Source organism: Mesoplodon mirus (genome assembly GCF_964341445.2).
Source record: "Mesoplodon mirus genome assembly, chromosome: 1".
In the NCBI taxonomy this organism is placed as follows: domain Eukaryota; kingdom Metazoa; phylum Chordata; class Mammalia; order Artiodactyla; family Ziphiidae; genus Mesoplodon; species Mesoplodon mirus.
The window spans coordinates 18,981,864-19,126,042 of record NC_138976.1 but is presented as its reverse complement, the minus strand read 5'-3'; positions in this window follow the sequence as shown (position 1 = coordinate 19,126,042).

Sequence of the window (144,179 nt, the reverse complement as noted above, 5' to 3'; positions counted from 1 at the left end):
ATTCTTAGAGCAGCCAGAAGGACCTAGAAGGGGAGAGAAAAATTCTTCCTCCCCAACTGTATTTTGGGTACAGTGGTATAAAATAAGAAGCCCGTGACTGGAAAATAGACAGACTTAGGTTTAATCCCTGCTCTGCCATTTACTAGTGTGTGAAATGTTTCAAATTCCTTCACTCCTATGAGCCCCATCTGTGTCTTTGTCTGTAAAATGGGAGTGAGGGTATTCCCTTCATAGAGCTGACAGGACTGTAGTAGGTTGAATAATGGCTCCCCCGAGATAACCATACCCTAATTTCCCAGAACCAGTGAATGTTACCTTATACGGCAAAAGGGACTTTTCAGATGTCATTTAAGGATTATGACACGAGGAGATTATCCTGGATACAATCACAAGCGACCTTATAAGAGTAGGCAGAGGGAGATTTGCTTACAGGAGAGGAAAAGGCAATGTGACCAGGGAACAGAAATTGAAGTGATGTGGCCACAAGCCAAGGAATGCTGGCCATTACCAGACGTTAAAAGAGGCAAGAACAGATTCTTCCCTGGAGCCTCCAGAAGGACACAGCCCTGTGGACAACTTGATTTTAACTGAGTAAAACTCATTTCAGACTCTTCCCTCCAGAACTGTAAGAGAAAAAACTTCTGTTGTTTTAAGCCACTAAGTTTGTGGTAATTTGTTAAAGCAGCCATAGGAAACTGATAACAAGGGCTAAATGGGCCTGCCTTGTGCATAACAGGGGCTTAAAAATGGTAACTCCATCTCACTAGATTCTAGAATACTTTCTTTTTTTCTAATTTAATTTTTTTATTATATTGGCATATAGTTGATTAGCAATGTTGTGATAGTTTCAGGTCTATGGCAAAGTGATTCTTTCATACATATACATTTCTTTTTCAAATTCTTTTCCCATTTAGGTTGTTACATAATATTGAGCAGAGTTCCCTGTACTATACAGTAGGTCCTTGTTGGTTATCCATTTCAAATATAGCAGTGTGTTCATGTCAATCCCAAACTCCCTAACTATCCCTTCCTCCCACCCTTTCCCCCACCCCCCGTAATCATAAGTTTGTCCTCTAAGTCTGTGAGTCTGTTTCTGTTTTGTAAGTAAGTTCATTTTAGTATCATTTCTTTTTAGATTCTGCTTATAAGCGATATTATACAATATTTCTCTTTCTCTGTTTGACTGACTTCACTCAGTATGACAATCTCTAGGTCCATCCATGTTGCTGCAAATGGCATTATTTCATTCTTTTTAATGGCTGAGTAATATTCCATTGTATATATGTTCCACATCTTCTTTATCCATTCCTCTGTCAAAGGACATTTAGGTTGCTTCCATGTCTTGGCTATTGTAAACAGTGCTGCAATGAACGTTGGGGTGCATGTGTCCTTTCAGACCATGTTTTTTCTCTGGATATATGCCCAGGAATGGGATTGCAGGATCATATGATAGCTCTATTTTTAGTTTTTTAAGGAACCTTCATAGTGTTCTCCATAGGGGACTGTACCAATTTACATTCCCACAAGTAGTGTGGGAGGGTTCCCTTCTCTCCACACCCTCTCCAGCATTTATTGTTTGTGGATTTTTTGATGATAGCCATTTTGACTCGTGTGAGGTGATATCTCATTGTAGTTTTGATTTACATTTCTCTAATAATTAGCAATGTTGAACATTTTTTCATGTGCCTCCTGGCCATCTGTATGTCTTCTTTGGTGGAATGCCTATTTAGGTCATCTGCCCATTTTTTGATTGGGTTTTTTTTTTTGTTTTGTTTTGTTTTGTTTTGTTTTGTTTTTGCGGTATGCGGGCCTCTCACTGTTGTGGCCTCCCCCGTTGCGGAGCACAGGCTCCGGATGCGCAGGCCCAGCGGCCATGGCTCACGGGCCCAGCCGCTCCGCGGCATATGGGATCCTCCCAGACCGGGGCACGAACCCGTATCCCCTGCATCGGCAGGCGGACTCTCAACCACTGCGCCACCAGGGAGGCCCGGGTTGTTTGTTTTAATGGTATTAAGCTGCATAAGCCATTTGTAAATTTTGGAGACTAATCCCATGTCGGTCACATCATTTGTAAATATTTTCTCCCAATCTGTGGGTTGTCTTTTCATTTTGTTTATGGTTTCCTTTGCTGTGCAAAAGCTTTTGAGTTTAATTAGGTCCCATTAGTTTATTTTTGTTTTTATTTCCATTACTCTGGGAGATAGATTGAAAAAAATATTGCTGTGATTTATGTCAGAGAGTTTTCTGCCTATGTTTTCCTCTGAGAGTTTTATAGTGTCTGGTCTCACATTTAGGTCTTTAATCCATTTTGAGCTTATTTTTGTGTATGGTGTTAAAGAGTGTTCTAATTTCATTTTTTTACATGTAGCTGTCCAGTTTTCCCAACACGATTTGTTGAAGAGACTGTCTTTCCACCATTGTATAGTCTGGCCTCCTTTGTTGTAGATTAATTGACCATAGGTTTGTGGGTTTATTTCTGGGCTTTCTATCCTGTTCCATTGATCTATATGTCTGTTTTTGTGCCAGTACCATACTGTTTGTTTGTTGTTTTTTTTTTTTTTTTGGTGGTACATGGGCCTCTCACTGTTGTGGCCTCTCCTGTTGCAGAGCACAGGCTCCGGACGCGCAGGCTCAGCGGCCGTGGCTCATGGGCCTAGCCACTCCGCGGCATGTGGGATCTTCCTGGACCGGGGCACGAACCCGTGTCCCCTGCATAGGCAGGCGGACTCTCAACCACTGCGCCACCAGGGAAGCCCTACCATACTGTTTTGATTACTGTAGCTTTGTAGTATAGTCCGAAGTAAAGGAGCTTGATTCCTCCAGCTCCGTTTTTCTTTCTCAAGATTGTTTTGGCTATTCGAGGTCTTTTGTGTCTCCATACAAATTTTAAGGTTTTTTGTTCTAGTTCTGCGAAAAGTGCCATTGGTAATTTGATAGGGATTGCATTGAATCTATAGATTGCCTTGGATAGTATAGTCATTTTGACAATATTGATTCTTCCAATCCAAGAACATAGTATATCTTTCCATCTGTTTATGTTGTCTTCAATTTCTTTCATCAGCATCTTATATTTTTTGGAGTACAGGTCTTTTGTCTCCTTAGGTAGGTTTACTCCTAGGTATTTTATTCTTTTTGATGTGACGGTAAATGGAGTTGTTTCTTGAATTTCTCTTTCTGATGTTTCATTGTTACTGTATGGAAATGCAACAGATTTCTGTGTATTAATTTTGTAACCTGCAGTTTTACCAAATTCACTGATGACCTCTAGAAGTTTTCTGGTAGCGTCTTTAGGATTTTCTATGTATAGTATCATGTCACCTACAAACAGCTTAACAGCGACAGTTTAACTTCTTTTCCAATTTGGATTCCTTTTATTTCTTTTTCTTCTCTGATTGCCACAGCTAGGACTTCCAAAACTGTGAATAAAAGTGGCAAGAGTGAACATCCTTGTCTTGTTCATGATCTAAGAGGAAGTGCTTTCAGTTTTTCACCATTGAGAATGATGTTTGCTGTGTGTTTGTCTTTTATGGCCTTTATTATGTTGAGGTAGTTTCCCTCTATGCCCACTTTCTGGAGAGTTTTTTACCATAAGTGAGTGTTGAATTTTGTCAAAAACTTTTCCTGCATTTATTGAGATGATCATATGGTTTTTATTGTTCAATTTGTTGATGTGGTGTATTGTACTGATTGATTTGTGGATATTGAAAAATCCTTGCATCCCTGGGATAAATCCCACTTGATCATGGTGTATGATCCTTTTAACATATTGTTGGATTCAGTTTGCTAATTTTTTTGAGAATTTTGCGTCTATGTTCATCAGTGTTATTGGTCTGTAATTTCTTGTTAGTACAAGAAAAAATACTGTAAAAAAACCACAAACACGTGGAGGCTAAACAATATGTTACTAAACCACCAGTAGATCACTGAGAAAATCAAAGAGGAAATAAAACAAAATACCTAGAGACAAATGAAAATGAAAACACAATGATCCAAAACCTATGGGACACAGCAAAAGCAGTTTTAAGTTTTATAGCAATATGATCTTACCTCAGGAAACAAGAAAAATCTCAAATAAATAACCTAACCTTACACCTAAAGCAACTAGAGAAAGAAGAACAAACAAAATGCAAATCTAGTAGAAGGAAAGAATTCATAAAGATCAGAGCAGAAATAAATGAAATAGACACAAAGAAAACAATAGGAAAGATCAATGAAACTAAAATCTGGTTCTTCGAAATGATAATTGATGAACCTTTAGCCAGACTCACCAAGAAAAAAAGGGAGCAGGCTCAAATCAATAAAATGAGAAATGAAAAAGAAGTTATAACTGACATCACAGCAATACAAAAGATCATAAGAGACTATTACAAGCAACTATATGCCAATAAAATGGACAACCTAGAAGAAATGGACAAATTCTTAGAAAGGTACAATCTTCCAAGTCTGAACCAGGAAGAAATAGAAAATATGAACAGACCAATCACAAGTAATGAAATTGAAACTGTGATTTAAAAACTTTCAACAAACAGAAGTCCAGGACCAGATGGCTTCACAGGCTAATTCTATCAAACATTTAGAGAGGAGGTAATACCTATCCTTCTCAAACTGTTCCAAAAAGTTGCAGAGGAAGGAACATCCCCAGACTCATTCTATGAGGCCACCATCACTCTGATACCTAAACCAGACAAAGATACCTCAAATACCTTCTTGTTCCATCTCCTTTAATATGACATTTTAGGTGTTGGATGGAAGACAGGCAGGGAAAGGGAAGTCAGAGGGAGCTGCAACCTCCACCATTAGCCTGACAGTTTTGAAGTGGCCTCTTGATGTGGGAGCTCTGTAGTGTTGAGTGATTTAGCCCAGGGAGAGGAGTGAAACTGGGCTTAAAACACTGCATCCTGATCATTCCAGAGTCAGCCTGACCCTAATAAGTGTCAAGCTTATCTGAGTAGCTGCTCATCTATAACTCTGAGGATTCATCCACAGCACACTTTGTCAAGTTGAAAAGAGCTAAGAGATCATTGTGCTCAAATGTGAGATAAGAAAAGGAGGCCCGGAGCATTGTCTGCTTTGCTCACACACTATGAATCATAGTTAGCTGAGGCTAAAATCCAGATCTTCTCATTCTGTAATGTTTCACATGGAGGAAGCAACTTGTCGAGATTTCTGTAAGACCCAAAAACACCAGAGGAGTTTATAGGTTAAAAAAATCCTTCACATAGATCGAGGTTTTTCTACTTAGAGAAGACAAAAAAAGGTGACTGAGAGGGGCAAGCAGACACATGCCAGGCTCCCCACTCCGTCTGTGCTTCGGTGCACGATCTACAAACCCTGCCTCTCTCTTCTGCTTCCCTCTGGTTTCCATTTGGCTCAGTGATCTCATCTGAGGGAGTTGTGGTGTGTGGGGACCAAAAGATCCCCTTAGTGATATGTCAAGCAAGTCTTTCAGACATTGTCTCAGACAGCGGCCTCTGTAGGGGAAGTTCAAAGGCTTTCTAAATGCATTGGAACACCTGCCCAGGCCAGGATTGGATTCGGCTTGCAGATGAATGGGATATGGGGAGAGTGCTCTTCTGAGAGTATAGATACATGACTCATTCCTTAAGGCAGATGATAGACGATTTCCTCCATGGAAATGCTTTATAAGGAAATTACAATGAAGACTTGATAATCCCCATAGACAGGAGGGGGCGGGGGCCAGGATGAATCAGTGAGACAGCTGCATTGTAGGAGACCAGCTGAGGGGTGCTAACTTTGAAGTATATTCTGCCAGTAGTTCTTCTACGCTAGTATAGTATTGCCAACGTGAGATCTTCTGGGAGAAGATCCCAGAAGATTACATTTCTGTTTAATGAGCAGAAATTAGTAGTACATGGTTGTTTTCCAAAGAAGTGGAAGTGCTTTGGCTCTTTAGTAAGTTGCAATCTTGTTTGCACACTTAGTCAATAGGTGATTTATATAAAATTGCTGGTATTCGACTACATTCGATCTACAAAAATGGCACTTACATATTAGTTCAACTAATGAGCTTAGACCTTACTAAGATCCCAGCACCATGATGGGGTGTGGAAAGAGCAGAGCCACCCTCTTCTAGGGGTGCAGGCTTGCAAAATGAGGATACCTGCCGTGGCCAGAGAGGAACGAAGCACGTAACTGGTTCCCAGATGTTCTGGGCCACGTAAGACCCCTGGACTCTTGAATAAGCCAGTTTGTAAGAGAAACAATTTCCAACACAGCTGAGATTAAATTTTACCAGTTATTTGGGGTTTATTTTATTTTATTTTACCAGTTACTTTGGTGGGGACTTAGCACAGAATGGCATGGTTGAGAGAAATGAAGAGAAAGAAATGAAATGTTTCTTATCCTCCAGTATTGTAGAGTATTGTACCTGCTACTGCGTTATATACATAAAGCTATCAGCTTATGTCCCCAGACACAAAAAAATGCGATTTTCTTCTTTCTTCCCCTGGAGAACAATCACAGATGAAGTAATAGCTATTCCTGTTTTCAGGGAAGTTGCATGGTGATTAGAGAGATGAGATCTACAGGTATGCCAGCCTTTCCAATGCCTAAGCATTCTGCTTTGGAGGATCCTTCCCTTTGGCTAGGAAGTATTTGTGGCTTAATTAACTATTTCCTTTGAACATCAGATGTTCCCTTCTCCAAAGGTGCTGAGACTGGAGGATGAAGAGTTTATCTCCAAGATTTCTGAGCTCCTTTTTTGCTGCCTAACCCAAACAATCCAATAGGAACATCTGGTTTCCTTTGGGGAAATGAGAAGAATGCCCAATGTCAAAATCATTCTCTCCATCTTGAATGACCCAACAGGATTTAACCAGAGCCTTCAACAGTGGCTGGCACTGTATAGATACTTGTTTTGTGAATGCTTGAATTTAATCATCTTTGAAGTGCAGAGTTAGATATGGAAAATCTGGCTCACAATTTTTCTTTGTAAAAGAGGCCAATTTAATTTAATACAGAGTTATTGATTGTCTATGCTTGTCTGAAACAATAGAAATAACACCCCAATCTTTTGTTCCTGATTGTTGGATGTTGTGTGAGCAGAGCTGGCAGCAGTTAGAGTTGCTGAGGCTTAGAATTGGTGACTTGGAAGAAAACAGAGTGGTAAACTTTGTCTGAGTTCTAATTCGGTCGATGGATGCCCTCTAAGGTATCAATGTCTTTACTTTGCAAATTTTACTTATTAGACTTGGAACCATGGCACAGGGATTAAAAGGTGATCCATTCAGCTCTGAAGGAGTTTATAGACTCATGGGGAAGACAGGCACAGAAACAGGTAATTGCAAAACAGTGTGATGTGTGCTGTGGTGAAAGGCCCCATAAGAGACAATGATAGGGACACAGAGGAATAGAGAATCTAATTGTTCCATTGCTTGAATACTTCCAGTGTCAGGAAACTCATTATCTTAGAAGAAAATTCAGGGAGAAAGAATGCATTAACATTTACTATTAACTCAACACTTTTAAAATGAGTATCTACTAGGTACCAAGTACTATGTCAGGTGCTGGAGAGGCAATGAATAAAAGAGATACAGTCCCCGTTCTTATAGAGCTTTCAAAATCCTGGGTGAGAGATCCATTAGACATGTAAATATACAAATAAGCATATAATTACAAAAGTGATGGGTGTGATGAAAGAAAAGCCACGTGGATGTAGGACACTGCATACTTGTTTGTTTTTTTAAATAAATTTATGTATTTATTTACTTAGTTTTGGCTGCGTTGGGTCTTCGTTGCTGCGCGCGGGCTCTCTCTAGTTGCGGCGAGCGGGGGTTACTCTTTGTTGCGGTTGTTACGGAGCTCGGGCTCTAGATGTGTGGGCTCAGTAGTTGTGGCATGTGGGCTTAGTTGCTCCACAGCATGTGGGATCTTCCCAGACCAGGGCTCGAACCTGTGTCCCCTGCCTCGGCAGGTGGAATCTTAACCACTGTGCCACCAGGGAAATCCAGGACACTGTATGTTGGTTCCCACTACCTGGTCTCAGTTCAGTTCTGAGAGGCCAGTGTTTTAATCTCCATCCTACTGAGGAGTTAGCTAGGCTCCCAGTTGTAAAGTGCTCTCCCCAAAGTCACATAGCTGGTGTCAGAGTGGGGGTTAGAACCCAGGACCGTCCAATGCCAAGTACATGCTTTCAGCTCCAAGTCCTCATTGAGGAGCCTCACAGTATATGGGCCACCCCATTCAGGGACACAGGCATTAAACCATATTCTTTCTCTTTAGCATTCTGGTTATACACCTTTAATATGTGCCACCAATTAAAGGGTGAATTATGTACTATCTCATCTTGATTTATAAATGTGGGTTAGTTAGTCTTGTTTAAGTAAGAGCATGGAGGTCTGATTCTTTCACTCAAATCCACCCACCTTTTGTCTAGGCTGAAGTTGAAGGTAGACGTTCTCATTAAATACTCATTGGTTTAAATCACAGGCTTTGGAATTTTTATAACGTTGCATACAGACTCCATAATAATGGGCTAAGATAACGCAATGGCTCTGAGTTTGGACCTTAAATCACGCAGACCTGGGTTCAAATCCCTGCTCAGTTTCTCAGTTACTCATGAGCTGTATGCTCCTGGGCCAGACTGTTTACCTCCCAGGGCCTCAATGTCTTCATCTGTAAAATGGAGATAAGAACACCTACACTCAGGCCTGTCATTCGGAGTCAGTGAGATACAGTGCCTAGTAGAACTAAGCTTATAGAACTGCTAAATAGTTGGTAATTATTATTACTTCTATCAATACATTTGCCTCTTTATGGAACAAATATCATCTGAATGATCAAGCAAAGCTAACGCCCAGCTTTTTACTTCACTTCTAAAACTAGATAAAGAGTTGGAGAGTTAACTGTATTTTATTTTTCCCTTGAATTCTTACCCCTGCCTTTAATAAGAAGAGGCCTGATTTGTTTCATTCTTTGGTCTGTGCCAGTGGTTTTTCAACAGAGGGTGATTTAGCCCCCCACGGTGCATTTGGAAATGACTGGAGACATTTTGGCTACCACATCTTGGGGAGAAGTGCTACTGGAAATTAGTGGGTAGAGGCCAAGGATGCTGTTGAATATCTTACAATGTACAGACAGCCCTACCTCCCCCATAGCAAAGAATTATCCCACACAAATATGTCAACAGTGGCGAGACTGAGAAACCCTGGTTTATGCCCTCCATGCCGCGCCCCTCCCCCCCACCCCCCCCACCCCCCACCATGTGAACGCTCACACACACACCCACATCTCCTGCCTGGGAGCTCCAGCATGATGTCATGCTGGGGAGACCCACACGGGCCTGTGGTGAGACACAGTACCCGTGGGGGAATCTCACCGTTTCCGCGCAGACCACGCACCTCGCTGCCGCTGCCGTCTCACATCCTGCTCTGGTCCCTCCTGGGACCAGAGGGAAACCTCACAGCAGATGGGGTTTCACTTAGTCACGGTCTCTGTGGCTAGATCCGATTACATCAACAGCAGCTCTGGCTCGGAGACCCACGGTTGCCTGGTGCTCTGTGGGCTGGCCTTTCACCTTCCAAGACCCAAACTTATTGCAAGACAGGCGAGGAGGTTGGAGTTCATTTGCAATTCTGTCTATTAAAAGGAAGAAAGCTGAGCAATAGAAAGAGCCAAAAGGTATCGGTATCCTCTTTTGAGGGACTGGATATTTCTGTCTGTGTATTTTTGTGTGTTTGTCATGACAGGTGGTAAGTACTCAGTAACTTTTTTAAAAGAAATATATAAATGATAGAAATCTTGAAGGTTTTGTATTGCATATGAAAGAGTAAGAATGGGTACTAAAAATTGAGCGTTTATAATATTCCACGAATTGTGTTATGTGTTTAACAAGTATCATCTCCTGTAATTCTAAGACAGTGATGTGTGTGTGGATTAGCGTCTCCACTTGAGAGCTGATGTAATAGAGGGTGAGCAAAGCTGATTCACCCAAAGGGCAAGAGCTACCAAGGGGCAAAGCCCAGATTCCAACCTCACTTCCTTCGAGACCTGGGTCTTAACCACTTAGCTAGATGCCTCTCACTAGTGAGAAGAGAGCTAATCTTTGGCAGAGAGCACGGCTAATCCAAGACTTCCCTGCCATGGTGGAGTGGTGGAAGGATCTAGAACCCCTCTTGGCATTGCTCTTTAGCAAACAGGCAAAGCTAGTTCCTAGTGCCTCCCCTCTCTCACTTGTTACTTGTCAGTCACCAGGCTGTGTTGCTCTCGCCTTCTGTCTCAAGCTCTGGATGTTACCTGCCATAATTGGGGCCTATCCTCTCAGAATCCTTGCTTTTGTGACTATCTGATTCATAGTGTCGTGTGCTCATGGGTGACATGTGTACAGATAGAGAGTATATTTATTGAGGTAAGAACACTTGCTGTCACAGAAAAAGTGTTTTCAGTGGCTTAACAAGATGGAAGTTTAGATCTTGCTCATGTAAAGCCCTACAGGGGGTTGGCTTTCTTTGAAGCAACATTACCAGAATCTTCCTATCTTATGGGTCTACCTGCTTGGCTTCCACAGAGCCTGTGCTTTCCTGCAGTAAGCCAGCAGAAGCAGAAAGAGCAAGGAGATTTCACAGGTGGGATTATGGACCAGACACAGTAGTGACATTCCGTTGGTTAGAATCCAATCACACGGCCAAATTTAACCACAAAGAAAGCTGGGAAATATAGTTTATCTAGTTATCTTAGGTTTTCATGTTTTTGGGGTTTTTTTTTTTTGCCGTGCTACGTGGCATGCAGGATTTTAGTTCCCTGACCAGGGATCAAACCCATGCCCCCTGCAGTGGAAGTGCAGAGCCCTGACCACTGGACTGACAGGGTAGTTGTCTTAGGAAAGTGAGGACATGAGTTTCGTGAAGAGCTTCTCTTGAATTTGGAAGAGATGGTCAGGGATTTGGGGTAATCCCAAATTTAGGTAACAGATTTGGCTGTGCACCTCAGATCTCACTTTTCAATGGATGACTAATTCTTTTTACATATAATCTTCCGTCCTGGTGACAGTGTTGGGCTAGGGACAAGGTGGTGAGCAAAACTCCCCTGGGGGCTGGTGTAAGGGAGCAAAACGTGCCATTCCGAAATGTCTCTTTGACGTGTGGGTTATTTCGAGCTGAAAAAAATTAAGGCCCAAAGGACTCAGGGGGAAACTTTGACCTTCCCCCTAACTGCCTAAAGAATTTACATAGAAGGCCTGTTCCCAGAATAGGGCTATCACCAGAGATATCTGCAAAGAACACAGGCTAACTGTGGTGGAGGCCTAGAAATCAGAGTCCACTCCGTGTCCCATTGTCTCTGCATGGCTCAGCAAACATTCATTTACCAGGCATTTGTTTTTCCATCTCTGTGAACTGCCTTCCTCCCCTTTGCTGTCCCAAATCACTACCCCCAACGTCATCTTTTGTATTTAGCTGAAGATGGTATTTAAGGTGAGGGTGTCAGCCATTTTGGCGAATTGCTCAGTTTTCTTGGGTCTCTCCCATGTATACATGTTCAACTTCTGTTTGTTTTTCTCCTGTTAATCTGTCTTATGTCAATTTAATTCTTAGACCAGCCAGAAAAACCTAGAAGGGTAGAGGAAATTTTCTTCCTCCCCGACGCTGGACTAGGTCAACGAATTTGGGTGAAAATAGAACTCTTTGGGAAGAAGGATCCATGGGGCCCTTTTTTCTCTGTCCATGTGAATCTGCCCATATTATAATTGCTTCGTTGATTTGTTTATTCCACAGGCATCCATTTGAGTGTACGAGGTACAACGTGTGCAGCTGGGACCTAAACTTCCAGTCTCTGCTCTTGAGGAGCTTACAGGCAAGTGTGAAAAAAGAAGAGGAGAAACAGGACTGTTACAATCCAGGGACATGGATCCTATGACTGAGGTAGGTACATGCGGGGTGAGGGTCATCTCACCTAGGCTGGAGGGAGGATTCGCTGATTTATCTCTACACTGAATTTTGAAACATCCTCAGTGCAAAGCAGCTGGGGAAGAATGTTCTGGTAGAAGACGCAGCGTGTGCAAAGGCCAGGAGGCATGGAAGAGCATTCAGGAACAGCGAGTAGTTCAGGAGGGATGGGCACAGGATCTACGAGGGAGAGATGGGGCTGACAAGATCACAACGAGTACTGTGTGCTCACCTATGGAGTGTGCATTGATTCAGATTTTCTGACTTTGCAAAAACGACAGTGTCCACTTGGGAATAGGGAGTTTCATGGCACATCACGGAACTGCCTGTGCCTGGCCTGGATGAGAACATGCTGCTTGTCCACGGTGATTTGAGCACCAGCCAACATCCCCGTGTGTGTGAGTCACTAGGCTAGGGACCCCCTAATCATGTGCCCTCCTGGCTGCAGTCCACATACAATCTCTGCTACCCATTCTAGTCCCCCATGGCAATGATGGGAGCCAGACAGAGCACTGATCTCTACCCACGTGTGGAGTACTCTCTGTTTTCCCACGGGCTCTCCGATAAATGATGTCCTTCCTCCCTCCATCCCCGGAGAACTGATGGCTGTTCCCACTTTTCAGAGAAGGAGATTGAATCACTGTAGAGTACCTCCCCATACAGAGACTTAACACCGTCTAGCCATCAGCATTCACAGAAGAGACAGATTATGAGGATGCTCTGGGAACTAGAATCTCAGTTTCTCGTTTGTAATCTATTTTTGGATAGGAAGCGGAGCCACATGGAAAAGATTTGATAATGTTAATAAATGACACAATAGTAGCTAGCTGAGCCAGGAAGTGTTTCTTTCCACACTCAAGTGATGGGCTTCAGTTACACAGACTTCTGGGGAAACGGCTTTCTCATCTAAAATGCCATTTCATCTTCTAATGCTCAAGCCAAATGCCACCTGCTCTGTAAATTATTCCTCGATATTCGGCTCAGAATATCTCTGTTTTACTTGTATCTCTATTCCTTGATTACCCACTTTGCCTGGATCTTAAGTAATTGCTTCCAGATGTGTCTCTCTCATGAGATTACAAGATAAGGTAACATTTATTACGAGCCCACATGTGTCAGGCACTGGGATAATTGTTCTACACATTCTGTTTCATGGAATCTTCTCAAATTGACTGTGGGTAGATGCTACCAGATCCATATTAAAAATAAGTAAATGGAAGTTCCTAGATGTTAAGCTCCTCAAAGGCTTAAAAATGTGTCTTCATCTAGCTCTGCAAGCTGCACCAGCCTGGGCATAACAGGTCCTCAAAATGGTGGGAACAAAATATGTTTTACTGAAACCTTTGGAATTCTTTTTCCTACCCAAGTCTTACAAGGTCCATCCAGGCTCATTTTATATTTAGAAAAAGGTACTAGGAAAGCTCAACAGTGGTGTAACTGAGGAGTCAGAGCATTCAATACCTTGGGCTTCTGCCAGGGCATTTCCCATAGGACGTGTATTGTTCTGTATTTCATCATGATAGAAAGAATGTTCAGTGACATCATGATAGATTTTAGAATCAGATTTACAAACTTCTCCCAACAGCTCTGTGTCAAAACGTGGGTAGGGCTTGGACATCTGGACTATCTTATGTTCTGCTCCTGATCATCTTCTTTCTCGACCTTTAGCAAGCTCAATGTGTCTTTCTCTTGATGAAACAGCTCATGAAACAAAACCCATCCCTGATTTTGGAAAATCCTCAAACATCTGCTTCTAAGTGTGTGTGTGTGTGTGTGTGTGTGTTCAGTAAAAAGAGGGAGGAGTGAGAACATGATTTCCACTCAGTAGTCTGGGGTCCACTTCATGGGAAAACTTCCCCCTCAAAAGAAATGTTACAAGAGCTCTTCTTTTCCAAAGCTTGGAGTAGGTTCTTTTCTGTTTTTGGAAAAGTGGGTGTAAAAAATCCATCATGTTCTCATCCATGGTCAGAAGGCCCATTCAGACCTTTAAAAGTGCAGAGGGAGTGTTTTTCAGCCCCTGTTTTCAATTAGTTGGATGAGGGGTTCCCCTGCGAAGGGAACGTGGTCCCATAGCAGTGATGAAGCCATCTTTACCATCCCTGCGAGAGGGAAGCTGGAGTGGCCCTAATGAGTTAATAAATGTTTAACAATGCAAACGTACAGCATCTATTGTGAGAACATATAGCATCCACTGAGGTGAACTTGACGATGAAGATATTTATCCATTTGTTTAATGCATATTTGCTGATCACTTGCTGCGTGTTTAGCATTGTTCTAGGCAGGGGAGAATTCAGATGCATGAGGGGGCTTGGCCTTAAGAGACATAGAGCCCAGAAGAGGAGATAAATAAGTAACAATTGGAATCCAATGTGACAGGGGCCATGAGAGAACAAGTAGAGGATCCAGATGCAAGCGGGGGAAACCTTGCTAGAGAGTTACACCTGAACAGAATCTTGAATATGATGTAGAGTTATGGAGGAGAGGGGAAGAAGAGAGGGAGGCAGAGAGAGGCAGAGGGATCTGCCCTACCAGGTGTGGAGCTGAGAAACAGCATACACGTTCTAGAAATCTTTGAGGAGTGAAGGTGGGGGAGAGAGGCAGTGCTGGAGGGAGGGCTGGTGAGAGAGGCTAGTTGGCAGGTTCTCATGCAGGGCCCTTGAGAGCCATGTGAAGGATTTGGAACTCTTCTCCTCTAGGTGGATGATGAGAGACCATTTCAGAGTGTCCCCAAGACAGGGACAAGGGTAGAGTCAGGCTTTACAAATATCATCCTGGCTGCAGCATGAAGCAGGCAAATCAGAGTCAGGGAGACCAGTGAAGTGCCGTCATAACCATGTAAGCAAGAAGTGATGGTTGTGTGGACCAGGGTGGGAGCTGTGGGGGTGGAGGGAACTGGGAAGACTTTATTGTTGTTAAAGACAAGCTTGCCAGGGCTTGGTGATTGAGCGGATGTGGGGAATGAAGTAGAGAGAAGCAGCGTCCTGGATTGGGGGCCCCATGGATGGTGATGCCATTCACTGAAATGGGATCAGGGGGAGAGTGAGGATGACCTCTGGGTGGACCTGGTAGTTCCAGATCAGAAATAGAGGCAATGGGTGGCAAAAGGGCTTCTTGGTGAGCTTGGCCTCAGCAGGACACAGTGCCCACGCTCCATTCCTCTCCAGACGAGGCCTGTGTGCACATGTACGTAGGACCCCCTTCACTTGATGTGGAGCCAAAGATAGGCCAAATGTATCCCTAGAAGCACCCACCCTCCCCACTGGTTTGCTGTGTTTTCCTTCCCACAGTGGTTAACAGTCATCCTGATAATCACAGAGAGACAGTACAGTGGTTAAGTGCACGTAAGCCCGATTACTTGGGCTTGTGAATAGCTATGTGACCTCGGGCAAGTTACTTAACGCATCTGTAACCCAGTGTGCACATATGTAACGTGGGGATCATAGTTCCTACTTGGCAGATTTGTAGTAGAGAAAAAACTGTGTAGAACCACATGTAAGGGAGTAGGTACCTGATAAATATCGATAAAACAAAGGAATCATTCTGACCTTATTCTTGGCTCATTTCTGCTTCTTCTCAGTATAGAACATAGATTTTTATTTTATTTTATACTGGACACACTGTATTTCATGGATTCAGAGCTCTGCTTTCTTTGAGAAAGGAAAAGGAGTTGAGAGATCAACTACTAAGGGTTTTTTTGGAGAATCTGTTTGTATGCAGTGCTGGGCTAGGTGTTTTTCACATGTTCTAACCCAGGGCCACCCAGAATTATCTATCACCCACAAATTCTGAGCTAGTCATGCTCCTTCCCCTTGTTCAAAAGTTGAAGTTCAAACTCCAGATGCCTCAGCAGGGCTTTCAACGCCCGTCGTGACCTATCCTCAGCTTGTTTCTTGTGCTTCGTCTCCTCCTCCTGCCCCCTGCGTGCTGATTCTACCCTCTACTTTAGCCACGATGGACTTTCCCCTCTTCAAATGACATGACCATATATGCTTCCATGTCAAAGTGTGTGCTGTGCCTTCTGCCGGGACTGCCCTTACTTCTTATTTTTTAAATAAGACCCTGCTCATATATCACCTCCTTTTGTTGAATTGATCACCCCATCTTCTCTGATCCCTAGCATTTTGACAATTCTTCCAATACAATGCTTACCACAGAGTTTCTTAATAATTTGTTCATGAGTTTGTCTTCCCCTTAGTAAACTGTAAACTCTTCAAGGGAAGAACCTATGTCTTCTTGGCCTTGAAGCGCCAGAACCTAACCTAGAACTTGGTACAGAGTGGGTGTCGGGGTTAGGCTTACTGAACATGAGTCAATGGATAAATAAACCCCACTTAAAAACGGAAGCAACGATAGTAGACAGGCTGCTTTTTCCCCCTCCTCCCACTATCATACTTTGTCTTACCCCAACTCAGCAATCTGCCCAGAAAGAAGAGCATCTAAAATTGACCTCAGAAGGAAAGGACATCCTAAGATATGATACAAATATTTACTGCTTTACCTGTGTTCCCCAGATAAGGTGTTGATTCCGAGATACCAACATTATTTACTGTAACTAAATAGATTTTTTTTAACCTCTCAACAAAGACCCAGGACTTAAAAATCTTTCATTTTCCTAATGCAAGTTAGGGCACCCAGTTACAAAGGGTAGCATGGGTCCACGGGTGGAAAAAGTGGACTGGGATGGAAAAATAGGCTCAGATCTAGTCCAATCTCAGCCCAGCTTGACAGGTAACATTTATACTTAGAAAATGTGTCATCTTCACCTTCTTTACACAGACTAGTTCATTAGCAAATCATTTAGATGGTTTGACCTGCCCTATTATAATTATTGAAGAGAATTCACTGTGGTAAAATACAGTAGTCTTTTAAGAGTTTGCTTTGGTACCCTCTAAAATAATCTTGGAAAGCTATGTACCTTTTAAAGTCGACAAATGTTTTTATTGTACATTTAAATAGTTGCAAACGATATAACTTCAAGTATATTAAAAATATAGTCATTTAAAAATAAAGCTGTCATATCACTGTTTTAAATAGATGTAATGAAATCTAAATTGCATGGTGATTTGATCCTATCATCTACCCATTAAAAATATATGAATAGGGCTTCCCTGGTGGCACAGTGGTTGGGATGCAGGGGACACGGGTTCGTGCCCCGGTCTGGGAAGATCCCACATGCTGCGGAGCGGCTGGGCCTGTGAGCCATGGCCGCTGAGCGTGCGCATCCGGAGCCTGTGCTGCGCAACTGGAGAGGCCACAACAGTGAGAGGCCCGCGTACCGCAAAAAAAAAAAAAAAAAAAAAAAAAAAAAAAAAAATATATATATATATATATGAATAAGATCTTCCTTAACAATTGAAAATTTATGTAGTTCCTTTTTCTCCTTCAATGTGTATTTCCATTACATTTCCTCCACAGGAGTTTATCCTAATCTAGTATATGTTTTGTACTTGAAAGTCTTTCAGTGATCATGTTATTATATTCCTCTGAAATAAAACATATATATAAATTGATATTAAAATTTCTTTAATGTTCTGTAAGTATAAGATTCTAGCACAAAATGATTTCCTCTGGATCGAATTGTCATAACAATTGTTAGAAGTACTCAACTGATCAATTTGCTATATATTTATTGAAATTTTGATAAATACTTATGACATAAACACAAAGCTTTATTGGAAACGTTTCTCTGAATGAGATGAATTTGTTTCAATTCGATCATATATCTGTTAAGAAATATTTATTATTGCTAACATGAGATGGTATTATATAAATTCTACTCCTTGTTTTCATTTTTTGGTTGTAATCACTGAGAAACCTATTCACAGAAATAAATAAATGAGAAAGGAGGATTTTTGTTAGAGCAGAGTTATAACCACCTACCAGGTTGTATGCCAAAATTACATAGGGATAATCATCAAAAAAGCATTTTAAAATGATTTCTCAACTGATGCTTTAATTATATTCCCCTCCAGTCTTGTTGTAACCAAAACACTGGAAGTCATCTGATTTGCAAAATGATTTATTACTGGATCATTAGTCACTCACTTTCTCAACAGTTAAAACAGAATTGTGAATTGTACCTTTATTTGGTGCCCTGGAGATTTTTATACCCTAGGGCAGCTCAAGATGAGTGAGATTCCTGGCTTCCTTTTGTAAAGTGGGACAAAGGCATTTATAAAAGGAGCCTCTTTATCCTCAGATTCTTGAGAAATAGTGAAAATGGAAGCTGAGAATCTGAAAATTTCCCTAAAGCTCTCTGCCAACTGGAGCCCTTGGAAAATCCTTGGGTACCTCTGGCTGTACAGTGCATAGCAGTTTGAAAATTGCTATATGAGATATCTTTTCTCTAATTATAATAATTATATTCAGTCTCCCCAGAGAGGCAGCATAGTTGTACAGGTATCAACAATAAGACAGGAATGCAGAGCAGCCAGAAGTCAAGTCCATATTGAATTATATGAACCAGATTCTATAACTCAGAAGTGGGAAAAACTAACTTGTGTTTTAGCAATCTAGCTTGACTTCATGAATGAGCTAGGATTCAAATGAATCCTTGAATTATGGAAACAGAATGTCAAATCTGGAATAAACTTCAGAGATCATGTAGTCTGGAGAAGGTGATTAAGGCTTGCCTTTTATATCAACTTGGATTAATTGTGAGTAACTGCTTATATAGCCCTTCTGTATCAAGAAGGATTCAGAGGATCTGTAGGAAGGAATGGTGTGAGTGATTAATCATGCCTGTTGGAGGAGGCAAGGAGAGAAGTGATACCGGTCCTCTGTATTTGCTGTCCTTGAGTTGATCTGAGTATACATAGTCCCTGTCATAGGTACCACAGGGACAGCTGAAGCCCAGGGAGAAGCTGAAGCCCAGCTGAAGCTTGATCAAAATTCCACAGCTCACTAGTGGCAGGATGGGCAGAATTCCTTATTTTTTCTTCAGTATTTGGTGCTCACCATAAACTCGGTAACATTTGCAGCTAGAAAAACTGTTGGATGTTTTAGAGCTAAAAGGGAGCAAATTCTGGTTGTGCCAATATGAACTGTTGTTTTCGTTTAGGGAGTTTTTAGGTTCCTTTACATTTGTTCTCTGTGCTGTTTGTTGAAAGAAGGAAATGGGTCATCCATTATGAAGAGACTGAAAACCTGGAAATACTGACAGTATGCTTTTAGTTGCCCATTTAAACGGAGCTCAGAAAAAATCATCAACCACCTAAGCAACTTATCACCTATCTGGCTATTGAGTCCACTTCACCCTGGCCCAGGAAAACAGACCTACGGAGTAAAGTTAATAGAGGTCTGCAAGACCTCTCATCCCTCCGTCTACCTATGGCAGGAGTCCTTTTGCCATGTGAGATCATCACATCTTGGGAGTGGGGTGGGACTAGACAGAAGTCTAAGCAGAAGTACAGCAGGATGTATACATTGATAGAGCGGTTAACTTTATATGTAGCAAATGGATTTTACTGTACATAGAAAACTACATTTTGCTTTACTCCTTTTTCGTTTGGACCTCTCTCCACATAAATCTACATGTACCCCGTTCTTTTTAACTACAACATAATATTCAGTTGATTCCAGATGTTTACTAGTTCAGACAGTGCTGCAATAAACATCCTCCTGCATTCATCTTGGTGCACTTCTGAGAATTCATCTGAAGGATGAATTCCTGGAAATGGACCGCTATAACAAACTTTCAGTTTCCATAAATACTGCCAAATGGGTCTCTAAAGAGGTTACATCAATTTAGAGGTTACTCCTAATCATGGTACATGGGAACACTGGCTCTCCCACATCCAGCCAACACTGGGTATTTTCAAATGTGAAGAAGGGGAGGATTTGAATAGTTACAGCTTTGAATTAGAAATGAGGCATCTCGGGCTTCCCTGGTGGCGCAGTGGTTGAGAGTCTGCCTGCCGATGCAGGGGACACGGGTTCGTGCCCCGGTCCGGGAAGATCCCACATGCCGCAGAGCGGCTGGGCCCGTGAGCCATGGCCCCTGAGCCTGCGCGTCCAGAGCCTGTGCTCCACAACGGGAGAGGCCACAACAGTGAGAGGCCCGCGTACCGCAAAAAAAAAAAAAAGAAGAAATGAGGCATCTCTCTTGACTACTCCAACCTGTGTCTCCCCAAACCACTACAGCTGAGTCGTGGCTAATGCCACAGACTCTGCTCAGAAGGCTGAATGCTCCTGCTTCAGTGGAAACAGGGGGTGTTTCTTCAGTCTGTGCCCTACTTGGCATCTGTCCCTGACAGACCCAGTCAATGTGGGGAGCCAGCCTCTCTGACGGTAAGAGAAAGTGGATTGGAAACAAATTGATCTTTTCACAGCTGGCCGTTCCCTTCTTTCCAGACTTGGACCCAGCTCAGAACAAGGTCGCCGATGTTCTGCAGCAACAAAGATGGCATTATTGAGGACGGCCTCCTTTGGGGGGATGTCTCATTCCCCCCCGAGTTGCCTCTGTCATGTCGGCTATGACAAGCCTGGAGACCGCATAGCTGTGAGTCTCCAAGGGTCTCCAAAGAGACACCCAAACTGTCCATCCTGTTGACCATGTGCTCTTCTATTGGTGTCTACTACTTTATTTAAAAGATGTCAGACGACTCAGTTCAATAGACTATAACCTCTTATTCATGCTTCCTGGAAGCCAGGATTGGAGGGTGGGAGAGTTTGGAATTCAAAAGGAGAAGAACCGTGTGAGCAAAGGGGAAAAAATCTTGTGCTTATTTCCAGCACGATCACTCTTCCCACTGCTCATCCTATTGTTCTACTTCCTTTCCTTCATAGCCCACTTGATGGCTGGGAGAAATCTATTTGCTTATCTTTTTATTGCCCGTCTTCTCTACTGGAGTAAAGTCCTCATGAGGGCAGAGGCATTATTTAGCTCACCACTGCTTCACAGATCCCTAGGGTACCTCCGGGCACGTTCGGGGTGCTTAATGCATATTTGTCACATGAATGAGTGAATGAAGGAAGGAAGTTGATGAGCACCTCCTGTATTAGGCACTTTCATATATATGGTATGTTCTAATATTTAAACCTTATGAGGTATAGATATTATCTTCAGTTATGGCAAAGGAAATGGGGTTTCAGAGATTAAATAACACTTTCAGAACCACACAATGGTAACAGGTAGAACTGAGATTTTCATTTAGGCATGACTGACCCCAATCCTATCTTCGAGACCTGATTGTGATTTTTCAAAGTTTAAACTGAGAAATATTAATGGTTTTGCAAGCAATGCGAGGTACAGTCATTAAGACCCTTCCAGGTGGGGCTTCCCTGGTGGCACAGTGGTTGAGAGTCCGCCTGCCGATGCAGGGGACACGGGTTTGTGCCCTGGTCCGGGAGGATCCCACATGCCGCGGAGCGGCTGGGCCTGTGAGCCATGGCCGCTGAGCCTGCGCGTCCGGAGCCTGTGCTCCGCAACGGGAAAGGCCACAACAGTGAGAGGCCCGCGTACAAAAAAAAAACCAACAAAAAACCAACAAACAAAAAGACCCTTCCAGGTGAGCGTATGCGTCCACCAGGAGCATATGTTCCTCCTTGCCCTCCAAACATGGGCATGTCCCTGAATGCTCTGTTTATTAAATCCTTATTCATTTGGGGACAAGAGTAGAGCTAATTTATGTGCATTTGTACAAATTTTGGAACCTCCAAACTGAGTAACAAGGGGATTTTTAAAAGCCCTTATGTTGACAGTGAGCAAGTATAAGGAAGGACACTAATATTTAATAAAGTCATGTTGTGTGCAAGGAATTGTGCCTTAAATAGGTGATTTCATTTAGTTCTTACAACAGCATTTTTCTGTTTTTTCTCTTTCTCCCTTTCTTCCTTCCCTTCTACCTTCCTTCATTTCTTCCTTATTTCTTTCCTTTCTTTTTCTTCCTTCCTCCCTGTCTCCCTCCCTCCCTTCTTTCTTCCTTCCTTCCTTCCTTTCTTTCTCTCTCTCTCTTTCTTTCTTTCTTTTTCTTTCTTTCTTTCTTTCTTTCTTTCTTTTCTTTCTTTCTTTCTTTCTTTCTTTCTTTTTCTTTCTTTCTTTCTTTCTTTCTTTCTTTCTTTCTTTCTTTCTTTCTTCTCTCTCTCTCTTTCTCCCTCCTCCCTCCCTCCCTCCCTTCCTGCTTCCCTCCCTCCCTCCCTTTCTTCCTTCCTTCCTTCCATCCTTTCTTTCTTTCTTTTTTTTTTTTTTTTTTTTAATTTCCAGACAAGATTGGAAGATTTACCTTGGGTAAGCAATGTGTAATGGTAGGACCAGCATTTGAGGTACGTCTTCATGTCTGTAGGGCCTCTTGTCTTTCTACCCACCATGCCACTGAGTGTTGAACAGGGACTGCGGTCTCAGCTGACTAAGTACAGTCACAGGCACAGAGGGTGCTGCGTATATGACTGATTGGCAGACCCCTGACCTCCTGGTCCTTAGCCAGTGACCCCCAGGGCTACTTGGGGTCTGGCACCATGCCTGGTATGACTTTATGCTTTAATAGTTTCTTTCTTCTGTTAGCCAACCCCCTAAGGGAACCTTGTCTCCTTCTTGAAACCCTGTGCTGGAACAAGAGGTTTCCATAGGATTCCGGAAGCCCACACTCAATGCTGTTTTTTTTCCCGAGATCTGGCTGCAAGGTAGTGCTCTGAGGTCAGTCTTTCCAGCTCTCAGCTCAAAGAACTACAAACTCCAGGCCCCCAGGGGTGTTGAACTACCAGTTATGATGAAATATTAGCACAAAAGAAAATAATTCTTTTCTATTTGGGGTTTCTAATCAGGACAGCATAGCTATAGGATGATTTATGTACTTGTATTTTCAAAAAAGTTTCTTTTACTATTGTTTCTTCTCTAGTCATTTCTCTTATCACCTGGGCTCAGCTTGATGCTTCTCTGGAATCTGCCCTTTTTTTCTTCCGTCTATAAAACACCAAACACATGTCCCCAGTCTGGCTCCATGAAACTGGAAATCTTTGGGGAACTCTTTAGAAAAAGTACTATGAATTGTGCTTTGGACACAGTGAGACCAAACAGGCTGTATTCAGAGTATTTGGGGATGGAATTGTCCCTCTCAAATAGTAGAAATCCTTAAAAAAAGAAACAAAAGGAGTTGCTCCAAATTCCTAAGAGCATCCTGCTCTTTATCCATAACTTGTCCATTCAAGCAATCATTTGACAAATACTTATTAAGTACTTACTCTGTGTTAGATGTTGTGCTGGGTATGCCGAACATGGTAGTCAATGAGCTAACATCCCTTCCTCAGGAGCCCCTGGGCTCTGACACTAGTCCTGCCCTGCTGACCACCCCACCTCTCCAGTTCAGCTTTGGCGGCCCTTCTCTCCTGGTACTACTCCCCGTCCCACTCCCCAGCTTTTCCTACCTATGTTCTCCTTCTGTCTTTCCATCATGCACCTCTTTCCACTCTAGAACATGTTTACAACTTTCCTCCATCCAAATAGCCCACTCTTCAAGCCCAAACCTAGATGTCACATGTCCCAGGAAGCCTTCTCCTACACCCTCCCAACGTGGGTCTGCTCGCCTTCCATATGCTCTCAGGGCCCCTCCTATCCTAAGACTTAGTATATTGTATTGTAACTAGCTGCTTCCTTGCCTGCCTCTCCCATTAGACTGTTAGCTCCTTGAGAACAGAAGCAATGATATATTGTTCACAGATATGGGCCTAACGCGTGGCCACAGTGGGTGCTCCGTAATTATTTATGGAACAAGCAAGTGGACTGGAAAACAGATAAGGCAAATACATTTAAAGAACTTCATAGGAGTTCTTATGAAAATTAAAAGAATTAATATTTGTAAACTACTTATAATAATGCCGGTATCTAAAAAATGGATTTGAACTCTGTATAATAAATGCTAGGATAAACCTTGTTGTAAGGAATCATAGAAGAAAGAAAAAGGCTGCTCTAAGGCGGCCTGGGAACCAGGATGGAAGGAGCTCTTAGGAAACATTTTAAAGAGAAGATAAGTACCAAAGATGAATAGGAGTTACTGAGATGAGCAGAGAGGTAGTGTCTCTAAGGTAGAGGGAACAGCATGTGTAAAAGCACAAAGGTAGTGGAGAGCATGACTTGCTTGGGGGACTTCAGCTTTCTCATGGGTTGGAGGAAAGTGGATTTGGGGGGGTGTGAGTGGGTAGTTGGTAAGAGGAGATTGTAAATGACCTACAAGTGGCCCTATGGTCCAGTGGAAAGAGTACTGGGGGGAGAGTGAGGGGACTAGAATTTGAGCCCAAACTCTGACATTAACTCCAAGTGATCTCACGTGGGTCACTTCACTTTTCTTGACCTTAGTGTTCTCACCTGCATAATGTGGGCTGGGCACTAGATGACCCCAAAAGCCCACTTTCATCTTGGACCGTCAAGGAATCTGGGGGAGTAGGAGCTCCTTGAGTGCAAGGGCCCATGTCTGGTGCCGAGCAAATACTACTACTATTACTGCTATGCTTCAGTACCATTACTTCTACTGGTACGACTATAACACTGTTTCTAGTGTCTTACGAGTATGATACTACTACTGCCATTAATACTGTTAACTATACCTACCGTTCTACTACTGTCACCACTATACTGTTCACTATTGCTATTAATACACTACTTCACCATTACTACACCGTGACCACTACTGCTATTACTGCCATGCTACTAGGACTACTATACTACTACTGCCATTAATACTGTTAACTATACCTACCGTTCTACTACTGTCACCACTATACTGTTCACTATTGCTATTAATACACTACTTCACCATTACTACACCGTGACCACTACTACTATTACTGCCGTGCTACTAGGACTACTATACTACTACTGCCATTAATACTGTTAACTATACCTACCGTTCTACTACTGTCACCACTATACTGTTCACTATTGCTATTAATACACTACTTCACCATTACTACACCGTGACCACTACTGCTATTACTGTCATGCTACTAGGACTACTATACTACTACTGCCATTAATACTGTTAACTATACCTACCGTTCTACTACTGTCACCACTATACTGTTCACTATTGCTCTTAATACACTACTTCACCATTACTACACCGTGACCACTACTACTATTACTGCCGTGCTACTAGGACTACTATACTACTACTGCCATTAATACTGTTAACTATACCTACCGTTCTACTACTGTCACCACTATACTGTTCACTATTGCTCTTAATACACTACTTCACCATTACTACACCATGACCACTACTACTATTACTGCCGTGCTACTAGGACTACTATACTACTACTGCCATTAATACTGTTAACTATACCTACCGTTCTACTACTGTCACCACTATACTGTTCACTATTGCTATTAATACACTACTTCACCATTACTACACCATGACCACTACTACTATTACTGTCGTGCTACTAGGACTACTATACTACTACTGCCATTAATACTGTTAACTATACCTACCGTTCTACTACTGTCACCACTATACTGTTCACTATTGCTCTTAATACACTACTTCACCATTACTACACCATGACCACTACTACTATTACTGCCATGCTACTAGGACTACTATACTACTACTGCCATTAATACTGTTAACTATACCTACCGTTCTACTACTGTCACCACTATACTGTTCACTATTGCTATTAATACACTACTTCACCATTACTACACCATGACCACTACTACTATTACTGCCGTGCTACTAGGACTACTATACTACTACTGCCATTAATACTGTTAACTATACCTACCGTTCTACTACTGTCACCACTATACTGTTCACTATTGCTCTTAATACACTACTTCACCATTACTACACCATGACCACTACTACTATTACTGCCATGCTACTAGGACTACTATACTACTACTGCCATTAATACTGTTAACTATACCTACCGTTCTACTACTGTCACCACTATACTGTTCACTATTGCTATTAATACACTACTTCACCATTACTACACCATGACCACTACTACTATTACTGTCGTGCTACTAGGACTACTATACTACTACTGCCATTAATACTGTATAACTATACCTACCGTTCTACTACTGTCACCACTATACTGTTCACTATTGCTATTAATACACTACTTCACCATTACTACACCGTGACCACTACTGCTATTACTGTCGTGCTACTAGGACTACTATACTACTACTGCCATTAATACTGTATAACTATACCTACCGTTCTACTACTGTCACCACTATACTGTTCACTATTGCTATTAATACACTACTTCACCATTACTACACCGTGACCACTACTGCTATTACTGTCGTGCTACTAGGACTACTATACTACTACTGCCATTAATACTGTTAACTATACCTACCGTTCCACTACTGTCACCACTATACTGTTCACTATTGCTATTAATACACTACTTCACCATTACTACACCGTGACCACTACTGCTATTACTGTCGTGCTACTAGGACTACTATACTACTACTGCCATTAATACTGTTAACTATACCTACCGTTCTACTACTGTCACCACTATACTGTTCACTATTGCTATTAATACACTACTTCACCATTACTACACCGTGACCACTACTGCTATTACTGTCGTGCTACTAGGACTACTATACTACTACTGCCATTAATACTGTTAACTATACCTACCGTTCTACTACTGTCACCACTATACTGTTCACTATTGCTATTAATACACTACTTCACCATTACTACACCGTGACCACTACTGCTATTACTGTCGTGCTACTAGGACTACTATACTACTACTGCCATTAATACTGTTAACTATACCTACCGTTCTACTACTGTCACCACTATACTGTTCACTATTGCTATTAATACACTACTTCACCATTACTACACCGTGACCACTACTAACATTACTGCCATGCTACTAGGACTACTATACTACTACTGCCATTAATACTGTTAACTATACCTACCGTTCTACTACTGTCACCACTATACTGTTCACTATTGCTATTAATACACTACTTCACCATTACTACACCGTGGCCACTACTACTATTACTGCCATGCTACTAGGACTACTATACTACTACTGCCATTAATACTGTTAACTATACCTACCGTTCTACTACTGTCACCACTATACTGTTCACTATTGCTATTAATACACTACTTCACCATTACTACACCGTGACCACTACTACTATTACTGCCGTGCTACTAGGACTACTATACTACTACTGCCATTAATACTGTTAACTATACCTACCGTTCTACTACTGTCACCACTATACTGTTCACTATTGCTATTAATACACTACTTCCCCATTACTACACCGTGACCACTACTACTATTACTGTTGTGCTACTAGGACTACTATACTACTACTGCCATTAATACTGTTAACTATACCTACCGTTCTACTACTCTCACCACTATACTGTTCACTATTGCTATTAATACACTACTTCACCATTACTACACCGTGACCACTACTGCTATTACTGTCGTGCTACTAGGACTACTATACTACTACTGCCATTAATACTGTATAACTATACCTACCGTTCTACTACTGTCACCACTATACTGTTCACTATTGCTATTAATACACTACTTCACCATTACTACACCGTGACCACTACTGCTATTACTGTCGTGCTACTAGGACTACTATACTACTACTGCCATTAATACTGTATAACTATACCTACCGTTCTACTACTGTCACCACTATACTGTTCACTATTGCTATTAATACACTACTTCACCATTACTACACCGTGACCACTACTACTATTACTGCCGTGCTACTAGGACTACTATACTACTACTGCCATTAATACTGTATAACTATACCTACCGTTCTACTACTGTCACCACTATACTGTTCACTATTGCTATTAATACACAACTTCACCATTACTACACCGTGACCACTACTACTATTACTGTTGTGCTACTAGGACTACTATACTACTACTGCCATTAATACTGTTAACTATACCTACCGTTCTACTACTGTCACCACTATACTGTTCACTATTGCTATTAATACACTACTTCACCATTACTACACCGTGACCACTACAACTATTACTGTCGTGCTACTAGGACTACTATACTACTACTGCCATTAATACTGTTAACTATACCTACCGTTCTACTACTGTCACCACTATACTGTTCACTATTGCTATTAATACACTACTTCACCATTACTACACCGTGACCACTACTGCTATTACTGTCGTGCTACTAGGACTACTATACTACTACTGCCATTAATACTGTTAACTATACCTACCGTTCTACTACTGTCACCACTATACTGTTCACTATTGCTATTAATACACTACTTCACCATTACTACACCGTGACCACTACTAACATTACTGCCATGCTACTAGGACTACTATACTACTACTGCCATTAATACTGTTAACTATACCTACCGTTCTACTACTGTCACCACTATACTGTTCACTATTGCTATTAATACACTACTTCACCATTACTACACCGTGGCCACTACTACTATTACTGCCATGCTACTAGGACTACTATACTACTACTGCCATTAATACTGTTAACTATACCTACCGTTCTACTACTGTCACCACTATACTGTTCACTATTGCTATTAATACACTACTTCACCATTACTACACCGTGACCACTACTACTATTACTGCCGTGCTACTAGGACTACTATACTACTACTGCCATTAATACTGTTAACTATACCTACCGTTCTACTACTGTCACCACTATACTGTTCACTATTGCTATTAATACACTACTTCACCATTACTACACCGTGACCACTACTGCTATTACTGTCGTGCTACTAGGACTACTATACTACTACTGCCATTAATACTGTATAACTATACCTACCGTTCTACTACTGTCACCACTATACTGTTCACTATTGCTATTAATACACTACTTCACCATTACTACACCGTGACCACTACTGCTATTACTGTCGTGCTACTAGGACTACTATACTACTACTGCCATTAATACTGTATAACTATACCTACCGTTCTACTACTGTCACCACTATACTGTTCACTATTGCTATTAATACACTACTTCACCATTACTACACCGTGACCACTACTACTATTACTGCCGTGCTACTAGGACTACTATACTACTACTGCCATTAATACTGTATAACTATACCTACCGTTCTACTACTGTCACCACTATACTGTTCACTATTGCTATTAATACACTACTTCACCATTACTACACCGTGACCACTACTACTATTACTGTCGTGCTACTAGGACTACTATACTACTACTGCCATTAATACTGTTAACTATACCTACCGTTCTACTACTGTCACCACTATACTGTTCACTATTGCTATTAATACACTACTTCACCATTACTACACCGTGACCACTACTACTATTACTGTCGTGCTACTAGGACTACTATACTACTACTGCCATTAATACTGTTAACTATACCTACCGTTCTACTACTGTCACCACTATACTGTTCACTATTGCTATTAATACACTACTTCACCATTACTACACCGTGACCACTACTGCTATTACTGTCGTGCTACTAGGACTACTATACTACTACTGCCATTAATACTGTTAACTATACCTACCGTTCTACTACTGTCACCACTATACTGTTCACTATTGCTATTAATACACTACTTCACCATTACTACACCGTGACCACTACTACTATTACTGCCATGCTACTAGGACTACTATACTACTACTGCCATTAATACTGTTAACTATACCTACCGTTCTACTACTGTCACCACTATACTGTTCACTATTGCTATTAATACACTACTTCACCATTACTACACCGTGACCACTACTGCTATTACTGTCGTGCTACTAGGACTACTATACTACTACTGCCATTAATACTGTTAACTATACCTACCGTTCTACTACTGTCACCACTATACTGTTCACTATTGCTATTAATACACTACTTCACCATTACTACACCGTGACCACTACTGCTATTACTGCCGTGCTACTAGGACTACTATACTACTACTGCCATTAATACTGTTAACTATACCTACCGTTCCACTACTGTCACCACTATACTGTTCACTATTGCTATTAATACACTACTTCATCATTACTACACCGTGACCACTACTACTATTGCTGCCATGCTACTAGGACTACTATACTACTACTGCCATTAATACTGTTAACTATACCTACCGTTCTACTACTGTCACCACTATACTGTTCACTATTGCTATTAAAACACTACTTCACCATTACTACACCGTGACCACTACTACTATTACTGTCGTGCTACTAGGACTACTATACTACTACTGCTATTAATACTGTTAACTATACCTACCGATCTACTACTGTCACCACTATACTGTTCACTATTGCTATTAATACACTACTTCACCATTACTACACCGTGACCACTACTGCTATTACTGTCGTGCTACTAGGACTACTATACTACTACTGCCATTAATGCTTTTAACTATACCTACCGTTCTACTACTGTCACCACTATACTGTTCACTATTGCTCTTAATACACTACTTCACCATTACTACACCGTGACCACTACTACTATTACTGCCGTGCTACTAGGACTACTATACTACTACTGCCATTAATACTGTATAACTATACCTACCGTTCTACTACTGTCACCACTATACTGTTCACTATTGCTATTAATACACTACTTCACCATTACTACACCGTGACCACTACTACTATTACTGCCGTGCTACTAGGACTACTATACTACTACTGCCATTAATACTGTATAACTATACCTACCGTTCTACTACTGTCACCACTATACTGTTCACTATTGCTCTTAATACACTACTTCACCATTACTACACCATGACCACTACTACTATTACTGCCATGCTACTAGGACTACTATACTACTACTGCCATTAATACTGTTAACTATACCTACCGTTCTACTACTGTCACCACTATACTGTTCACTATTGCTATTAATACACTACTTCACCATTACTACACCATGACCACTACTACTATTACTGTCGTGCTACTAGGACTACTATACTACTACTGCCATTAATACTGTATAACTATACCTACCGTTCTACTACTGTCACCACTATACTGTTCACTATTGCTATTAATACACTACTTCACCATTACTACACCGTGACCACTACTACTATTACTGTCGTGCTACTAGGACTACTATACTACTACTGCCATTAATACTGTTAACTATACCTACCGTTCTACTACTGTCACCACTATACTGTTCACTATTGCTATTAATACACTACTTCACCATTACTACACCGTGACCACTACTAATATTACTGTCATGCTACTAGGACTACTATACTACTACTGCCATTAATACTGTTAACTATACCTACCGTTCTACTACTGTCACCACTATACTGTTCACTATTGCTATTAATACACTACTTCACCATTACTGCACCGTGACCACTACTACTATTACTGCCGTGCTACTAGGACTACTATACTACTACTGCCATTAATACTGTATAACTATACCTACCGTTCTACTACTGTCACCACTATACTGTTCACTATTGCTATTAATACACTACTTCACCATTACTACACCGTGACCACTACTGCTATTACTGTCGTGCTACTAGGACTACTATACTACTACTGCCATTAATACTGTTAACTATACCTACCGTTCTACTACTGTCACCACTATACTGTTCACTATTGCTATTAATACACTACTTCACCATTACTACACCGTGACCACTACTACTATTACTGTCGTGCTACTAGGACTACTATACTACTACTGCCATTAATACTGTTAACTATACCTACCGTTCTACTACTGTCACCACTATACTGTTCACTATTGCTATTAATACACTACTTCACCATTACTACACCGTGACCACTACTGCTATTACTGTCGTGCTACTAGGACTACTATACTACTACTGCCATTAATACTGTATAACTATACCTACCGTTCTACTACTGTCACCACTATACTGTTCACTATTGCTATTAATACACTACTTCACCATTACTACACCGTGACCACTACTGCTATTACTGTCATGCTACTAGGACTACTATACTACTACTGCCATTAATACTGTTAACTATACCTACCGTTCTACTACTGTCACCACTATACTGTTCACTATTGCTATTAATACACTACTTCACCATTACTACACCGTGACCACTACTGCTATTACTGTCGTGCTACTAGGACTACTATACTACTACTGCCATTAATACTGTTAACTATACCTACCGTTCTACTACTGTCACCACTATACTGTTCACTATTGCTATTAATACACTACTTCACCATTACTACACCGTGACCACTACTAACATTACTGCCGTGCTACTAGGACTACTATACTACTACTGCCATTAATACTGTTAACTATACCTACCGTTCTACTACTGTCACCACTATACTGTTCACTATTGCTATTAATACACTACTTCACCATTACTACACCGTGGCCACTACTGCTATTACTGCCGTGCTACTAGGACTACTATACTACTACTGCCATTAATACTGTTAACTATACCTACCGTTCTACTACTGTCACCACTATACTGTTCACTATTGCTATTAATACACTACTTCACCATTACTACACCGTGACCACTACTAACATTACTGCCATGCTACTAGGACTACTATACTACTACTGCCATTAATACTGTTAACTATACCTACCGTTCTACTACTGTCACCACTATACTGTTCACTATTGCTATTAATACACTACTTCACCATTACTACACCGTGGCCACTACTACTATTACTGCCGTGCTACTAGGACTACTATACTACTACTGCCATTAATACTGTTAACTATACCTACCGTTCTACTACTGTCACCACTATACTGTTCACTATTGCTATTAATACACTACTTCACCATTACTACACCGTGACCACTACTGCTATTACTGTCGTGCTACTAGGACTACTATACTACTACTGCCATTAATACTGTATAACTATACCTACCGTTCTACTACTGTCACCACTATACTGTTCACTATTGCTATTAATACACTACTTCACCATTACTACACCGTGACCACTACTACTATTACTGTCGTGCTACTAGGACTACTATACTACTACTGCCATTAATACTGTTAACTATACCTACCGTTCTACTACTGTCACCACTATACTGTTCACTATTGCTATTAATACACTACTTCACCATTACTACACCGTGACCACTACTACTATTACTGTCGTGCTACTAGGACTACTATACTACTACTGCCATTAATACTGTTAACTATACCTACCGTTCTACTACTGTCACCACTATACTGTTCACTATTGCTATTAATACACTACTTCACCATTACTACACCGTGACCACTACTGCTATTACTGTCGTGCTACTAGGACTACTATACTACTACTGCCATTAATACTGTTAACTATACCTACCGTTCTACTACTGTCACCACTATACTGTTCACTATTGCTATTAATACACTACTTCACCATTACTACACCGTGGCCACTACTGCTATTACTGCCATGCTACTAGGACTACTATACTACTACTGCCATTAATACTGTTAACTATACCTACCGTTCTACTACTGTCACCACTATACTGTTCACTATTGCTATTAATACACTACTTCACCATTACTACACCGTGACCACTACTACTATTACTGCCGTGCTACTAGGACTACTATACTACTACTGCCATTAATACTGTTAACTATACCTACCGTTCTACTACTGTCACCACTATACTGTTCACTATTGCTATTAATACACTACTTCACCATTACTACACCGTGACCACTACTACTATTACTGTCGTGCTACTAGGACTACTATACTACTACTGCCATTAATACTGTTAACTATACCTACCGTTCTACTACTGTCACCACTATACTGTTCACTATTGCTATTAATACACTACTTCACCATTACTACACCGTGACCACTACTGCTATTACTGTCGTGCTACTAGGACTACTATACTACTACTGCCATTAATACTGTTAACTATACCTACCGTTCTACTACTGTCACCACTATACTGTTCACTATTGCTATTAATACACTACTTCACCATTACTACACCGTGACCACTACTGCTATTACTGCCGTGCTACTAGGACTACTATACTACTACTGCCATTAATACTGTATAACTATACCTACCGTTCTACTACTGTCACCACTATACTGTTCACTATTGCTCTTAATACACTACTTCACCATTACTACACCGTGACCACTACTGCTATTACTGTCGTGCTACTAGGACTACTATACTACTACTGCCATTAATACTGTTAACTATACCTACCGTTCTACTACTGTCACCACTATACTGTTCACTATTGCTATTAATACACTACTTCACCATTACTACACCGTGACCACTACTGCTATTACTGTCATGCTACTAGGACTACTATACTACTACTGCCATTAATACTGTTAACTATACCTACCGTTCTACTACTGTCACCACTATACTGTTCACTATTGCTATTAATACACTACTTCACCATTACTACACCGTGACCACTACTAACATTACTGTCGTGCTACTAGGACTACTATACTACTACTGCCATTAATACTGTTAACTATACCTACCGTTCTACTACTGTCACCACTATACTGTTCACTATTGCTATTAATACACTACTTCACCATTACTACACCGTGACCACTACTGCTATTACTGCCGTGCTACTAGGACTACTATACTACTACTGCCATTAATACTGTATAACTATACCTACCGTTCTACTACTGTCACCACTATACTGTTCACTATTGCTATTAATACACTACTTCACCATTACTACACCGTGACCACTACTGCTATTACTGTCATGCTACTAGGACTACTATACTACTACTGCCATTAATACTGTTAACTATACCTACCGTTCTACTACTGTCACCACTATACTGTTCACTATTGCTATTAATACACTACTTCACCATTACTACACCGTGACCACTACTGCTATTACTGCCATGCTACTAGGACTACTATACTACTACTGCTATTACGCTCCTCTGTTACCGTACAGTTCTAACTCCTAGTCCTCTCAGTCCTGCTGTCCAACCACTGTCTCTATGCTACTACCGCTACTCCCAGAAATAACGGCTAACACCTACTGAGATCCTACTCAATGTTGAGCGCTACTTTACGCGTGTTGACCCTTCATACTCCCAACAAGCCTAGGAGATAGGTTCTCTTATTATTGCCATTTTATGACTTAGAAAACTGAGGCTCAGAGGGATTAGAAAACTCGCTCAGGAGGCTGGGACTGAAATTCGGGTAATGAGGCTTCCGAGCCTTGCTTCTCCAGGGCTTCCGCGAAGGCCTGGTGAGTGACTGATGGAAGATTCATGGTCTGAATCAAATTGAGTTCTTCTATGGCTGTTTCTGAAGTGTCTTTTAATAAGAAGCCACAGGCGAATTAGGATCTACTAGAGAGAGGAGTAGGAGCCATTTCCTAAGTCAGGTGGGCCCAGAGTCTTTATTTTAATCTATTCAGCCCTTACCTCTGCATTCGTCATGCATCAAACATTAGCTCTATGAGATGAAAGAGAAAGTGATTTATCAAATTTATTCTTAATTCAGCAATATGAGAACATGAGGGTGAGTATATGCCTGAGGTCCCCTGAGACGTTCGTTGTCCTCTTTTTTTTTTTTTTTTTTTTTTTTTTTTTGCAGTACACGGGCCTCTCACTGTTGTGGCCTGTCCCGTTGCGGAGCACAGGCTCTGGACGTGCAGGCTCAGCGGCCATGGCTCACGGGCCCAGCCGCTCCACAGCATGTGGGATCTTCCCGGACCGGGGCACGAACCCGTGTCCCCTGCATCGGCAGGCGGACTCCCATCCACTGCGCCACCAGGGAAGCCCCGTGGTCCTCTTGAAGAGAGTAGTGGGGATGTTCCCCTGAAGGGCCCCATGCCTGCGGGGAGGGAGCTGCTGCCAGTCTGTCAAGTAAGGAGTTACATGCACTCTACAGTGTGCTTAGCTCTGTTTTTTTTTTAAGGGTCCCCAACATTTTGGAAGCATAGTGAGAAGAAACATCATTTGTGGCATCAGGGGGCCATTGATGGATGAAGGTGTCTATGAGAAGACAAGGACTTTCACATTTTATCCATTTCCAAACCCTCTAGAAGCATATCTAAGAACTTCTCATTGACTGTACTTTAAGACAACTAGATCTACTAACTTGGAATTTCCCCAAATGGATTTGGAGCCTGTGCTTTACCTCCCTGGATCTTCTTGGCTCTGTCTTAGGCTGCTGGAACATTTTGCTCCCACAGCTGTTGGAAGCAGCCCCTTGGTGTAGTCAGAGACAGTTGCTCAGCATCTTAACGCCAAGACCAAAAGGGGTGAAAAAAAAAAAGGGAGTTACGGAAAGTGAGTGACTGACCTCATTCAGTAGGAATCCCTTCTGGAAAGGGAGCTGCAGCATGTTGTGACAGGCAGTAAGTCACGTGTAAGAATGTTTACCATGGAATTCTAGCAAAAGAAACGGCTCCAGAACCTTCCTGGGTAATACAAATGGAGTCTGCCCAGAGGCCTCAAAGGGGAGTCCTGGAAAACCTTAGCCTTGTGAGGGAGGCCATCTCCTCCCGTGTCGGTGTCGGCTGAAGCTGCAACAGCGCTTGAGCTATCCAAACTGCCGGGTGGTGTTTATAAAAGAATCATCTGGTTCTTAAGTCAGCTCGACTTAAAAGGCTAGTCATGGGATATATGAAGAGGGGCAAAGCAAGGTACTGTTTATTGAGCTAGGAGTTACTATTTCTGTTTTATGGATACTTAGACCGATTGATGCATTTTTCCTAAATTCACGGAGTTTGTAAGTTCCAGCGTCTGGGTTCAAACCCAACTGGGTTTGACTCTAAATCCTGCGTGGTTGCCTTTTTTGAGAGCAGGGTATGCATTCTACATATTTTTTTTTACTCCATTTGCAGTATTCACTATCCTGAGTATGTCGAATCCTGGAATACCATGGGCACCTTTAGCCATCCCGTGGTCTAATCTTCTCACTGTACAGATGGGAATGGCCCAGAGCGGGAAGGGCCTTGTTCAGACTCACATAAAGGCCATGGCTGGAATAGAGGTTGGCTGTCCCTCAGTTCAAAATGCTGCCTGCCCTAGAGATTCTTATACTGAGTGAAGTAAGTCAGACAGAGAAAGAGAAATATCGTATGTTATCCCTTATATGGGTCATCTAAAAAGAAATGATACAAATGAACTTATTTTCAGAACAGAAACAGACTCACAGACTTAGAGAACGAGCTTAGTGTTACCAGGGGGCAACGATGGGGGGAAGGATTAGTCAGGGAGTTTGGGGTCAACATGTATACACTGCTATATTTAAAATGGATAACCTACACAGGGAACTCTGCTCAATATCCTATGGCAGCCTGGATGGGAGGGAAGTTTGGGGGTAAAATGGATACATGTATATGTATGGCTGAGTCCCTTTGCTGTGCACCCGAAACTATCACAACATTGTTGATCGGCTATGCTCCAATATAAAATAAAAAGTTTTAAAAAATGCCTGCTGACCAGGTGCGTCACCCTGAATGGTTACTTAATATATTTTGTTGATTGATTTAAATGTAATTTATGGCAATGCCATCTCTCCTTCTTCTAGATGAGTCATTGCTAAATCCCAAGAGTCCACGTTTTGTCCCACTGCTTGGTTATTGGTATTTAGTGTGTAAAACCTTTTGCCTTCAGTCCAGTGAACAACGATTGTTGTGTGAGACACCAGAGACAAAGATAAATCAGCCATGCCTCAGGAACTTCAGGAACTTACCAACATCTGGGAGAGCCAGACACGAGAACTTCTTATTCTAATACATTATATAATCCTATGAGATAAGCACCTGGAAGGTGTAAAAGCAGAGATGAGGGGCACCTACCCGAGCCTGCTCCCAGAAGCGCCTTACTGGAGGATTAATGAATTAAACTGATTCACGATTTCACCCATTCACCAAATAATTATTGGGCACCTCTTCTGTGCCAGGCACTCTTCCAGATATTAGGAGATACAGCACTAAGAAAGGCAAAATATTCCTCTGTCTAGTGGAAGAGATGGAACACATAAATAAGTATTCAAAGTAGAAGTAATGTGGGAGAATATAACAAGGCAAAGGTCTAGAAAATCATATGGGTTTGGGATTTATTTTAAAAAGAGTGGCTAGGGAAGGCCTTTTCAGGGGGATGTCTTTTGATCAGAGAGGAAATGGAGAAGAACCTTGAAAATATGTTCGATAAGTGCTTTCCGGACAGAGGCAAAAACGGACCGATGTCTTGAGGCAGGCCCAGTTGGGTGTGAAAACAGTGTGAATAACAGTGAAAATGAGTGTGAGTGGAGTGGCATTGGTGAGGGTTACTGCTGGAAGCGATGGGGATAGAGATGTAGGCAAGGACCAGGTCATGGGCTGTGTAGGTCATAGATATGTGGATGGCAGTCAGATGGAGAAGGGCTTTTCCACCTTTTCCTTCCTGGGAGGCGTCACTGACAATATCACAATATCAACACAAAGAAAGATAAGAGCTAACAGCAAATGGATCATTCTGATTGCCCATCTTGAGACGTTCCTACAGATCATGATTAATGCATTCCTGCCCATAAGGCCAAATTCCATCAAAAGGTCTCTCTGGAAAATGTAGCACTCAGAACCACTGCCTCAGGCACTCCCACCCACCTCACCATGCATCCTGCATTCATCATCTCTCTCTGGTTCTTTATCATGTTGCTAACATCCCTTGAAGGATATGGTGTAACTCCAAGTAAAGCCCTCTCCATAAATATTTAGACTGAATAGAAGATGTGCCAGAGATGCAAAGAATCTGTCCAGAAGGAGAGGAGACCTTTCTCTTTGTTGTCTCTTCAGGCTTGTAATTTAATTCATGGATACGTGTCTTTGAATAATACATAAGCATCAATTTACCTAAAAGAGTCGCACAGAAACCTTAGCTTCTCATCCTTCTGCTGTGCCCTGCATGGCATTTTCTTCTCATCCTGGAATATACATTCTTCTGTTTTACCTTCATCACTTTCTTCTCTGTTCCCATGTTTCTGATCGTATCCTGTATGTCCGGCTCTGTTAAATGTGTCCTTACAGAGTCTGTATTCACCACCTCCCCTCTTCTCTGAGTCATTTGCCAATTCATTTTGTTCAGGCTTCTCCCTCTGCCCCCACTTCCCTGAGTCTGTTCCCACTGAGGTCAAGCCAGTCTTCATATTACTAAACCCAGTGGCCATCTTTCTAGTTCTTATTTTACTAGAACTCATCACCGACATGGATAGTTTAATTGGTCCTTGCTGAGGCTCACATCTCTTTCGGCATCTGTTTGCACCACTCTTTTGCTTGGATAACTCTGACTGTTCCTTCTCTGTCTCTTAAGTCTTTGGCTTCCCGTGGGTTGTGTCTTCGCCATCTTCTTTCTCTAACTCTCAACTATGCCTGGGTTTCAGCTCTAATAGCTTCCAACCCTCTGTGCCCTGCCCAGACTTAATAGCTGGCTGCCATATGTGGGCTTGGAATGCTAAATCTCATCCAACCCACATTCTCAGCTGATGAATGGGTTTTAAAGTAACCCCTGATGTACCTTCATATTTCTATTCCAGGGCTGAGAGCCTTCCACCTCCAGTTAGCTTGCTGAGTGAAGCTGAGTAAATGTGCTCCCCTCTCTGGGCTTCAGTTGCCTTAAGTGTAGAGTGAGTGAGTTGGACCCCTCCAAATCTCCTTCAGCTTTAGATGGATGTGATATGTGGCCATAAAGAAACATAAATAACTATTGTGGTTTTAAGGGGCCCAGTGATACCCCTTCCTTCTCCCCAAATTCAGGACCAACAGTATAACTGAAATTAGAGCCACATTTAAACAAGAGAATCCAGATGTCAGCTTCATCAGATAAAAGTAGACCCATCTACTTGTTTCTCTGTACCTGTATCCAAATCCTCCTAGCAGATATTTCCTAAGAAGGCAGAGACCACGCTCTCCTAGTAATTGCATGATGAAAATTATTCCTATCGAATGTTTGATGATGACACATTTTGATTTGATTTAGCTTTTTCAACCTTGGGAGAAATTCTAAAGCTGGAGGAATGTTTAAACTCCTTCCAGCTGCCTGTTTAGCATAAAGAGCTCTTCTCTAGACCTGGGGGTGAGAGTGACTCTTATCTTCTCCTTTAATCAAATCAATTCAGGCTGAAAAGAAGGCCAAATTGACAGCCAGCATTTCACCAGCCTTCTACTTCTCTAAGTATCCATGATTTTTTCCTGCTTTACTGAATGAGCTGAGTTGCTGGATTTTAAGGGCTCTCAATCAACAAGCACCAAATGAACTTGTATCATGCAAAAATAGGAAGTACTCAAAGCTGAACAGAGAGAGGTAAGAGGGTACAAACCTTTTCATTGTCTTTCACAGATGAGGAAAGAGGGTCAGAAAGGGGATGTGACATACTGAAGGTCACCCAACTGAAAAGCAGCCAAGGTGCACCATAATCCTGATCTTGGAACTCCTAGTACATCGACTTTTGCCAGCATGCAGTGTAGCAGGAGATACTAAGCTCCTCGATGTTTCCTTAATGAAGACTCTGCCAACTGTTTAAGTCAGTAGCACAAGTGTAAAGTCTAGGGCAATATCTAATTCAAGATTGCTTATAACTTCAAAGAAAAGAATTATAAGAATTCTCCTCCTGCTCTGTCTGTTATACTGTTTCATTTTAGGCCAACACACTGAAAATTATGAAACTTTATTTTTAATCAGAAGAGTAATATAACAATTCTTAAGAATTATACTGGTATTCTTACGAATGATCAAGTCTTATAGTTAATGTAATAAAGCACAATTGTAGTAACATTGCTTTTCTTTATTTTTGTCAGTAAATCAATGAGCACTCCGTGAATAAGAACCGCTAAAATGTAATCGTTGGTGTTGGGGGCACTCATCCCTCTCTCCATGTGGATGGAGAGCTGTCTGCCTGGGGTCCCTGCAGACTCTGGATGTCCTCCCTGCTCCCTGCTGCCCGCCAGCAGGGGAACAGTGACTTGATCAGGTTGCTGAGTTTGGGAGAATTTGTTGAGGATACTTAGCTTAGGTTAGTGGTTCTCAATGAGGTCCCAGGACCAGCCACATCGATATCATTAGGGAAGATGTTAGATGTGCAGATTCTCAGGCCACAGCCGAGGCTACTGAATCAGAAACTCCTGGGATGGGCCCACCCTTCTGTGTGTTAAGCCCACTAGGTGGTTGTGATGCCCACTTAAGTTTGAGAGCCACTGGTTAGCTGATTTTTCCTTTCCCTCTTTGGATCTCTCTGCCTTCAGGGGGGCAAAGTTCTGGTCTGCTTTCTGCCATGTGGTTAAAAAAAAGTTGGCCGCATGGGGCTGTAGAGGATACATAGTCATGCCCTTGACTGGGTGCACCCATATGCGACTTTCAGGTGCAGCATTAGGAAGCCCATGATTTCACAGACCTAAACCATGTTCTCAAACCAAACTTTTATCTGATGAATCTGACATTTGGATTCCCTTGTTTAAATATGACTCTAATTCAATTGTGCAGTTGGTTCTGAATTTGGGGAGAGGAATGGGGTGTCCTTTACTGGACCCCTTGAAACCACAACAAGAGTCAGTTATTTATGTTTCTTTATGGCCACATGTCATGTCCCTCTAAAGCTGAAGGAGATTTGGAGTGGTCCAGCTCAGTCGCTTTACACTTAAGGTAACTGAAGCCCAGAGAGGGAAAGGCATTTACCCAAGGTCACTTAGTAAGTTACCTGGAGGTAGCAGCCTCCCAGCCCTGGGCTCAGACCCCCACATCTAAGCCAACACAACCACAAGGCACCTTAACCTGTTCCAAGTTGAAACAGAAGAAATTCATATCTGGAGAAGTTCATCTCACCACGTTGAAGATTTCCTGATTTACCTTTCAGCATGGGAATCATGGATGCGTCTGTATCTACCTCATTTCCATGGTCCCCTGGTGAATATGGCCTCTCTGGATGTCACATCCTTGCATTCCTGCCCCAGCTTCTTGCATCCAAGTGTCTTGACATGAATTGAAAATGAATTGCAGCTGTTCAGCATCTCCATGGAGAGGACCAAATTCTTAATCCTAAACTGAGGTCATTCCCGGGAAAACCGCAGTGCAGTGAGGAAGTGCTCTCAGCTACGACACTCTGCCACACTCTTTTCCTTTTAGTCATTGTCGTTTCCAGTCTGCAGTCTAATTATTTCTCCAAACTGGGTTACTCGGTCCCCTGCCAGGGACATTTCCTATGAGTTAACAAATCTGGCTTTCAGAATTGTGTTTTGGCCAGTCTCATTTTTATTGATATTATACTTTTCACTTCTCTGATTCCTTTCCTTGGTTGTCTACTCTCATGCAATTTTCATGTTCAAAAGGTTCACAGAAGCTCCTGGCTTTGGTGCTGGAGACCAACCAATTTAGTTTACCTCTATCTTTGTAGCTTGATAGTGTGCCAGCTAAAATTTACTGAGCAATTACTATGTGCCAGACAACATGCTAAATATTTTATATGTGTTAGTTTAATTGACCCTCACTGCAATCTGTGAGGTAGGTGGTGTTATAATGCCCACTTTTTAGATGAGAAACTAAGCTACAGTGAGGTTATTATACTTTTTCAAGGTCACACAGCTATTAAGTGGTGGACCCAACATTTGAGCCCTGGTTATCCAAGTCCACAGGTTGTGCTTTAGCCCTGATTATACCATGATCTCCGTGCACAAGGATCTGGAAGATGTCTTTACACTCCAACCCATTTTTGAGGTGTCACTCTTTTCTTTGTTCTGCTTTGGTAGGGGTTTGAGCCTAGGGCTAGAGTTTCCAAGACAGTTTCACACCATGAGATGTGATGGTTTTCTGGGATGACCCAGTTGGGGGAGGGTTTGCTGGGCTAGAGAGCAGTGTAATTAACAGCCTTTGCAGAAGTCAAACAGAGGGCACATTTAGTCCAAGTCCCATGCCAAGAAGAACTGGAGTTATATGATTCTTGGGGAAATATTCAGGAATTCACCAGTAGTGTACCACAACTAAGACCCATCCTCACAGACATCTTTAGGTCTGAATATATCCAGCTAAAATGTGCAATCCAGAGAGAAAGGATTAGTTGGGGACACCTAGCAGATATCAAAGATCTGAGCAGAATTGTCATTAGGAAGTGTAGGTATAATAAAACTAGCTCTTCTTCATAGAAAATTCACGTGGCAAATGTATCCATTTAGAAATGAGCTTGTTTGACTGATCCAGGCAGAATAGATTAGGGTTTGTGCTTTGCTATACAAACTAGACTTTAGAAGGACTATGTGACCAAGCCGAGTCTCGAAAGGTAGTAGGAGTTAAACAATGAAGGCAAATGGCAAATGTAGGTGTTCCAAAAATAAACAACCCATTTCCTTTATCAGTTAGGATGTATTTAGTTGCTAGTGACAGAAAACCTAACAATGGGAAAAACAACTCGGAATTTATTTTTTCACCTATCAGGAAGTCTGGCGTTAACAATGTCAAGGCTGGTGTCTGCTTTCTAAATTGTGTTTGTTTCTTTGTTTTCCCATAACCATGTTGGCAGTCACAGCTCCAGGCATCTCATTCACCTTCAGATCAGCAAGAAGAGAGATGGGTGGGTTATCTACACTCAATCCTTTTATCAGAAAAGCAAAAGTTTTCCTAGACTACCCAGAAAATTTCCTCTTATATTTCATTGCCTAGAACCAAGTTACATGACCATTCTTGGTAGCTTTTCCAGCTACTAAAGAGGAGATGAGTAAGGGAGAATGCCACCAGGAATGTTAGTTTAGCTAACTGACAATATTTGCCCTACCGTCCCTGCTCTCCTGGGAGCTTTATGAAGGCAACATTGGTATTTACATTATTTTTCCCAATTGTACAGCACAGTGTTATACCCAAAGAAGGGCTAAACAAAACATCAATTTCAGGGATAAATAAATTCAGTTTATTTCAATAAGCATTTATTAAGTGGGGTCCATACGTTAGGAATTCTATAGGTACGGATCAAGACTTAGAACCTGGGGACTGGTGGACAGATACGCACATGTGAGGATATAGGAACACATAAGGGGCTGTTTCAGGGAACCCGGAGAGGAAGCACATGGCCCATGTTAGTGAGTTGGAGAAGAAAGGCAAAAAGAGAGTCAGAGATAGGATAGTTTAGGTTATGCTTATGTAACAAATGACCCCCTAAATCTCAATGTGCAACCACAGAGTTTACTTCTCCATTATGCTAGATGGCCGCCATTCTCAGCTGTGGTTTTGATCCACCTCAGCTGCAGCCTGGGACCCAAACCAAGTGAGCAGCCTCTATCTGGAGCATTAACAGCAGGAACAGAGAACGGGGCAACCCCCCATTGGCTCTTAGAAGCTTCTTCTTAGAAGTGACACATGTCAGTTCTGCTCATGCAAAAGCAAGTCACATGTCTCTGCCAAAATTAACAGTGTAAGGTTGTATGATCCTCCACTGAGAAGGACAAGACGGATGCACAGTAATGTTGTCAGCCACAAGGGACCAGGGCAGGGCCTAACCATGTGCCTTCTGGGCCTTCTGGTCTACCTCTCCCAACTTCTCCTCTTCCTAGTGGCTAGTTATCAAGCTTGCTTAGTGGGAGAGAGTTTGGGCTGAGCTGGGTGGCCAGGAATGAGCTGAGGGAGCCAGGAGGCTGTCTTCATCTCTACCTGGTCCAGAAAGGGAGACTGAGAGAAAAAGCCTATATCCAGAGCCAAGAAGATCCTGGCAGGATATGGCTTTTCAGGAGGTAGAAAGATAGATTTCACCATCTCTGTCTTTCCTGTTGCTGTTTGGAGGGGAGTTCTCCCAGGATATAGAAGCTGGTGGCCCAGACTCCTGAGAAATTTTTGTTGGCTGCCACCACCGGCTCAGCAAGTGCCAGTCATGAGGATGGACTGGTGGCCTGCATGGGGCTTGGTGTCTGCAGAGGCCAGGGGAAGTGAGCCAGGCATGGGGACAGTGACCAGACTCTTCCTTGTTGTCAGTGGGGATAAACATGCACAAATATGGATTTAGCACACAAAGAGCCAGGTTAAGATTCAGCTTTGGAGGAGAGACTGTCTTAGGTTTTTTGCCTCCTTAAGGTGTTTCAAGCTCCCTTGCCTTCCCTCCGCCTCTCAGCTGCATTTGTGTACCTTGCATTCAAATCCTCCTTTAAAAGCGTGTCTAGACAATCCATTTTAAGATCAATTGTTATTAGGACACTCACAAACTCAGAGTCCTGCCCGTAGGTGCCAAGAATTGTGACCTTGGACTCCAGCATGGAGGTGCATAAAATACGTAGCTAAGACCACACGAAATTTAGTTTCATTCCTAGCTCTGGAATTTTCTTGGACCGTCAAGTGCTCATTAACTTCTCAAAGCCTCAGTTTTCCCATCTGTAAAAGAAAGGTGCTGATTACAGCTCTCCTGCTTACCTCAAAGAACTATTTGGGGAATCTAGCAAAAGCCTGCATGTATTGGATACCTACTGGATAGCAGACTTATCCGGGTTTAAGTGAGAACACATTGTCATTTATAATATTTATGTAAGTGTAAGGAATTTTTATTGTTGTAGTTACTGTATTTGAGAAAATTGTAGTTGCACCCACAAAAGGTACATAATTAAGGAAGATACACCATTAATTCTGGCATCCGAATTAAGCCTTCAGAATATTCTGAACAATCTCCAGTTGTCCAATTTGGAACATGAACCTTCTGGCACACAAACTGCCTTAACTTAGGTCGTCAACATTTCCCACTTGGCTTATGACAGTGGCCTCTTGTCTCTCTGCTTCCAACTGCTCCAATCCTTTCTATGTACAGCAGACAAATCTAAAGACATTTCACTCCTGCTGAGAACATTCTCATGGTTTTCATCTCTTCTAAGATGTCCACATTCTTAGATTCTCTTTCCATATTTTTACAAACCTAGCCTCTGTCCGTCTCTGCAGGGTCACCTCTTGACACACCTGTTCCTGCCCCAGCAGTGCCGTCCCGTGCCTTCCCACACATAGACCCACGACCGTGCGTGCAGCTTCTCTGAGATACTCAAACCCTTGAAAGAGGTCCCAGCACCTTGAGCCTTTGCACCATCTTTCTTCTCATAAATTATGACTTAGGTTCAGCTAAAATGTGTCTTCCAGATCTCAACTTGAAAGTCAACTTCCGGGCTTCCCTGGTGGCACACTCGTTAAGAATCTGCCTGCCAAGGCAGGGGACACAGGTTTGAGTCCTGGTCCGGGAAGATCCCACGTGCCGTGGAGCAACTAAGCCTGCATGCCACAACTACTGAGTCTGTGCTCTAGAGCCCGCGAGCCACAACTCTTGAGCCTGCGCACCACAACTACTGAAACCCGCGCACTTAGAGCCTGTGCTCTGCAACAAGAGAAGCCACAGCAATGAGAAGCCCACGCACCACAACGAAGAGTAGCCCCCGCTCACCTCAACTAGGGAAAGCCCGCACACAACAACGAAGACCCAAGGCAGCCAAAAATTAATTAATTAATTAATTAAAAAAAAAAAAAGAAAGGAAATCAACTTCCTCTGGGGAGCCTTGCATGACGTTTGTCTTTTCCTTCTTCCTTCCTAGGTTGCCTCACAACTGACATCTAATGATTGGACTCACTCTTATGCATTGTGTTTCCTTTTCAGGTTGATATTGACTTTGAGCTCTTTGAAGACAGGGGCGAAATCTCATTTATTTTCTCTTTTCCTCACTTCTTGCCTTCCTTAAGTAGTGCACGAGTTCCTACTTTGGGTCAGACACTGTTCTGAAGATTCTCACATCTTTAAGCCTAATATGGTGCCAGATACAAAGCAAGCAAGAAATAAATATGAGTGATGGAATGAATCCACCAGTTAATCAAAGGTTCAGTTCAGACAAGTTCAGCCCTTTCTCCCATCTAAAGCCATGTGGAGGTTCAGGAAGATCAACAGCTTTTCTGACCTTTGCTTTTTTTTTCATATTGTTACTCATTTTCTGGTTTCAGCCTTTGACAGACAGAAATAGACTGCTGCATTTTTCTAGGATAGATCATCTAACTGGTGAATCACCCAGGCCCTTAATCTTAATCTAGCTTGTTATTTTGTTTTGTGGTATTGTTAGCTTGTTCTCCTGTGTAGTGGAAAAAACATGGGCATAGAGTCCAAGGGGCTTGGGTGCTCCTACTTATGGATGTGTCCTCTGGACCAGTCATTTACCCTCATTGAGCAGCATTGTCCTTATCTATACAAAGGAAATGCTAATATGTGGTCCTGTGAGGAATAATTTGGAAGATGTATAATAAGTAGCTGACACAGTGCTTGGTAAAGAATGGATTCTCCTGGGACTGCCCTGGTGGCACAGTGGTTAAGAATCCGCCTGCCAATGCAGGGGACACATGTTCGATCCCCGGTCCAGGAAGATCCCACATGCCGCGGAGCAACTAAGGCCATGCGCCACCACTACGGAGCCCGCGTGCCACAACTACTGAAGTCCACATGCCTAAAGCCCGTGCTTCGCACCAAAGAGAAGCCACCGCAGTGAAAAGCTCACGCACCGCAATGAAGAGTAGCCCCTGCTCGCCGCAACTAGAGAAAAGCCCATGAGCGGCAACAAAGACCCAACACAGCCAAAAAATAAATAAATACATTTATTTAAAAAATGAATGGATGGGCTTCCCTGGTGGCATAGTGGTTGGGAGTCTGCCTGCTGATGCAGGGGACATGGGTTCGTGCCCCGGTCCGGAAAGATCCCACATGCCGCAGAGCGGCTGGGCCCGTGAGCCATGGCCGCTGAGCCTGCGTGTCCGGAGCCTGCGCTCCACAACGGGAGAGGCCACAACAGTGAGAGGTCCTAGTACCGCAAAAAAAAAAAAAAAAAAAAAAAAATGAATGGACTCTCCCAAAATGTGCCTGTGTTCTTCACCCAACACCCACCCTGCCAGGGGAAGACTCTAAAGGGACAGAAGGGGGATTAAAAATAAAAGTTAATGGATATTATCTACTGAGAAGGTGGGGACTTGGAACCACTGGCTCAGGAAAAATGTCATATTACTCCCAGAATTGTTGGGCAAATGATTAAGGCTCATTGCTTTCATGTAAAAAATTGAGATATTTTGATTTCTATGAGGGTGTCACGGTTACCAAATGAGAGAATGAATGTGAGGTCCTTCCCCGAGGCGCTGTCACATAGGGAAGGCTCAGTCAATTTTGGTGACGATATATTGTATTACCCGACTTCATTCCATCAATTTGGACAGCTAAGCTGCACTTTAACTCTGAGATTCTTTAACTCTGACAGCTGGCCCAGACAGGCATAGATCTTAAGGGCAGTGACAGAGTCCAGATGCCCTCCTGGGCATGACCTGCAAATTCTATACTCGGACAGAATGTGGTGAGACAAGAACCAGACCACACATCACTTTATTCTCAAGCCAACTGCAGAGCCCAGATGTGTTTTCTGACACCTCTGAACCTTCCTGGGTGTGGGCTTTCTGTGCCGGGTGCTGGGACATGTGGGGATTTTGTTGTTCTCCCTCTCTTGTGGGTCTTAACGGAAAAGCTAAATCACGGGCAACAGAAAAATCGTGGTGTCAGCATTGTTGAGACTTACCATGGATTCCAATTACACATCATTTCCAGTTACAAAAAAAGAGTGGAGGTGTTGGGCCCTGTTGCCTAACCACAGTGTTCAGAACACCCTTTTACCAGAATGCATTTCTCAACATGGCACGGTGACCAGTGACCTGTGGTGCAACCTTGCGTAAGTCTATAACTCTGCGTGATCTTGATGTTCCCCGCTGTGGGGAGGGGTGGAGACCATATATGAGGCAGCTCAAGGTCATGATTAGAGCTCAGGTTCTGACAGGGGACAGAATCAGGCTTAGAGTGCAGCTCTACACAGACCAGTGTGTGACATCAGGAGCATTACTTGATCTCTCTGAACCTCAGTTTTCCCTCCTATTAAATGGGCATCCCAGTCTTTAATGGGAGGATTCAATGAGATAATGTATGTAAATGCTTTAGCCGACTGCCTGGTACATACTAAGGAATCAGCTCACTTCTGCTTCCATTATTAATAGCAACAGATACTCACTGAGAACCTACCATGTTCAGTATCCTCTGCATGATTATCACATTCAGCCCTCACAACAGCTCTGCAAATGGGATATTACCGTAATGTTGAACGTGAGAAAAATGAGGCTTAGAGAGTTCAAGTAACTCACCCAGAGTCACCGGGGGTAAGTGGCAGAACTGGAATTTAAACTGAGGCCTCTTTGATGCCAGCGCCTATGGTGATCTTTCTACTGATAGAAAGATATTGACCAGATGACACTTGACTTTTCCTGACAAACACAGACAGTGAATGACTAATCAAATGGAATGAATTCATTTCAGACAAAACAAATATTTTTAGAAGACCTAGTAATGTGCCTGGTGGTGTAAGAGATGAAGAAAAGTAGACGTCCTGATCCTTGGTCACAGTTTATTGTTTATTTGAGGATGAAGGACAGAAAGATTGATGGGAGTATAAAATACAGCATGACTGCTCTGGACCCCAGGGGATCCTAGGATCACAGACAGTGTCTTAAAAGTTTGGGCTGCTGTAACAAGAATTCTATAGACTATGTGGTTTAAACAACAAACTTTTATTTCTCACAGCTCTGGAGCCTGGGAAGCCCAAGATGGAAGAGCTGGCAGATTTCATGTTTGGTGAAAACCCACTTCCCGGTTCATAGATGGCCACCTTCACTCTGTGTCCTCACATAGTGGAAGGGGCAAGAGAACTCTCTGGGGTCTCTTTTATAAAGACATGAATCTCATTCATGAGGGCTTCACCCTCATGACCTAATCACCTCCCATAGGCCCCACCTCCCAATACCATGACATTGGAGGTTAAGATTTTAACCTATGAATTTTGAGGGGGACACAAACATAACAGACAGTGATTCCTGGGTCAAATGGTCAAAATAGCTTCCAAGAAGGGCTGAGGAGCTTGTTGGAGATTCTGGCAGAGTCACAGGAGCTGGAGCTTGTTGGAGATTCTGGCAGAGTCACAGGAGCTGCCGTAGGGGAAGGAAGGTCGCCCAATCCTTGGTAGTGCGGAGCTGCTATAAACCCCAGGAGTCAGCTCAGGTGGCCCTTCTTGTGAGAGGTCTTCCCTGATGCCCAGGTCCATGCTTCCTGCATCCCTCCTTTCCGCACTCACTGCTTTGTCATTGGAACTTTACGTGACTGCTACTTTGCTAGCTGTGAGCTCCTTGAGAGCCAGGCTGGATCTTTCTTCTTTGCCATGCTCTCTCCATAGCACACTGCCTGGTACATAGCAAGTGCAAGGATCTTATTCCCACAGACTTGTAGTGAGGAATGAACATCTGCCTTGCTGGCTGGATTGCCCTGATCCAGTCTGGTGACGTTGGGAGCTGTTTCCCTGTCAGCTTTCTGGCAGAGGGATAACAAGCGCTGGGTCTCAGAGGAAAGAGGCATTGGACAAGTCCTGGGCTTTCCCGCCAGAAAGGCACTGGACAAGTCCTGAGCTTTCCCGCCAGCTCCGTGTAGTGGTGAGTTTCTCCTGCTCCTGCAGACACGGGTCTTGGGATATACCGTGAGCATTGTCCCCACCTTGCCGTGCTTCCTACGTGATGTTTCCCTGGGCGTCCAGACAAGCTCCTTGTGATGTTCTCATCCTGCAGCCTCTCTGGGGCTATCAGAGATGCTGACTTCAGTGTGGGTCAGAACTACCAGGTAGAAATATAAGCCAAAGTTAACGTCTATCCTTCAGTTTTCAGGATATACTGTTTTCTTTTGCTCACAGACTCTTTTTCCTTCTCCTCTCCTCCTTTGATAACTCCTACTGCCCTTTTGAGCTCAGCATACATCTTCCATTGGGAAGCCTTTGTACCCTTAGGTATCCCCTCTTTGGGCCTCTCTCCTCTTAGCCGTCATCATGCTACAGATTAATTGTTCAACTATCTTTCTGTATTGTCAGTCATCTTTAGCTTTAATTAGTTTATCAGATGAGTTTATCATCTATAGGACTTCGGAGACTTAAGAGAAACCTTTCACAGGACTGACAGCTTTTTTTTTTTTTTTTTATTGTTACTTTCTACCTGTGTGTACTGGGCAGATACTAAAGCCCTCTGAGTCTCAGTTTTCTCATTTATGAAATAAGGTGAATAGTGCTTATAGTACATAGAGCGTTATAGTATACGGAGCATTATAATATATATATATATATATCTCACACATATATAGTACATAGAACATTATAGTATATAGAACATTGTCATAAAAACTATTAAATGGAATAACACGTAAAATGATTAGTGCATGCCTAATACGTATTATGCGTTCAATAATTGTAATTTTTTTTAATTAAAAAAATTTTCCTTAGCTGCACTGCATGGCTTGTGGAATCCTAGTTCTCTGACCAGGGATTGAACCCGGGCCCTTGGCAGTGAAAGCGAGGAGTCCCAACCACTGGACTGCCTGAGAATTCCCAATAATTGTAAAATTTTATTATCAGTGTTTCTTTTTTTTTTATTTATTTATTTATTTATTTATTTATTTATTTATTTATTTATTTTAATTTTTTGCCTTATAACAAATTTAATCAGTTATACATATACATATGTTTCCATATCCCCTCCCTTTTGCGTCTCCCTCCCACCCTCCCTATCCCACCCCTCCAGGCGGTCACAAAGCACCGAGCTGATCTCCCTGTGCTATGCGGCTGCTTCCCACTAGCTATCTACCTTACGTTTGGTAGTGTATATATGTCCATGCCGCTCTTTCACTTTGTCACAGCTTACCCTTCCCCCTCCCCATATCCTCAAGTCCATTCTCTAGTAGGTCTGTGTCTTTATTCCTGTCTTACCCCTATGTTCTTCATGACATTTTTTTTCTTAAATTCCATATATATGTGTTAGCATACAGTATTTGTCTTTCTCTTTCTGACTTACTTCACTCTGTATGACAGACTCTAGGTCTATCCACCTCATTACAAATAGCTCAATTTCATTTCTTTTTATGGCTGAGTAATATTCCATTGTATATATGTGCCACATCTTCTTTATCCATTCATCCGATGATGGACACTTAGGTTGTTTCCATCTCCGGGCTATTGTAAATAGGGCTGCTATGAACATTTTGGTACATGTCTCTTTTTGAATTATGGTTTTCTCAGGGTATATGCCCAGTAGTGGGATTGCTGGGTCATATGGTAGTTCTATTCGTAGATTTTTAAGGAACCTCCATACCGTTCTCCATAGTGGCTGTACCAATTCACATTCCCACCAGCAGTGCAAGAGTGTTCCCTTTTTTCCACACCCTCTCCAGCATTTATTGTTTCTAGATTTTTTGATGATGGCCATTCTGACTGGTGTGAGATGATATCTCATTGTAGTTTTGATTTGCATTTCTCTAATGAGTAAAGATGTTGAGCATCCTTTCATGTGTTTGTTGGCAGTCTGTATATCTTCTGTGGAGAAATGTCTATTTAGGTCTTCTGCCCATTTTTGGATTGGGTTGTTTGTTTTTTTGTTATTGAGCTGCATGAGCTGCTTATAAATTTTGGAGATTAATCCTTTGTCAGTTGCTTCATTTGCAAATATTTTCTCCCATTCTGAGGGTTGTCTTTTGGTCTTGTTTATGGTTTCCTTTGCTGTGCAAAAGCTTTGAAGTTTCATTAGGTCCCATGTGTTTATTTTTGTCTTTATTTCCATTTCTCTAGGAGGTGGGTCAAAAAGGATCTTGCTGTGATTTATGTCATAGAGTGTTCTGCCTATGTTTTCCTCTAAGAGTTTGATAGTGTCTGGCCTTACATTTAGGTCTTTAATCCATTTTGAGCTTATTTTTGTGTATGGTGTTAGGGAGTGATCTAATCTCATACTTTTACATGTCCCTATCCAGTTTTCCCAGCACCACTTATTGAAGAGACTGTCCTTTCTCCACTGTACATTCCTGCCTCCTTTATCAAAGATAAGGTGACCATATGTCCGTGGGTTTAACTCTGGGCTTTCTATCCTGTTCCATTGATCTATCTTTCTGTTTTTGTGCCAGTACCATACTGTCTTGATTACTGTAGCTTTGTAGTATAGTCTGAAGTCAGGGAGCCTGATTCCTCCAGCTCCATTTTTCGTTCTCAAGATTGCTTTGGCTATTCGGGGTCTTTTGTGTTTCCATACAAATTGTGAAATTTTTTGTTCTAGTTCTGTGAAAAATGCCAGTGGTATTTTGATAGGGATTGCATTGAATCTGTAGATTGCTTTGGGTAGTAGAGTCATTTTCACAATGTTGATTCTTCCAATCCAAGAACATGGTACATCTCTCCATCTATTTGTATCATCTTTAATTTCTTTCATCAGTGTCTTATAATTTTCTGCATACAGGTCTTTTGTCTCCTTAGGTAGGTTTATTCCTAGATATTTTATTCTTTTGGTTGCAATGGTAAATGGGAGTGTTTCCTTGATTTCACTTTCAGATTTTTCATCATTAGTATATAGGAATGCCAGAGATTTCTGTGCATTAATTTTGTATCCTGCAACTTGACCAAATTCATTGATTAGCTCTAGTAGTTTTCTGGTAGCATCTTTAGGATTCTCTATGTATAGTATCATGTCATCTGCAAACAGTGACAGCTTTACTTCTTCTTTTCCGATTTGGATTCCTTTTATTTCCTTTTCTTCTCTGATTGCTGTGGCTAAAACTTCCAAAACTAGGTTGAATAAGAGTGGTGAGAGTGGGCAACCTTGTCTTGTTCCTGATCTTAGTGGAAATGGTTTCAGTTTTTCACCATTGAGGACGATGCTGGCTGTGGGTTTGTCATATATGGCCTTTATTATGTTGAGGAAAGTTCCCTCTATGCCTACTTTCTGCAGGGTTTTTATCATAAATGGGTGTTGAATTTTGTCGAAAGCTTTCTCTGCATCTATTGAGATGATCATATGGTTTTTCTCCTTCAATTTGTTAATATGGTGTATCACGTTGATTGATTTGCGTATATTGAAGAATCCTTGCATTCCTGGAATAAACCCCACTTGATCATGGTGTATGATCCTTTTAATGTGCTGTTGGATTCTGTTTGCTAGTATTTTGTTGAGGATTTTTGCATCTATGTTCATCAGTGATATTGGCCTGTAGTTTTCTTTCTTTGTGACATCCTTGTCTGGTTTTGGTATCAAGGTGATGGTGGCCTCGTAGAATGAGTTTGGGAGTGTTCCTCCCTCTGCTATATTTTGGAAGAGTTTCAGAAGGATAGGTGTTAGCTCTTCTCTAAATGCTTGATAGAATTCGCCTGTGAAGCCATCTGGTCCTGGGCTTTTGTTTGTTGGAAGATTTTTTATCACAGTTTCAATTTCAGTGCTTGTGATTGGTCTGTTCATATTTTCTATTTCTTCCTGATTCAGTCTTGGCAGGTTGTGCATTTCTAAGAATTTGTCCATTTCTTCCAGGTTGTCCATTTTATTGGCATAGAGTTGCTTATAGTAATCTCTCATGATCTTTTGTATTTCTGCAGTGTCAGTTGTTACTTCTCCTTTTTCATTTCTAATTCTATTGATTTGAGTCTTCTCCCTTTTTTTCTTGATGAGTCTGGCTAATGGTTTGTCAATTTTGTTTATCTTCTCAAAGAACCAGCTTTTAGTTTTATTGATCTTTGCTATCGTTTCCTTCATTTCTTTTTCATTTATTTCTGATCTGATTTTTATGATTTCTTTCCTTCTGCTAACTTTGGGATGTTTTTGTTCTTCTTTCTCTAATTGCTTTAGGTGCAAGGTTAGGTTGTTTAATCGAGATGTTTCCTGTTTCTTAAGATGGGATTGTATTGCTATAAACTTCCCTCTTAGAACTGCTTTTGCTGCATCCCATAGGTTTTGGGTCGTCGTGTCTCCATTGTCATTTGTTTCTAGGTATTTTTTAATTTCCTCTTTGATTTCTTCAGTGATCACTTCGTTATTAAGTAGTGTATTGTTTAGCCTCCATGTGTTTGTATTTTTTACAGATCTTTTCCTGTAATTGATATCTAGTCTCATAGCATTGTGGTCGGAAAAGATACTTGATACAATTTCAATTTTCTTAAATTTACCAAGGCTCGATTTGTGACCCAAGATATGATCTATCCTGGAGAATGTTCCATGAGCACTTGAGAAAAATGTGTATTCTGTTGTTTTTGGATGGAATGTCCTATAAATATCAATTAAGTCCATCTTGTTTAATGTATCATTTAAAGCTTGTGTTTCCTTATTTATTTTCATTTTGGATGATCTGTCCATTGGTGAAAGTGGGGTGTTAAAGTCCCCTACTATGAGTGTGTTACTGTCGATTTCTCCTTTTATGGCTGTTAGTATTTGCCTTATGTATTGAGGTGCTCCTATGTTTGGTGCATAAATATTTACAATTGTTATATCTTCTTCTTGGATCGATCCCTTGATCATTATGTAGTGTCCTTCTTTGTCTCTTCTAGTAGTCTTTATTTTAAAGTCTATTTTGTCTGATATGAGAATTGCTACTCCAGCTTTCTTTTGGTTTCCATTTGCATGGAATATCTTTTTCCATCCCCTTACTTTCAGTCTGTATGTGTCTCTAGGTCTGAAGTGGGTCTCTTGTAGACAGCATATATATGGGTCTTGTTTTTGTATCCATTCAGCCACTCTGTGTCTTTTGGTGGGAGCATTTAGTCCATTTACATTTAAGGTAATTATTGATATGTATGTTCCTGTTCCCATTTTCTTAATTGTTTTGGGTTCGTTATTGTAGGTCTTTTACTTCTGTTGTGTTTCTTGCCTAAAGAAGTTCCTTTAGCATTTGTTGTAAAGCTGGTTTGGTGGTGCTGAACTCTCTCAGCTTTTGCTTGTCTGTAAACGTTTTAATTTCTCCATCAAATCTGAATGAGATCTTTGCTGGGTAGAGTAATCTTGGTTGCAGGTTTTTCTCCTTCATCACTTTAATTATGTCCTGCCACTCCCTTCTGGCTTGTAGAGTTTCTGCTGAGAGATCAGCTGTTATCCTGATGGGGATTCCCTTGTGTGTTATTTGTTGTTTTTGCCTTGCTGCTTTTAATATGATTTCTTTGTGTTTAATTTTTGACAGTTTGATTAATATGTGTCTTGGCGTATTTCTCCTTGGATTTATTCTGTATGGGACTCTCTGTGCCTCCTGGACTTGATTAACTATTTCCTTTCCCATATTAGGGAAGTTTTCAACTATAATCTCTTCAAATATTTTCTCAGTCCCTTTCTTTTTCTCTTCTTCTTCTGGAACCCCTATAATTCGAATGTTGGTGTGTTTAATGTTGTCCCAGAGGTCTCTGAGACTGTCCTCTGTTCTTTTCATTCTTTTTTCTTTATTTTGCTCTGCATCCGTTATTTCCACTATTTTATCTTCCACCTCACTTATCCGTTCTTCTGCCTCAGTTATTCTGCTATTGATCCCATCTAGAGTATTTTTTATTTCATGTATTGTGTTTTTAATCGATGCTTGATTCATCTTTAGTTCTTCTAGGTCCTTGTTAACTGTTTCTTGCATTTTGTCTATTCTATTTCCAAGATTTTGGATCTGGGAAATAGAATCTTGGATCATCTTTACCATCATTATTCTGAATTCTTTTTCAGGTAGACTGCCTATTACCTCTTCATTTGTTAGATCTGGTGGGTTTTTATCTTGCTCCTTCTCCTGCTGTGTGTTTTTCTGTCTTCTCATTTTGCTTATGTTACTGTGTTTGGGGTCTCCTTTTTGCAGGCTGCAGGTTCGTAGTTCCCGTTGTTTTTGGTGTCTGTCCCCAGTGGCTAAGGTTGGTTTAGTGGGTTGTGTAGGCTTCCTGGTGGAGGGGACTAGTGCCTGTGTTCTGGTGGATGAGGCTGGATCTTGTCTTTCTGGTGGGCAGGTCCACGTCTGGTGGTGTGTTTTGGGGTGTCTGCAGACTTTTTATGAGTTTAGGCCACCTCTCTGCTAATGGGTGGCGTTGTGTTCCTGTCTTGCTAGTTGTTTGGCATAGGGTGTCCAGCACTGTAGCTTGCTGGTCGTTGAGTGAAGCTGGGTGCTGGTGTTGAGATGGAGATCTCTGGAAGATTTTTGCCGTTTGATATTATGTGGAGCTGGGAGGTCTCTTGTGGACCAGTGTCCTGAAGTTGGCTCTCCCACCTCAGAGGCACAGCACTGACTCCGGGCTCCTCAATTTGGGATGATGTGTTGTCTATTCATGTATTCCACAGATGCAGAGTACATCAAGTTGATTGTGGAGCTTTAATCCGCTGCTTCTGAGGCTGCTGGGAGAGGTTTCCCTTTCTCTTCTTTGTTCTCACAGCTCCTGGGTCTCAGCTTTGGATTTGGCCCCGCCTCTGCGTGTAGGTCGCCGGAGGGCGTCTGTTCTTCGCTCAGGCAGGACAGGGTTAAAGGAGCAGCCTCTTCGGGGACTCTGGATCACTCAGACCGGGCGGGAGGGAGGGGCACGGAGTGCGGGGCGAGCCTGCAGTGGCAAAGGTCGGCGTGACGTTGCACCAGTCCGAGGCGCGCCGTGCGTTCTCCCAGGGAAGCCGCCCCTGGATCCCGGGACCCCGGCAGTGGCGGGCTGCACAGGCTCCCGGAAGGGCGGTGTGGGCAGTGACCTGCGCTCGCACACAGGCTTCTTGGCGGCGGCAGCAGCAGCCCCAGCGTCCCACGCCCGTCTCTGGGCTCCGCGCTTTCAGTCGCGACTCGCGCCCGTCTGTGGAGCCCCTTTAAGCAGCGCTCTTAATCCCCTCTCCTCGCGCACCAGGAAACCAAGAGGGAAGAAAAAGTCTCTTGCCTCTTCGGCAGCTCCAGAGTCTTCCCGGACTCCCTCCCGGCTAGCTGTGGCACATTAGCCCCCTTCAGGCTGAGTTCTCGCCGCCAGCCCCAGTCCTCTCCCTGCGCTCTGACGGAAGCCCGAGCCTCAGCTTCCAGCGCTGCGTGCCCCGGCGGGCGAGCAGACAAGCCTCTCGGGCTGGTGAGTGCCGCTCGGCACTGATCCTCTGTGTGGGGATCTCTCCGCTTTGCCCTACCCAGGTATGTGGGGGGTTTCTTGCCTTTTGGGAGGTCTGGGGTCTTCTGCCAGCGTTCAGTAGGTGTTCTGTAGGAGTTGTTCCACGTGTAGCTGTATTTCTGGTGTATCCGTGGGGAGGAAGGTGATCTCCGCATCTTACTCTTCCGCCATCTTACCCGGAAGTCCTCAGGACTGACAGCTTTTAATGGAGGGCAGTAGGAAGTAGAAAGGAAATGTGCCCCAGTGGGGGTCTCTGAACCTGATAGCATTAGACAACTTTCTGAGTAAGACGCAGGAGGAGAGGCTGGAGAGAAGGAATGTAGTAATGAAAAACTTGACTCACTTGAAAATTTGTCCATGCACCAGTCCTGAAATCAAATATGATCTCATCAAAGCTTTCCCCCTTGATCATAGCCATATATTCATGTGTGTGTGTGTGAATGCGTGCATGTGTGTGTGTGTGTGCTTTTCAGACTACAAAGTGCTGTCACAGAGTGTTTCAGCAGCTTTGTGTATTAATGATAGCATTCCTGTCATTTGTTAATGAGGACTGCAGGATTTAAGGAGTGACCTGCCCAAGTCCGGCAGCAAGGTCATATGCCCCTGGCCTTCTGACTTCCGTGGAAGCTGGCCTATTCCCTTTTCATGCCTTGAAGCTGAAAGGTCTTCAGACACCTACGAGATAGATATTTGCCTCCATTTCTTTCCTCAAAGAATTCAATGAACCTTATTGTCTTGAATTTTACCAAGAAGGTTTACAATGATATTCCATAGTAATAGCATATGGTATTCTTTACCATGAAATAAGCTGGCAAAAACCCACCCTGAGAAAATGTAATTAAAATTAGGATATCAATAAACAAAATGAAGAGACAAACTATGGACTGGGAGAAAATATTTGCAAATGAGGCTACCGACAAGGAATTCATTTCCAAAATATACAAACAGCTCATACAGCTTAATATCAACAAAAACCCAAACAGCCCAATCAAAAAATGGTCAGAAGACCTAAATAGACATTTTTCAAAGAAGACATACAGATGACCAGCAAGCACATGAAAAGATGCTCAGTATCACTAATTATTAGAGAAATGCAAATCAAAACTACAATGAGGTATCACCTCACACCAGTCAGAATGGCCATCATTAAAAAGTCTACAAATAATAAATTCTGAAGGGGTTGTGGAGAAAAGGGAACCCGCCTACACTGTTGGTAGGATTGTAAACTGGTGCAGCCACTATGGAGAACTGTATGGAGGTTCCTTAAAAAACTAAAAATAGAACTACCATATGATCTAGCAATCTCATTCCTGGGCATATTTCCAGAAAAGATGAAAACTCTAATTCAAAAAGATACATGCACCCCAGTGTTCATAGCAGCACTGTTTACAATAGCCAAGACATGGAAGCAACCTAAATGTCCATCTGCAGAGGAATGGATAAAGAAGATGTGGTATATACAACATATACAATGGAATACTATTCAGCCATAAAAAAGAATGAAATAAGGCCTTTTGAAGCAACATGGATGGACCTAAAAATGATCATATTAAGTGAAGTAAGTCAGACAAAGACAAATATAATATGCTATCACTTATATGTGGAATCTAAAATATAATACAAATGATCTTATTTGCAAAACAGAAATAGACTCAGACAAATTTATGGTTACCAAAGGAGATAGCAGAGGGTGGGAGGGAGAGATATATTAGGAGTTTGAGATGAGCATATACAAACTACTATATATAAAATATTGGGTTGGCCAAAAAGTCATTTGGGCTTTTCTGTAAGATGTTATGAATGAAATTTTTGGCCAACCCAATAGATAATCAACAAGGCCAACCCAGCAGATAAACAACAAGGACCTACTGTATAGCACAGGGAACTATATACAATAACTTGTAATAACCTATAATGGAAAAGAATTTGAAAAAGAAGATAGATATGTGTGTGTGTGTATAACTGAATCACTTTGCTGTACACCTGAAACTAACACAATATTGTAAGTTAACTATACTTCGACTTTAAAAATGGTTTAAAATGTAGGAAATCAAGACCAAGGGAAGAGAAAATACAAATAGCAAACCCCATGTATCCCCAGGATTGGAATGCTTGAGCTTCACTGGGGGCTTTGGATTTCTGAGCACCCAAGAAATATCTATCTATCCAAGGGAGATAGATTTAGTCATTTGTTCTTAGGAAAATAACAGTTCCTGAGCCAAAGAAATCTTTTGCAAGCCTTTAGGTATCAGAGAATTTAATTCTTTTCAAGAAGCTTTATCATTTATTCAACAGTTACTTATTTACTAGATACTATGTACCAGGCACTGTGCTAAGACACAGGTGCAGAGGGTGAAAAAATATTGTCCTTGCTCCTGTAAAGATTAGTCAGTGATGAATAATGTCCTTCCTGCCTCAGTTTGCTGGGCAGCAGGAGACATCTAGGGAGAATATCTACACTCAAAACCCAGATGTGTGCCCCACAGAGCCATTGTAGCTCACATCTGGGAGTTTTCAGTAAGCAATTAAAAATAAGCTATTTTTGGTTCTTTTCTTATGATTTTTTGGTCCTAAGTGGGAGTTTGGTCCTACAGTTGCAGCAGTGAGAAGCCAACTTGACAGCTTCTGGCACAGCAAAGTGCAAGTACTGCAGGCAGATTTTTTTTCCCTGAGTAAGTGGGCCTTTCTCTGAGGGCAGACGCTGGCGCTTCTTGATGACTCACTTCTGAGGGGCTCAAGCCCCGTCAGGGGTTTGAAGAAAGGAAGTGGCCTGGCGCCAGGCCCAGTGCTGGTGACATCCTGGCTTCTATGCCCGCCTTTTAGTAGTTGCCCCAGCGGGCACATCTGTGCCCGGAAATGGTTGGCTTGTGTCAAAAGACAATGAAGGTTTGTTGCCTGTATCTGACATGATGACTTCATGGTTCTTTTAAGGCAGAATAACAGTTAGGACAGAGGAGGCAGGGGATTGGTGGAGTTAAAGGGACACATTACGAAGTTTGAGTTTCATACTGGATCAAATCTAGAATGTTTCTTATCTGGGAGACTGTAAAATCCAAAACATTAACCATGTTGGCAATAGGACCCAAGTTTCCTCTCATTGAGCTAATTTTAAAATGAATGATGAGGGCTTCCCTGGTGGCACAGTGGTTGAGAGTCCGCCTGCCGATGCAGCGGACACGGGTTCGTGCCCCGGTCCGGGAAGACCCCACATGCCGCGGAGCGACTAGGCCCGTGAGCCATGGCCGCTGAGCCTGCGCGTCCGGAGCCTGTGCTCCGCAACGGGAGAGGCCACAGCAGTGAGAGGCCCGCGTACCGCAAAAAAAAAAAAAAAAAAAAGGGAATGATGAGTCTCCAAGTCGTTGGGGTGACATGTGAAGACTTATTTTCCTTTCCTGTGCTGAAAAGCATGATGTAGAGCAGCAGCTTTTAATATTTTTTGACAGTGATCCATAGCTAGAGGTAATTTTTTTTTTTTTTTTTTTGTGGTACGCGGGCCTCTCACTGTTGTGGCCTCTCCCATTGCAGAGCACAGGCTCCGGACGTGCAGGTTTAGCGGCCATGGTTCACGGGCCCAGCCGCTCTGTGGCATGTGGGATCCTCCCGGACCGGGGCACCAACCTGTGACCCCTGCATCGGCAGGAGGACTCTCAACCACTGCACCACCAGGGAAGCCCCCAACCCACCTTTCACTGGTCAGCTGAAACCCAGCCTCCTCCCCAAAGATCCCCTGTGCAGGGTGAAAAGACTCCCTCCCTCCTCTGAATTCCTATGTGTGTTTCTTGGAATTTGGCATATATCTTGACACGGTAGGCATTCACCCAATGTCTTAGTTGCATTTTCAGCTGGGTCTGTGTTCCAGAGAATAGGGACAGTAAGGAGAGTGGCCCATTGTGTCAGCCATACTCTCGGGGAGACCCCTGAAGTGAAGGGCTACTTACTGCAGAGATTGCTTGTGGATTTTCCTGATCCCTTCAGCTGGTGTGAATCATCCCTCCTCCTCTGGGCCCTCTTGGCACTTTGCACATCCCTCTAGCGTAGCACCACTTTCCATTCGAGTTATTTCTTGACATGACCGGCTCCCCCGCTAGGCATGTCTTATTTATTATTGCAGCTCCAATGCCTCTCTCAGGGCTTGGTGCTCAGTCAGCACTCAGGAAATGGATGGATAGATGAAAAGGCAGAGACCCAGGTAGAAAGGGAAGTTCCTGGCTATTGTAGGTGTGTGCGGCAGGGAGGGTCCTGCATGTATCTCTAAGTGTAAGATAAGTTAGGCTGAGATCGCAATTGATTCTAAACAACAAATATTTGTTTCTCATTCAAACTCATGTCTGCTGGGGGGCAATCAAAATTCTGCTTTATTCTCTCTTCATTCTGGGACCAAGACTGATGTCGGTCACTGGGACATGACAGTCTACGACAGAAGAAAAGGAAAGATGGCGGAGGCATGCAATGGCTCTGGGGAGAAATGGCTCATATCATTTCAACTCACATCTTGTTGACCAAAGCAAGTCTTACGGCCGCAGGAAAGATAATACTCTCATAGGGATGGGCCCAGTAGAGCGGGACAGTGGGTATTTTGACAATATAATCTGCTACAGTGGGATAATGCTCTAATGTGTGGTAATACCCCAGCATTACTGGGGTGATGCTCTGGGTCTCTGTGCACCCACACTCACTCTGACCCTGGGGTGGTGCCAGAGGGGCTCATCCACTTGGTGGGTTTGGAGCCAGGAACTGGACCCACAGAGCTTGGCGTCTGCCCCAACCTTTCTTATTGGGCATGAATTGCCCATAGGGAGTGTGTTTTCTACCTTGCCCTTTCAGGGATCAGGGGAGAGAGTCTCCGGTCCAGAGTTTCTATGACTTGGTAAGTATGTCTGTCTAATCCTGAAGTCCCGTTTATTCATTGGTAGAAGCCACATTCTCTGATACCAGGTGTACATGTAACAAAGATGATATTTTGGTCTTCCTGCTCCTTATTCCTCTGTCCTATTTCTCAGTTGGTTTCTAGCTTGGATGAGGAAGAGGGTGTAATTTCTTGAGACCCTTCTAGTGCCTCAATACCTGAGTTTGCAGAAATATCAGGTTCCAAAAATGATGTGCTTATTCCTGGGAACGTGGGAACGCGAAGAGAGGTTCCAATGTTGCTATTGTCAATATTGTTTCACTTAAAGGACTTCTCCAGGGGGGAAAGAAAGACCGATATTCTGAAACACAGTATCTAACATGCTGCTTCCTGCCCCAGGATCATCTTCTACAAAGGACTCTCTGTTCACCCTGGACCAACATGGTTTGTTTACAATCAGAAATCAAAGCACTGTAGGAAATGGCCATGGGGGGACATCTGTAGTGAACACTGTCCTTTTTCATTCAAAGCAGACCCTCTGGAAAAATCCTGGAACCTGACTATTCACACCTATTTTGGCCAGTACACGTGGCATCCAGAGTGTCCTTGTGAAGGGATGTGCTCAAAAGCAGAACACGTCTATTCTTACTTAATAGGGTGTCTTGCAGAGGCCAGGCCTGGGATTCATATGTTTCTGGCAAGTGGAGTCATTGATTCCTCTCCCTACCAAGAGCATCTATTTGCATCTGCTATTATACGTGGAGGGTGCCTCAGTTCTTAACCAGAGGAAAAGGGACACATCAGATGGGAGGTGGGGGGGCGCTTGTGGGTGGGGAGAGAAAGGTGAGGCAAAGGCGAGAGGGGAGATGTCATGATTTGTTTCTACTCAGCCTGGCTGCATGAGAGAATGTGTGTGTGTGGGGGGGGGATGTGGAGGGGTGATATCTAAAGCAGGAGTCCTGTTTATGAAAAATCGTAAGACTCAGGGAAGAAGCAGTGCAGCTTTGGGAATAGGCACCAGATTTGGCAATTTGCTCAAAAGATTTCTCCTCCCGCTGGATCCAGAACTCAGTGACAGTATTTGGCAAGGCTTGTGGACCACGAAGTTGACAAGAGGAGGGTCAGAGAGAGAAGCAGGGCTCTCACCAAGGGTGCCACGTGTCTGTGGCACTCATGAGTTTCTTCCTAAAACTGTTTGCTCATAGCGGATTTCAGAGAGAGACTGGGTGAACTTGTTCCTGAGGCTACCTGAAGTATAGGAGAAAACAAAATGATAAAGACTAAGTTATTAAGAATTGATGGTGGTGGTGGGGAGCAGTTAAGAATCATCATTTATCCATTGATGAATGTATGAACTCATATATATTACCAGGATGTTGGACACTGAGACATTGGGGCACATCTACAGGTAAGCCCTCAACTTGGGGGTGAATGTTTTGCTTGTGATATACCCTTCTGTATTAGTTTCTTATTGCCGATGTAACAAATTAGCACAAACTTAGTGGCTTAAAAAAACACACATTTATTATCTTGTAGTTCTGGAGGTCAGAAGTCCAAGATCAGTCTTACAGAGCTAAAATCAAGGTGTCGGCTGGCTATGTTTCTTCTGAGGCCTCTAGAGGAAAGCCCTTTTTTTTTTTTTTTTTTTTCCGGTATTTTCTACATTCTGGCAATCACCAACATTCCTTGGCTCATGGCCTTTCATTCATCATCAAAGCCAGCAGTGTAGCATCCTTCAATCTCTTTCCCCTGACTCTGACACTCCTGCACCCTTTCATAAGGACCTTGTGAAAATATCCTCATCTCAAGATCCTTAGCTAATTGCGCATGCAAACTCCCTTTTGCCATATATTCAGCGTACTATATCCTCCAAATAGTTTTCATTGGCTTTGGTTCAACCTTATCAAGAGGACACAAATCCAACCTTCATTAAGCACCTGCTATATACCTTTTCTCTGCTAGAAACTTTTCATACTTTTTAAAGTGAACCCCCATTGTGACTGTAAGAGAGGTATTTATTATGTCCATTCTATAAATGAGGAGATGAGGGTGGCATATGTTAAATTACCTGTTCCTTCTGTAAGAGATGGAGATAGGATTTGAGTGCAAATTGGTCTGGCTTAAAAAGTCATTCTTGGGACTTCCCTGGTGGCACAGTGGTTGAGAATATGCCTGCCAATGCAGTGGACACGGGTTCAAGCCCTGGTCCGGGAAGATCCCACATGCCGTGGATCAACTAAGCCCGTGCGCCACAACTACTGAGCCTGCCCTCTAGACCCCGCAAGCCACAACTCCTGAGCCCGCGCGCCTAGAGCCCGTGCTCTGCAACAAGAGGAGCCACCGCAGTGAGAAACCCGCTCACTGCAACGAAGAGTAGCCCTTGCTCACCGCAACTAGAGAAAAGCCCACGCACAGCAACAAAGACCCAACGCAGCCACACACACAAAAAAATCGCTCTTTCCCTACAACTTCAAATACTCCATCTCTAAAGGTGTTACTTTCTCATGATTGAAATGATTAGATAAAAAATGCCGAGAGGGCTTCCCTGGTGGCGCAGTGGTTGAGAGTCCGCCTACTGATGCAGGGGACACGGGTTCGTGCCCCGGTCCGGGAAGATCCCACATACCGCGGAGCGGCTGGGCCCGTGAGCCATGGCTGCTGAGCCTGCGCGTCCGGAGCCTGTGCTCTGCAATGGGAGAGGCCACAGCAGTGAGAGGCCCGCCTACCGCAAAAAAAAAAAAAAAAAATGCCGAGAAATGTCATGTCCATTCTCTCCTGGTGGCTACAGAGGAATATTCAAGGGGCCTTTCAGTACTTCTTGATAGCCACTTTCTCTGTCCTTGGAGTAGGGGAGATCCTTGATTCCTTCTGTCTTTCTTCTGAGACTGCTCAGGATACCGTGGCTTTGTGGAAGAGACACACCCAAATGCCCCAGATGAGTCACAGACTCTGCCCAGAGCTAAAATGTGATGAGGAGGGAAGGATTCCTCTCCCCCCAGCCTGTGAAATAGTTTCCATTATGGTATTTCTGCCGAGAACAGCAGTGTCGTCCTTTGATCCTCCTCCCCATGACTATAGAGCCTCAGGCATCTGACTAAGTTAGAAGCAGTGTGAACAGGGCACTAGAAAAAAGCCCCAGACTGGAGCCCACAGGCCAGGAAACTTGTGTCAGCATTACCACTGACCTGTCCTTTGACTGATCCATTCTCTGAGTCTTGGGTCCTCCCTAGACTAAATGTCTGCAGCCTTCTCTTCCCTGACAATTTAGAGTATCACTGCTTAGCCAAAGGGTACCATTCTCAATGGAAGAGAGAATATCAGAAAGATACCATGTATATGGAGATAACTTTGCCACGTGCTGCACTCTTTCTCAACAAGTATAGAGTGCCTAAGAGCCTGGACTCTGCGTTAGAATTCCGGCTCTGCCCCTACTGGTTGGGTTATTGTGAGCAAATCTCACTTTCTTCACTTATAAAATGGATATAATGATAATCATACTGTCCTCCTTCTAGGGTTGTTACGGGGATTGCACAACAGCTAGAAAAGCACTGGTAACTCTTCAGTTCTGAGCAAATGCTCATCTCATGCCTCCCTATCACTCTTATTGAAGCTCTAGTAGAGTAAGGAACTTCAGCTCTAGAGTCAGAACCACTTGGCTTTTCTATTAAGTTCTGCTAGCCATCAGCTGCATGACAGTAGACCACTCAATTCAACCCTCTGGTCCTCAGGACTTTTCATCTGTAAACTGAGGATAATGATAATAGCAACTTTTTATTTTATTTTATTTATTTTTTTACACAGCAGGTTCTTATTATCTATTTTATACATATTAGTGTATATATGTCAATCCCACTCTCCCAATTCATCCCCTCCCCACTTTTCCCCCCTTAGTGTCCATACATTTGTTCTCTACATCTGTGTCTCTATTTCTGCCTTGCAAACCTGTTCATCTGTACCATTTTTTTTAGATTCCACATATATGCTTTAATATATGATATTTGTCTTTCTCTTTCTGACTTACTTCACTCTGTATGACAGTCTCTAGGTCCATCTACATCTCTACAAATGACCCAGCTTCATTACTTTTTATAGCTGAGTAATATTCCATTGTATAAATGTACCACATGTTCTTTATCCATTTGTCTGTTGAGGGGCATTTAGGTTGCTTCCATGACTTGGCTATTGTAAATAGTGCTACAGTGAACATTGGGGTGCATGTATCTTTTTGAATTATGGTTTTCTCTGGGTATATGCCCAGTAGTGGGATTGCTGGGTCATATGGTAATTCTAGTTTTAGTTTTTTAAGGAACCTCCATACTGTTCTCTATAGTGGTTGTATCAATTTACATTCCAACCAACAGTGCAAGAGGGTTCCCTTTTCTGCACACTCTCTCCAGCATTTGTGGTTTGTAGATTCTCTGATGATGCCCATTTTAACTGGTATGAGGTGATACCTCATTGTAGTTTTGATTTGCATTTCTCTAATAATTAGTGATGTTGACCAGCTTTTCACGTGCCTCTTGGCCATCTGTATGTCTTCTTTGGAGAAATGTCTATTTAGGTCTTCTGCCCATTTTCGATTGGGTTGTTTGTTTCTTTAATATTGAGCTGCATGAGCTGTTTATATATTTGGGAGATTAATCCTTTGTCCATTGATTCATTTGCAAATATTTTCTCCCATTCTGAGGGTTGTCTTTTTGTCTTGTTTATAGTTTCCTTTGCTGTGCAAAAGCTTTTAACTTTCATTAGGTCCCAATTGTTTATTTTTGGTTTTATTTCCATTACTCTAGGAGGTGGGTCAAAAAAGATCTTGCTGTGATTTATGTCAGAGAGTGTTCTGCCTATGTTTTCCTCTAGGAGTTTTATAGTATCTGGTCGTACATTTAGGTCTTTAATCCATTTTGAGTTTATTTTTGTGTATGGTGTTAGGGAATGTTCTAATTTCATTGTTTTACATGTTTTCCCTTCATCACTTATCAAAGAGACTGTCTTTTCTCCATTGTATATCCTTGCCTCCTTTGTCATCGATTAATTGACCATAGGGGCATGGGTTTATGTCTGGGCTTTCTATCCTGTTCCATTGATCTATATTTCTGTTTTTGTGCCAGTACCATATTGTCTTGATTACTGTAGCTTTGTAGTATAGCCTGAAGTCAGGGAGTCTGATTCCTCCAGCTTCGCTTTTTCCCCTCAAGTTTGCTTTGGCTATTTGGGGTCTTTTGTGTCTCCATACAAATTTTAAAATTTTTGTTCTAGCTCTGTAAAAAATGCCATTGGAAGTTTGATAGGGATTGCATTGAATCTGTAGATTGCTTTGGGTAGTATAGTCATTTTCACAATATTGATTCTTCCAATCCAAGAACATGGTATATCTCTCCATCTGTTTGTGTCATCTTTGATTTCTTTCATCAGTGTCTTATAGTTTTCTGAGTACAGGTCTTTTACCTCCTTAGGTAGGTTTATTCCTAGGTATTTTATTCTTTTTGTTGCACTGGTGAATGAGATTGTTTCCTTAATTTCTCTTTCTGATCTTTCATTGTTAGTGTATAAGAATGTAAGTGATTTCTGTGAATTAATTTTGTATCATGCAACTTTACCAGATTCACTGATTAGCTCTAGTCGTTTTCTGTGGCATCTTTAGGATTATCTATTTATAGTATCATGTCATCTGCAAACAGTGACAGTTTTATTTCTTCTTTTCCAATTTGTATTCCTTTTATTTCTTTTTCTTCTCTGATTGCCGTGGCTAGGACATCCAAAACTATGTTGAATAATAGTGGTGAGAGTGGACATCCTTGTTTTGTTCCTGATTTTAGAGGAAATGCTTTCAGTTTCTTTCACCATTGAGAATGATATTTGCTGTGGGTTTGTTGTATATGGCCATTATTATGTTGAGGTAGGTTCCCTCTATGCCCACTTTCTGGAGAGCTTTTATCATAAATGGGTGTTGAATTTTGTCAAAAGATTTTTCTGCATCTATTGAGATGATCATATGGTTTTTATTCTTCAGTTTGTTAATATGGTGTATCACATTGATTGATTTACGTATATTGAAGAATCTCTGCATCCCTGGGATAAACCCCACTTGCTCATGGTGTATGATCCTCTTAATGTGTTGTTGGATTCTGTTTGCTAGTATTTTGTTGAGGATTTTTGAATCAATATTCATCAGTGATACTGCTCTGTAATTTTCTTTTAGTATCTTTGTCTGGTTTTGGTATCAGGGTGATGGCAGACTCATAGCATGAGTTTGGGAGTGTTCCTACCTCTGCAATATTTTGGAAGGGTTTGAGAAGGATTGGTGTTATCTCTTCTCTAAATGTTTGATAGAATTCACCTGTGAAGCCGGTCCTGGACTTTTGTTTGGTGGAAGATTTTTAATCCCAGTTTCAATTTCATTACTTGTGATCGGTCTGTTCATATTTTCTATTTCTTCCTGGTTCAGTCTTGGAAGGTTACACCTTTCTAAGAATTTGTCAATTTCTTCCAGGTTGTCCATTTTGTTGGCATAGAGTTGCTTGTAGTCATCTCTTAGGATGCTTTGTGTTTCTGCCGTGTCTGTTGTAACTTCTCCTTTTTCATTTCTAATTTTATTGATTTGAGTCCTTCCCTCTTTTACTTGATGAGTCTGGCTGAAGGTTTATCAATTTTGTTTATCTTCCTAAAGAAACACCTTTTTGTTTTATTGATCTTTGCTAGTGTTTTCTTTGTTTCTGTTTCATTTATTCCTACTCTGATCTTTATGATTTCTTTCCTTCTACTAATTTTGGTTTGTTTTGTTCTTCTTTCTCTAGTTCCTTCACGTGTAAAGTTAGATTGTTTATTTGAGATTTTCCTTGTTTCTTGAGGTAGGATTCTATTGGTATAAACTTCCTTCTTAGAACTGCTTTTGCTGCATCCCATAGGTTTTGGATCATCGTATCTTTGTTGTCATTTGTCTCTAGGTATTTTTTGATTTCCTCTTTGATTTCTTCAGTGCTCTCTTGGTTATTTAGTAACATATTGTTTAGCCTCTATGTGTTTGTGTTTTTTACAGTTTTTTCCCTGTAATTGATTTCTAATCTCATAGCATTGTGGTCGGAAAAGATGCTTGATATGATTTCAGTTTTCTTAAATTTACTGAGGCTTGATTTGTGACCCAAGATGTGAACTATCCTGGAGAATGTGCTGTGTGCCCTTGAGAAGAAAGTGTAATCTGCTGTTTTCAAAAGGAATGTCCTTATCAATTAACTCTATCTGGTCTATTGTGTCATTTAATGCTTCTGTTTCCTTATTTATTTTCATTTTGGATGATCTGTCCATTGGTGTAAGTGAGGTGTTAAAGTCCTCCACTATTATTGTGTTACTATTGATTTCCTCTTTTATAGCTGTTAGCAGTTGCCTTATGTATTGAGGTACTCCTATGTTGGGTGCATATATATTTATAATTTTTATATCTTCTTCTTGGATTGATCCCTTGATCATTATGCAGTGTCCTTCCTTGTCTCTTGTAACATTCTTTATTTTAAAGTCTATTTTATCTGATATGAGTATTGCTACTCCAGCTTTCTTTTGATTTCCATTTGCATGGAATATCTTTTTCCATCCCCTCACTTTCAGTCTGTATGTGTCCCTAGGTCTGAAATGGGTTTCTTGTAGACAGCATATATACAGGTCTTGTTTTTGTATCCATTCAGTGAGCCTGTATCTTTTGGTTGGAGCATTTAATCCATTTACATTTAAGGTAATTATTGATATGTTTGTTACTATTACTATTTTCTTTATTATTTGGGGTTTGTTTTTGTAGGTCATTTTATTCTCTTTTGTTTCCCAGATAGAGAAGTTCCTTTAGCATTTGTTGTAAAGCTGGTTTGGTGGTGCTGAATTCCCTTAGCTTTTGCTTGTCTGTAAAGCTTTTGATTTCTTTGTCAAATCTGAATGAGATCCTTGCCAGGTAGAGTAATCTTGGTTGTAGTTTATTTCCTTTCATCACTTTAAGTATATTGTGCCACTCCCTTCTGGCCTGTAGAGTTTCTGCTGAGAAATCAGCTGTTAACCTTATGGGAGTTCCCATGTGTGTTATTTGTCATTTTTCCCTTGCTGCTTTCAATAATTTTTCTTTGTCTTTAATTTTTGCCAGTTTGATTACTATGTGTCTCCGTGTGTTTCTCCTTGGGCTTATCCTGCCCGGGACTCTCTGCACTTCCTGCACTTGTGTGGCTATTTCCTTTCCCATGTTAGGGAAGTTTTTGACTATAATCTCTTCAAATATTTGCTCAGGTCCTTCCTGTCTCTCTTCTCCTCCTGGACCCCTATAATGTGAATGTTGGTGGGTTTAATGTTGTCCTAGAGTTCTCTTAGGCTCTCCTCATTTCTTTTCATTCTTTTTTCTTTAGTCTGTTCTGCAGCAGTGAATTCCACCATTCTGTCTTCCAGGTCACTTACCCGTTCTTCTGCCTCAGTTATTCTGCTATTGATTCCTTCTAGTGTATTTTTCTTTTCAGTTATTGTATTGTTCATCTCTGATTTTTTTTTTTTTTTTTTTTTTTTTTTTGCTGTACGCGGGCCTCTCACTGTTGTGGCCTCTCCCCCTGCGGAGCACAGGCTCCGGACGCACAGGCTCAGCGGCCATGGCTCACGGGCCCAGCCGCTCCGCGGCATATGGGATCCTCCCAGACCGGGGCACGAACCCGTATCCCCTGCATCGGCAGGCGGACTCTCAACCACTGCGCCACCAGGGAGGCCCCAATCTCTGATTTTTTGTTCTTTAATTCTTCTAGGTCTTTGTTAAACATTTCTTGCATCTTCTCGATCTTTGCCTCCATTCTTTTTCCGAGGTCCTGGATCATCTTCACTGTTATTCTTCTGAATTCTTTTTCTGGAAGGTTTTCTATCTCTACCTCATTTAGCTGTTTTTCTGGGGTTTTATCTTGTTGTTTCATCTGGTACATAGTCCTCTGCCTTTTCATTTTGCCTCTCTGTCTGTGAATGTGGTTTTTGTTCCACAGGCTGCAGGACTGTAGTTCTTCTTGCTTCTGCTGTCTGCGCTCTGGAGGATGAGGCTATGTAAGAGGCTTCTGCAAGCTTCCTGATGGGCAGGACTGGTGGTGGGTAGAGCTGGGTGTTGCTCTGGTGGGCAGAACTCAGTAAACCTTTAATCTGCTTGTCTGCTGATGCGTGGGGCTGAGTTCCCTCCCTGTTGGTTGTTTGATCTGAGGCAACCCAGCCCTGGAGCCTACAGGCTCTTTGGGGGGGCTAATGGCAGACTCTAGGAGAGCTCATGCCAAGGAGTACTTCCCAGAACTTCTGCTGCCAGTGTCCTTGTCCTCACGGTGAGACACAACCACCCTCCACCTCTGCAGGAGACCCTCCAACACTAGCAGGTAGGTCTGGTTCAGTCTCCTATGCGGTCACTGCTCCTTCCCCCGGGTCCTGATGTGCACACTACTTTATGTGTCCCCACCAAGAGTGGAGTCTCTTTCCCCCAGTCCTGTCTAAGTCCCGCAGTCAAATCCTGCTAGCCTTCAAAGTCTGATTCTCTGGGAATTCCTCCTCCTGTTGCCAGACCCCCAGGTTGGGAAGCCTGACATGGGGCTCAGAACCTTCACTCCAGTGGGTGGGCTTCTGTGGTATAAGTTTTCTCCAGTTTGTGAGTCACCCAGCCAGTGGTTATGGGGTTTGATTTTATTGTGATTGCGTCCCTCCTACCGTCTCATTGCAGCTTCTCCTTTGTCTTTGGATGTGGGGTGTATTTTTTGGTGAGTTCCACTATCTTCCTGTTGATGATTGTTCAGCAGTTAGTTGTGATTCTGCTGCTCTCACAAGAGGGAGTGAGTGCATGTCCTTCTATTCCGCCATCGTGAAGCAATCTTCCGGTAATAGCAACTTCTTAATCAGGGGATGAGAATTAATAGGATAATACATGTAAAGTTCCTAACAGAGTATCTGGCATATGGAAAGTGTTTGCTCCCTTTGGGTGTCATTCTCGTGTGATGGATTTCTTTAGCATTTCTAAGATGCTTTGAATTTAATTCCATTTTCAAAGGTGTCAGGAAGCATTTTAATATTTTGGGTAAAGTCAAGGTTTTATATTGAACTCACACACTTGTAAATATGCGTATTAAACTATGTGCTGATGCAGAACAAGTGGCACAGATTTTTCTAGTGCCTTCTGCCCCCTATCTCATAGCCTCAATGTCTGCAAATAGTTAGTGCAAAGAGGAGGTTTATAGTTAGCTACCCAAATGCATGTTAAACATTTAATTTATAAAGCTAAAAGGATGAACCCAACAAGCTGCTATAATCTTCAAAAGATCCATTAAGGACTTAGACATATGGGATTAAATGATAAAGGCATGACTTCTGGCTTCGGACCCACTAAAAAATTGTGGAGCCACTGCTTCTATGTGGAATATCAGAAAAAGGGACTGCAGAGGTGAGTCTTGTGCCCTGGTTTCTGGCTCAGACTGACCTTGAGAGTAGAATCAAATAGCAGTAGACTTAACTCAACTTTTGGCTCTTCCAGATGCAACCAAAAATTCAGAAAGCTTGGGGCAGTGAGAATATACTGGACAGAGAACTGCCAAGGGCAGAAAATAGATCATCTTTGGATTTAGCTCTTTTCTAGCTGGAACAGAGGCAGTGGTAATTATGGCAACTGACATTTATTGAGCAATTGTAATTTACTGGATGGCTTTATATTATTCCCATTTTACAGATGAGGAAATTGAGGCTCAGGAAGTTTCCATAACTTGCTCAGAGCCATATAGCTCATAAATGCAATCCAGAATTTGAATACAGGTCTATTTGATACTGGACTACTTTTGTGAAACTGTTAAAGGGAACTTATAACAACTAATATGAATGGTTCAGCCACTGATCTCCTTGCTTAAAGGCTGAGCAGTGGATCAAATGATCGTTTGGAAAGCCAAGATTTTGGTAGTTTAAGCCTCCCTACATCTTTCTGAATTGGACATGTTATACATCTTCATGAGTCCTTCCAAATAAGCTGCTCTTACATTCCTAGTCTGTGGATCCCTTGTAACCACTTCCTCGCCTCAAAAGCATAGCATTGATTTTACCAAGTCAGAAGTTATTTGTCTGCCTGCCCTTGACTAGAGAGTAAATTTCCTCTTTGACCAAATTCTTACAAAACTCAGTACAGGCGAGACCCAGGACGTGGTTTTAAATTGATAGTAATGTTTGTTGAGCATTTATTTCCCTGGTTTTGATGGAGGGAGGAACAGAAATGTTTCCATCTGACTTTGATTGACGTTGACTGTTGCTACCAGTGTGATCTCAAGCCTAAAGTTTGGGGATGGGGTTTTCTGCCCTTGGTCTTGGTTTTCAATGTCCCCTGAGGTGTGGCACCCTCCCCCACACTCCCACCATCCACCATCCATCCATCATGGTCCAGACTACCACTGTGCTTTGCCTAGATGTTGAATGACTTGATTGTTCTCCCTGCCTAGAGCTTTGCTTCCTCTAATTCATTTCATATATAAAAAGGTTTTTGTATTATAAAATAATACAAACATATGAAAAAGTATTGAGTAATATAATGAATTATATTATAATTCACTTAGAATTAGCAACTTCTAAAATCACATATATGCATCCATAAAAGCAATCTAAGGTATTGCTTTCCATGCATTTAACTTGGCATAAATTGTATCACACTACACATATCCTTTAGTAAGTTGCTTTTTTTCAGTGCAACATTGTGTTTTGAGAATTAGTCATGTTGTTAGATAAAATTTATTCATTTTGAATTGCTCTATGGAGCACACATGTGGGAATATCTCACAATTTAATTTTTTCCACTGTCCTATTTGTGTGAATTTTGTTGGTTTCAATTGTACCTAATTACAAACAACACTGCAGTAGGTATTCTTACACACATCTCCTTGTGCATATTTGCATAAGTCCCTGTGGAGTGAATACCTACATATGGAATTTCCAGTTCACATAATATGCACATATTTATATTTACTAGGTAATATCAAACAAATCACTCTCCAAAATTCTTGTGTCAATTTACCCTCTCAACAGCATTTTATGGAGAATGGAGAGTTTCCATTTCCCTACATCCTTACTAGTAATTGATATTGTCAGATATTCGACAATCTGATGGATTTGACAAAGTGTCTCATTCCTAAATTTGCATTTGTTAATGAGAATATTTTTCCACTATTACATTTTAATTTGCATTTATTAGTGAGAATAATTATCTCTTTATGTACTTACTGGCTCCTGGTATTTTTCTCTATCATGTCTTTACTATTTTTTGCCTGTTCATGTCTTTACTATTTTCTGTATTGCATTTTTAGTGTTTAGTTTATTGTTTTGTAGAAATGTTTACCTTGTGTAGTCTGCATATTAATACTTTGTCAGTTAAGAACTGACAAAAATTTGCAAATAACTTCAAGTCTGTGGCATATTGTTTACATTGTTTATGGTATCTTTATCATGTAGAAAATTTTTAGTCTTACTGTAGTCAAATTTATCAAACTTTTTGCTTTTTATGATTTGAGCTTTTCTACCTGGTTCAATGAATTCTTGATTCTGTGATCAAAGAGTTATTTTTCAATTATTTTGTTAAAAAGGCTTTACTTCTCATATTGTGATCTTCAATGTACCGGAAATTTATTTTGCTATAGTGTTCTATTTTGTTTTGTTTCCATATGGAAAGTCAGTTGTCCTTGTACCATTTATTGAATAGTCCATCCTTTTTCTGTTTATTTATAATGGCATATCTGATTATACCAAGTTTCCATGGGTATGTTTCAAGGTGCTTTGTTGTATTACATTGACTTTTTTGTTCTTATATCAATAACACATTGTCTTGAATATTCTGCTAGAATAAACCTTGATATCTGGTTTTGGTAATCTTTGTTACTCTTCTTCAAACTTTTCTTATTTCTTTATCCTTCTATATGAAAAGTATGTGCTCTGGTGGGTGAATTTCAATAAAAACTTATTGAGATTTTAATTGTAAGTGCAACAAATGTATAGATCATCTTTGTGGAAGAACAGAGGCTGCTTTAAAACTGAATCTTCTCTTCCATAAATATTTATTCAGGCTATCTTTTATGTCCTTTAAAAATTTCTTAAAGTTTTTTCCTAAAAGTTTATTTCCACTTTTATTAGAAGTATTTTTTAGGAGTCCTGAAGTTTTTCTTGCTATTATGAAATTATCTTTAATGTTCACTAAATTTTATAATTGATGGAGCAGTTTTCTGGGAGCACTAATGGATTTGTGAATTGATCTTGTTACTTGCAGAATTCTCTTATCTTTTCTAATATTTTATCTGTAATTTTCTTGGATTTTCTAATGACATTGTCTGCAAGTGGAGACCATTTAATCTCTTTTTATCTATTTTTAAAATCTCATGTTTATTTTTCTTATTGCATTAACCAGGGCTCTTGGACAATATTGAATAAGACAAGGCCTCCTTGGCTTCCTCCAGATTTTTTTCAAGGAAATATTTCTAGTGTTCCATTGTAGAGGAGCCATGCAGCATAGTGGTTAAAAATGTAAGCTCTGGGGTCAAGTGGGTTTGAGGTTAGACTCTATCACTAAAAAGCTGTGTGACTTGGGATATAGGAACTTCCATACTGTCCTCCATAGTGGCTGTACCAATTTACATTCCCGCAAACAGTGTAGGAGGGTTCCCTTTTCTCCACACCCTCTCCAGCATTTATTATTTGTAGACTTTTTGATGATGGCCATTCCGACCAGAGGGAGATGATACCTCATTTTAGTTTTGATTTGCATTTCTCTAATAATTAGCAACGTTGAGCATTTTTTCATGTGCCTGTTGTTCATCTGTATGTCTTCTTTGAAGAAATGTCTATTTAGGTCTTCTGCCCATTTTTTGATTGGATTGTTTGTTTGTTTTGATATTGAGCTGTATGAGCTGTTTGTATATTTTGGAAATTGATCCCTTGTCAGTCACATTGTTTTCAACTATTTTCTCCCACTCTGTAGGTTGTGTTTTTGTTTTGTTTATGGTTTCCTTTGCTGTGCAAAAGCCTTTAAGTTTAATTAGGTCCCATTTGTGGGTTTTTGTTGTGTTGTTTTTACTTCCATTACTCTAGGAGATGGATTTAAAAATATATTGCAATGACTTATGTCAAAGAGGTTTCTGACTATGTTTTCCTCTAGAAGTTTTATAGTATCTGGTCTTCCATTTAGGTATTTAATCCATTTTGAGTTTATTTTTGTATATGGTATTAGAGAAGGTTCTAATTTTATTCTTTAACATGTAGCTGTCCAGTTTTCCCAGCACTACTTCTTGAAGAGACTGTCTTTTCTCCATTGTATATTCTTGCTTCCTTTGTCATAGATTAATTGACCGTAGGTGCATGGGTTTATTTCTGGGCCTTCCATCCTGTTCCATGGATCTATATGTCTGTTTTTGTGCCAGTACCACACTGATTTGATTACTATAGCTTTGTAGTATAGTCTGAAGTCAGGGAGCCTGATCCCCCCAGGTCCGTTTTTCTTTCTCAAGATTGCTTTAGTTATTTGGGGTCTTTTGTGTTTCCATACAAATTTTAAAATTTTTCATTCTAGTTCAGTGAAAAATGCCATTGGTAATTTGATAGGGATTGCATTGAATCTGTAGATTGCCTTGGGTAGTATAGTCATTTTAATAATATTGATTCTTCTAATCCAAGAACATGGTATATCTTTCCATCTGTCTGTGTCATCTTCAATTTCTTTCATCAGCATCTTATAGTTTTTGGAGTACAGTATAGTCTTTTGCCTCCTTAGATAGGTTTATTCCTAGGTATTTTATTCTTTTTGATGTGATGGTAAATGGGATTGTTTCTTAATTTCTCTTTTTGATCTTTTGTTGTTAGTGTATAGAAATGCTACAATTAGTCTGTAGATAAGACATTATTTATAATAACTATTTTCTCTCTTCCTTTCTTTTTTGTACTCTTCTAGTGTGATATTGATTTATCCTTTGAGTTTTAAAAAATTATTTTAATTATAGTTTTTAGTTACACATTTTCTCTGAGATTCTTTTTCCTCTTCAGTATTCCTGCTGCCATTTTGTCTACTTCTGGCTCACAATTTCTTGTTCTTTATTATTTCCTTGAGAATTACAACCTTGCTTGCTACTTTTATTAGATTAGAAAATTCTCCTCTGCTTGTAGTTAATTTATCTCATGATCATTGTTTTGATTCCTGATTTTTATATGGTTTGATGTTATTTTTATTTGGTTTTGGTTTTGCAGTTTGTTTGGATGGTGGACCTTCTTTTTTAAGATTAGCTTCTTCATGTGTTTTGTCATTTTGTTTTGCCGGATACTCTTACATAGAAGGACTTCTGTTTTGTTCTGATATATTTCCCCCCTTCTCTAAAGGATTTATGTTTTCCTCCAATGGACTCTGGGTCTGCTATCAAGAACTATGTTTTATGTCAACCATTTGAGATTCCTGCTCCATGGACACAGTGGGAATATTTTGATGCTGTTACTTCAGGGAGCATATGGCTTGGTTTAGCTTGATTCCTAGGTATGAGAATGGGTCTGCATACACTGGTCTCTTTTGTCAGGTGGCTGTAGCCCCAAACAGTGGTCACAGCAGCATTTAATTTTCCATCTCTTCTTATTAACAAGGGATCTCAATCTCCATCTCTCTCAGCAGAGAGACTGACTGGAATCTTCAACCTTGTTTCATGTGAAGCAAATTGAATTTTATTCCCTGTTCTTCCCAGGAGCAGAAATCCTGAATGCCTCTGCCTGCTTTGGACAGGGAGTCCAGGGGCCTGTAGCTTCACCCCATTCCTTACCTTGTTTTTATTCTGTTTCTCATCCACGGAGATGTTTATGGTGGGCTTGAGGCCAGCTATGTGTTTTGAATGTTCTCTTTGCAACTGTTATTTATCATTATTGTGACTTTGGAGCAATGCCATCTTGCCTGGATTTCTCCCTTTGTTTCCTAGCTGGCAGGACAAATTGTATTCCCTAAGCTCTCTGCACGTCATCCCCCTGTTTATAATGTTTCTTTGTGTCCCCATCAAATGTAGAATAAGTGAAAATGCATTACCAGATATTTTTAGATCTTTATTCACCTGGCCTCCGCCTGCTATTTATATGGAGCTGCTTTTAATTCCCTGAATACACCTTGCTTCCTCTTACACCAGTCTTTAACTCAGGCTGTTTTTCCATCTGATACACGTTCGACCCTCTGTCTTGTTTGTATTTAATCCCCCCGATCTTTCTCACCTCCCCCTAATGTCACTTCTTCCACTATTCCTCATTCCACATACTTTCATTCTCCTGCCCCCACCTCCCTATGATAACACCTGTCTCCTTCCTGTAACTACTGTTTCATCAGTCTCTCCTCCCAGACTGAAGCTCCTTGTGAGTCTTTCTCATTCAGTCCTTAACCACTGCACCTAGTATGACAGAGACACCCAGTAAATGTTAGGAAAACAGATAAATGAAAGAAAGCACAATTCTTTCATGCACCTCATTTCTTCCTTGCTGTCCAGAGGGAACCCTGACTTGCATGCGATGTGGAGGAGAGAATCATTCCATCTACATCACCAGCTGTCTGACAAGTTCAGCTGTCTGACAATTCAGCCTTGAATTCCGTCAAGGAAATCTGGAACTTTTTGAAGTGATGGAGGGGGAAGAGGTGGGATTCCAGTGTGGAACTGGAAGGGTCCAGAGGAGGTGAGTCAGAATGTCCAGTGCTCTGTGACAAAGACATCCCTTCACCACTGCTTCATGTTGCTGGGGAGGGACACACAGACTTTCCAGGACTGCTGTGGCTTGTGGCTCTGTGGTAGTTATTAGGGTGTATCCCACCTCTTAAACCTGCTGATCCTTGCAGATTCACAAGTGAAAGCTGGTCTGAACTCAGGGGCCCTGGGGAAGCAAGGTCACCCCTCTCCACTCTGAAGTAGATGTGGTTCTGTGCATTTGGACACAATCTTGTGACCTTGGCTGAAGCCAGGTGGTGCTGGGGAATCTGAGTTCTGGTATTATTCATCAGAGCAGCTGTTGAGCCTGGCTTTCAAGGCCCTCCCTCACAGGGAGGCTTTAGGGTGCCGAAATCTCTCTCACCCCCTTTCCTCCACCATTTTTATATGCAATCTTAGTTAAAGCACTCGCCTTTCATGTATAGGCCAAGATGGTGACTTCACAAAGGTCAGGAACTGGGGAAGCAAAAAAAATTCCTTGAAAGCTTTAAAGTAAATTATTTATAGAAATAATAAATGGTAAATTGAAAGATTTAAGATGAGGAGCCTGGTATTTGGATGGGTTGAAATCTGTGATGTTGGGGGATTGTTTCCAGTCTTTACCCAGGACTTGAGTGGTTTTGTCTTCACACTTTCTCTATCTACTACCCTTCATATGCTATCTTTCCTTTAGAATGGAGGTAGGTGTAAATTTTAAAAATTTCCTTCTTCATACTGTGGTAACGGGTTGGAATTGAATTACCCCATTCCTCTTTCCTGAAATTCCCTGTTCTGCTGTGGGACATGAGACAGCTGTTCAGGCTAAAAGTGCAGTTGAGGGGAGGAGAGACAAGAGCTGAGCAAGCGAATGCCCTGAGGTTATTTTGAAGCCTATTCATGAAAGAAGCTGAGGAGTGTTTTGGGAAGAGTGTCAACTGAGACAGGAAAGTAACCCACCACTGTCTTTGCCCTACCACTTACCAGTCAATTGGCCTCGGGCAAGTCATTGAATAGATGTCAGCCCACCAACTGTCAAGACTCCAGTTTGCCTACCTATAAATTGGAAAGTTGCGTTAAATCAAGGGTAGACATTTAAATGGCCTGTGGAAAATAAGAAGGGAATTTAAGCAAGCAGAGGGGAGGCAGGAACCCTGGCAGACAAGGAATCGTGTAACCAAAATGTAACCCCGGTACATGGTTACCATGCAGAAAAATAGACCAGGTTTTATCAGCATTTCTGATTATTTCAAGGGAAGCCCCGGATCTAGATTTTTATGTGAAATATCCTAATTTCACATCTAGTCAGCAACTCATTAAAAAAATAGAACAAACTAGCAATGCCCTGTTTAGGTCAAACAGACATACCTGTGAGCTGGACACAGTCTATGGACAGTCAGTTTGCAACCTCGGGGGCAAATGATCTTTGATCTTAGATTCACAGTCTGTCTTCAGAATCAGGAAACATGCATTGACTCAGCCCCAGATGGGGATTCTGAGATGCTGGTAATTGGCTGCAGCATCAGCATCCTGTTGGAGGCTGGGGAGTCCATCTAACTCCTGTCTAGATAACATTGCCTGAAGAAAGCTTTAACCCTAGGGCATCTTGTTTCTTTGTTAATAAGGGAGATGAACAAGTGTTTAAGGGATGTTGAAGGCAAGTTGGCATCAAACTGAGACTTTCTCCTGGAAGTAAACAAAAGAGTTGAAAGGAAACTAAGCAGGGAATAACTTTCTCACAATGAGATTTGATGTCAAAATGCCCTCTCTCTTTATGTCCCCAAACCATCTTGTAGGGCTGCCTCAACAGTTAAGTGTTACTACTAATGTAATGCCTTTTGATTATTGAGAGATGTACCATTTATATATCCCTGCAGCATTCACTGGGCTCTTGTAGCAACCAAGAGAGTAGACCTGTCCAAGGATTATCATCTCTAAAGTGACGGTTCAGGAAGCTCAGAGAAGGGACACAGTGCATCCCTAATCACTCAACTAGGAGTTAGCAGAGCTGGGTTAAAACCTGGATCTCCTGACTCCTGTGTTCCCTGTACTACCTTATGCTGCCCACACAGATTCACTTCCCCAGCCTCTTCACAGGTGTGGTTTGCACCCCAGCTGGATCCCTGAGCAGCTGTAACACATCAGGGCCTAAAGAAAGAGCGGCACACACACACATTCTAATACCCACGTGGTATCAAATACACCCCAGATAATGCTCCGATCCCACGAGATGCTCAAATGAATACCCAGTCTCTTCAACTCCTTGGCTAACTCCCCAGCCCCCCAGCTTGGCAGTTTGAATTCAATTCCTGTTAAAAAAAACACTTCTGAGTCTTTGTACATCTTGGATTTGTCCAGTACTAAAGAGAGAAAGGTTTATTTTAATGTGCAGGAGTGCTTGGAGTCTTGTGACTCTCTACCCAGTAGAGTAGAATTTTGATGAGTATGGGGTGACAAGACATTCAAACCAGATAGAAAGCAAACATCTTAAAGTATTTTGATGAAATAGTTTGGTGGCAAATTCTAGATCTAAAAATATTCCTGTCTTTCAGTTGTGTTCTTTGTCCTATTTAAACACTGACTGTCAGAACTACTAATTAACTGTATTTTCCTAAGACAGTTTACAGGTCCTGGAACACAGGATTGCAGCACTGGAAGGTTCTGATCTTCTCATCCTACCAGAGGAGAGGCCAAGGCACAGTGGGGACGAAGGCATGGCACAAGGGACCTTAGTGAGTGAGCCATTAACAGATGGGGGACTAGTTGATTTTATAAAAGAAGTCACATTTTTATAAAGAAAGCACATTTTGATATCTTTCTCCTTTTTTTTTTTTTTTTTTTTTTTTTTTTTTTTTTTTTTTTTTTCTTTTTGCGGTATGCGGGCCTCTCACTGTTGTGGCCTCCCCCGTTGCGGAGCACAGGCTCCGGATGCGCAGGCCCAGCGGCCATGGCTCACGGGCCCAGCCGCTCCGCGGCATATGGGATCCTCCCAGACCGGGGCACGAACCCGTATCCCCTGCATCGGCAGGCGGACTCTCAACCACTGCGCCACCAGGGAGGCCCTCTTTCTCCTTTTTAAAAAATTAGTTTTAAACGCTAAATGGCTTCCCCCCACCACTGCACCCCCCCTTCAAGTAGGGAAACCAATGATATTCCAGGGAGGCAGAGATCTGGTGATAAAGGACTTGCTACAGGCTTCAGACGTGGATCCCTTTTACAATTTGCTTGTATAGCTCTGAAAGTTGGCCTAATGATGGAAAGGCTGATGCTGTCAAATGCTAACTGGTGCAATTAGAGGGACATTCAGATCTCTCTGAGCCCGTCCTTTCCTCCTGGCACCCAAAGGCACAGGTCATTCCTGGCCACCTATCAGGCTCCTCATTACTTTCTGGGGTCAGCACATGGGTCTGCTCTGTCAAGTGCCAGGCCCAGTGAGTCAGCAAAACACAGTGGCTGACAGAGAGCAGGGGCAGGGCTTCCGTACCTGCAGCCAGGGATGGTCGTGAGCAAGTAGAACCACAGGGATGCTGCAATGTGGAATTCAAATGAGCACATGTTTCCCAGAACCCAAAGCAGTGACAAAGATCCAGGGACATCTTTTACAGGCTGCTTCTGCTTTCTTGTTTGATCTGATGCTTCATCTGTTAATGGTTTAGAGGGAGGGTATGAGAGTGGAACTATTCCTTGTAATTTTTAATTTTTTTTTACAATTTACAATAGAAAAGCTGGTTCAGACCATAACATTTTGCCTGACACAAACTTATCTCAACATAGATCAGAGGAAAGTTGTTGAGTCATTCAATTCAGGCCAAATCCTAAAGTATGGGTCATCTTCAACTACTCCATTATACAGTCTATATCAGGAAAAATGGCTTTTGTCAGTAACAATCCAAGTCAAAACTAGCAAAAATTCTGAGAGTATCATTTTTAATACAATATTTTCAATTTCAGATATGAATATCTGAGCTAAATAGCTACATGTAATCAGAGACATTTATGAAGAGGTGGTAATAATAACAAAAATAATACCTTTATAACAGCTGGCATTTATTCAGCACATACTATGCTATGTTCCAGCCACAGTGCTGAGAAATTTACTTTGCTTGGTTGTGGCCTCCATGGTTCCTGCAACTCTAAACTATTTTGTCTAAACTTTCAGGCAATTTTATGAAGTAGTTGTGATCATCTTCAGAAACATTTATTATCAACAGGTATTTGTTGAGTGTTTATTATGTTCCAGGTGTGGTTCTAGGCCCTTGGGATCCAAAAAAAGTTAGATAATACACATAGGCCCCCCTGTCCTGGTGCTTACAGTCTTGTGGAGAGAAAACATGAACCACAGAATGATTCTGTTACAAATTGATGAGAAAGAGAGTAATGAGGGAATGGGAGTTTTCAGATAGGATACAGAGGGAAGGCATCTTTCTGTATAGTGAGTTTGCAGACAGTTCCAGACCAAACTCTGAATGGGGCAAGATGTTAGCATGTTCTGGAAGCTGAAAGAGGGTCCATGTGATTGGTGATGGTGGAGGAAGTGTTAAGAAGTGAGGCTGATGAGGTCAGGAGGGGCCAGATTGACCAGGGACATTCACATCTCCTCTCTGAGTCCTTCCTCTCCTCCTGGCACCCAGTATAGAATCCTGTGGGTTCTGGGGGGAATTGAGATGAGGGAACTGAGTCATGGAGGCCTTAAGTCTCTTTTTCATGGCCACATAGCTTATAAGAACTAAAGCACAGAAGAGCCAAATGGGGATTTTTTTCTCTCTCTCATCAGTATATAAATATTCATCTGTCTCCTCCTTGTCCTCTTCCTCCTCCTCCTCCCGCTCCCCTCCCCTCCCTCCTCCCCCTCCTCCTCCTCCTCCTCCTTCTTCTTCTTCTTCTTCTCCTCCTCCTCCTCCTCCTCCTCCTTCTCCTCCTCCTCCTCCCCCTCCTCCCCCTCCCCCTCCTCCCCCTCCCCCTCCTCCTCCTCCCCTCCTCCCCCTCCTCCCCCTCCTCCCCTCCCCCTCCTCCTCCTCCTCCTCCTCCTTCTTCTTCTTCTTTCTCTCTCTCTGTCTCTCTCTCTCTCCATCAGCAAGTATGTGCCAGGAATTCTAGGCTCAAGATATGTGATTGAGTTCCTATTCTCATGGCTCTTTTTTCCAGTAACTTCAATGATGCAAACTAAAGCAGGGAAAATGGATATAGACTGAAGGGGAGGGGCTCTTTTAGATAAGGTGCCTTCCACAAAGGATACCTCTGAGCAGAGGCATGAATTCATGAGGAAGCAGCCATCAACTCTGCAGCTAAGAGAGCTTTGTAATTAGCATTTTCAAAGTGGAGAAAAACATGGCTGTCCTCATGAAGTCGTTTGACACACACTATGACGTGTGTGTGTGTGTGTGTGTGTGTGTGTTAAATTTTTTCCTAGACCAGAGCCAGCAAGAAAAGGTCAGCCTAGGTTGTATAAACAAGGAGGATTTGGAGGTTTCATGTTAATAAAATTTTGCTAGGTTTAGAGAATCATGGAGGCGGTGTTCACAAAAAGACCAGACGTAGCCAGATGGAAGTTCACGTGTGTTTGGGCCATAAAGAAATGGAGCCTTTGGTGTACACACATCAGGAATCAGTTACACCTGGAGAAACAATAATGGCATTTTCAGTAGAACATTCTTTTGGCTCATTCAAGAACAGACTTCCATAAAAGAGTGAGGGGGATTAATGAGCCCAGCAACAGCCAATAAGAATTCATGGGAAGACCTAATGTTGGCGCTTAATTACCATTGGGTCTGACAAGTACACTATATCCCCATAAAAGATTGAAGATTAAGCCGTATTCCGCTCTCACCATTGTATTCTCTATTTTTTTTTCTTTTTCCGAATGGAATTACTGTTGCTTGGAAAATGTAATACAGAGCAGAATTCTGAACATGATTAGGATTAGCTGTTATAGTATAAGGTGAGTGGCAAAGGACCATTTGTCATGTTGATCTTTTGTACTGTCTAGACGTGAATGAAAAATTAAAAGGCATAATTCTTTTTTTTTTATGGTTGTCAAGTGGAATAATCTATTCAGGATTAAGTCTGACAATTCACAGATCAATTCCAACCATCTTGGGTTTCTTTATAACTATGGCCAAGATATTTCAGAGGGTGCTAGGTGATTTATTGGATCTTTTGAAATTATTATTCAGAGAAGAATGATGTGCCTTTGACCTGTTCTGGAAATTGCCTGTAAGTCTATCCATGCTTCTGTCCATCCATCCAGAGGTATTTATGCAATATCATGAATGACACAGAGATGGATAAGTCATGACCTCTGTTCCAAAAAGCTCACAGGCTAGTGACCAAAAAGCAAAAAGGATATTACCCCCCAAAAGTGGAGAAATGCAAGATGGTGGCAGGGATCAGATGCTTTGGCAGTGGGGGAAAGGATCTTACATAGGATGAGGGTGCGTGGGGACAGTTTCTCATAAACATCAATGTTGATGCTCATCCTTGAAGAAGAATGTGTGGGAATCGCTCAGGCAGAAAAGGCAAGAAGTTCTCCAAGAGAAGAAAATTCTGTGAGCCTGTGTACAGGCACAGAGGGATAGAAGAGCAAGACTTCCCCAGGGAACCATAGGAAGCTGGCATAGCTGGAGTCTAGTCTGCATATGTGGTCAGGTGCTGAGAGGAGGCAATGGCTGGGGGAAGAGGGGTCAGCTCTGAGGCTCAGAAGCATTCACGGGCAAGGTCATAAGAAGTGTGGGGACCACTAGAGTGAACTTGGATTTAATGCTGGTAGGTATAAGGAACCATGTCCATATTTTAAATTGAAAGTATCTGGCCAACATTTTAGAAGTTGCATTGGCCTCTTATGGAATAATTGCTACTACGTGGGCAATTTTTTGCAAGGATTTTCTCAGTGGAATGAGGCCTAGAGTAAATGGTTACAGGTTATGGAGTGTGAGGAAGCCACTTAATTCTTTGTCTGTTGGTCCTAACGGTGTGAGTAGCCCTTTCATAGACCTTTTCTAGATCAAGTAAATAATCCCAACCTAAAATCTTGCAGATAATATTAAAAGGAAAGGAAAAAAACCCTTCAAAAATGAAAGGTTCTCTATTATACTTCCATGCTATGTGTTACCCTGGAAACATGGCCATGGTCTGATGTGGTTTCTTGTTCTGTTTGGAACACTTCTGTTTTGAATCCTCAGCAGTGCCTGGCACAGTGACTGGGACAGAGAAGATGCTCAGTTAAATATGCAAGACGTTGGTTTGCTAATGACCCAAACCAAGCAGTGCGAGACCCATTTGAGTATTTAGTGAATTCCGTGTGTGTTAAATATGTGGAATACCAGTGATAACAGCAAAAGTAGGTCACTAACAGCACTAGAGCAACAGCTTAATAGTTACCACTTACTGGGGACCTAGTCTAAGCTACGGCACAGTGTCAGGCTCTCTAGACATCATCTGACTTAACCGTCCCTTCCCCTCACTGCTCAGAATTACTATCCCTCTTCACAGAGGGGAACACTGAGGTTGACTGAGTTCACTCTCAAGGTCACACAGATGAAGAATAAAAGGGCAGGATATGAACCCAGGTCTACTTGGCAGCAAAGTTCCTGCCTTTTCTCTCCTATTTTTCTCTCCTGTTTCTTGTGAAAGAGGAAGCACATTTGTAGCCCTGGCCCCAGAGGAGAGAAAGCAGATCAGGGGGCTCCCTTGCTGGGAAGGTGAAGGGCTTTGGCAGGACTTTGTGACCACCACGGCTCCCAGAGAACAGAACTGACTTTTCTGAAAGGCTGTGGCCACCTGCCCCTGGAGATGAGACACTGATGTGAGAGGTAGACAACCATCTCTCAGGGGATCTGTAGAATAATTTCTACTCTGGCGGGTAGAATAAAATATATTTACTTCCATATTTGCAATCTTGAGTTATTCTTCAGATAGTAACAGCAGTTCCTGACATCTGGATAATATTTCACATCAGTCATAACACTTACATGGAGCTTCTTATTTAATCCCAAGTGGCTTCCTTTTGGGGATGAAGTAGCTGCTGCTCAGAGAAGCAGCATGACTTGCCCAAGGATACACAGATTGAATGGAAGACTCAGAAGACAGACCTGGATCAAATAATTCCAGGATCAGTGCTCCTTCCTCTCTGCATGTTGTCTCTGCAATGGAATGAAAATCCAGGTCTGTGGGGAAGTATCTTATAGATGTGGTAGTCCCTTCCCACAAGGAGCATGGGCCACATGCTGAGGCTATTTCTGAGACAATTATCCCTTTCTTTGTGGCTCAATATCCCCAAGGCCTCCACCTCCCTCTGGGAACAAAGCATCCTTCAGGGTCTCCCTTAATCATCCTCATCAGTGTAATAGGTTGCTTCCTGTCCAACTGCCCCATTTCCATAGGCAGTTTATGCCAGAGTGTGGATTCTCACCCCAATCATTTCATGTCTAGGTTATCCTTCCTGACATGTGAATGCAGGACACAAGTCTAAGTCCCGTACTTATACAGCCTAGAGGAGCCAACCCCTGCTCACCCAGGAGCACGCTGACTCCTGACTATGGAAAGTTTGCCTGTGTCTAAGTGTAAGCAGATGTCTCCAGCTGCCAGATCGTGCAACCATATGAAAGCAATCACCCACTCTGCACAAACATGCATCATCAGGCCAAAGTCTGCAGATGCAACCAACTCATCATGCTTCCCATAAAACAGTGGGTGCGTATGGCGTGTGGGGTATGGGGAGATGGGTCAGAGCAGTCCATCTAAGAGTAAAATTTGTGTGGGCCAAAGGAAGTGCTGCTCAAAGTTATGATAGATACTCAAACTTGTCCTGTGATACCATCTGAACACTTTCAACACTGTACTCAAGGGATAACCAAGGTTATCCCTTAATTATGTGGAGGTGACTTCCTATGATCTCAGAGCAATCTAGTGGTTCAGACAGGGCTCTATCAAAAATCAAAAGTTTAGTCCAGTACTCATTTCATTATGTAAGGCTGCCTGTGCCATTGGCTTTGTGGTGGGCTCCTCCATGTGCAGTCTCTTTTGTTTTGAATCCTATTGGCTTTTGGGGTGACTTTTCCTAGCTGAGTAAACGTTTCTAAAGAATGATGATAATTAATGCCATTTAATGAGGGTTAATATTATGTTAGGCTAGATGTTCTATGTAGTGTGTTATACATAAAAATGTGCAAATACCATGAAGTAGGCTTTTCCCTCTCCTGTTTTTTTTTTTAACATCTTTATTGGAGTATAATTGCTTTACAATGGTGTATTAATTTCTGCTTTATAACAAAGTGAATCAGCTATACATATACATATATCCTCATATCTCTTCCTTCTTGCATCTCCCTCCCTCCCACCTTCCCTATCCCACCTCTCTAGGTGGTCACAAAGCACCAAGCTGATCTCCCTGTGCTATCTGGCTGCTTCCCACTAGCTATCTATTTTATGTTTGATAGTGTATATATGTCCATGCCACTCTCTCACTTTGTCCCAGCTTACCCTTCCCCCTCCCCGTATCCTCAAGTCCATTCTCTAGTAGGTCTGTGTCTTTATTCCTGTCTTACCCCTAGGTTCTTCATGACCCCCTTTTTTCCCCCCTTAGATTCCAAATATATGTGTTAGCATACGGTATTTGTTTTTCTCTTTCTGACTTACTTCACTCTGTGTGACAGACTCTAGGTCCATCCACCTCACTACAAATAACTCAATTTCATTTCTTTTTATGGCTGAGTAATATTCCATTGTATATATGTGCCACATCTTCTTTATCCATTCGTCTGACGATGGACACTTAGGTTGCTTCTATGTCTTGACTATTGTAAATAGAGCTGCAATGAACATTGTCCCTCTCCTGTTTTAAAGGAGAGGAAACTGATACTCAGAAACAGAAAGTTGCTCAAAGTCACAGAGCTTTTGTAGGTGGTACAGCCTAAATTCACATCAAGATGGACTCCAAATGCTTCCTTTAAAGGAATCAATAAAGTCATATTGAGGCATTCAGTTGATCAGCCCTGGCAGATGGCTGGGTAATCAACATTTACACAGTTAAAAGGAATTTTTTGAGCATCTATTTGTGCCTGGCAGCATAAGTGGCTTCAGAGATACATATGACACCATTCCATCCCTCTAGGAAAGCAGTCAGTGGTGGAGTCAGAAGTAAAGATAACCTCTTAGTTTGTGTTGAAGTGATGGTTAAAGGGATGACTGATTAGGTACAACTGGAATAGGGTAGATGGAGCATACATGTTTGTCCAAGGGGTAAGAGATGGTTTGTCAGAGAAAGTGGCACTTTTCTGTCAAATGAGTGAAGATGACATTCAAAGCAGAAGTTGACAATATGTGTAGAGACATTCACAGGACAAACTGTGAATACTTAGGGACATGCAAATCATTAGGTATTGCTGCTTTGTTAAAACATAAATGGGAAGCTTAAAATAGTAGTTAAAAAAGTACTTAAAATAGTAGTTTAAAAAATATACAGTTTGTTAGGACCTTGAATGTTTTGCTAAGGGGGTTGGAATTTTCTCTGAGCTCAGTTGGGAACCATGGATAGGTGACATGATTGACCTATTATTTATGGATTAGGTTTGATTGCTAGTAATGGAAAATTCCAAATTAATACTGGTTTTAAGGCAGCAGAAGTTTGTTTTTCATGCAAAAGTCTGGAGTTAAGTGGCCCAGGACTGCTATAGTGGCTCTTCTCAGGAAATCTAAGTCTTTCCAGCCATCCTTATATTTGGCCTTTAGATTCATATTCCAAACTGTTAGTCCAGGTGGCAAGCAGAGAATGGTGATAAATAAGGATAGAACTATGGGGAGTGTCTTAGTTCATCCAGGCTGCTATAACAAAATGTCAGAGACTGGGTGGCTTGTAAACAGTTCTGGTGGCTGGAAGTCCAAAATCAAGGTGCCAGGATGATGGGTTTCTGGGGAAAGTCCTCTTCCAGGTTGCAGACTGCCGACCTCTCGCTGTGCCCTCACATGGTGGAAGGGCTAGGGAGCTCTGTGGCGTCTCTTTTATAAGAAGACTAATCTCATTCATGAGGGCTCCACTCTCTAGTCACCTCCTAATATCATAAAATTGGGCATTAAGATTTCAACATATGATTTTTGGGTGGGCACAAACATTCAGACCATAGCAGGAAGTCTTCAACAGTCCCTTAAAGAAGACTCTCAGAGGCTTGCACAACACACTTCGACTTTATTCATCCATCAGAAATTAGCCACAGGTTCATATCTAGCTACAAAGAAGATCGAAAAATGTAATCTTTACATGGACAACCATTGGGCCCACATAAAAACCAGGTTTTGTCTTTCTAGAACTGGAGAATGGATATTTAGAAATTTTACCAATCTATGACACAAATAGGTCTGAAATTTAGAGATCACTTCAATATCCTTGTAGTAGATGGACAAAGATACAGGGACATGACCGAAGATTCGGGGCTAAGGCAGTGGGCATCAGTGGGATGGGGAGATGCTCTCCCCTCCCCGCCCCCAATTACTTAGGCTTTGCCCATTTAAGGAAACTGCTCTTACCTTTATTTCCCCACTGTTGAGTCAGAGGTGATACACATTTGCTTCAGCAAATGAGTCATACTCAACGTTGGGTAAACCTGTTTGGATACACAGAATGGACCATAATGGAACCTGGTTTAGACCGCATCCTTCATGGACTTGAAACACTGCTCGCTGTACTTCTGACCTCGAATGGATATATCAGATTTCTCATTCTGATCATTTATAGAGCCAGGATACGGAAAAGGAAGTCTCTATACATATTATTCAGGTTAGCAGAGTTAGTACATTTTATCTATGGATGTTTACAGAGTTACTTAGTTAAGAGCATGTACTTTAGAAGCAAAAAAATATAAATTCAAAACTCCGCTGTGGTCAGTATCTCAGGCTGTCTAATTTCGGAGTCAGTCTTCTTAATCACCATACTGTATTGCCTCCTGTCTGGCGTTTTGTTTACTTTTGCCCCTTTCCTAAACTTCCTTCCAGTAACGTGAGAGAAACAGTCTCAGCAGCCTTGATGAGTATCCCTAGAAGGTGGTGGCAGGATGGACTTAAAGCTATAAGAGTTTAACTTTGGTCCCTGCCTGCACTTCTCTGGCTACCTCCCTCCATGCAGCCCCTTTAAAAATCAACTCCTGTCCCAGCAAGTATGTCTAGGGACCCATAAAGGGAAGAGCCCAGCATACGCCCAGTGTTGGCTCACCCAGTCCTCATCATCCCCAAGCTACCTGCACTCACTTTGTATCTCACTTTTTCTGCTAATGTCCTTATGCCCCCTCCCTTCCAGGGTCCTGGCCTCTCCAGTTTACTCACCACACCTTATAGTAAGCACCCACATTATATACATTTGTCTCATTATCTTGAGATGATTTTTCCTTGTATATTTTCAAGGATTCCAAGCCTTTTCCTGAGGCCTGCCAGTTAATTCTCAAAAACTCAGTAGAAAATTTATTGTCTTTGCAGTTTAGGTGCTGAAGAAATTTAACTTAAGTACTATTAATTATCTCATGATTCCCCTTTACCTGTGGGACTTAGGGGCGAGTGACAGGGGTGCTTTGAGAAGCAACTCATCCCTGTTGACTGTGCTGGGAGAGCCTTGGGCCTGAACATGCAGGACTCCTGGGGAAAAAAAGCCTGGCTTTCTTCAACAATTTAAAGCAGGAGTCTGACATGGGAAACCCTACAGCTTTCTGGCTATAGTGGTGTAATCATTCTGTTCGTGGTTCTGGGACTTTTTGCTTACAAAGTACTGGTCTCATGACCTGCCCCGTTTGAGGACATCATCAAAGGTCTGCAAGACAGGATCAAATGAGTTTTTAAAAATACCCCAGGATCCCTCTCCACTGCAGTGCCTACCCAGTATAACAGAATTAGACTCAAAGCAGCATTTGCTGAAGATCCCACTGTTTGCATAAATTTTCCATTGATACATCTGGTTTTCCTTTTGAAAGGGCCTTCAAACCTCATAAAGCCAAAGTCTTTTGAACCAAACCACAAATTCCTTATAGCTAACCTCAGCGAAACTCCCTCCCTGCTCTGTATACTTAGTCCTTCTAACCCCCATTTCTCTTCTCTCTTCCGTCTTCATTAACTTAGCCCAAGCCAAGTTCACAAGGATAAATCATGTTTTTTTTTTCAATTCACTTTATATTAATAAAAATTACAGGTCATTTTTTCTGTCTGAGACCTTTGATTTAGAATAGACACCATTTATTGAGCTCTAACAACGTGCCAAGTGCTTTACGTAGGATCCCATTTAATCCTACGATAGTCTTGCGAGGTAGGTGGTATTTTTCCAGTCTTTTTGATGAGGAAAAAGAAAGAAAGAGAAGTCAAATAACATGTCTTGCTCCTGCTAAGTGGTGGATTCAGTAACTCAAATCCAGTTGGTCAATTCCAATGCCCTCACTTCTCATGTTTGTCTCTCTACATAATATATTCCTAAGACTTAATTTTCAAGTGTGATTTGATATTTAAAGTAACTCCTCATTTGCCTCAGGCAATCATTATCCTGCTTGTTGACTTCACATGATGATGATTCTCGCTGTCACTAAAAATATCGGCTACTAGACTCTGAGTGTATTGCTAATCATGTACCATACCTTGGATTCTTACAATAATCTTTTGAGGCAAATGTTGTTATCTCTATTTGTAAACTGAGATGCAAAAGGTTTGTTAACCTGCCCAAGGTCACACAGCAATAAATTAATTGGAGCTGCAGATATTTTTAAAATTAATTTTTATTGCAGTACAGTTGATTTACAATGTTGTGTTAGTTTATGCTATACAGCAAAGTGAATCAGTTATACATATACATATATCCACTCTTTTTTAGATTCTTTTCCCATATAGGTCATTACAGAGTATTGAGTAGAGTTCCCTGTGCTATACAGCAGGTTCTTATTAGTTATCTGTTTTATGTATAAATAGTAGTGTGTATATGTCAACCTCAGAAATCAAACGTTTGTGTATGCCAACACCCAGTTAACTCATTCAATTCCCACGACAATCTTGTAAAGTAAGTTGCATTATCATCTGCATTGCACAAGTGAGGAAACTGAGGCAAAGAGAAATGAACTCACTTCTCAAAGCCACACAGTCAGTGGTGCATGGGGGCTTGACTGTGAATCAGTTAGTTCAGCTCCGCTTCCTGACTCAGAGCTTGGAACCAACCCCCTGCTGCCCAATTGTCTGATTTCAGAACCTCTTTGCTCTGGACAGGTGTCTATGTGAATGCATTTAAAACTACATAACTGATCCAGTTCTTTTAGTCTCTGGTGACCTCATTGTGTCGAAAGGACAGGACTTGATGCATGCTATGTCAGTGGCGATCGTAGTTACTGAGATGGATCTGCACTGATGTCTGGCAGTTTGGACTGAATGTTAATGACACACGAAGGTGACCCGCAAGAAATATATCGCTCTGTTGGAAAGCTGGAGCTAGGCAGGAAAACTCATCACAGACGGTGGCTGATTCCCCTCCCACCAGGCTCTTTTATAAGCAGTGTTCAGGTAGTCAAAGCTTATCTGAAGGCTGAACAAATCACACTGGAATCTTCTGGAATGTGGGAAAAGGGGGAAAAGTAAGTATTGGGTGTGAGTGGAGAGGTGGGGGGAGGTTCAGCTGGAAGATGGAACATGAACTAGAGCAAAGGGGAAATTTATGTCAGCCAGTTTTCTTTTCAGGAATGAAGGACCGGGAATGGAAGAAAAAGCAGAGGGAATTTTTTTCAGTTGTAGGCATGGAAGTAGAGAAATCAATATCTCTAAGAATCCCTAATGGCAAGATGGGCTCTGGGTGGGTATTACCCTACATTTGATTCTTAAACTTTTACCTCCGGGCTTCCCTGGTGGCGCAGTGGTTGAGAGTCCGCCTGCCGATGCAGGGGACACGGGTTCGTGCCCCGGTCCAGGAAGATCCCACATGCCGCGGAGCGGCTGGGCCCGTGAGCCATGGCCGCTGAGCCTGCGTGTCCAGAGCCTGTGCTTTGCAGCGGGAGAGGCCACAAAAAAACAAAACAAAAAAACCCAAAACACTTTTACCTCCAAAATCTGCTCAACTATAGGGACATACCTATAGTATAGCCTAAAGTGGACTCCTGCCCATTGGAAATTTCTTTGAAGCCACATGTTTTATTAATTAAATACTGGCCAGATACGAATTCACACATATGTTTTTTAATATGAAATACTTGTTTAAATTGCTGTTCAGTTAAGTTACTTAACTTACTCTAATTTTCAGTGAAAATGATGCCCAATGTTTACTATTGGATTTGAGTATTTCCAGAACGATGTTTCAAGAAGCTTCTTCCTATCCTGGATTTATGGGAAGGTACCCTCCAGCAGTGCAGAGAGGCTCAGGGAAGAAAGATTTGAAGGAGAATAATATTTATTTGTGACCTATGTTGTGTCTGGCACCGTATTAAGTGCTGTGCATATACCATCTCATTTAGTAATCATAATAGACATGCATAGTGGTTATTATTCATCCCCATCTTATAAAGAAACCAACCCGGAAGAGTGAGTTTACCAGGCCATGTGACTAGAGCATGCAGGAGGCAGAATTTGAAATTCAAGTCTGCCTGACTTCAAAGCATGTTCTTTCACCAAATCATCCAACACTGCCTCTCAGGGTAAAACAGAGAATTGGCACCATTAACTTAAATCCATGCAGACAATTAGGTCAGGAGACTCTTGTTCTCCCAAGGGAAAAACCAAACCAAAACAAAAACCATGAACTTCAGTCTTCTAATCTGGAACATCAAACCTTTCGTGTCTCGTGTCCTGGTCTTTGCCGCGTGTGGAATATAGGCTATCTCACATTTGCGATTGGAGACCTCTATCTCCTTCTTCTGGGTTAGAAAGTAAACTATTTATGAGGGGGCCATTAATTTTGGTGAGAAAACAGATCTCATATGATAATTTGATATGCTGTGCATTTCATTCATGACAAATATTTTGTGGTCAGTTGGCAAAATGGCCCTGATTCTCTGCTCATCCCACATCCATGTGATGGTGCCGCCCGTTCATCGAAGGGTAGTCTATTTCCCCAGGCTTTGGATCTGGCTGCCCTTGTATCTTGATTCACCTAACAGAATGTGACAGATGTTATAATGTGCCAATCTGAGTCTAGGCTGTAAGAAGTGTTGTTTCGGCGTGCTTCTGTTTCTCTCGCTTGCTCTTGCCATGCCTGTCATGCCGTAGGAACAGAATTGGGCCAGAGTGTAGGAGGGGGAGGGACACATGTGGGCAGCCACACTCAGAAACTGAACTGCCTGGCTGTACACAGCTAACCTCATTCTCATGAGGAAGCCGGGCAGCAACCAGAAGAGCCCCCAGCTCTACCTGCCTAAATTGCTGACCCGCAGAATTGTGAGCTAAAGAAATGGTTTTTGCTTTAAGCCACACGTTTTGGAGTGGTTTGTTTTGCAGCAGCAGATAACTGGCACCAGTTTACTAAAATCTGATGGAGTGCCAACACTGTGGCATGCTACGGGGACACAGAGATGACTAAGGCATGGTACCCGTTCTCCAGGGTCAGCCAGCATTCCCAATGGAAAGTCAGCCATGTAAACAAATAATCACCACCTGATAAGTTACATGATGAATCAAAGTAACTTGTGAAGTAAGTTTAGTGGGAATAGTTCTACTTCCTCTGTAAAGAAGCCATCATTCTGGGCTTCCCTGGTGGCGCAGTGGTTGAGAGTCCGCCTGCCGATGCAGGGGACACGGGTTCGTGCCCCGGTCTGGGAAGATCCCACATGCCACGGAGCAGCTAGGCCGGTGAGCCATGGCCGCTGAGCCTGCGTGTCCGGAGCCTGTGCTCCGCAACGGGAGAGGCCACAACAGTGAGAGGCCCGCGTAACGCAAAAAAAAAAAAAAAAAAAAGAAGCCATCATTCTAAGCATCACAATGCTAGTTGCTTCCAGTACTTCCTGTGACAGTGTCATCCAAACCTCTAAGTGCATCAGTGGTCGCCCGGCAAGGAGCCTTGAGGATTACCCAGTGCTATTTATGTCTATTAGAGGAGCCCCGCTGAATATCCTCAAATGGGAGCCAGGAGCTGGGGGGCCAGAACTTTTTGGAATACTTATTTTAAAGGGATATTACCCTCTGTTTAGAGATGGAACTGCTAGAATTTCGGTGTACCAGGCAAAAATTTCAGTCTCTTGGGCTTTTAATGATCAACAATTTTAATAGAGCTGTAGACACTAGAAATCATGGACTTTTTGACTATCTCTGACTTTTCAGAGAGAAAATGAAGGCCTTAGCAGATAGATTAGTAGAGAGAAGCTAAACCTGGGTTTGAATCTCAACTGAGGCGTTCACCAGCTATTTGATCTTTAGCTCTTTCTGGAATCTTCATAAACTTCACATTGTCGTTATACAGGAATAAAGATATCTACCTTATATGGTTATGATGAGTACTAAGTGTGCCTGGTACATAATTAATGTTAATTCATTTCCCCATTTCCTTCATTCTTAACTCTCCTTTCCTTTCTGTTACCATTTCTTCCTTTTTTTTAAAAAAAATAGACCCAATCAGAGCCTCCACACACTAAGCTTCATGAAACTGGGTCCTAATTATTAGCAAAATGGATGAGTTTGAAGGCTTCCCCAGTGGTTATCTGTAAAAGAACCTTTTGAAAGTGGTTTTAGTGACAGTTTGAGTAATAATATCTGTTCATGATTATGAAGGGCTAAGACAAAAGGTTGACACAAGCTGGTTTGGAGCAACTCTTTGCACTGAATGCAAGTGCCCATAGCAACAGCCAGCCTGTCCCTTCCGTCCACAGAAAGAATGGTGGTTTTCTGTCATCCTGGGCACCAGGCTGGAGTGGAATGGAATGGAATAACTCTCAACTGGCTGGTGCCAGATAGTCTAGATAGACTGTCTAGAGCGTTTTCTTCAAAAGTAGCAAGACCTTCAATATTCATATGCAAACCAGAGAGGAAGTGGGAGAATTCTTCCCTCTTGCTTTTCTTTGCTATTAATCTCAATCACAAAACTCTTACTTTAATTTTCCTTCTATAGAAAGAATGTCTAACAGAAAGCACATGTGAGAATTAAATAAAAGCAGAACTGAGTGAGGGCTGAATCTGCGCTATATAAGATATATATATATAATATATATATATATATATATATATATATATATATATATATATATATATATATATATATAGACTTGTTTACAGAGAAGGTGTATGACACCATCTTGGATATACAGTTTTATCACCTGTATGACTGTATGATGATGGAGAGAATCTCTCCTGGGGTTAGCATGGGGCTATGGGATTATAGAGATGCTCCAAGATAATGGATGTGAAAACCAGTAGCCTCTCTAACTAAAACACTCTGTAGTCTCAGAACCTTTGCCCTTGCTGTTCTCTCTGCTTGGAGATCTCTTGCTTTCCTCCAGAGACATTTGTTGGTACGTGCTTCAATTCATTCTGGCCTCTGCACAAACGTCACCTTGTTAGAGGGACTTACCTTGATTATCTTATCCAAAATAGCCATCCTGTACGCTCTATTTTCTCATCCTGCTTCATTTTTACTTCGGAGCACTTCTCTGACCATGTATTATATAGTTAGGTGTTGATTTGTTAATTGGCCATCTCTTGCAGTAAAATGTCTGCCACGTGAAGGCAGGGATTTTTATGTGTCTTGTTCACCTCTCTATCCCCAGCACCTATAATAGTACCTGTCATGTAGTAAACACTCAAAATAAACACTTATTAAGTAAATGAACAAGTTAATGAATGTGCAAGATTATCTTTACATTGAACATCTCAGGCACATGGTGGGCATTCTGTAACTGTTGGCAGAGTTAACGGGAGTGCGTGCTCCTGTGTGAGCAGAGCTGGGGAATCACGACATAGCAAGCAGCATCTCCTTGGCTTCACACCCCTGCAGATTGTGTAAGGAGTATCCAGACGCTTTCTCTTTCCAGCATGATGTAATGTGGAATGAGAAGGCCTGAGGAGCATGCTGCTCACAGACCAGACAGATGATCTCATCCCCTTCCTGGGCATTCCCAGGCTTTTCTGTTCAAAAAGGAATAAATAAAACCTGCAAAGTTCAGTTCACAGGTGGTTGTTTCAGCCACAGTCCTTTGTTGGCAAAATCCTGGAGTTCATCTCACAGCTCTCTGGCGGCCAGGGAGAAGGAAGTCATGTTGGATATTGCCTGGCCTCTTCCTTCAGCCAAATGGAATGGATTTAGCCTGAGAAACTGGGACATACAGGGGGTGAAATACATTTTAACATCAGCCACAGGGGACAAGCTGTGAGTAACTAACTGGGGGTGATGGGAGAGTTTAAAACACAAAGTAAGCAAAGTGTTTCATTGACTCCAGAAGCCTGAGATTGTTCTTGGTATTGTTTCAAAGGTTTAGGGCCTGAAAAAAGAATGTACCCAATTTTTCTTACATGGCTCACTTTCAAATAAAAATTCCTTTGGTTTTGATGTCTGTGTATATATTAAAATGATCATAATTCTGATCTATAGATATTTATTGTTCTACAGTTTGCAATACCTTTTTTTAGTCAAAAAAATTTTAATATAGTTCATTGTAGATATAACCTAAGTCAAACAAATATTTGTTACCATGAGTTTTTTTTTTTAATTGGGGTGACATTGGTTTATAACATTATGTAAGTTTCATGTGTACAACATTACTGTTTTGACTTCTGTATACACTGCAGGTTGCTCACCACCTAAAATTTAGTTTCCATCCATCACCATACAGTTGATCCCCTTTACTCATTTCGCCCTCGCCCTGCCCCTTCCCCTCTGGTAACCACTACTCTGTTTTCTGTAACTACATGTTTGTTTTTGTGTAGTTTGGTTTGTTCATTTCATTTGTTGTTTGTTTTTCATATTCCACATCTGCGTGAAATCGTACTGTATGCGATACCTTTTAACATGCAGATCTTCAAAAAAGCTCTGAAATTGAGGGATGTAGAATTATCCCCACTTATCGTTGAGGAAGCTCCGGTTCAGAGAGGGATGGTGCATTGACCAAGATCACACAGCCAGCGTGTAACAGAGCTGGTAATAGAACCCAGATCTGGTTATCTGGTTGTCGTAAGTGCAAATTTCTCCAGTGATAATTTCAGGACTTAAACGGTGATCTCTATTTGTCAATCACAGTGTCTGTATTCCCTAAATTTTTCTACATTTTTTCTTCCCCGGTCCGCTACTAGATACCATATTTTAGACCCAGGTCTGGGGCAGGTATGGGCAGACAATCTGTGCACAAACCAAACTGAAGTCCACCTAAATGTCCCATGAACAATGAACATATCCAAATAGAACTGTCGACTCTGCCCTCCAGACTTGCCCCTCCTCTCTTTGCTGTTCTCTTCCCACCAGTGTCTCTTTATCCAGACACTGGTATCACCAATTGCTCAAGTCCTAAGTGAAGAAGTCATCCTTGCTTTCTCCCTTTCCATAACCACTTTCTCCATCCGATCCATGACCAAATCTTCCAATTTTCATTTCCAAAGTATATCCTGCCTCTGTCCGCTCTTCTCCATCTTTATTGCCAGCATCTTAGTGCGAGCCACCAGACTCGTGCTCCCTATGTTTTCTTGTTTTAATTTTATTTATTTATTTATGGCTGTGTTGGGTCTTCGTTTCTGTGCGAGGGCTTTCTCTAGTTGTGGCAAGCGGGGGCCACTCTTCATCGCGGTGCGCGGGCCTCTCACTGCCGCGGCCTCTCTTGTTGCGGAGCACAGGCTCCAGACGCGCAGGCTCAGTAGTTGTGGCTCACGGGGCTAGTTGCTCCGCGGCATGTGGGATCTTCCCAGACCAGGGCTCGAACCCATTTCCCCTGCATTGGCAGGCAGATTCTCAACCACTGCGCCACCAGGGAAGCCCATCCCTACGTTTTTATACAGCCTCATAGCTGCTGACCCTGTCCCACGCTCTGCCTCTCCCATTCATTTTCTCCAGTGGAAACAAAAGTGACTGTCTTAGTGTATATCTATTTCTCGTGTTTAAACCCCCCGAGGCTTTCTAATTCATTTATAAAACCCAAAGTCCTTAACATGACCACGACCCTCTGCTTGATCTAGCCCTTGGCTTTCCCTCCAAACTTATTTGTGCCCTTTTCACACTTGCTTATTCTATTCTAGGAGCTGCTGTGTGGAGGGAAATGTTTCTTGAGAATAAAGTCCGTATAGAAAAGAAGGAAAGAAAGTAGAGCTTGAATACTAGGGGAGGTAGAATTCCGGGGATATCACTTGAGCTGCAGAGTCCAGCTGTGCCCTAAGTACTACGCTGAGTTAACTGAGCCAATACGTTCCCTCTCCTATTTTGAAAAAAGTAAGGTCACGTTGATTCGTGTTTACTATCATTTGCAACAAGATATTCCTGGATTTTTAGAAACTCATAGTCAGGTGGGGAAAAGTTGACATGGGAATAGGCAAACACTCTACAAAGTGGTTGGTATGATGCAGGTAAATACCAGAGACTTTTGATCAGCCTGGGAGAGGAAAAAGCGTCAGGGAAAGCTTCCCTGCAGGAAGCCTGGTCTGAATCTTGAAGCATGCCTAGAAGTTGACAGGATGCCTTTACCGACCAGAGGGTGGGGCTGAGGCATTCCAGGCATTTCCAGGTCAGGAAAAGCAAGAGTCAAGGTATGGAGTGAAACCGTACCATAGGTCAAGGAAGTACAAGTAGTTCAGCATAACTTTTTTTTTTTTTTTTTTTTTTTTTTTTTTTTTGCGGTACGCGGGCCTCTCACTGTTGTGGCCTCTCCCGTTGTGGAGCACAGGCTCCGGACGTGCAGGCTCAGCGGCCATGGCTCACGGGCCCAGCCGCGGATGGGATCTTCCCGGACCGGGGCACAAACCCACGTCCCCTGCATCGGCAGGCGGACTCTCAACCACGGCGCCACCAGGGAAGCCCTCCAGCATAAATTTAATGCATCACAGGGGATAGATTTAAGGAAAGAGAAGCTGGAGAGGGAGGCAGAGGCCAGACTAGGAAGTGGCTAATATATATGTCATCCTAACAAGATGAACATTTTCCTGGAAGTTTTGATGGGACATTGAAAAATTGATATCACCACTTTTAAGATGGGAATTCTAATCCCTGCCTAGCTTAGCCAAAAATATTAGGTTGAAAGTCTCTCAATAAAATGGCTGTGAAAGTACTTTGAACCAGGTATGAATAAGCGGTTTATGCAAAGGAAAAAGAAGACTGGAATCTATTGGGCATCTCCCGTTTCAGGCTCTGGACCAGGAGAGAGACTCAGGCCAGGTAGGAGAAGCTGAGGAGCTGTGCAGGTGGGTTTGGTGAGTCCCCTGAGCTTTTTGTTCCCGGCAGCAGAGACAGTGGTGGAGCACCTTTAGGAGATGAGAGTTATCCCTGGAGGGAGAGCAGAAAATACTCCTTACGAGCCTAGCCTATTTCACAAGTGCCCTGAGCTGGGTTTGCTCCCTGCCCCCCTGTGCCTCCTTCTGGCATCCCAGCGACATGATCCCAGAATGGCTTGACAGCCCTTGTCAAGGCAGAATCCCCTGGGAAATCATACATCTACACATTGGCTTTATTATGAATTTCCCCTCATTTTATTCCCAGCTAATTGAGTTGGAAAGCCTCATTAAGAAAATACACCTCCAGCATTTAACAATACCATCTTCCCTAAGACTCTAAATGGGAAAAGCAAAGAATTTTCCCTTTCTCTTCTCTGTTATATAAATTTAAGATTTATAAGACATCTCAGGGGAAAGGAAATGATTGTTGACTTTCTGATAATGTTACCTCGTGTCTGTCCTCATCCGTATGGGCCAGAGCAGTAAGAGCTGTGTGAGGAGAATAACAACATTTAAAGGAGGGGATGTGGGAAACCATCACAATTTTGAAGAAGTAAAGGTTTTACAAACTCACTTTTCTCTGAGTCCAGTTGATCTGACACATTAGCTGTCCCCATGGGATGCATCATTCCACGTGGTCCATAAAATCTCCTGAGATATTTCCTGTTAAATGGCCTCTGCCACTTCTATATTTATTTATTTTATCCTAGAAGCCTAGAAATATAGTTCAGCTCTATAGGTGGGCTCTGGCTAGCTATTAAAGTCTTCATATAACTTGATTGGATGCATCTGTAGAAAAGAGGGATGCGGCATGTTTTTATTTACTCTAATTAATGTAAACTCTTCAGAATAGAACTTTGGGCATTCAGGATTTACACATGACCCATAGCTGCTGCTGCTCTGTGTGGAAAGAAAATCATGTTTAATAGCTTTGTGAAAAGTTTTTGCTTGTTCCGACCTCGTTGCTGTAGAGTCCAACTCAATCTGTGTGTGTTTAAGAAAGAAGGGGAAACAGGCTGGGAGCAAAACTGTGCTCTGGTCTCTACCCAAAACATCTTTTCTTTGCAAACTCTGAAAGCCTTTTAAAAGCTGCTTTGATTAGCTTCCTCACCACTCCCCCACCACAGAGTGAGATGCTAGTTTGTGGCCCCGGATGAGAGAAAGAAGGGAACCACAACTCTCACAGGACTACTGGGCCACTCAAGTCTTCCAAACCCAAGAGACTTTACATAAATCGGAGATTCCCTGGAAGGGGACCAGCAGCCTTTTGAGCTCTTTACCCATCACTAATTCTGGCTCCAGCTGGACTCCGGCTCTGGTGATGAAAGGGGCTGAATGCAGCGGCTTCAGCAAGCATTTTGGATGGGATCTATTCAGTCTGCATTTACTCACCCTGCATTATGGGGTTTCCATGGCAACATGTGCATGTTTCGGTGTGTTGCATGTGGAGGGGCTGTACCTTATAGTCTCCCCTTGTCGGGGAAGTCTGATCATGTGTCCCTTCCTTCCTACTTGTCTGAATGGGCTCCACCAGGAGCCAGTCTCTCTTTCCATGTGATATGCAGAGACAAATGCCTGAGGCCAATGTCCAAGATCCTAAAACATGGATCCCACTGGAGACATAGGAGAATGGAGTCGGCTCCAAGGACACTTGGCAAGGTTGTGGCAGATCAGAAATTGAGGGCCAGGCCCCTTGCCTGCTCTCACTTGGCTCCCAGCCTTGGCTGGGTTTTGAGGGCCACGAGATGAAAAGGTCATCTGGACATTGTCCATCGTGATTCTGCTCCAAGGAGTGCAGTTCATGAGGCAGCTGGTAACAAAGAGAACTCCTTGCGTGAGCCTGGAGTAATTGTCCTCTGTGATATCTGTCTACTGGTCATTCGACAAACCTGAGAGTTGGGTGTTCAAACAGTTCATGGGATCATCGAATTGTATTCAAGGGGAATCTAGTTTATTACCACTATTGTAGGAGAAATATCCTCTCTCTTATTCTCTTGTTCCCACCCACCTCAGTTCACAGAATAGGAGCCTCTGTCTTCTGAGAAGTTTCAGGGAGAAAGAACTGGTTCTTCTTTCCAGCCCCTTCACTTACTCATCCTCACAGGAGAAGGTGTCACTTTGGTGTTGGCAAGGGTTGACCCACTCTGTCGGGTGGGTCTGTATGTTAACGATTGTGTGATAGGTTGGCAAGGGTTGACCCACTCTGTCGGGTAGGTCTGTATGTTAACGATTGCATGATAGGTGAGCTATCTTAGGTTCTCATGTGTCTTGGTGCCTGTCCTCTGTACTAGACTATAATTTCCATTTCTTTTTTTATTCTGTTCAGTAATTTCATTTATGAATCGTTATAATTCAGAGTTGAAACATCAGTAGCCATTACGACAGATCTAATCCTTTGATGCATTATTGTTTCACTTGCAGAATAATCATGGAGTTTTGAATTAGATATTAAACTTTGAGCATTGAGAAATTGTACAGTAAAATTCCAAATTTCCAACTTATCTTGGAAAATCTGGCAACATGGGGCCTACATGGAAATAATCAGTAGGAAGTAGCCAAATTTGCCCCTCTAGCTGGGGCTGTTCTTTTCAGTTTTCCGGCTCCCTCCATGCCCACTCACACATTCACAGTATCTACCACCCCAGTGGATGTTTGAGTGTGTGACCCCTGCTAACATGAGATGTGTGCCTCACTCTCTGTAGGGGTCACAGGATACAGTTCGTGTGTCGTGTGACCTGTCCTTTTGTGTGTTTCGATAGGGTGTGTAGGAAGCCAGAATGCCCCTCATGACTGGCTGGGTTAGGGCTTTACAGAGCCAGCCTCCTCATGTCAGGGTGCTGAGGTCTAATGATAATCCCAGATGCCTAGGTGCTGCAGAGATTCAGAGAAGAGGAGACGAGCAGCTTCACCTGGGAAGAGCAGAGAAAATAGTACTTGAGCTGGGTTCTGGAGAACGGCTAGGATGTCACTAGGCAAAGAAGGAAGAGAGAGGCTTTCTGAGCTAAAGGATCATCATGTGGGGAAAAATAGGCAATTATGAAGCACGTGAAACTTTAAAAGACTATAAACATTTTGGTATGCCAAAAATGTCAGATGCATGAGAGGGAGCTGGGAGAGAGAGGCAGGGATCAGGTAACAAAGGGTCCTCCATTGTCAATGGAAATCTACTGAAAGTTAATTTTCAATTAATTTATAATTACATAAGGAATGTACAATTGCATGTTATTCGAAAGGTCTAAACATTAAAGATAAACTTCTTTGACATCTGTGTAATCCTTAGGCCCTCTTTGTTTATCTAGGGCTTCTCAACCTTGTTACTACTGACATTTTGAGCTGGATAATTTCCTTGCTGGGGGTGACTGTCCTGTGCACCCTGGACTCCATCCACTACATACCAAATAGCATCATCCCTCCTCCAAACTGTTTTGATCACCACCAGTGTTCTTGAGACATTGCCAAATGTCCCCTGAGGGCAAAAATTTGCTCCCAGTTGAGAACCAATAACCTAGCAGTAACCAGAATCCTCCATTTGCTGTAAAAGCTTATTTCTATACATTTACCTGTACATATATTTACCATGTTCTGTCCATTTTCTGGTTCTGTTGTGTTTTTCTTTTTCACATATGTAGTATTTTGTTAGTACATGTTCTGTTTTTCTTTTTCACAAACGCTATTATGTGATATGCATCAATTTTTAACTTGCTTATTTCATACATCTTTGTGTTTTTTGATACCTATGTACATGCTGGTACATAGCAAGCTGTCGGCTTTTTTTTTAAATGGCATAATATTCTGTAGTAAGGCTATAGCACAGTTTATTTATCTGTATCTATGTTATTCGATCTTTAGTTTGTTATTCTTTCTTTCTTTTTCCTTTTTTGTATTTCAAACAACTTGGCAATGAACGTCCTAATATATTACCTCATGTACACAGAAGTCTGTACCAGGAAGACAAGGCAGCCTTGCTGTTATTCATCTCCAAAACGACTAAACCATTAACTAGAGTCTCTGTGCTTCTTAGAGAAATGATTCTTTTCCATTGGAAACAGCCCTAAAGGGAAAAGAAAAAGGGGGGCAAAGAAGAGAAGGGTGGAGGAGAGAGTAAGGGTGAAGAAAACAAAGAAGGGTTTCCTGGCTACTCCAGTGATTAGAGCTGAGCATTAGTTCAGAAAAAAAGATTTTTTGGTGAGAAGATGAATAGCACGACAGGGTATTTCAAATGTCAAAGGAGACATCCTGGTGCAGCAGGAGGGAGAGAGAAAGATGATGCTTCCAGATTTTCCCCAAAGCTTCACAAGACTTTTCCTCTCAGCCTCTGATTTGACTCACAGCCAAAACCAACAGGCCTCTCATATTCCTTATCCCAAAGAAATGTGTCCCTTTAATTCCTGCTTAAGCCAATTATCTGAGATATGTTTTATATTCTGAAAAAAAATCATGTGCTTTTAATAGACCCCTTCCTTCGTGGGCTGATAGGCTGGCACTGGGCTGGACTCCTCCAAGGGGGATTAGTTCATTACCTTGCCCTTGTTCATCTCACCGCATGAGTGGGTGTTCAGTATCTGATAGCCTTCCCTGTAATTTATCCAAAGGGTAGAGGGCCAGAGCCTTTGGGATAAATCAGCTCTGTCTTGGGAGAAGCTGAATATTCCCATTCTGCATGTGCCCTCGACATGCCTGATCAGTGAGCTCCCTCCCATCCTTCAAGACCTGGCTTCCCCTGGGAAATAGTTTAACCCCCTTGCCCTCCTGATTCACTTCCTTGATGCCCCCCCGACCCTAGCACCTCCTACCCTCTCCCCTCTATAATAAGTTTCCCTGTGTACCTTAGAACCTCTACTGCTTCCTCTGCTATGTTCTGGACCATCCCTTGGGTCAAGACTCCAACACCTTGAGGGCAAGACTGTATCTAAGGCAGCCTCAGGTTCTCATCTCTGTGTACTGTGCTGCATTCCACTGATCAGTGAGTCATGGAGCCTGCCCAAACTCAAGAGCTGGAGAAAACGATACTGCCTTACAAGGGGAGGAGCCACAGATTTCATGTTGCAAAGGAGCCTGGATACAGGGTGGGAATTTTCGCCGCTATCTTTATAAGCAATCTATTGGAGGCAGTTTTATTAAAATTAAAAATGCATATACTCTGGGAGCCAACAATTCCATGTTTGTCTACCTGAGAGACAATTTACACACGTGCATAAGGAAGTATATGTCAGAACATTTATTGCAAATTTATTTGAAATACAAAACAAGTTCAAGGTTAGCTAACATGGATACAGATATACTGTGATATATATATATATATATATATACATATATATATATATATATACACATATATATACTACAGAATACTATGTCATATTAAAAAAAAACAAAAAAACCTGGCAGTTTCCTATGTACCAGCATAGTTAGCTATCCCAAATACTAAGGCATGTGAAATAAGCAAGTTAAAAGTCGATGCATATAACATAAAAGAATGTATGTGAAAAAGTTAAAAAGAACATGTACTATTGGTAAATACAGGTACAGGTCAGTCTATAGAAATAGGTCCAGGAACTTCTACAGCAAATAGATAACACTGGTTACTGCCAGGTCCATGGTTCTCACCTGGGAGTGGTCTTACCCTCAGGGGACATGTGGCAATGTCTGGAGACAGTTTTGTCTGTTCTGATTTAGGAGATAAGTGAAGCCACTAGCACGTAGCAGGCAGAGGTCAGGATGCTGCTAAACATCCTCCAGTGCACAGGACAGGTACCTCTAGCAAAGAATTGCCCAGCCCCAAACGTCAATAGTACCAAGGCTGAGAAGCCCTGCTGCTCTAGGTAGACAAAGAAGAGATGTTTTAGACCATTTCAAAGAAAATATAATTGTGAATTGCATATGTATTTACAAATTGACTCAAAAGTAACCTTCAATAGATTTCCACTGAACACGGAGGACTATTTGTAACCTGGTCTCTGCCTTGTCTCTCCCTGGTTCCTATAATACACCTTACATTTTTTGCATGCCAAAATATTTATAATCCTTCAAAGTTGCATGTGTTTCATGATGATGTTCTTTAATTCACACGATATTCTGAGCTGCATACACCTGGAGTGTCTATTCTACGTTTCTTCTTGGATGTCTAATAAGTAGGCCATAATTAACCTGCACAGAAGAGATCTCTTGATTTCTACCAGCCCCAAACTTGCTCTTCTCCCAAGCTTTCCTTTATCAGGACTTGGCATCTCTTTCTGCCTGGTTGCTCACTTTCCTCACCCACATCCACTCCATCAACAGGCCCTGGCCTCTGTACCAGCAAACTATATCCTGCACTGACCATTTCTCACAACCTCCTGTCACTTTCCTGTCTCCCTAAGTATGCCATCTTTATATCTTTCTTAAGCCACAGAAAAGGGCTAGGGAGGATGACAGGGGCTGGTACCACATGGCCAGGAAAGCAGATTGTGGAAAGTGAAAACAGAGCTGAGGGAAGCATATTCTCTAAGAGAATTTCAATGAGAACCAGAACATGGAAATATGCCCCCTGCCTTTTTTTCTGGTAATAGAAAAAAATGTTAAATTAGAAGGCTAAAAAGAAGACAGCCAGCTGCGTTCTGAGGGAGGTTTTCCAAGCTGGGTTTGTGTGTGGTAATCAGACCTTGTGTGCAGGATTTAGTCAGAGAGCACAGCAGCCCTTTGTTAGTGGGGCCGCATGGGGTTTGCCATGGCAACAGAGGGGGACTGCCCGATGTTCTTGAGGAGGAAGAGAGCAGGAATGGATCCTCTCAGTGGGTAGACTGGAAAGCCAGTCCAGGTTGGAGCTTGGGTTGCAGTTTCATCTATTAATGGGATTGAAGTGGAAGGTGGATTAAGTTTGATGAGCCCTGGAGTTTGAGACAGAGAGACTAGTGTAAATTCTAGTCTCAACCTACACTAAATGTTTGAGCTTACTAAACATCTGAACGTCTCATTTTCTTTACCTATAAAAATAGATATAATAATTTCTGGCTAGCCTCTATTCACCATTGGACTGGAAGAGCAATTAGAAAATAAAAGAGATAAAAAGCATCCAAACTGGGAAGGAAGAAGTAAAAGTGTCCCTGTTTGGAGATGACATAATTATTTATGTAGAAAACCCTAAACATTCAACAGAAAACTGTTGGAACTAATAAACACATTCAGTAAAAATGCAGGATACAAAATCAACCTACAAAAATCAGTGGTATCTCTGTACACAAACAATGGACTCTCTGGAAAGGAAATGAAGAAAACATTCCCAATTACAATAGCAATAACCAGAATAAAATGTTTAGGAACAAACTTAACCAAAGAGGTGAGAGATTTGTACACTGAAAACTCTAATACATTAATGAAAGAAATGAAAGAAGATACAGATAAATAAAAAGCCATCCCATGTTCATCACTGGAAGAATTATGGACAAGTATGGACATTGTTAACAAGTATGGACATTGTTAAAATGTCCATACTTCAGATTTAATAAAATCTCTATCAAAATCCCAGTGATGATCTTTACAGAAATAGAAAAAGCTGTTCTAAAATTTGTATGGAACTACAAAAGACCCAGAATAGTAAAAACAATCTCGGGCAAGAAGAGCAAAGCCAGAGGCACCACACTGCCTAATTTCAAAATACACGACAAAGCTATAGTAGTCAAAACAGTATGATACTGGAATAACAATAGACTTATTAACAAATGGAATAGCATAGAGAGCCCAGAAATAAATCCATACATCTATGGTCAACTGATCTTTGACAAGGATGCCAAGAGCACACAATGAGGAAAGGATAATCTCTTCAATAAATGGTATTGGGAAAACTAGGTACCCATATTGCTGAAGAGTGAAATTGAATCCTTATCTCACACCATATACAAAAATCAACTCAAAATGGATTAAAGCCTTAAATGTAAGACCTAAAGCTATAAGACTACTAGAAGAAAACAGGGAAAAACCTTCTTGACATTGGTCCGGGCAATGAATTTTTTGATTATGACCCCAAAAGCACATTGTCAACAAAAACAAAAATAGACAAGTAAGATTGAATCAAACTAAAACCCTTCTGCTCAGTAAAGAAAACAATCAACAGAGTGAAGAGACAACCTGTGGAATGAGAGAAAATATTTACAGACCATGTCTTTGATAAAGGCTTAGTATCCAAAACATGTAAAGAGCTCGACTCAATAGCACACTTATTTTGTAAAGTGTATTTACATGTTTCATTGAGATACGAGTAACATACCATAAAATTCTTCCTTTTTAAGTGCACAATTCAGTGATTTTTAATATATTCACAAAGTTGTGAAACCATTATTACTATCTAGTTCTAGAACATTTACATTAGCACAAAAGGAATTCTGTACCCACGAGCAGTCACTCCCATTAGTCGTCTTCTAGCCCTTGACAATCCATCCAGTAATCTGTTTTCTATCTCTATAGATTTTGCCTATTGTGGATGTTTTAAACAAATGGAACCATATGATATATGCCCTTTTGTGTCTGGCTTCTTTAGCTTACCATGACATTTTCAAGGTTTTTCCATATTGTAGAATGTATCAGTACTTCAGTACTTTTTCATAGCTCAGTGACTTTCTACTGTATGAAAACAAGTCCACGCAAAAACCTGTGTGCAAACGTTCATAGCATAACATTACTCATAACAACCAAAAGGTGAAACAACCCAGTGTTGTGTAATTAATGAATGGATTTTTAAATTTATGGAGCTGGGAACTCCCTGATGGCAGGAACTCTGTCTTATTCGATGTTTTATACATAACAGGTATTAGGTGAATGTTTGGTCAATTAGTAAATGAATGACTACTACTACTATACTATAATAATATGCAATAATTGACTATTACATTAATTATGATGGAGATGACAGTATTGAAGATGATGGAAATTACTGCTTAATTGAGCTTGGTTAGGTTTCTGACTCTCTGGATTTCAGTTCCTTTGTTAATAAAACAGGGCTAATAGTGATTGTTAAAATGAAATCAGGGATGTGATCATTATTCCTATATGTAAACTTAATTCCCCACTGCAACCTTCCTTTGCCAGGCCTGCCGTACATATTGCAACAAAAGACAATCACTGGGCATTTAATAAATGTACCAGTAACCAAGAGTAAAGGACTCACTGCTCAAGAATTTCTTTGTATCGAGTAAAATTTCATTTCTTTTGAAATTAAAAGAAACTACACTTGTTCTCCTGGGTAGTACACAATTAGTTATAAAAAGTTTATGGATATCTGAGGGAAGGTTGAGGTTGAGCCTCATGTATTTTAGGATTTTAGTGTTTGTTTCATGTTTTCTCGGTTTCAATAAAAATCGCTGAATCTCAAGTTTCCTAGGGCAGGGCTGTATCTTTATCATCGTGTCTTCAGTGACAAGCAGAGGGGTTGGCACTTAGAATGTGCTTCATTATTGTTTTGCAGATGGCTACATAGACAGTATTTGATATAAAAAGGTGTCAAAACTGATCTCTAGGGCTTCCCTGGTGGCGCAGTGGTTGAGAGTCCGCCTGCCGATGCAGGAGACACGGGTTCATGCCCCGGTCCGGGAAGATCCCACATGCCGCGGAGCGTCTGGGCCCGTGAGCCATGGCCGCTGAGTCTGCGCGTCCGGAGCCTGTGCTCCGCAACGGGAGAGGCCACAACAGTGAGAGGCCCACGTACCACAAAAAAAAACAAAAAACAAACAAAAAAAACTGATCTCTAGGCTCTGTGTCACCATGCGAACTCAATGCTCCGTAAATTTCACCCCAAAAAATATGAGCAACAGTGAATTGCAGTTCCATCCAAGGAAACTGTGCCTTGCAGACCTGTTTCCCAGCCTAACTTCTTGGAAAAAGGTATGAGCTCGTGCAGGCAGACTGCCTCCGCCTGCCTCCGCCTGCCTCCCACTGCACAAGGGTAAAGCCTTTCAGAGACTCAGCCTTCCAGGATCTGGGTTTGCTGCAGGGGAAGTCATGTCATGGGAAATCAAATATAGAGCCGGCAGCCTTTCACAGACGGAGGGACAAAAGCAGATTTTTCGTGGTGGGAATAGAGACAGTCATTTTAGCCAATATCTCCAGACTTTTAAAAAAATATCTAGCCAGTGTTTGTGGCTGAGCCTTGGAGAAACTAACCTCAGAGCCATATGGCTGATGGGGATGAGGAAGCTAATTTCATCTGTAAAATGATAGGTCTGGATGAGATAATAATCACTCTTCTCCTTCCCAGCTCTGCCCTGTGGTTTCTTTGATAAACCCTACAGAGGGGGATGTGGGATCCCAGGGTCCCCAGGGCCTAGGGGAGCCTGGAGAGGGCCACAGGGCTGCCATGGGGTTCCTGCTGGGGTGTTTCTGACTTTTTTCCTGCTGCTGTGTGCGCTCAGCTTCCCCCTCTTTCTACATGCTGAGCTTCTCCTCTGCTCACTCATGCTCTCCTACAGTACACGTGTTACCTACACAACAGAGATGCTGAGCCTGAGGAAGGAGGGCTTTTAGCCATACTCTGGTATCTGGAGCCACCAGTGTCACTGATGTGTTTCTGAAACAGAAATCTGACGTCCCTCTGTGAACTCTTCCATAGCATCCATTGCACTGGGTTAAAGTCTAAATCTTTGTCACAGCCCCCAAGACCCCGGGACCCCTGGGTCCCAGACAACCTCTCCAGGATCATCCTTGGCTACTCCCTCCCTCAGCTGGACTAGGTGATTTTCTTTCCCTTTTTTCCTTTTTTTCTTCTATAGACCAGGTCCTCTCTCATCGGGAACATTTGCATACACAGTTGACCCTTGAACAACATGGGGTTGAACTGTGTGGGTCCACTTACACACAGACTTTTTTCAATAATACAGTAGCTGCATTTTCATTTTACAGATCTTTGAATTAAGTAAGTGTGGATTGGTTAGATCACAATATTTGAATTGAAAGAACTTAGGGTTTTAGTCCGGATTCTATCCAAACTGTTTTAGCTTTCTGCCCTTGGGTGAGTCCTTTACCAATTCCTTTGTTTTTGAGGCAGAGAGAGCAGTAAATGCATTTCTGTAGGGCTGGAGCCCCAAACCCCACATTGTTCAAGGGTCAGCTGTATTGCCTTTACAAGAACTAGAGTGATCTTTAAATATGTAAATCAGATCACAACTCTCCCCTCTTAAAACCTCCAATGGCTTCCCATCACACTTAGAATGTAATTCAAACAGCTTACTCTTCCCTACATGGTTTTACAAGATCTGGCCCTGTCCTCTTTCTTATGTTTCCTATCTTCTTTTTGCTCCCTAAGGCAGCCATGATCACCTTCTTTATGTGCCCAGAACAGACCAGGCTTGCTCTGAATTTAAGACCTTGGTACTAGTGCTTCTCTCTGTTTATACTTTAGTTGTCCGCACGGTCACATGGCTGGACTCTTCTCCTCTCTCAGGTTTCAATTGAAATGGAACTTCCTCGGAGTGGTCTTCAACGTCTTTCAAGTCTGAAATAGCTCCTTTCCATTGCAGTCTTCATGTCATGGATCACTTCCTGATATTTTGTTAATTATTTATTGTTGATCGACCAGCTGAAAGGTTGACTCTGTAAGATCAAAGACCTTGTCTGTCATGTTCAGTACTGTACCCCCAATTTTTAGAATAGTTCCCAGAATATATTAGGCACTCAGGACTTGTTTGTTGAATGAATGAATGAATGAATGAACATCTCCCATCATCCTTTCCCTTCTTTCATGTGTCTAACTTCACTTAGACATCATTTCCTCCAGGAAATGTGTCATCATTTCCTCTGTGACCCTGGAAAAGGAGCTAGGTGGCCCTCATCTGTGTTCCCTTAGCAGTTGCTACTTTCAGAAACGGAGGATGTATGATGCTGAAGTCTCATTGCCTCTTAACTTGTCTTTCTTCCCTTGACTGTGTTCTTATGGGCAAAACCTCTAACCTGTACATTGCCATGTGCCATACCTAGTTTACTTGTGAACAGTTCAGTGGCTTTAAGAACACAGAATAAACTGTGTATTCTTTCGCTCAAACTGTGTGGTGCTTCCTAGGTAGTCGCCCTGCTGTCCTCTGGGTTAATTCACTCAAGGATGAGAATGAGGAACTATTTGGGGTTGCTGGACCCAATTCCAACGTGTATGCGTTGGGGGGCTTCCCACAGAATAGCAAGCAATTTTTGGACCCTGCTGGTGTTCAAGAATTCAACTCAATTCTGATACTACCTACCCAGAGATAACATCAGATTCCACAGGCTAAGAGTTCAGTCCTGTAAGACTGTTCCCCTCCCCATTTCAGAAACCAGTCACAAGTCCAGGTTGTTACCTGTTCTTCTGACTAACTGGCTATAAATCAGAGGTTCCCACAACCTCCTCCTCAGGTTTGATTAATGTGCTAGAGCAGATCTCAGAACTCAGAGAAACATTCTACTTACTAGAATAGCAGTTTGTTATAAAGATATAACTCAGGAACAGCCAGACGGAAGAGATGTATCAGGCAAAGAAAGCATGGGGAAGGGGCACAGAGCTTCTATGCCTTCTCTGAGCACGCCACTCTCCCCAAATCTCCCCCAACCTGGAAGCTTACTGGATGCCACCTCTTTCAGGATTTTTATGGAGGCTTCACTATGTAGGCGTGATTGAGTGAATCATTGGCCATTGGTGATTGAGGTCAATCTCCAGCTCCCCTACCTTCCCTGGAGGTCAGGGAGGTGAAACTGCCTTCCAAAACTCTAATCCCATGGTTGGTCCTCCTGGCAGCCCTCCTCCAACCTTAGATGCTTTCCACTAATCACCTCAGTCACATAACAAAAGACACCTTTATGCTCTCATCACTTAGGAAATTCCAAAGGCTTTAGAAGCTCTGTGCCAGACGTGAAGATGAAGACCAAATATAAATTTCATCTTATACATGACAACATCACAGGGAGCGCTAGCTGAGTGCCTGCTAAGTGCTGATAGTTTACTTACATTTTCTCCTCTTATTCTCAGAAAGCCCTCAATGGGAGTCAATGCTGACTCCACTCTCTGGGTGTGGGAATTGAGGCTCAGAGAGAGCAGTGACTTGGTCAAGGTCAAGGTCAAGGTCCAGAAGCTGTGTTCTGTCCTCACTCTACACTTTCTCCTCTTCTCAACACCTCTCCACAACAACGGTGCAGGACACGCAGCTGGCATCCCCTGAGACTTTTATTGGCCCTCTTCAAATTAACAGCTTCCCTTCTGACCTCCCAGAAAGGAGGCCACAATCAGAAGTCGAGCCTCAGAAGAGGAAGAGACCCTGAGACTCTGGTTCCAGGTATTGTCTGGGGAAGCGGCTGATGGAAGCCAGTGTTATTACCTGGCTAAGCCTCAGTCTGCTCCCTTTCCTGAGATCACCTGCGTCTGATCTGAGCCGTGTTTCCTGGCAACACGATTCGATGCTGCCTATAGTTAGATAAGAAAGGAAATGGAGGGACATTCATGACTGGCTGGTGATGATTTGTTTTTGGGGGAAAAAAAAAGCTATTGGATTAAATCCTGGGTGCACTGGTGCCAGGTCTTTCCACCCTGGCCCTTAGGTAGCTGGTGGGGCTGCTGACCGATCTCCATATGCCATCACCTCCCGACTCAGCAGTTACGCTGGGTGCGTTAGCTCCTTTTGCTCCTTGACACCCCACCCGGTTTTGCAGAGTTGCTTACTACCCTGTCTTAGCATCCTCAGAGCTCACTGCAGTGGATTTAGGGGAAAACCACAGCCAAAACTATTTGGGCAACTGAAAGCTCCACAAGCTGGACTTCTGTGCATCAAAGAGCTGCTCTGTATCCCCTGTCTCCCCCGGAAAGCTCAGAGTAGATACCTCTGCCTTAGTGAGCACTCTTCCACACACCATTTAGAAGGGCCTTCCTAATCTTCCACAGAGTTCACCCTTGGATGGTTACAGGCAGTTTGCCCTACCTTTCCCAGCCTTGATGGGACATATATCAGAGGCCCTCAGTGGAAGTCGGACACCCAGCTGGAGGACCCAGTCTTGCTACAGACTTGCTGCATGACCTTGGGAAAGTCATTCCACCTCCTTGAGCAGCAGCTTACTGAGCCATTAACTGAGTGGTTCAGCTACGTAGTGCTAGGCGGTGTAATCTTATCTCAAGAGCCCCCTCTGGCTTTTTAATTTTGTGATTTTAAAGCCACTCTGAACTGACAGAGGATGGTGCCCAACATATATTAAGTAGAAGAAGACTGTTTTGATGGAAAACAGTCATCAAAGTACCCCACATGTGTTTAAATACATATGTCTGCATTGTGTATGTTGTTTTGGTAAGTTAAAATAACAACTTATTATAAGTAATCTTTTGTAAGTTGATCGTTCCACTAAATAATCGATTCATTCCAAAGGCTGCAAGGGCCTACTTGATATCAGACATTCGGGATACAGAAATAAAGAAACCAGGATCATTGTCCTGCAGGGTCTGAAGTCTAGGGAGTTTATGGGGACTTATGATTTATTTTTAAAAGCTTTTCACAAAGTAATTACTCTGCCTTGAGGCTGGCTTGCCTCCATGGCTGCTGATACATGGAAAGGGCACTGGAGCTCCTTTTCTCATGACGAAGTATGTATTGTTCACGTTCTCTTCAGGGAGACATCCTCTCCTTAGTGCTCACACTGGACTCAACCTTCCTGAACTCCTACCCAGGCCTGCGTTTGTGCCAATAATTTGGTACTAAGCCATACAGCATCTTCTTCCTCCATTTCCACCTCCTCACCACCCATTCTCTCCTTAGCTCACTCCAACCAGGGTCTGTCCCCTCCATTCCACTGAAAATTCTCTTGTCAAGGTTACAATGCTGTAGGTCTTCCGTTCCACAAGAGAAGGGCAAACATGCACATTTTCAACAACATCAAGCGGTAGAATGGGCTGCTGATGTCCATCTGTTGTTGCCTCCTGGATCCTGCAGACTGTAAGGTGGCTCTTGAGTGCCGTGCCCCTGACCTTTCATTCTCTGGTGTCTGTTTATGCTGTCAGTCTCACCCCCACTTTGCTGTCTCAGGATTCTCTGTTCCCTTAGTGTGTCTTTCTCACCATCAGACCTTAATTCATGCTGCTTTTCCTGCCTGGGTGACCATCTTTGTCTTGTCTAAGTAGAAAATTCCTACTCTTCTTTGTAATGGACCTCTTTCTGTCTTATTCCCCCCACCCTTTTTTTGTTTAGTTTTCCTCTATTTCTTCTTCCCAGAGCACCTTGATTTCCCTTTGGGGAATTATATCTCCCCTATGGCAGGCAGGAATGCCCTGCTGGGTCCTTCATCTCACCTACTTGGTACAGTCATGGAATGGGCATTGACTTACGCTAGGCCAACTTGACTCTCTCTCCAGGAGAATGCATGAAATGTATGGATTCTCTCATTTCAGCAGCTGTTCCAGGTCCCGATATCAGGTAATTTCAGTCTCCATCTATTCCAGTCTCTTTCTTTAGCCTTCCACCCTGACCTCAGAGTCTACTCTTACACTCCTGACATATGCTTTTTGAGACTCTCATCCAAAATGGGTTTCTGCCTCTCGCAATGGAAAAGCAACAGCAATAACAAGGTTGATACATCTTTGGAGACTCAGATAAACAGTGACCTTCCCTGCAAATTTCACAGGCTTCCTCCTTTGTCCTTCCTTGGCCTCTGGTTGCTCTAGTGGATTCCTCTTCTATGGCACTGTAGCTGACCTCTCCTCCCCTGAGGGGGTTCCAGGGGGTAGAGATCAGAGCTCATTCAAAGGTGGGTCCCTAGAGCCTAGGATACTTTATCTGGTTTACTGCTGGGATGAAGATCAAGTTTGTTCAAGGGAGAATGAAGAATCAGAACCCTTGTACCGACAGGTCTAGTACATTCTTCTTATTGACAGAGATGATCACTTGACAGAGTAGTTTCCTTTTCAAGCAGTTAACATTTTGTTTTTTATAGAATTGTCCTTGTAAGAGATTTGACAATACTACATTTAAAGCTATGGATGCCCTTTGTATCCATCAGGTTCCAGTCAGGAAAATGGAAAGCATATCAGGAATTTCAAATAGAGGGGTTTAATATAGGAAATTGACTACACATGTGTTTGAAAAACCAACTAGCAAACAGAGGACATGAGATAATCCAGACGTTTGTAATTGCAGGAAGTAACTACTACCCCTCTGGCAGGGAGAACAAAAATGGAAAGATGGTATTAGAAGAACTTAGGAAGGAGGAGATGGAAACCTGCATGGCTGATTCTCATACTTCTGAGGCGGGGGTGGGTGGTTGGAGGGAGTGTCTTATAACTGAGCTTCAACCTCTGGGGAGGGGGCACCCTGCAGTCAATGCTTAGACATCTGGGGAGGTGCCCCAAGGGCTGGTACTCAGATTTCAGTGGCGGGTACACTGTGGCCAGTACCAGGACTCTGGGAGTGTGAACTCAGCACTTGAGCTCAGACCTGATGGGCCATTTGGCTCTGGTACCTCTAATGAGGCATCTCATGGTGGGTACCGGGAGTGCTGGAGTAGGCTGAGGCTGGAACCTCAGCTGTCTTGCTTCTGGAAGGTGTCTGGCTGGATCTGGAAATAGGGAGAGTCTTCTTTCATCCTGCCACCTTGTAGTCTCCTGTCAAGTCCTCCTGCTGAGGGAGCCTCATGGGAAGTGAGCCAGCAAGGAGTCTGGGAAATGTAGTTTGCAGACTCCCAGCTCCAGCAACACAGAGTGTAGAGGAGGGTGGGGAGCCTTGAGGCTGAGAGACACTGGGTAAATAACTGACATAGACTCTTCCAGTAAGGAGAGACTAAGCAGAGTTGGCCTCCAAGGTAATGTGGCAAAACACAGTCTTCCTATTTTGTAACCCATTTCCAGCCTGATTCCCAATAACTCTGGAGTAAGAAATTACAGCTTGGGATAGGACTTCAGTGGAAAATTCTGATGCCAACGTGAAAAGTGGCTCCAAAGTCAAAGCATTCCTGCAAGCCTGGGCACACGGAGCCCATGATTTATTCTAGCTTTTCCTTATTTTGCCTCTTTCTGCAGTCCCTGCTTCCAAGAACATCTTCTTGGACAGATGACCCCATGGCTCAGATACTTGGAAACAGAGCCATTTACTACAAAGCCTGCTGCTCCTCAGACCACCCTGCCAAACCCCTTGCTGTGCAGCCACACCCTGTTCCTGCAGGCTTGCCTCTCTCCATGTGTCACTGCCCCATGTGTCATCACCCCTTTCTTTGGGAAGAAAACGCCATGACTCGACATGTCCCATCTCCGGACTCAGTTTTTTCCTTCTTCATTTTCCATTGCTTTTGCTCATCCCTTCATTCTGATGCAGGATGGAGGTCCCTGAATCTCTTTCTAACTTTTATGCTCTTCTCCTAGGATCCTACTGTGTAAAGAGCACCCTGTTATAATAGTGACAGTGAAATTTCATACAGCCACAATCTTTTCTCATCTACAACTTCTTTGACACACTGTTAGGAGGAGAACAGGTTTTTGGATTCAAGTAATCATATCTAAATCCTAACTGTAATTTAACTTGAAAAAATTTAGCTACTTAATTCCCCTGAGCCTGACTTTCCTCTATTTTAAGAGGACTCATAACTACTTTCAAAGATTGCTAGGAATATTAAATGACACAAGGTACTTGCTGCATCCACACGTAGTAAGACAGGGTAAATCTCGGTTCTCCTTCCCCATGTAAGAGTGGTGTTTTTCTTATACATTTATGGGGAAAGGAGAATAAAGCATTATATAAGCCTAGCCTGAGCCATATAATAGATATTATAATAAAAAAGGACTTAAGGTTTAAAATCTGGGCAATGTTATGTGGAGGGGAATTACTTATCTATTCCTACAGGAAGACGAGAGTGATACTATCATCAGATGAGTTCTGACTGTGGACTGACTTTCCTCCCCCGACTTTACCTGGCTTCTGGAAGGTGTCTTTTGTTATTTGTACAACTCTGTTATTTGTATATGCATAAGAGCTGGGAATAAGGAGGCTGGAAGCAAAAGCACAGGGCTGGGACAATATGAGGTATTCCTAGGGAAAGAATGGCAGATTATAGGACCAGAAAGGAAGCTTTGAGTCACACTCTGCCAATCCTTGAATGACCTGCTAAGGAGTTTTGCATTTTATTTCTTAGGCAATAGGAAGTTAAAATCAGAGAGAATAAAAAATAGAGAACCTTGTAAAATGGATTTGACATTTTATTTACAAAAGCTCTTACTTAAGGAATGACAGGCAAAGAGATTCAGAAAAATGCAAAATCCAGAAAGATCTCTCTTGGCACTTCTTTTTTTCTTTTTTCTGCTAAATGACTTTAGGAAAGATGTACTTAAAGTAAGTGCTAGAAGCTGAGGTGTCCCTGTCGCTTTATCTTTTCTTTTTCCCATTCACATGGAACATGACTTGCCACTGCTTCAAACATAGGAAAGATTTCAGCAGTGGATAAACTGCAATTCTCAGTATCTCATGATGGGTTTATTCTGTTAGATGCATTTGGATCATTGCTGCCTCTAAGGAGTTAACATTCTGGTTGAGAAGACAGATGCAAAAAGAGATCAGAATAATCAATAAGGTAAATGTAATGAGGAGTACTGGCTAGTATTGGATCCTCAAGATGGAGCTTGTAGGGCTTCAAGGAGAACTTTCCGGGAACACAAAATATTGGAAAGAAATAGCTAAGATGAGCCTTAAAGGATAAGAAGGAGTCAACCATGTGGAGGAAGAGGCTGGAGGAGAGCAGTCTAGGTAGAGTAACAACCTGGGCAGAGATGAGAAACGCCATCATTCACGAGGGGAGACCACAGGCAATTTGTGATCCTGGAGCCCAACGAGACAGAGAGGAGTGGGGAGAGAGGAGCTGAGCAGGTGAGTTGGGGCCAGAAGGAATAGGGTCTCATGTGCTTGGCCAAGAAGCTTGCAAATTATCCTGTAGTCAGTGATATGAGGATGGGGAGGGGCTCTGAGCAGGGTAATGACCCTGGAGATTTAACATTTCATCCGCTCTCGTGGCTGTATGAAGGAGGGAACAAGATGAGACCAGATGGGAGGTATTAGCAGTATTCTAGGCAGGCTCTTAGGAGGAATGGGACTCTTGGGGGTGCCAAGGAGAGTATGGAAATGGGATCTGGGAGGGGGTTGGTGCTTGACTGACATAGGGAGATGAGCCATCCCAGGTGTTTAACCACCACGACTGGTAGGTGTGGCTGCCAACCACAAAACAGGGGGCACATGAGGAGTGGCCACTTCGGAGGAAGACGGTGCGCTTAGCTTTAGAAACAATGAACTTGATGTGCCTTGAGGAGGCTGAAAACTCATCCTCCCAGCTGTATCAATTACCAGCTCTTTGACCTTGGGTAAACGATTTAATCTCCTGAGCCTCAACTTCCTCATCTCACTTGAGGATGGGAAAATAATGAGTAGTTTTCAGGGAAAGATAAATTTGCTCAAGGAACTCAAGGTGTTGCTTTTATCAAACTCTTTCCATTTGTACCTTCTTCACAGTAACTAAAAGGAAACAAAGGAACAAACTTCTATCTTGAAAGTTGACAAATGTTCCTTTCTGAGCCAAGGTTCTGCTTCTGTTGGTCATCTTAAGCCTCGGGAAATCCCCCACCTGTAGGACTGGCCCTTGGGTTTCATGTGTGTCATGTGGGATATTCTTTCTGCTTCGTCTTAATATCAAAGTGACAGATTACAATGTGAAGGTCCCAGAGGTGGAGACACTCCTGCTGAGAATCCACATCGAAAAATTCAGAAGCCTTGAGAAATAAAGGTGATCCAGAAAGAATTTTGAGGTGTGTGAAAGCTTTGAAATAATCTTTATTTTATATTTATTTCTCTCCTATCATATTTCTAAAGATTTTGAAATTCATTTCATCCTTAAATATTGTCTTTTTCTATAAAAACAATGATACATAAATTTTTTTTTTTTTTTTTTTTTTTTTTTGCTGTACGCGGGCCTCTCACTGCTGTGGCCTCTCCCGTTGCGGAGCACAGGCTCCGGACACACAGGCTCCGCGGCCATGGCTCGCGGGCCCAGCCGCTCCGCGGCATGTGGGATCTTCCGGGATCGGGGCACGAACCCGTGTCCCCTGAATCGGCAGGCGGACTCTCAACCACTGCGCCACCAGGGAAGCCCATACATAAATTTTTCATCTCTATAAACGCCATCATTTTTGAACCCAAAGATGGTGTGTGTGTGTGTGTGTGTGTGTGTGTGTGTGTGTTTTAGTGGCAGGATAGAAAAAGGGACAGACCCAAACCCCTCTGCCCACATTTACTCCTAGTAACCCATAAAACAAACAAGTCTCACCATCCCCACCTCATGTGCTCCTACAACAAAAAGGATTTGGGTGTGATGGGTCCAATTTTTGCTATGAACTGTGAACTAGCATATTTTAAACTTGACTTCTGAGGTTGATGAAGGAAGCTTTCTTGTCCTCTAATAAAAATGCAGATGGCTCTCCTTTGCAAGCTCGTAAATCCACAAAGCTGTGTTTGAGTACGAATCTCATCTTCATCAAGGATAAGAATAGACTGGTAATTCAATAAGTCACATTGTGCATCATTTCCATTCCTCATCCCAAGACAATTTCTAAAGGGTTTGACATATAGTAAGTGTGCTTTAAATATGTATTAAATGAGTATATAGGAAGGCATTAGCGCTAGCCTGAGAATATGAAGATCTGGGTTTAAATCCTGGCATTGTAGGCCACTGTCTACAATGACAGGGAGTCTTGGGGTCTTTAGAATAAAGTCCTTTAAGTTGGTTAGATCAGGATTTGGATCCTGGTTCCATGCCTACCTGGCCATGTGTGGGGAGGATTGGGGTCAAATTTCATAACCTCTCTATAACTCAGTAGGCTGCAGTGGTTGAGCTTGAGGATTCTGGGTTTGAATCTGGTTCTGTCTCTTATTGTCTAGAGGACTTTGGTAGTTCACTCAAATGCCTTGATTTTCTCATTTGCAAAATATAAAAAAATTATTGTACCTATTGTTATGAGTTTGCTCTGAGGATTTACGATTTAATATATGCAAAGCACTTTGAGTAGAGCTTGGCACATGGTAAGCACTTTGTATGTGTTAACTATTATTCTATTATTTTTATTACACTACCTCTTACTGTGCTGTTGGAACTCTGAAAGTGTACTTTTTTTTCCTAGGGAGAGAGGTTCCAAAGCACTCAACAACTTGAGGGTGGTGTTAGGATGGTCAGTCATTCAACCTTGGCCACTTTGGGTTTCAGTTTCCACACATGCCAATGAGATAATGTTCCCAATCCCTTCTCTCTCTGTATATAGCATAGGCTTTAGTGTGGCTCAAATAAGATTAAATGTGAAAACACTTAGCTAACTCTCAAGTGCTCCATAAATGTGAGTTTATTAGTTGGAACCCTTTCCACTACAAATGACAAAGACCCAACTCAAATTGACGTATGCCAGAACAGAGGATTTATTGGTTCTTGCAACTGGATTCTAGAGTAGCTTATAGTCCCAAAGGAAGAGCTTTGGAAACTCAAACTGATGCTCATTATAACATGAACATGTAATTTACATCTGTATGTCATCTCTGATGGCTGCATTCTCTCTCTCTCTACACAGACTTTTTTTTTTTAATATAATGAGGAAGATGAAACCAGGAGACCAACTTCATATTGTTCCATTATTCCAAGCCAGCAAAAAGAGGAAATCTCCCAATCATCTCCTGTAGATTCACTTCAAGGAAGAATTCTAGTTGACTCTGATTTAATCTCCTGTCTAACCTTGAGCCAGTCATTGGATATAAGGGAATGGATAACTAAGGTTGTTTAGGCTTGGTCACAACCATTTCCATATAACATGGGACAGAGGGATAGTGTATTAGTCAGAGTTCTCCAGAGAAACAGAACCAATAAGAGATATACATCTATATATAGAGAGATTTATTATAAGTAAATGGCCAATTATGGAAGTTGGCAAGTCCCAAGATCTTTAGTGAGTCAACAAGCTGGGGACCCAAGAGAGTGGATGGAATAATTCCAGTCCAATTCTGAATCCCTGAGAATCAGGAGAGCTGATGGCATAGTTCTAACCCAAAGGTCAACAGGGTCAAAACCAAGGATAGCCAATGTTTCAGTTCAAGTCTGAAGGCAGAAAATAAGCAAATATCCCAGTTCAAAGGAAATCGGCATCAAAAATTCCCTTACGTGGGGGAGCGTCAGCTTATTTGTTTTATTCAGGCCTCCAACTAGTTGGATGAGGCCCACCCAGAACAGGGAGAGCAATTTGCTTTACCCATTCAGCTGATCTAAATGTTAATCTCATCCAAAAACGCCCTCACAGAAACACCCAGGGTAGTGTTTGACCAAATATCTGGACATCCTGCGGCCCAGACAATTTGACTCATAAAGTTAACCATCATAAATATGTTGCCAGAAGAAGGAAAAAAAGAGGAAAAAAAGGTATTGAGCAGATTTTTAAAAACAATACTATCATAGATGATCATTACTAATAGTAGTTTCTTTGACTTCTATAGAGATGATTACAATAAGCCTAGATTAATTATACCCCAAACCCTTGAGTATTTCTCAGTTTCTGGCAGAGATAGGTTACCAGGATATTGATCCCATTAGAAACTGTCTTGGTAGAGGAGAAATCCTACTAGTACAAGGTTCTCAACCTTGAATATATTGACATCTGTGCTGGAAAATTCTTTGTTGAGGGGTGTTGTCCTGTGCAGTATAAGATGTTTACAGCATTCCTGACCTCTACCCACCAGATGCCAGTAGCACCCAACCCCCTGCACTATCCACCTTGCAACAATCAAAAATGTCTCCAGGCATTGTCAGATGTTCCCTGGGGAACAAAATCTCCTCCCACCTCTGACTGAGAAGAATTATACTAATAGCTCCTGGCTAAGTAGTAATTCATACCTCTCTATTCTTCACCCTTACTCCCAAATGATGGAGGGAATGCTGCCATGCTGGGTTGGTTTTACAACTTTATAACTCCCCCTGCCATCCCCTCTATGCACAGCCGTTACACTGAAGCTCTCCACCACTGGGGCACTGAGCAAGCATACTGTTGAGAAAAAACTGCAGGGTATACAACTCAAGATATTTGGGGGTCTAGTCCCTCCTCTGTCACTGACTTGTGTACGGCTGGGCATCTCTTTTCTCTCCTGGCCTTGGTTTTCCATATTGGCAAAACGAGAAGATGTCCTGTAATTCTTCATGTTACTCTAAAATTGTTTGATACAGATTGATGAGATGTGAACTATGAAATGGGGAATCACCATACAGAATTCACTGACTGAGTACTTTGTGACTAAGATCCTAAATTTCCCATAAGCATCTCTTTTGCTTCTTGGAAGTGAAGATTGCACTGGGTAACTTGAATAAGGAACCTGGGCAAAAGTGAGGACTGACCTACATCTGGATTTCTGCTGCTACTTGATGTTTGTTTTGGGGTGTCACTCCAGATTCCATCTGTGCATAGGAAAACAGTGTCGAGTGGAAAATCATTCAGTGTGGCTAAACGATTGGGAGATTGTGCAAACTTAGATGCCAGAGTAACGGATACGTTACCAGAGTGGGGGGTGGTGGAATGCATAATAAAACCCATGTCTCTATAACTGGGTGAATTATTTCTCATCCTTATGTTTGAAATTTAGATATATGGGAGAGTGAACTTAGCCAGATGAAATTTGGAGTAGACAATAGTTGTTGCCTCTTTATTTTTCTTGTCAAAAATTATAGGGCACTGAATATTGACTTTATTGATGAGAAAACTGATGCTCATAAAGGAAGAATTATGAGCAGTGGACATACTATGAATTATTGGCAGGGTTTAGACACACTTCCAGGGCTCGCAACATCTAGCCCAGTGATGTTTCTACCATATTAACTCCCTGGGACAAGGCCTTATGGGAAACAAGTGTAGAAACACCCTTTCCTCTTTCCACCTAATATTAGAGTTCAAAAAAGAAAGTCAAGGGCTTCCCTGGTGGCGCAGTGCTTGAGAGTCCGCCTGCCGATGCAGGGGAAACAGGTTCGTGCCCCGGTCCGGGAAGATCCCACATGCCGCGGAGCGGCTGGGCCCGTGAGCCATGGCTGCTGAGTCTGCGCGTCCGGAGCCTGTGCTCCGCAACGGGAGAGGCCACAACAGTGAGAGGCCCACATACCGCAAAAAAAAAAAAAAAAAAAAAAAAGAAAGTCAAGTTGATGCTGGTTTTTCCGTCTTCCTCTCCTCTGCCTCCCCACTCTTGGATGGGTTTTGCACAAAGATGTCAGTCTTATTCTTGCCACTTGTTCCTATCTAGAGGCATAGCAGAGCTTATACTAGGGCCCAGAACAGAGCTCGTGGAGCAAATGTCTCATAGTCCCAGCCCCCTTCCGGCCCAGCTGAAGAAAAAGCAAAAGAAAAGAAATAAAGGCATCAGTTGTGTTTTCATAATGACCTCTCTGGCAGATAGAGAGGAGAAGTTATATACAGTTTTTGAACAGTCAAGTTTCTAGTTCCTATGTTAGTTTCCTGTGGCTGTCATAACACATTATCACAAACTTGGTGGCTTAAAACAACAGAAATGTATTCTCTCACAGTTCTGGAGGACAGAAGTTTGAAATCGAGGTGTCGGCATGGTCACACCCTCTCCGGAGGCTCTAGGGGAGATTATGTTTGTAGTCTCTTCCCGCTTCTGGTGGTTCCAGGTGTTCCCTGGCTTGTGGCTGTATCATTCCAATCTCTACCTCTCTGGTCACCTTTCTCCTCCTCTTCTCTGTGTGTCTCTCACCTGTCACCTGTCACTGGGTTTCAGGCCCACCTGGGTAACCCTGCATGACCTCCTCATCTCGACATCCTTAACTTGATTACATCTGCAAAGACTCTGTTTCCAACTAAGGTTACATTCACAGGGTCTAGGTATTTGGACAGGCACATGTATTTTGAGGGCACCATCATTTAGCCCACTACACCTAGGAACTGTGCTAATTTTTTAAAATACATTTATTTGTTTATTTATTTATTTTTGGCTGTGTTGGGTCTTCGTTGCTGCGTGCGGGCTTTCTCTAGTTGCGGCGAGCAGGGGCTACTCTTCGTTGCGGTGCATGGGCTTCTCACTGTGGGTGGCTTCTCTTGTTGTGGAGCATGGGCTCTAGGCACACGGGCTTCAGTAGTTGTGGCACGTGGGCTCAGTAGTTGTGGCTCGCAGGCTCTAGAACGCAGGCTCAGTAGTTGTGGCTCATAGGCTTAGCTGCTCTGCGGCTTGTGGGATCTTCCCGGACCGAACCCATGTCCCCTGCACTGGCAGGCAGATTCTTAACCACTGCGCCACCAGGGAAGTCCCGGAACTGTGCTAACTTTTCTACATAGGTATAGTATCTCTCAGACTTCTCACAGGTCTTTGAGTTATGAGTGAATATTCATTTTACAGATGAGGAGGTGAAGAAACAGCAGTGAATTTGGAAAAGGATGCAGAGTTAGAAAGTGTCAGAGGCAGGGTGCACAGACTTGAGTAATTTTTAGTGAGTTTATATTCTTCCTCAGCTATGGATCTTCCTTCAAAGAGTTTAGTTACAGTCACTTTTGTTGTTAATAAATTTATTTTAGGGTGAGGCCATGCAGAATAGGGAGTGTCATCTATAGAAGACATAGGTACTGACACACTAGGTTGATGGGGGGGTTCCCTCTAGGTTATTCTATTGGACCCAATTGTTACCCTCATGATTTAAGAGAATCTTGATTCAGTTCTTCAATTCTGGCCCTGTCTCTATGTATGTTGAATACATTTTGTCAAGTCTATTTACCCCTTGTTTCTCAGATTTTTCACCTGTGAAATGAGCACACTGGTCCTGAGCTCTCAGTTGATGAATCATACCTTTCAACAACATCAATCCTCAAGGACACAGTTTCTAAAGAAATGATGCCACCTTTGCAAGTATCACGACTACTGAAAATATTCGAACTCTTCCCACCACTACTCTACTGGTGGAACAGGACTCAGATGCTGGGAAGCTTTAGGAGTCACTCTGGTGAGACTCATCTTCCCCAGCTACTCTTCTCTCCCAGGCTGTATCTCTTCCTTGGCCTTGAAAATTCATCTCAAACATTCCTCCTGCCCTGATCTTCCTGGGCCAAATTAACTATTCCTTTCTCTCACTTCCTACCTTGTACACACTTGGATAATGACATTTATCTTTATGTATGATTGTTTTCCTTATCTCACTCCTCTAGAGGGTATGTAAACAAACAAGGGAATCTAGACTTTCTTTCAGGTGGTATGAAGACAGGGAACCTGCATTCTCACTTTTTTTTCTTGATATTTGACTAAAAAAGTGCCAGAGCCCTTAGAGGGAAACAGCTTGAGTTGGTGAGATACTGAAGCCATTTTTCACAGAAGATTAGAGTTTGCTTCTTTGCAAGATAATTATTTCCTTTGTTTCCTTCCTCCTTTTCATCCTTTCCTTTCCATTCCTGTCCTTCCTTATCAAAAACACACCCTGAACTCCTACTAATTGTCAGATGCTTCTAGATCTACAGATATAATGGCCCATAAGTTACTGCCCTGCAGTCAAGTAGATCACAGTCTCATGGCCAACATAGTCAAGGAAACAAAGAATTACAGCCCATCATAGTATATGGCATTATATCATATATAATATATACAGTATAATATAATACATTGAGTACATATTGCTTTGTTATATATTTTTGCATCGCATTTTACACTATGATATGCGCCACATGGCATACTACAAGGAAAATGTACTGAACACTAGTATAGTTTTCTTCTTGGCTTCAGGGGAGGTCCTAGAGAAAAAGGGATAGAAAATGAACATGTGTTCATCAGACAGAGGGGGGCATGTTTAGAATGGAACATTGTCTAAAGCTCAGAGCCCGTGAGCTTGAAAGGTAAATTCAGATATATGATAGCCAACAAAATTCACTGGGGCCACTTTTTATGAGTTATTTTGGGGGCCTACCTGGGCGTTCCAGGGCTACTGTAGAGCCTGCCTCTCCCCTACCTCTACCTGGCAGCAGGCTGAGCCGGCATCACCATCTGCCCACAGTTCAGAACTCTGTCCAAACCAGACTGCAGGACACCAGCGAGTAGAGACCCAGCACATGACCTTTCTCCCCAAACACTCAGCCTGGTCCTCATTAACTGCCCTCTCAGCTACTCTGGACTCCACAGAAACCATGCGTATTTCCGCTGCTAACTTAATCTGCAAAGCATTCAGTGAACTTCTTAATTTTCTTTTATTTCCCTGTAATCTGATGTTGCAAATAAAAACAAATTATAAAATGGGGGCAATCAGTGAATGGGCTAAGTTATCGATCACTGTATTTTAATGCTGCAAATAGCTGTTCATTGTTAGGTAATGAAAGTACAAAGTAAGGTCCATTTTATCTTGATATCCCTGTACTTGGCATAAATTGGGTAATGAGTAAATGGGAATTAAATTAAGTCGAGCAATACTGAAAGATTGAATGAAGCAGGCATTATGGATTCTCTTCATATACAAGAGAATGGATCAGAATTTAACCGGGAAGGGAGCTGACCCTCCCTATTTGTGTGCTAGTTAGCTGAAGACCTATTGTTGCCTTCACTGCTGAACACTCATAACTATCCCGTTGGCCTGTTTCTGCTGGTGATTTAATAGAAGTCTGAGCACATGGCTTTTCTCTTTTCAGCCCTCCTCTCCTTCATTCCATCTTTTTCCAGGTTTCTGGCTGTGGGTTCTTTCTGAAATGCACATTGGATCATCTGTGCTCTGCTTGTTTATGTACCATTTTATGGTCTTGCTCTTGCCTGAGCCCCATCTCTCACACTCAACCACATGTGCCCTATACTTGAGCTGCCATGGGGCTCCTCCAACACCCTTGTGATTTCTCCATCCTTCCTGCCTACACAGGCTGTACCATTTTCCAGAAGGATGTCTGTCCATCACTTCTCCATTCAATTAACTTGTATTTCAAAGCCTAGCTCAGACCTTAATACCTCCTAGAGGCCTTTTCTGAAGGCCCTTACTTGATAAGAAAGTCACTCTTCTGTTGCCTACAGTCCCTGTTGTATACTTACCACGCTAAACACACTATGTATGTTGTATATATACCAACAGGTCATGTGTCTGCCTGTTTCTCCAACTCAGCTCTGAGCTCCATGAAGATGGAGACCATGTCTTTGTTCTCAGTTCTAATCCTAGGATCTGACATCTATCAATTGCTCAACTAATGAAAGAGAGAAAGAAAGAGAGAACAAAAGGGAAGAAGGAAGGAAGGGAGGAAGGGAGGGAGGAAATAGTTATGAAATGGATGAATAAGGAGAGTGGGACGGTCACAACCAAATGGCAGCAGGAGATGTACACGGTCCCATGGTCACTCCCAGACTGAATTAGTTTGTGTATAAGCATATAAGCTCTTCAGGAAGAATTTCCAACAGCTCTCCCCTGTCTGGCTTTGGAGGACCAGGGATATATGACCACTCAGCTACTCCATAAACAGTGCTGGGAGCTAAGGAGGACTTCAACCATGGAAGCCCGTGATTGCTTTTATTTGTTGTGTCTCTGCTGCCATGGCTCCCAGATGACACCCCATCTCCACAAGTGCTGTTAAAATAGACTTGAAGCTGCCAGGTGGGTTTTCTCAAACCTAAGAGCCTCAGCAAAGCAGCAGCTGACAAAGGTTAGGAGTAGGCCCCAGACAGAGGGGAAGGAATGCAGGTTTGTCTTGATCTGCCTCATTGGAAGGGAAATGATAAAGAAGGAGTCATAAAAGACTGGCAGCAGCTCAACTATTTGACGCCAAAGTCCTCTTCCAAGGAATCATTGTGCAGCAGCTCAACTATTTGACACAAAGGCCTCTTCCAAGGAATCATTTTCCAAGCAGGGTCTGCGCTCCTGCAAACATGCTCACATTCATATAATGTTCTGCTTGTCTTTTCTTTTTTCCTATCTTTCTTTCCTCTTTTAAAAATTTCCCTGATCTTTCAGTGAGAAGAATTAGTAGAAGGGTCAGGTCTCAGGCATCAGGTAAAAATAGAAGAGAAACAAGATAGGGAAGTGAAGCAAACATCCCTCTGGGGAGAAGGCAGGTCTGTTTGGAAGAAGGGCCACTCTCAGACCCCACTCCCTCTCACTCCTCGGGCTGTTTCTGGTCTGGGAGCCATGGATGCAGAGCCCATTGAGTTCTTCCTGTCTGTTGACCTGATCCCAGAAATTCTAGCCCCATCATTTTCCCCTAATGGCTCTCCTCCAATTATCTGCCTGCCTGTTCTCTGGGGGAAGATACGACACTGAGATGCTCTTCGTCAGCTTTTCTTTCTATTCTGTAGTAACTCACCACTGACAGCAGGTATAACTAAATTCTTTCCTTTCCCCAAGACAGGGGTGCGTCTCCCTTCCCGTCGTTCTCCTGACATCTTGTCTGTTGGTTTTCTCATTTCCTCGGCGTCAGCCCCCCACATGTCCCCTAGCCCTTCAGCCTGCAGGGGTCACCTTGTTGGTTATGACGAAGGTGCACTTTGGCTCGAAGCCCCATTCCACGATGGTGAGATCCCAACTGTCCTGTGTGACCTCTGCGGACTCAGGCCGGTCCCCTCGGGCCCTGGTTTCATGTCTCTCCCATTGTCCATCCTTTTGCTTCTCCCCACAAGCCATTCCCACCCTCTGCCATTCATCAATGCTTGGAAAACAGCTCCTTGTAATTTATCTCTCCCAAACTCCCACATGGGAGCTGTGGATAGCAGACTTTTACAGAGAACCCACCCTAAGTGTGAGCGTGTGTGTAAGTGTGTAACTTTGCAGCTCGGGAGGGATGTCGTTTTAGCCCAGGCTTTGGTCTTATTGTTCCTCTTCCACCCTCCCCCTTTCTAGTACCTTAAAACTCCCCCTCCAATGTTCTGGTTTATTTCCTGGGTAGAACAGTTTAACTATTTTATTCTAGTCCTGACCAGTGCTACTATTTAATAACAAAATAAGCTATAAGAGATTTTGCTACTAAAAAGCTGTCTTCTCCCTCAAGTACCATTTCATCACCAGTTCTTAACCTCACAACCTTCTATACCAGTGGTCCCCAGCCTTTTTGGCACCAGGGACCAGTTTCATGGAAGAGAATTTTTCCACAGATGGGGCGGGGCTGGGGAGGAATGGTTCAGGCAGTAATGGGAGCGATGGGGAGCAATGGGGAACGGTGGGGAGCAATGGGGAGCGATGGGGAGGGATGGGGAGCGGTGGGGAGCGATGGGGAGTGGTGGGGAGGGATGGGGAGCAGTGGGGAGCCGTGGGGAGCGGTGGGGAGGGATGGGGAGCGGTGGGGAGCTGTGGGGAGCAGTGGGGAGCGACGGGGAGCGATGGGCAGCGGCAGATGAAGCTTTGCTCACTCGCCTGCCACTCACCTCCTGCTATGCGGCCCGGTTCCTAACAGGCCTCCGACCGGTACCAGTCCACGGCCCAGGGGTTGGGGACCCCTGTTCTACACATTCACTCAGTAGACACGCAGCGGATATCACTGCGTGGTGTCCTAGGCCCTGCTGACTATGGAGGTGAAAAAAGGACGATTCTGATTTCCCTCATGCAGTTAATTTTTTTTTTTTTTTTTTTTTTTTTGTGGTACGCGGGCCTCTCACTGTTGTGGCCTCTCCTGTTGCGGAGCCCAGGCTCCGGATGCGCAGGCTCAGCGGCCATGGCTCACGGGTCCAGCCGCTCCGCGGCATGTGGGTTCTTCCCAGACCAGGGCTCGAACCCGTGTCCCCTGCATCGGCAGGCGGACTCTCAACCACTGCGCCACCAGGGAAGCCCCAGTTAATTTTTTTACATAACAATCTTTCTCAAGTCTTGCGGGCGGGTGCCACGTTTCATTTATTTCTATATTCCTGGCTTCCAGCATAATGTCTAGTATACACTGATAATGTGCAATAGATAATTGTGACAACATAGTTTCAGATATTATTATGATACACATTTTACAGGTGAGAAGAAGAGTCAGAAACCTCCTACAGCGAGGCCTTAATCACACAGTAAATGGCAGAACGAAGTCTTGAAATACCCAGATGTTCAGACACCAAACACCACACTTATATTTCTCTACCATATCGGTGGCATGTTTCCTGCAAACAGTAATTTTTTCAGATTTTACACACACATGAAGTCATGTGTTCCGATCATACTGGCCCCCCATACCCATAGGGTGATCTCCCACTGCTCTCCAGCGTTTGTGCAGGGATGGGTGGTGGGCAAGGCTTGGGGGAGGGCCATGCAGGCTCCATTCTTGACCCCCCTCAGGTACCAGCTGCTCCAGCCATCTCTAAGCCTCGCTGCTGAAAAAAGTCTCTGTTCGTCAGTCCAGAAGAGTTCCTGAGCTCTTTCTTACACAGCTGGCTCTTGAAGGCACAGCCTCGGTCATAGCAGCAGAATATTACCATCTTAGAGAAGGGAAAAATGAGCAGAGGGGTGTTGCCCAGTGTATCAGTTTTCTATTGTATGACAAATCATCACAAATTTATCAGCTAAGAAATAGCACTTGGACATTATCTCACACTTTTTGTAGACCAGGAGTCCAGGCATGGCTTAACTGGGTCCCAGAAAATTGCAGTCAAAGTGATGACTGAACTGTATTTACATCTGGGCATGTGACTGGAGAAGAATTCATTTCCAAGCTCATTCAGGTTATTTGCAGAATTCATTTCCATGTGGCTATATGGCTAAGGCCAACATTTTGGTGGTGGTGCATAGGTTTAAATATCTTCTCTCTGGATTCATTTCCACTTCCATTTTAATGAAAACAATATAAATAATTTTCCTTAAGTGTAAAGTACTAACATTCACTAAAAAATCATACGGGCATCAATTTTGCAGTGAACACTTGAGTATTAAACTCAACCCAAATAATAAGAATGCCAGAAATTTATCCTGTAGAAATAATGATCAAAGCAGAATTATGGTGACCTGACTTTTTTTCTCTAGTATGTGGTCTACGAGTTGCGCTGATAGCAGGAGTGTTGCTTGAACTCAGTGAGAAGTTCCCAGATCTTTGATTGGTACCACTTCATTTACTCTCCCACTCCTACCCCCTCAGTACCCTTCTCTCCTACCGAAGCACTGGAGACTCATCTGGGAGCCAATTCCTAAAGGTTCAGCTCAGCTCAATACATGTTAACTTGGAGTTGAATGTATCAGAGTTCCAGCAGCTGAAACTTAAGGTCATTTTGAAGATGAAAAAGTTGTCATTTAAGTAGTTATAAATCGTTTCTACTTTTCTGGGGTAAAGATGTGGACTTGCTTTACGAGGAGATTGTGTCTTTTGTACTTATCTGAAGAGGGACCACATCAGAAGGCTCTTTCAATCATATAGGTCAGGGGTTGACAAACTTTATTTGTAAAGCACCAGGTAGCAAATATATTAGAATTTTCGGGAAGTCAGTGCTGCCATTTTGGCGTGAAAGTTGCCCTAGACAATATATAAATGAAGAAAGCATGACTGCATTCCAATAAAACTTTATGTATGGACCCTAAAATTTGAATTTTATATTATTCTCATGGGTCGTAAAATATTCTTCTTCTTTTGACTTTTTTTCAACCATTTACAAATGCAGAAACCATTCTTGGCTTGTGGGCCATATGTAATGGGCAGCAGGCTCGATTTGGCCCATGGGGCATTATCTGTCAACTCCTGCTACAGATGTAAAACAAGCACCTATCCACTGCTCTTGGGAAATTTAACTTTTCTCCCTCACCCCCTTGGAAGTCAGTTGGAGTTGCACTGAGAGTTGCAAGGATCTCTGAAGATTCTTGGTGGTGAGAACTGTCCCTGAGTTTGGGCTTTCAAAAGAAGTCCTTTCTGTGTTTGGAGGTGTTAGCCAAAGGAAGAGCTTTTTAGACTCCTGGGACCATTGCATCTCAGTGAAGGACAGCTGGGCCCAGCCAAGCTAGGATATCAGTGATCTCATGGGCAGGTGAGGCTGCCACAACAGGGAGATGAAGAAGTGAAGCGACTGCAACTTGGGTGAAATCATCTCAGTAGAGAAAAGAGTGACCTGCAGAAGAGCAGATGGTGGTCTGGGGACAAATGACTGGTTTATACAAAAAGTGACAATTAGGACAGATTTGTGGAACTTTCCCAGAGATACTTGGTGGAGTATGGTAAAAGAAAGAATTTTCTATATTTGAGTAGCTTGTGGGATAATGCCACTATAATTTGGAAATACAAGGAAGTACAGCATTTTTTGGTAGGGTCTGGCTTGAGAGGCCTGAGATGTGTGTTATCATAAACACACTTGGTTGCCAAGCAACTTGCATATTCCCATTCTTCCTCTTTTTTTTTAAACATTCTATTTTGAAATAATGTAAAATCTTCAGAAAAGTTGCAAAATAGTACATATCTCCACCACCCAGATTCCTTGATTATTAGCATTTTCCTACATTTGTCTTAACATTCTTTCTCTATTACATACACACCCATACACACAGCACACATATTCATATTTATCATTGTTTCTGAACCATTTGCAAGTTTGTATTTCTTTTTTTTTTTTTTGCAAGTTTGTATTTCTTAAAAACAAAGATAATCTCCCATATAATGACAGTATAACTATCAAAATAAGAACGTTAGCATTGACCCAATATTGCTTTCTAATACATATACCCACCTGAAATTTCCCTGATGTCTGAATAATGTCCTTTTTATATTCTGGTTCAAATGTAGTAATGTAAGTTCACTTAGTTGTCATGTATTTTTAATTTCCTTCCATCTGAAACAATTCCTCAGTCTTTTCTAAAATTTAAATTATAGTTGACTTACAATATTATATTAGTTTCAGGTGTACAACATAGTAATTTGATATTTTTATAGATTAGACTCCAAACAAGGTTATTATAAAATATTGACTATATTCCCTGTATTGTACATTACATCCTTATAAATTACTTATTTTATACCTAGTAGTTCTTTATCTTTCATGACTGACAGTTTTGAACAGGCCAGGCCAGTTACTTTGTAGAACAGTCCTCAGTTGGAGTTTGTATGATGTTTCCTAATGATTTATGAGCTCTTTAGCAGTAATATCTGCCAAATATTCTTCTCACAGGATTATATCATTAAGCACCAAATGCTAATTTGTCCCATTACTGGTGATGCTAACTTTTATCACTTGGTTAAAAGTGTCTATAAGGTTTCTCTACTATGAGGTTAGTTAATAAGTATTTTGTATTGAATATTAATCAATTAATGATTAATAAAATATATTTTGGGCATTGATACTTCAAGTCTTCTACTGTAAACTGGAGCTTTTCCTTCTCCCCCATTTATTTAAATCAGTATAAACAAATAGATATCTATTTCACTCAAAGGATTACAACCTGTCGATAATGTTATTCATTTTGATGCACAAATGTCGTAGATCTGGCCAGTGGAGCACCTCAAACTAGCTTCAGTAGTGTATTGACCCATCCCCATCATTCTTTCAGCAATTCCTTGCTTTATGGTACAACAAAATGTTTTTGACCTATCTTGAATTTTCCCTTCTTCAGCTCTGGATAAGCCATTACTCTTAGGGACTCTAGTTTCTTTACTGCAGAACAGTACATAGAAACCAAGAACTAGGCATACTCATTGTGAAAGATGTGCCACTGTTTCTAGGTCCTTTTAATGGGCAGAGATAGAACAGACAGACCCACATACACAAAATCTCTATCTATCTATATTTGTGTATGTATGTAAGTTAAAAACCACACGTTTACCTCATCACTTTCCATTTCAATCTACAACACAGTATGAGATTTACTCTAGTCTTACCCCTCTCCATTTTTGTTAATACCTTCTCCATCAGTGAAAAACCAAACCTGAAGCATTTTCAGTGTACTTACTTATTTTTTCAGTCCCTCCTATTTATAACGCACTGAAACATGCATGAGGGAAAGACCAAGAGAATCACACAGGTGCCAGTTCCGATAAATTTAGGTGACTGAATTAATTCTGGCAGGCACTTCACTCCAGTTATGTGAAAAAATAAACCCCTATTAATTTAACTACTGCAGGTCTAGTAGTTACTTTTAGCTGAATACATTCTCAACTTGACCTAAGCTTGGGACAGTGTCTGTGTGCTGCATGGGAAGGTGACGCCCCTCTAGCTCTGGGGATAGATCTGATTGATCTCAGCGTCCTCTCATTTCACTTTCCAGTAATTGACTTAGGGACGGGCATGTGGCTCAATTCTGTAAGTGATGTGGGAGGTGAATTTGGCCATGGGAACAATCAGTGTCTCTCTTCCTCTATAAGTTACTACGCATGAGTATAAGGCTCATGATTGCTGTGGCCGTCTAGCTACATGCCTGAGATGAAAGAGGTACTTGGAGAGGAGCCCAATCCAAAACTGCAGCAGGAAATCCAAAATAGAGTCTGCCTCTAGGGTCACCTTTTGACCCTCAATTATTTGAATTGGTACGTTTTCCTATTAACTAAACCAATTTGAATTGGATTTTCTGTTACTTGCTATTAAAAGCGACCTAACTGATAAATGCAGATAACAATAATATATATCAGGGTCAGTTCTTGGCAGTAAGAATACAGAGAGAAATAAGTCTACTTTTTTTTTTTTTTTTTTTTTTTGCCACAACGTGTGGCATGTGGGATCTTAATTCCCCGACCAGGGATTGAACCCACATCCTCTGCCTTGGAAGCGTGGAGTCTTAACCACTGGACAGGGAAGTCCCAATAAGTCTACTTTCAATGAGATCAAACTACATATTACTATATCAATATGTGCCATCAATGATAAGGAAGATGTAGGACACAATAAGAGCTCACTCAGAGGAAGTCTGGATGAAAGTTTGCCTTAACTAACCAGGATTTTACAGTGCATAGAAGACACATGGTGAATAAAGACTATCATAGACAAAATACTTAGTACAAAGGCTCGACACACTAAATGCTGGTGGGAGGTTGGGGATAGGAGTGCTAATATTAGAATGAAACTATTGAGCCATTGCTGACTTAATGAAGAAACATATGTTGGTAGCATATGGGTGCTATAAAGATATCTCTGGTGACTAAAGGGAATAAATATGTGCAGAAGTTTTGGGCAACTAAACAGGAAAGGCTAAATGTTCCCAGGACAGAAGGAACTCCTAAGTTATAAACTCAATCCTCAGAAATGCCTCTTCTTGTGAGAATATATTGTGGGGTAGACCCTACTTCTTTCAAGGGTATACTGAGTTGGATGCAAGAATTTGAATTTTCTTCATTTTACTGACAACCCATGTTTCATGGACCTGAAAGTAGAGGCCAGGAAGCTGTCCATCTCAAGACCTGAGGCTGTCCTCTAATCCAAGATGGTGGATATACCTACATATAAATTTTCTTCAATGAGATTATTATTTTTTTAACACCTTCATTGGAGTATAATTGCTTTACAATGGTGTAAAGCATTAGCATTAGTTAGTTTCTGCTTTATAACAAAGTGAATCAGCTATACATACACATATATCCCCATATCCCCTCCCTCTTGCGTCTCCCTCCCACCCTCCCTATCCCACCCCTCTAGGTGGTCACAAAGCACTGAGTTGATCTCCCGGTGCTATGTGGTTGCTTCCCACTAGCTATCTATTTTACATTTGGTAGTATGTATAAGTTCATGCCACTCTCTCACTTCGTCCCAGCTTACCCTTCCCCCTCCCCATGTCCTCAAGTCCATTCTGTACGTCTGAGTCTTTATTCCTGTCCTGCCCCTAGGTTCCTCAGAACCATTTTTTTTTAAGATTCCATATATATATGTGTTAGCATACGGTATTTGTTTTTCTCTTTCTGACTTCACTATGTATGACAGACTCTATGTCCATCCACCTCACTACAAATAACTCAATTTCGTTTCTTATATGGCTGAGTAATATTCCATTGTATATATGTGCCACATCATCTTTATCCATTCATCTGTCGATGGACACTTAGGTTGCTTCCATGTCCTGGCTATTGTAAATAGAGCTGCAATGACCATTGTGGTACATGACTCTTTTGGATTATGGTTTTCTCAGGGTATATGCCCAGTAGTGGAATTGCTGGGTAGTATGGTAGTTCTATTTTTAGTTTTTTAAGGAATCTCCATACTGTTCTCCATAATGGTTGTATCAGTTTACATTCTCACCAACAGTGCAAGAGGGTTCCCTTTTTTCCACACCCTTCTTTTTATTGTTTGTAGATTTTTTATGATGACCATTCTGACTGGTGTGAGGTGATACCTCATTGTAATTTTGATTTGTATTTCTCTAATGATTAGTGATGTTGAGCATTCTTTCATCTCTTTGTTGGCAACCTGTATATCTTCTTTGGAGAAATGTCTATTTAGGTCTTCTGCCCATTTTTGGATTGGGTTGTTTGTTTTTTTGATATTGAACTGCATGAGCTGCTGGTAAATTTTGGAGATTAATCCTTTGTCAGTTGCTTCATTTGTAAATATTTTTCCCCTTCTGAGGGTTGTCTTTTCGTTTTGTTTATGGTTTCCTTTGCTGTGTAAAAGCTTTTAAGTTTCATGAGGTCCCATTTGTTTATTTTTGTTTTTATTTCCATTTCTCTAGGAGGTGGATCAAAAAGGATCTTGCTGTGATTTATGTAATAGAGTATTCTGCCTATGTTTTCCTCTAAGAGTTTCATAGTGTCTGGCCTTACATTTAGGTCTTTAATCCATTTTGAGTTTATTTTTGTGTATGGTGTTAGGGAGTGTTCTAATTTCAATCTTTTAAATGTAGCTGTCCAGTTTGTGCCGCAGCACTTAGTGAAGAGGCTGTCTTTTCTCCATTGTATATTCTTGCCTCCTTTATCACAAATAAGGTGACCATATGTGTGTGTGTTTATCTCCGGGCTTTCTATCCTGTTCCATTGATCTATATTTCTGTTTTTGTGCCAATACCATACTGTCATGATAACTGTAGCTTTGTAGTATAGTCTGAAGTCAGGGAGCCTGATTCCTCCAGCTCCATTTTTCTTTCTCAAGATTGTCTTGGCTATTCGGGGTCTTTTGTGTTTCCATACAAATTGTGAATTTTTTTGTTCTAGTTCTGTGAAAAATGCCATTGGTAGTTTGATAGGGATTGCATTAAATCTGTAGATTGCTTTGGGTAGTATAGTCATTTTCACAATATTGATTCTTCCAATCCAAGAACATGGCATATCTCCCCAACTGTTTGTATCATCTTTAATTTCTTTCATCAGTGTCTTATAGTTTTCTGCATAAAGGTCTTTTGGCTCCTTAGGTAGGTTTATTCCTAGGTATTTTATTCTTTTTATTGCAATGGTAAGTGGGAGTGTTTCCTTAATTTCTCTTTCATATTTTTCATCATTAATGTATAGGAATGCAAGAGATTTCTGTACATTAACTTTGTATCCTGCTACTTTACCAGATTCATTGATTAGCTCTAGTAGTTTTCTGGTAGAGTCTTTAGGATTCTCTATGTATAATATCATGTCATCTGCAAACAGTGACAGCTTTACTTCTTTTCCGATTTGGATTCCTTTTATTTCTTTTTCTTCTCTGATTGCTGTGGCCAAAACTTCCAAAACTATGTTGAATAATATTGGTGAGAGTGGGCAACCTTATCTTGTTCCTGATCTTAGTGGAAATAGTTTCAGTTTTCCACCATTGAGTACGCTGTTGGCTGTGGGTTTGTCATATATGGCCTTTATTATGTTAAGGTAAATTCCCTCTATGCCTAGTTTCTGGATTGTTTTTATCATAAATGGGTGTTGAATTTTGTCAAAAGCTTTTTCTGCATCTATTGAGACGATCATATGGTTTTTCTCCTTCAATTTGTTTATATGGTGTATCACATTGATTGTTTTGCATATCTTGAAGAATCCTGGCATTCCTGGGATAAACCCCACTTGATCACGGTGTATGATCCTTTTAATGTGCTGTTGGATTCTGTTTGTATTTTGTTGAGGATTTTTGCGTCTATGTTCATCAGTGATATTGGCCTGTATATTTTCTTTCTTTGTAACATCTTTGTCTGGTTTTGGTATCAGGATGATGGTGGTCTCGTCGAATGAGTTTGGGAGTGTTCCTCCCTCTGCTATATCTTGGAAGAGTTTGAGAAAGATAGGTGTTCGCTCTTCTCTAAATGTTTGATAGAATTCACCAGTGAAGCCATTGGTCCTGGGATTTTGTTTGTTGGAAGATTTTTAATCACAGTCTCAATTTCAGTGCTTGTGATTGGTCTGTTTATATTTTCTATTTCTTCCTGGTTCAGTCTCTGAAGGTTGTGCTTTTCTAAGAATTTGTCCATTTCTTCCAGGTTGTCCATTTTATTCACATAGACTTGCTTGTAGTAATCTCTCATGATCCTTTATGTTTCTGCAGTGTCAGTTGTTACTTCTCCTTTTTCATTTCTAATTCTACTGATTTGAGTTTTCTCCCTTTTTTTCTTGATGAGTCTCTCTAATGGTTTATCAATTTTGTTTATCTTTTCAAAGAACCAGCTTTTAGTTTTATTGATATTTGCTATTGTTTCCTTCATTTCTTTTGCATTTATTTGTGATCTGATCTTTATGATTTCTTTCCTTCTGCTAACTTTGGGGTTTTTTGTTGTTCTTTCTCTAATTGCTTTAGGTGTAAGGTTAGGTTTTTTATTTGAGATGTTTCTTGTTTCTTGAGGTAGGATTGTATTGCTATAAACTTCCATCTTAGAACTGCTTTTGCTGCATCCTATAGGTTTTGGGTGGTCGTGTTTTCACTGTCATTAGTTTCTAGGTATTTTTTGATTTCCTCTTTGATTTCTTCAGTGATCTCTTCGTTATTAAGTAGTGTATTGTTTAGCCTCCATGTGTTTGTATATTTTACAGATCTTTTCCTGTAATTGATATCTAGTCTCATAGCATTGTGGTTGGAAAAGATACTTGATACGATTTCAATTTTCTTGAATTTACCAAGGCTTGAGTTGTGACCCAAGATATAATCTATCCTCAAGAATGTTCATGAGCATTTGAGAAGAAAGTGTATTCTCTTGTTTTTGGATGAAATGTCCTATAAATATCAATTAAGTCCTTCTTGTTTAATGTATCATTTAAAGCTTGTGTTTCCTTATTTATTTTCATTTTGGATGACCTGTCCTTTGGTGAAAGGGGGGTGTTAAAGTCCTCTACTATGATTGTGTCACTGTCGATTTCCCCTTTTATGGGTGTTAGCATTTGCCTTATGTATTGAGGTGCTCGTATGTTGGGTGCATAAATATTTACAATTATTATATCTTCTTCTTGGATTGATCCCTTGATCATTATGTAGTGTCCTTCTTTGTCTCTTGTAATAGTCTTTATTTTAAAGTCTATTTTGTCTGATATGAGTATTGCTACTCCAGCTTTCTTTGGATTTCCATTTGCATGGAATACCTTTTTCCATCCCCTCACTTTCAGTCCTTATGTGTCCCTAGGTCTGAAGTGGTTCTCTTGTAGTCAGCATATATATGGGTCTTGTTTTTATATCCATTCAGCCTGTCTATGTCTTTTGGTTGGAGTATTTAAGCCATTTACATTTACAGTAATTATTGAAGTGTATGTTCCTATTACCATTTTATTAGTTGTTTTGGGTTTGTTATTGTAGGTCTTTTCCTTCTCTTGTGTTTCCTACCTAGAGAAGTTCCTTTAACATTTGTTGTAAAGGTGGTCTGGTGGTGAGGAATTCTCTTAGCTTTTGCTCGTCTGTAAATGTTTTAATTTCTCTGTCAAATCTGAATGAAATCCTTGCTGGGTAGAGTAATCTTGGTTGTAGATTTTTCCCCTTCATCACTTTAAATATGTCCTGCAACTCCCTTCTGGCTTGCAGAGTTTCTGCTGAAAGATAAGTTGTTAACTTTATGGGGGTTCCCTTGTATGTTATTTGTTGTTTTTCCCTTGCTGCTTTTAATATTTTTTCTTTGTATTTAATTTTTGATTGTTTGATTAATATGTGTCTTGGTGTGTTTCTCCTTGGATTTATCCTGTATGGGACTCTCTGTGCTTCTGGACTTGATTAACTATTTCCTTTCCTGTATTAGGGAAGTTTTCAACTATAATCTCTTCAAATATTTTTTCAGTCCCTTTCTTTTTCTCTTCTTCTTTTGGGACCCCTATAATTTGAATGTTGATGTGATTAATATTGTCCTAGAGGTCTCTGAGACTGTCCTCAAGTCTTCATTCTTCTTTCTTTATTCTGCTCTGCAGTAGTTATTTCCATTATTTTAACTTCTAGGTCACTTATCCGTTCTTCTGCAACATTTATTCTGATACTGATTCCTTCTACATAATTTTTAATTTCATTTATTGTGTTGTTCATCACTGTTTGTTTGCTCTTTAGTTCTTCTAGGTCCTCGTTAAACATTTCTTGTATTTTCTCCATTCTATTTCTAAGATTTTAGATCATCTTTACTATCATTACTCTGAACTCTTTTTGAGGTAGACTGCTTATTTCCTCTTCATTTATTTGGTCTGGTGGATTTTTACCTTGCTCCTTCATTTGCTGTGCGTTTCTCAGTCTTCTCATTTTACTTTAACTTACTGTGTTTGGGGGGGTCTCCTTTTTGCAGGCTTCAGGTTCATAGTTCCTGTTGTTTTTGGCATCTGCTTTCAGTGGCTAAGCTTGGTTAAGTGGGTTGTGTAGGCTTCCTGGTGGAGGGGACTAGTGCCTGTGTTCTGGTGAATGAGGCTGGATCTTGTCTTTCTGGTGGGCAGGACTCCATCTGGTGGTGTGTTGTGGGGTGCCTGTGACCTTATTATGATTTTAGGCTGCCTCTCTGCTAATGGATGTGGTTGTGTTGCTGTCTTGCTAGTTGTTTGGCATAGGGTGTGCAGCACTGTAGCTTGTTGGTCATTGAGTGGAGCTGGGTCTTAATGCTGAGATGGAGATCTCTGGGAGAGCTTTTGCCATTTGATTTTATGTGTAGCTGGGAAGTCTCTGGTGGACCAATGATGTCCTGAACTCAGCTGTCCCACCTCAGAAGCACAGGCCTGACACCCGGCCAGAGCACCAAGACCCTGTCATCTACACAGCTCAGAAGAAAAGGGAGAAAGAAAGAAAGAAAGAAAAGAAAGAAAGAAAGAAAGAAAGAAAGAAAGAAAGAAAGAAAGATAGAAAGAAAGAAAGAAAGAAAGAAAGAAGAAAGAAATAAAAGTCATTAAAATAAAAAATAATTATTGAAAATAAAAAAATTAATGAAAAAAGAAAAGAAGAGAGCAACCAAACCAAAAAACAAATCCACCAATGATAACAAGCACTAATAACTATACTAAGAAAAACAACAACAAAAAATGGACAGACAGAACTGTAGGACAAATGGTAAAAGCGAAGCTATACAGACAAAATCACACAAAGAAGCATACATGTACACACTCACAAAAAGAGAAAAAGGAAAAAAATATGTATATATCTTTGCTCCCAAAGTCCACTGCCTCAACTTTGGGAAGATTTGTTGTCTATTTAGGTGTTCCACAGATGCAGGGTACATCAAGTTGACTGTGGAGATTTAATCC